The sequence below is a fragment of the Pan troglodytes genome, chromosome 11 (genome assembly GCF_028858775.2).
Source record: "Pan troglodytes isolate AG18354 chromosome 11, NHGRI_mPanTro3-v2.0_pri, whole genome shotgun sequence".
Lineage (NCBI taxonomy): Eukaryota > Metazoa > Chordata > Mammalia > Primates > Hominidae > Pan > Pan troglodytes.
Window position 1 is genome coordinate 72,315,959 of NC_072409.2, and position 144,179 is coordinate 72,460,137.

The 144,179-nt window shown below is 41.8% G+C and overlaps 3 protein-coding genes, 1 long non-coding RNA gene and 1 other non-coding gene across 9 annotated transcripts; 4 read left to right on the forward strand and 1 right to left on the reverse strand.

Annotated features, from left to right (window-relative positions):
• Positions 1 to 14,282: 14,282 nt before the first annotated feature.
• Positions 14,283 to 81,197, reverse strand: LOC107976690 (uncharacterized). 3 transcript variants are annotated; one of them, XR_010148703.1, is made up of 6 exons: positions 81,110 to 81,197; positions 78,445 to 78,752; positions 72,052 to 72,204; positions 50,392 to 50,677; positions 40,344 to 40,529; positions 22,792 to 24,695 (listed from the first exon to the last, which is right to left on the reverse strand). It is a non-coding gene; the product is annotated as an uncharacterized LOC107976690 (long non-coding RNA). The 3 variants fall into 3 exon arrangements; XR_010148702.1 differs by lacking the exons at positions 22,792 to 24,695; positions 50,392 to 50,677 and adding an exon at positions 14,283 to 14,486; XR_010148701.1 differs by lacking the exon at positions 50,392 to 50,677.
• On the forward strand, positions 25,707 to 25,774 carry LOC112204466 (small nucleolar RNA SNORD95). The gene has a single exon (XR_002938111.1). It is a non-coding gene; the product is annotated as a small nucleolar RNA SNORD95 (small nucleolar RNA).
• On the forward strand, positions 47,742 to 54,261 carry LOC107976689 (spermatogenesis-associated protein 31D3-like). The gene is given in 8 exon segments (XM_016961014.4): positions 47,742 to 47,993; positions 48,750 to 48,795; positions 49,394 to 49,454; positions 49,738 to 52,150; positions 52,153 to 52,716; positions 52,718 to 53,984; positions 53,987 to 54,073; positions 54,076 to 54,261. Coding segments are annotated over 8 exon segments (4,758 nt in total). The 5' UTR covers positions 47,742 to 47,807; the 3' UTR covers positions 54,210 to 54,261.
• A 403-nt stretch (positions 81,198 to 81,600) lies between the features above and the next one.
• On the forward strand, positions 81,601 to 99,723 carry SPATA31D1 (SPATA31 subfamily D member 1). 2 transcript variants are annotated; one of them, XM_054658115.1, is made up of 6 exons: positions 81,601 to 82,360; positions 83,231 to 83,313; positions 92,012 to 92,090; positions 94,248 to 94,293; positions 94,896 to 94,956; positions 95,243 to 99,723. In XM_054658115.1, the coding sequence occupies exons 2-6, from the start codon at positions 83,273 to 83,275 to the stop codon at positions 99,669 to 99,671; spliced, it is 4,656 nt and encodes a 1,551-aa protein (XP_054514090.1). In that variant the 5' UTR covers positions 81,601 to 82,360; positions 83,231 to 83,272; the 3' UTR covers positions 99,672 to 99,723. The 2 variants fall into 2 exon arrangements, with proteins under 2 accessions (XP_054514090.1, XP_054514089.1); XM_054658114.2 differs by lacking the exons at positions 81,601 to 82,360; positions 83,231 to 83,313; positions 92,012 to 92,090 and adding an exon at positions 93,242 to 93,482.
• Positions 99,724 to 122,534: 22,811 nt separating this feature from the next.
• LOC112204382 (spermatogenesis-associated protein 31D1-like) lies at positions 122,535 to 135,000 on the forward strand. Of its 2 annotated transcripts, none has more exons than XM_054658118.1 (4): positions 122,535 to 127,368; positions 129,525 to 129,570; positions 130,173 to 130,233; positions 130,520 to 135,000. In XM_054658118.1, exons 1-4 carry the CDS (start codon positions 127,294 to 127,296, stop codon positions 134,946 to 134,948), a joined length of 4,611 nt encoding a protein of 1,536 aa, XP_054514093.1. In that variant the 5' UTR covers positions 122,535 to 127,293; the 3' UTR covers positions 134,949 to 135,000. The 2 variants fall into 2 exon arrangements, with proteins under 2 accessions (XP_054514093.1, XP_054514092.1); XM_054658117.2 differs by lacking the exon at positions 122,535 to 127,368 and adding an exon at positions 128,512 to 128,759.
• The last annotated feature ends 9,179 nt before the right edge of the window (positions 135,001 to 144,179 follow it).

The following is a 144,179-nucleotide window of genomic DNA, read 5'->3' on the forward strand; positions in this document are numbered from 1 at the left end:
GCCAACATAGTGAAACACCATCTTTACTAGAAATACAAAAATTAGCCAGGCATGGTGGCATGCACCTGTAATCCCAGTTGCTTGGGAGGCTGAGGCAGGAGAATTTCTTGAACCCAGGAGGCGGAGGTTGCAGTGAGCCGACACGGTGCCACTGCACTCCAGTCAGCCACAGTGAGACTCTGTCTCAAAAAAAAAAAAATGCATCTTCTCGTATCCATCACTCACAAAAAGACTGTTTTAAAGTATCACAGAAAGCCAGACAAGGTTCACTATTTATTTTGGAAAACAAGAAGTCATCTCTTAAAATGAAATGTTAGTAAAATATTGGTTACGGCAGTAACAGACATGAGCTAATACATCGTGGAAGTCGAATGCTTCATTGCTATCAGTGGGTTTTCTACCTAATGTCTTTATAAACAGCAAAATGCATAAAACAAGACAAATAACATAAAGTGAGCACTGAGGGAATCAACCCCCATCTCAAGGAACACAACTTTGACATGGTCCCAGAAGCCTTGAGTCTCCTGTCTGTTACAATAAGCTTTTACTTATTTTTCTTTTTAAAATTGTACTACTTTTTTTTTTTTTGAGACAGAGTCTCGCACTGTTGCCTGGGTTAGAGTGCAGTGGTGCAATCTCAGCTAACTGCAACCTCTGCCTCCCAGGTTCAAGCGATTCTCCTGCCTCAGCCTCCCTAGTAGCTGGGATTACAGGCATCTGCCATCACGCCCAGCTAATTTTTTGTATTATTAGTAGAGACGGGGTTTCAACATGTTGGCCAGGCTGGTCTCAAACTCCTGACCTTGTGATTCGCCCGCCTTGGCCTCCGAAAGTGCTGGGATTACAGGTGTGAGCCACTGCGCCCGGCCCAAAACTGTACTAACTTTATAAACTACTCTAAATAAAGTTTAATTTTACCCAGTTTTGAACCCAAAATAGATTTTTTTTTTTTTGAGGCGGAGTTTTGCTCCTGTTGCCCAGGCTGAAGTGCAATGGCGCGATCTTGGCTCACCGCAACCTCAAGCAATTCTGCTGCCTCAGCCTCCCGAGTAGCTGGGATTACAAGCATGTGCCACCACACCCGACTAATTTTGTATTTTTAGTAGGGACGGTGTTTCACCATGTTGGCCAGGTTGGTCTTGAACTCCTGACCTCAGGTGATCTGCCCACCTCAGCCTCCCAAAATGCTGGGATTACAGGGGTGAGCCATCCTCCCAACCCCCAAAAAGGATTTTTAAAAACAACAACTGCGTGTACGCTCAATATTGGACTTAAAAAGGAAACCATTTTTTTTTTCTTTTAAGTAAGATATTTTGAAGTGTACTGATCTCTATTGGAGATCAAGACATTTATGCGTTAGTCTACTTTTATGTTTGCTGACTGCCAGTCGACCTACTCCTTAATACTTCAAAGATATCCTTTCCCAAAGCTGCCTTTGGTCTTATACTAATGCTTTCCCTGATTCAATGAAACTTTGAAGGATACTGAGCTCACCATGATGAAATAGGTGTTGACATTCCTTGAACATCACTGTAATTATTCCTAATTTGTACTTTGCTTCAAAAAGTCTCTTCCCCTGCCCCCTAAAGTACTTTCAAAATGGTATCTACAGCTTTAATTATACCTGACAATAAACTGCTTTTACCACAAAATCTGTTTGATCATGTACCACACTAGATTATGTAATCAGATATCTCCAGATATTCTATTTTTTAGAAAATCTCAATTTATATTGTGCTTTTAAAGAGCTATAACACTAGTGGCAGTGTTTTTAACTGTTGCTGTAAATTTTTTGTAATTATTGCAAATCAAACTTGTGATAAATGGTTGAATGCTAGCTGAATTACCTACCAAACTGAGGTGAGATAGTCTTTTGAACTACTACTGTATGTTGTACAAGTCTATTGAGTAAAAAGTGCAATGGAAATTGGGTGATTTGATCTCCATAGAGAATCATATCAGATGGTATAGTGACTTTGGGTCCAGAATAATCCTGCTAATCACATCAACTTCCCAATGACTCAGCTATATCAATTCCTTTGTGTGTGTGTGTGTGTGTGTGTGTGTGTATCCCTCAGGTTTCTTGCCTTTTTAAAACACTTTTTAAAAATGTTCATAGGTTGTTGGGAAACAGGTGGTATTTGTTTACATGAGTAAGTTCTTTAGTGGTGATTTGTGAGATTTTTGGTGCACCCATCACCTGCGCAGTATATACTGCACCCGTTTTGTAGTCTTTTATCTCTCACCCTCTTTCCACCCTTTACCCCTGAGTCCCCAAAATCTGTTATGTCGTTCTTATGCCTTTACACCCTCATAGCTTAGCTCCCACTTATGAGTGAGAACATATGATGTTTGGTTTTCCATTCCTGAGTTAGTTCACTTAGAATAGTAGTCTCCAATCCCATCCAGGTTACTGCGAATGCCATTAATACATTCCTTTCTATGGCTGAACTGTGTTCCATCGTGTATATATACCACAGTTTCTTTATCCACTCGATTGATGAGCATTTGGGTTGGTTCCACATTTTTGCAACTGCAAATTGTTCAGCTAATATCAATTCCTATGAAGAAGAGGTCTTCTTGTGGGTCCTTGTGAGACAGGCTTTGGGAAGGCAGAGAGGAGGAATGAAAGCACCTAGTGAGGTTCATTGGTACAAAGGACAGGAGACAAAAATGAGGTCTCTTTTTTTTTTTTTCTTTTTTTCTTTCTTAGAGATGGAGTCTCGCTCTGTCGCCCAGGCTGGAGAGCAGTGGTGCGATCTCAGCTCACTGCAACCTCCGTCTCCCGGGTTCAAGCGATTCTCCTCCCTAAGCCTCCTGAGTAGCTGGAACTGCAGGCACCTGCCACCACGCCCGGCTAATTTTTGTATTTTTAGTAGAAACGGGGTTTCAGCATGTTGGTCAGGTTGGTCTCGGACTCCTGACCTCGTGATCCGCCCGCCTCGGTCTCCTAAAGTGTTGGTATTACAGGCGTGAGCCACCGCGCTCGGCCGAGGTCTGTATTCTTCAGAAGTTATCAGGACCCTGGCCGGGTGCAGTGGCTCACGCCTGTAATCCCAGCACTTTGGGAGGCTGAGGCGGGCAGATCATGAGGTCAGGAAATCGAGACCATCCTGGCTAACACGGTAAAACCCCGTCTCTACTAAAAATACAAAAAATTAGCCAGGTGTGGTGGCGGGCGCCTGTAATCTCAGCTACTTGGGAGGCTGAGGCAGGAGAATGGCGTGAACCTGGGAGGCGGAGCTTGCAGTGAGCCGAGATTGCGCCACTGCACTCCAGCCTGGGGGACAGACCGAGACTCTGTCTCAAAAAAAAAAAAAAAAAAAAAAAGCTTATATTGGACTTTATCCTTCAGAAGTCATTTAGTGGTTGGTTGATTAATTAACTAATTATTAATTGGGGAAACCATGAGGAAAACTGTTTCTGATGGCTAGTCTAAGGGGATAAAGACTCTGGCAGGGAGACTAGGTATAATGATGTAGCAATAATCCAGCTTTTGGGATATAAGGTTGGACTAGACTGGCAATGGTGGCAATGAACTGGGGAGAAAGGGATAGATGCAGCACACATTTTAAAGGGAGAATTTGGCTTCTTTCTTTTTGCTTTTTCAGTCACTCAGGCTTGAGGCTGTTCAATATTCCGGATTTATTTCTCTTTCCCTTTATGCTTTTCTTCTTCCCTCAATAGCCTTTTTCTTTCCCATTTTTTTTCTCTCTCCTTTTCTTTGCTTGCATTTAAGACACTCTCTTACTACCTTCCTATATGGGATGATGACTAAATCAGTCAGGCAGATATCAAATGGGAGATGTGGAGATATTCACTAACCATAAGATTTACTAACTAATTAGAGTATGTTGTGCTGGCTTTTTGTTTGTTAGTTTTTTTTTTTTTTTTGAGACAGAGTCTCGCTATGTCGCCCAGGCTGGGGTGCAGTGGTGCGATCTCAGCTCACTTCAACCTCCGCCTCCCGGGTTCACTCCATTCTCCTGCCTCAGCCTCTCCAGTAGCTGGGACTACAGGTGCCCGCCACCACGCCTGGCTAAATTTTTTTTTTTTTTTTTGTATTTTTAGTAGAGACGGGGTTTCACCATGTTAGCCAGGATAGTCTCGATCTCCTGACCTCGTGATCTGCCCACCTCGGCCTCCCAAAGTGCTGGGATTACAGGCGTGATGTTAGTTAGTTTTAAAAACTCTGTTGTCTTCAGTTAGAAAGAAGGAAAGAAAAGAGAGAAAAGGCATGAGGAGGCAAAAGTAGAACAGAAAATATAGAGACCTTCACTCATTCATTAGTTCAAGAAATGCCGTGTTTCCAGAGAAAAAGATAGAACCAAGTGTACAAAGAAAATACAACAAAATAACAAATTTGATTGTAATTGTATGAGTTATTTTCCCTTCTAACACACTGGAATAGAGTAGAGATGCTAGGAATGGCAGACAGAAGATGAAGGTGTGATTGGTAGCCTCCTTCCTTTGCTCTATGCACATCTTGTGTTTTGTTTCAAAAGGTAGAGTCTAAATCTCAACCCTTTGAAACTGGGCTGGCCTTGGTGATTGGTTCAACCAGTGCATTGCTGTGGAAGTGACTTTCTGGGACTTCTGAGGCTATGTTGCAAGAAGCCTGGGTCTTTGGAACGTTTACTCCTGGGATTCTTTCTTTTGGAACCCAGCCACCATACTGTGGGAAGTCCAAGTCACATGGAGAGACCACATGTAGGCACTCCAGCTGGCAGCCCCAAGTAAGACAAGAGCCCACATCTCTGCTAGCTGTGTGAATGAGCTGTTTTGATGTCCAGCCCAGTTAAGCTTTCAGATGACTGCAGCTCCAGCTGACATCTGACTGTACTCCCAGGGAGACCCCAAGCAAGAACTGCCTAGCCAATTCCCGTCAATCCACAGATTGTCAAGAATCCAAGAGTCAAGAATAAACTATCTTCAGCCGGGCATGGTCGCCCATGCCTGTAATCCCAGCACTTTGGGAGGACGAAGTGGTCGGATCACGAGGTCAGGAGATCAAGACCATCCTGGCTAACATAATGAAACCCCATCTCTACTAAAAATACAAAAAAATTAGCCAGGCATGGTGGCGGGCGCCTGTAGTCCCAGCTACTCAGGAGGCTGAGGCAGGAGAATCGCTTGAACCCGGGAGGCGGAGCTTGCAGTGATCCCAGATCGCGCCACTGCACTCCAGCCTGGGCAACAGAGCAAGACTCTGTCTCAAAAAAAAAAAAAAGAAACAAAGAAAAATAAGGAATAAATTACCTTCTTAAGCTGCCAGGCTTACTATGATTTGTTATACAGTAATAGATAACTAAAACATTTTGGCTTATTTTACCCTTATACAAAACATAAAGAATACATATGCTTAATCAAATGTTTGAAAGATTCATAATGCAACCCAAAATGCATGTATATTTTTTATTTTTTTTTTAAATTTCAAAGATCACTTTATTACTCATTAGCCTTTGATACTAGAATCTGAATTGACCTATTCTTAAACAGAATTCCTTGGAAGAATTTAAGCAAAATTTTTTCCAACTTTAATTTTAGTTTTGGCGGTACACGTGCAGGTTTGTTACATGGGCAAATTGCATGTTATGGGGTTTGGTGTACAGATAATTTTGTCATTAAGGTAATCAACTTAGTACCCGATAGGTAGATAGGTAGTCTTTCTTTCTTCCTTCCTCCCTCCCTCCCTCCCTCCCTTCCTTCCTTCTTTTCTTTTTTTTTGACGGAGTTTCACTCTTGTTGCCCAGGCTGGAGTGCAATGGTGCGATCTCGGCTCACAGCAACCTCCGCCTCCCAGGTTCAAGTGATTCTCCTGCCTCAGCCTCCCACCTGATAGATAGTTTTTCAATCCACACCCTCCTTCCACCCCCCACCCTCAAGTAGGCGCCAGTGTCTATTGTTCCCTTCTTTGTGCCTATGTGCACTCAGTGTTTAGCTCCCACTTGTAAGTGACAACATGCAGTATTTGGTTTTCTTTTCCTGTGTTAACTTGCTTAGGATAATGGTCTCCAGCTCCATCCATGTTGCTGCAGAGGTCATGATTTTGTTTTTTGTTTTTATGGCTGCACAGTACTCCATGGTATATATGTACCACATTTTCTTTATCTAGTCCACCATTGGTGGGCATCTTGGTTGATTCCATGTCTTTGCTATTATAAATAGTTAAGCAAATATTTTAATCACTATAATTTTTTTTTTTTTTTGAGACAGAGTCTTGCTCTGTCACCCAGGCTGGAGTACAGTGGCGTGATCTCGGCTCACTGCAACCTCTGCCTTCCAGATTCAAGCGATTCTCCTGCCTCAGCCTCCTGAGTAGCTGAGATTACAGGCACCCACCACCATGCCCGGCTAATTTTTGTATTTTTAGTAGAGATGGGGTTTCACCATGTTAGCCAGGCTGGACTTGAACTCCTGACCTCAGGCAATCCGCCCGCCTCGGCCTCCCAAAGTGCTGGGATTATAGGCATGAGCCACGGAGCCCGGCCTGATCACTATAATATTTTCAGTACTAATCAGGATAAAGTGATGTAGATGTGACAAGAATAATTGATGTGTAATCAGAGGATGGGTTTAAATATTAATTTTGTCATTTATCACTGTGTGACCTGGAGCAAATTATTTAACATCTCTGATTCCTGGTTTCCAGTGCTATCGTGTATCTTAATGTGCTGCATAACGATGTTCTGGTCAACAACAGATTGCATTTACAGCGGTGGTACCGTAAGATTACAGTGGAGCTCTACACAGGCGTACCATTTTTATATTCTATACAGTATTTTTACTGTGCTTTTTTATGTTTAGATACACAAATGCTTATCATTGTGTTATGATTACCTAAAGTATACACTGCAGTAACATGCTACACAGGCTTGTAGACTAGAAACAATATAGCCTAGATGTGTAGTACACTATACTGTCGACGCTTGTGTACATGCACTCTATGTTGTTCACACAATGACGAAATCACCTAATGACGCATTTCTCGGAATGTATCCCTGTTGTTAAGTGACACATGACTGTATTTGAAAGTATTTAGTAGGCCGGGCACGGTGGCTCACGCCTGTATTCCCAGCACTTCGGGAGGCTGAGGTGAGCGGATCATGAGGTCAAGAGATCGAGACCATCCTGGCTAACAAGGTGAAACCCTGTCTCTACTAAAAATACAAAAACTTAGGCAGGCATGGTGGCAGGTGCCTGTATTTCCAGCTACTCGGGAGGCTGAGGCAGGAGAATCGCTTGAACCTCAGAGGTGGAGGTTGCAGTGAGCCGAGATGGCACCACTGCACTCCAGCCTGGGTGACAGAGTGAGACTCCATCTCAAAAAAAAAAAAAAAAAAAAAAGTATTTGGTAATGCCTGACAAAACAGACATTCAATAAAGGTTTTTTTCTTTGCTATGAAATCCTGCACGCATAAGTACAACCATTTTGAAGCTTAACATGGTTTTGTATGACTTCCTAAAGCATAATATTTTATTATTTATCAAATATCTCTCTTGATAAGCTCGTAATAAGTATTTCATGAGCTTCCATAGTGTTGCTTTTAGTCATGGATCTACCTTAGTTTTCCTGTGGGGATGAATTGTTTAATAGATTTTTGAAGAGTCATTTTGTTGCTAGAATCTTACAAAGGCACTTTGGTGGCAACCTTCTTTGATTTTCAAGGACATGACCCTGTTTCACATCTTGAATGTGGTTCCCTACTCCAGTGCAAATGTTAATAAGTTAACATTATTAACATTCTTAATATCAAATAAGAATTTTAATTCAGTTCATCATATGTTTATGTATTTAAATTTAAGAGTCAAATTGATATAATTGGTAACATTACCGATTTGCTTTGATTTGAGATGCCAAGTGATTGAAAAAATTTTTAATTTAGAAGTGAATTACCTTGCTTATTTGAATTTATCATGTTTGCATAATTAGGACAAACTAATTTAATTTGCAGTTATCCTTTTAAATGACTTAAATGATGTCTGCTGAGATACTCAAGGCCACATGATTTGTGGAATCATCTTGAATATTTCCCTGTTTTACAGGGTTGGAAAGTATTCAGATGCAACTCGTGAAGCTTGGAGATAGAGTCAGAAGCTTATGCCTTTCTCTATTAATATATATATTTTTCTGTTCTGTTTTGTTGCCCTTGCTTCATTGTAGGCTGTTTTATGTTTTCCAGAGGGATAAACTTTGCATTTAGTGATGGAGTGCCCTTCTTTTTCAATTCTGTTCTTTTCTGTGTCATTTTCACTTCATGTTTAGCTCACATCTCAGTTCTGTGACAGGAAAGCTGGGTATTCATTTGATGAGTCATGGTGAGACTCTCCAAGACAATGCTCTTGATGGGGCCTGAGGATTCTTCAGCAAATGTGGCTTTTTGATGACGCATTTTAATGAGCTTTAAAAAATTTGGATACCCAACTGCTGGATAGAGTAGCTGGAATCTATAATCTTAGAATAGTGTTTTTCAAACTTCAGGTCCTGGATCATAAAATAATTCTGGGAATTGTGAAAAGCACTTAAGAAACAACAAAACTAACTGAAGTAGATCATATTAGATATATTACATGTAACAAAGGAAAGGAAAGTTTCAGAAAACTTTTGTATTAGTTTTGTGTGTTTGTGTATATTAGTTTATGATAAAAATTATTTTACTTATTTTTTTGTGAGTTGCTGTCCAAAGAGTTTGAAAGCCACAGTCTTGGATTTAAAGCTGTCTGAGGCAATTTGATAATACAGCAGTTTAAAATGACAATATACTTGAAATACAAAAGTGTAGATTGCTTTTAGTCACATATTTTAAAAAGATTAGCACGTTGCCTTTGCCTGGGAAGCCTTTCCCTGGCACGACTGGGCATTTTCCAAAGGGCAGGGACACAGTCATCCCCATGTAACTGGGTCCTGTAGGAGCCCAAGTGCTATCTCCCTGGGAGGGTCTGATGAAACAGGTTATTCATGTAGTCTTGATACTGCTGCTGCCCTGCTGATGTTGTCTGTTGGCAATATGATGTCTTATCCTACCAGATGAGAAGGACCCAGTTTTCCCCAGGTCTCATTCTGCTGGGAAGACGGCACACACTTCTCTGTCATTAGTGGGACCTGCACTTTGCTTGGAAGGCTGGCAAATTCTAATCCTGAACTCCTTTCTTTTTTTTTTTTTTTTTTTTTTGAGGCAGAGTCTTGCTCTGTCGCCCAGGTTGGGGTGCAATGGTGGCACGATCTCGCCTCACCGCAAGCTCCGCCTCCCGGGTTCACATGATTCGCCTGCCTCAGCCTCCCGAGTAGCTGGGACTGCAGGCACCGACCACCACACCCGGCCAATTTTTTGTATTTTTAGTAGAGATGGGGTTTCACTGTGTTAGCCAGGATGGTCTCGATCTCCTGACTTCGTGATCCACCTGCCTCAGCCTCCCAAAGTGTTGGGATTACAGGCTTCAGCCACCGAGCCCGGCCTGAACTCCTTTCTTTACTAGAGAACCTCCCCTTTCTTTCCCACTGGATCTTAGGAAGATAGGAGGCAGCATGGGAGGTTATTTCTCTTTTATTCATATCATGTGAGTCTGGGCTTCTGTGTAAAGGCCTACTCATTTGAGGAAAGTTCCATTCCTGGAATTAGAAAATGAATCCTTAATCAGAGTAATGCAGTGTCACAATTTCAATCTGCTAATGACCTTTGGAGAGACACGGCACATCTCTCCAGTTGATGGATTTCCCTTTTAGAGGACAAATGACATCCTCCCCATGCTTCTCTCAGCTGGACCAACACACTTCAGAACCAAAGAATCCTTCGGGCGGGAAGTGACCCCTTACGTTTCTGACACTGGCCATTTAGGTTTCCCCAACTTCTCCCAATTTTGCAATTTACTTTCTCTCCCATTAAAGTGGCCTTATTGTGTCACTTAACTTTTCCCACTGCTTATTGTATTTATTTTTTTCATAGAGCAGCCCTGACTTATATTTTATTCTTCTTTTATAATGCTTTTATTTTCACCTTATTACTGCTGAAAATCAACTAAACTTCATTATTACTCCTCCCCGCCCCTGCTCCCTAATCTCTATCAACCTTTATCTGTTATCCAGGTTTATTTTTTTGGTTTTATTTTTATTTTTTTTCAGAGTCATGCTCTTGTTGCCCAGGCTGGAGTGCAATGGTGTGATCTTGGCTTACTGCAACCTCCGCCTCCCGGGTTCAAGCGATTCTCCTGCCTCAACCTCCTGAGTAGGTGGGATTACAGGCACCTGGCACCATGCCCAGCTAATTTTTGTATTTTTAGTAGAGCTAGGGTTTCACCATATTGGCCAGGCTGATGTCGAACTGCTGACCTCAGGTGATCTGCCCGCTTCGGCCTCCCAAAGTGCTAGGATTACAGGTGTGAGCCACCATGCCCGGCCTATCCAGGTTTTTAAAATATGCACTCTAGACAGTAGTCAAAAAAGATTGACTGAATCTTTACATAAGATATATATTTTTTTCTGCATGGGACATTTTCTTTTTTTTTTTTTTTTTTTTTTTTTTTGAGACGGAGTCTCGCTCTGTCGCCCAGGCTGGAGTGCAGTGGCGCGATCTCGGCTCACTGCAAGCTCCGCCTCCCGGGTTCACGCCATTCTCCTGCCTCAGCCTCCTGAGTAGCTGGGACTACAGGCGCCCGCTACCACGCCCGGCTAATTTTTTGTATTTTTAGTAGAGACGGGGTTTCACCGTGTTAGCCAGGATGGTCTCGATCTCCTGACCTCGTGATCCGCCCGCCTCGGCCTCCCAAAGTGCTGGGATTACAGGCGTGAGCCACCGCGCCCGGCCGGGACATTTTCAAGAATAGCTATAATCCCTTTTCTTAAGAACTTTAGATGGATTAAGGAAATAAAATAAGTAAATTTGTTAACAGCATTAGAATTTCATTCTGAAATCTTTTCTACAGGTCGAAATGTGGCAGAAAGCAGATGTCTATTTAAGAGGAAAGACCTTGTTACAAGTTGTCTTGCAGACTCTTAGATTGTCCTTAAAAGCAGTGTTATGACTGAGGATGCGAGGCACAGTTTTGGTTACCACCGTGTTTAATTTCAATGGGGAAAGTAAAATGATGTCTCAAAGCACCGGAATTGACTTTCCCTGAGCCTCTCCTTGGTTATACATTCTTATAATTACAGGATACAGAAGACAGAAACTTGGCATTCATTTTATCTGTCGTACTCTACATACTAGGAAATTGAGGCTCAGGGACAGGAAGTCATTAAGATAATTCATTATTTTGTTACTTGACTAGAGTGTTTTCAGAAAGGATGCAGAAAAGTAGAAATATTTGAAAGGCATTTAGGAATCGTGACAGTCAATACTGACTGGGCGTGGTGGTGTGCGCCTGTAGTCCCAGCTACTTGGGAGGCTGAGGTGGGAGGATCACCTGAGCCTGGGAAATTGAGGCTGCAGCGAGCCAATTGAGGCCAATTGCGCCACTACACTCCAGCCTGGGTGATGGGACTGAGACCATGTCTCAAAACAACAACAACAAAAAGTCAATGCTGATGGACTGGTTTGGTGGTGGGATTGGGTGCTGAGGGAGGGGGAAGATTCAAGGATGCTGCTTGGGCCTTTAGCTTTAGTATCCGTACAAATGGGAAGAGTTAATTTTGAAGGAGGACACAGGAGGAAAGGTATATCTGCAGAGAAAGATTGTGAGTTTAGTTTGGGAGTGTTGCATCTTGGGTGGCTTTGTGAATCCAAGACAACATATTACAATGGAACATAAACAGAAGGAAAACAACGAGAGTACTGAGTCATAAAAGTTAGTGAAGAGAGTTTTTCCAAGAGGGAGTTTTTCTCATCCATAGCCTCTGTGAGGCCAATTAAGACACAGATGGAAACGTGTTACGTTTAGCTATAAGGAAGTTGTTGTTGATCTTGGCAAGTGGTGTTTCAATGGAGCATGGGGTTAGAAGCCAAAGTAGCGAGCTGAGAAATGAGTGGGAGGAGAGGAAGTAGAAAAAGGGAATGTAAACAACTATCAAGAAGTTTGGGACGGTTAAGGAAAGGGGGAAAGTAGGGTTATACCTACCAGAGAAGATGTAGAAAAATGGTTTTATTTGATACAAGAGCAAGTTGGGCATGTTTAAGTGCTGATGGGAAAGGGCCAATTTTTCTATGGAAGTAATTTTTCTCTTTTCTGGTTCCTGCCTTCTGTCTAAATGTCTGTGTAGTTCCTGGAAATTGTGGAGCAGATCTTTTAGGAGCATCAGAATTAGCTCTTATGGATCCATTATCAACTAACTTTTGACTACCAGCTCTTGTTATCAATCCATATGCCTACATTCCCCATGGACTCTGTCCTGAATGCTCACATTCATGTTAGAAAAAAAGCGTCTCTCAAATTTGTTAGCAGGAGTAAAGCAAGCAAAAGCAATTTATCCACTTTTCAAATTGGCCTGGATGTGAGTTCAAACTGGGAGATTCTCATTTAAGATCAGTTTTAGAAGAAGATTTGAATAACATTATTTACCATTAATATTAATCATGCATCTAACAACTGGCTCTATATTTACCTAGTGAGGTAAATATATGTGTGTGTGTGTGTGTGTGTGTGTGTGTGTGTGTATATATGTATTTTTTTTTTTTGAGACGGAGTCTTGCTCTGTGGCCCAGGCTGGAGTGCAGTTGCACCATCTCGTCTCACTGCAAGCTCTGCCTCTAGGGTTCACGCCATTCTCCTGCTTCGGCCTCCCGAGTAGCTGGGACTACAGGTGCCCCCCACCACGCCTGGCTAATTTTTTTGTATTTTAGTAGAGACGGGGTTTCACTGTGTTAGCCAGGATGGTCTCGATCTCCTGTCCTCATGATCTGCCCGCCTTGGCCTCCCAAAGTGCTGGGATTACAGGTGTGAGCACAGTGCCTGGCCTATACATATATATATATATATATATATATATATATATATATATATATATATATATATATGAGTGTGTGTGTGTATATATATGTGTGTGTGTGTATATATATATTTTTTTTTGTTTTTGTTTTTTTTGAGACAGTCTCACTTTGTCACCCAGGTTGGAGTGCAGTGGTGCAATCTTGGCTCACTGCAACCTCCGTCTCCTAAGTTCAAGCAATGCTCGTGACTCAGACTCCCAAGTAGCTGAGATTACAGGTGCGTGCCACCACAGCCGGCTAATTTTTGTATTTTTAGTATAGATGGGGTTTCGCCAGGTTGGCTAGGCTGGTCTCAAACTCCTGATCTCACGTGATCCACCTGCCTCGGCCTCCCAAAGTGCCAGGATTACAGGCATGAGCCACTGCGTCCTGCCATGTAAATATATTTATTTATTCATTACCTACTATATAGCAGATACCTAGCATGAAATACCTAAGGATGATCTGAAAATCTTGATTTTTAAGTTATTTTATATTTTGAATGTAAATTTCTGCAGTTTATGGTGATTTTCTACATTTTTGGTACAATATTCTCCGCTATGTCAAAAACAGTGTTCTTTAAGTTATAGCTGAAACTTTTTTTTTTGGACACCTGGCATCCAAATTTGCTTTCTATTTTTAAAATAGGCCCTGCTAGGCCGGCACAGTGGCTCACGCCTGTAATCCCAGCACTTTGAAAGGACGAGGCGGGGGAATCACCTGCAGTAGGGAGTTCCAGATCAGCCTGAACAACATGGAGAAACCCCATGTCTACTAAAAATACAAAAAATTAGCCGGGCGTGGTGGTACATGCTTGTAATCCCAGCTACTCGGGAGGCTGAGGCAGGAGAATTGCTTGAACCTGGGAGGCAGAGGTTGTGGTGAGCCGAGATTGTGTCACCGCACTCCAGCCTGAGCAATAAGAGCAAAGCTCCATCTCAAAAAACAAACAAATAAAAAAAAAAATAGGCCCTGGAATGTAATTTTTCTTAGAAACAAGGGCCCTACTTCCTTCTGTGTAAATTGACCTGGATTAGCCGATGGGTTCTCTCACCAAGGGTGTGACACCCTGAGGGAGTGACGCACAGTTCCGGGGATGGCTGACAACCACCCTGGTTGTCGCATGGCATCAACCTAACCAGACTGCTCCTGGGCTGGCCTCGGCTGTGTCCTCAACTGCCCAGCCTCGCTTGGTTCCTGCCACTGTATGGAGCCTGCTTCCTGTTGGTTCACTGCGCTCTCTAAGACCCTTCCAACAACTTTCTCTTCTGCTTAGATTACCCGGAGGAAGTTTTTGTTGTTTGGCATCGAGAACTCTGACAGATTCAGAGGGTCACTGTGGAATAATAAAACAACCAACAAAAACATTTGTTTTTCACTAACATTTGTGGACTGCAGGTATGCTGAATGCTTGAAATAAATGATGTTACTAAATCTTCAGAACAGCAAGGTGAGGCAGGCACATGGTTCTGTTCCTTCAAGAAGCACCTCTGTTCCTTCAAGAAGCACCACTTCTTATGTGAAGGCTTTCCTGACCTCTTCTTCCTCTTGCGAGTATACCTGATTCTTTTGTGTTTATTCTTTGTCCTATAAAGAGGAGAGAATGTATATACATATACACACTATATATGTATAAAGACATATATAATATACATTATATTGTCATATATAACATATTATCATATAAAGATAAATATAAAATGTAATATAAGTAATATATAATATTATGTAATACATATTAAGTATACTATTATAGATATAAGTTTTGTTTGTTTGTTTTTTGTTTGTTTTTTGAGATGGCGTCTCACTCTGTCATCCAAGCTGGAGTGCAGTGGCACGATCTCAGCTTACTGCAACCTCCACCTCCCAGGTTCAAGCGATTCTCCTGCCTCAGCCTCCCGAGCAGTTGGGATTACAAGTATGCACCACCACGTCTGGCTAATTTTTGTATTTTTAGTAGAGACGGGGTCTCACCATGTTGGCCAGGCTAGTTTAAAACTCCTGGCCTCAAGCGATCTGCCCGCCTCAACCTCCCAAAGTGCTGGGATTACAGGCGTGAGCCACCGTGCCCGGCCTTGTAGATATAGTCTTGATTTCCTTACCACTTATTAAGCTCTTCCCATGTGTCAGATACTGTGCTTAGTACTTTGCTCACACTGTCTTATGTCATTCCCACTGGAAGTCTATGAATTAGATTTATTATCCATTTTACAGAAGAAGAAATGAGAACAAGAAAGATTAAATAACTTCTTTCAAGATGTGTCTATGAGTTGCAGCGTTGAGATTTGAACATGCTTTGTTTTGTTTCGGTTTGGTTTGGTTTTCATTCCAGTGCCTCTGTTCTTAACACTCTACACACTGCCTGCATCTGTCATTGTACTTCCATGGGTAATGCTTCCCTCTTGCACTGGACTGAGGCAGAGTCTGCATTTTACTTGTCTTTTTCACTCTCTCTCAGTTGCCTAGGAGGGAAGGCAAATCTGTTACTTACAGCCCCTTCACTCATTCCTCTGTCCACAGCAGACATCACTAGTCAATGATTACTTCACTTTGTCCCAGTAATCCATCTTGAGAATTCATCTCCCACTATTCTACAAGAAGTTACTCCCAATTGGTTACAGATCAATCCAGTTCCTGGCCTAGAACAATGCCTCTCACACAAATGTGCTTAGTAAACTGGTAGTGTGTTGCGATTTTCCTCATTTTACAGATGAAGAAATAATGATTAGAGAATTAAATAGTGAACCATTTACCTGAAGATATTAGGGCCCACCTCATTGGGTTTTGTGAGGATTAATTGAATTTGAGCACAAAAAACCCTTCAACTGGTGTCTTGGTACAAGTGAGTTAGCTATTATTACTACTTCGCAAAACACACAGGTTGTCTCCAGAAGACGTAAATCCATTGAGACAGCAAGGTTGTCGCTGGGTGCCAGAGGCTTGGTGGGGAGTGGGAGGGAGAATGCGAGTAATAGCTTACTAGGTGTGGGGTTTTTTTGTGTGGCGATAAAAGCATTTTGGAACCAGATGGATGGTTGTGCAGCATTGTGACTATGCCAGTTGCAGTATAAAATGAATTCTGTGCTTCAAAATGGTTAATTTTGTGTTATGTGAATTCCACTTCAATTTAAAAAAGTAACACAAGTTGTTACTTTTTCACCCTAGGAGTGAGTGCTGCCTTAAATTTTGCACCCTAGGTTTCTCAATCAACTTACCCTAGTCCCAGTCCTGGTAATGTAGCCAGAGGTCAGACCTAAGCCTTTGGTTCTCTAAATAAAGTGCACTTTTTACGTTAATATGTTGCTTTAGAAGTCGTGGAAAGTCCTTCCTCACTGGCGGATAGTGGTGTTAAGCGTGTGTTGAGAATTGCAGTTGGAGGCTGGAAAACAAGTGAATTGTTCAAGCCCTTCATAGTTTACAAAGCCATTTAAGAGAACAATGGGTTGCAAACAATAGGAGCTTACTGTACATTTAGTGACCTATCCAATATGTGTAATAAACGTGACTCAAGAGGAAGAGTTGGCCAGAAGGGAACTCTTAAACATTCACAGACAGAAACTTCCTGCACTTTGGGTCTCTCTTTACTGACTGCAAAGGAAACTCAGGACTTCAGAACTGGGTCTATAAAAAGCTGGGCGACACCGTTTCACCTCCCTGGTCTGCAAGCAGCTCCACCAAGCTTGCTGTGGCATTTATGGGACTGATAACTGCCTCAGAGAAGGCTAAAAAGATCTTAAGGTGCAGTGGGAAGCAACTGGCAGAGTTCTCGTGAAAACAAATAAAACCTCAGATCTTCCACTGTTAATCTCTTTGCAGTTTGCTTTATTTATAACTGTGTAAATGTGTTGTAGCAACAACCCAGTTCGTAAACACAGCCACCTCATTGCTCATTAATAAACAGGAAGATATTAATAAACAGCCACCTCTCATTTCAAGGCAACTTGACATATAGAATTTAGCTAAGAAATAAGGATTGCAGAAGGAGGTTTTGATTTATTACATGCAGTTCCCTGTGTTTGTTTTAAAGGAATTTGGAGGTGGCCTTGACCCAATTTCGGGGTCTTTGCCAGGGTCAAAGTGGGAAGCCCAGAAGTCAGCCAGCGCCTTGTCGTCCAGGCTCTAAGGAAGCAGTGAGCAGAGGAGCGGGCACAGGGTGACTTCCAGTGCTTAGGAAACATTTAAGAAAGCTTGAAAACCTTTTCAGACTTATTTTCTTTCTTTTAGCATACATTATGAACCTTCTCCCTCTGCCACTGGGGACATAAAAATAAATGGCACAGTTTCTGCCCCCAAAAGCCCACAGTCTCATGGGAAAGATGGTCCCATAAACAGCAACTGTAATGCGGGTGATAAGGACCATTCTAAAGTTTGTGGACTAAATACTAGGTGAGCAGAGATGAGATGTTTGATTATGTTGGTCACACTGGAGATAGGGGGGTGTAGTATGGGGTGAAACTCATGAGAGTTTGAGAAAAGAGAGGACTTTAAAACTGGATCTTGACGGTAAGGGTGAGGGAAGATGTGCTTATGTGTGGGTGTGAGTGTGGGGGAGAGGGAAGAAAGCTGTCCAGAAAACACAGAACTCTTGAGTTTCACTGAGGTTAGAAAGAGAGACTTTCATGGTTGGAATGTGGGAACCAGTTGGAGGGGCAGGTTGGGGAAAGAGTTTAATTGACCATATCTCATGTCCCTATTGCATCAGTGAGAAAAAACAAACGTGTAGAACATTTAGGTGACCTACTTTGCCTTCACAAAAATGAGAATGCAAAGAGTCATGGAAAAATGACGCGGAGGAGATGATCTTCTGAGATGCTATGAAGGACAAAGCTTCCTGTTTTCCTTGGAGTACAGATGATTTTATAATAGCATGATTTTAGATGTCAGGAGTCAGAAAACATACTACTGAAGGCCTGTCACAGCAAAAACGTTGTGGAGGGCAGGACTTGAATGTTAGATGTGGAGGTGCTGGTGTGGGGTGAAACGGGTCCCCGGCTTCTGGCCTCCATTTGTGGTCTTACATAGGATCGTGATTTCTTCACTTTCCATTTTCAGCAATTTTATTCTGAGATTTTGTTTTGGTGATTATTATTATTATTTTTTTTTTTTTTTTTATTTTTGAGACGTCGTTTCGCTCTCGTTGCCCAGGCTGGAGTGCAATGGCGCGATCTCAACTCACTGCAACCTCTGCCTCCCGGGTTCAAGTGATTCTCCTGCCTCAGGCTCCCGAGTAGCTGGGATTACAGGCATGGGCCGCCACGCCTGGCTAATTTTGTATTTTTATTTTATTATTATTATTATTATTATTATTATTATTAATTTTGGATACGGAGTCTCCCTCTGTCACCCAGGCTGGAGTGCAGTGGCGTGATCTTGGCTCACTGCAAGCTCTGCTTCCCGGGTTCAGGCCATTCTCCTGCCTCAGCCTCCTCAGTAGCTGGGACTACAGGCACCCGCCACCACTCCCGGCTAATTTTCGTTTTTGTATTTTTAGTAGAGACAGGATTTCACCATGTTAGCCAGAATGGTCTCGATCTCCTGACCTCGTGATTCGCCCGCCTCGGCCTCCCAAAGTGCTGGGATTACAGGCGTGAGCCACCGCACCCAGCCTAATTTTGTATTTTTAGTACAGACAGGGTTTCTCCATGTTGGCCAGGCTGGTCTCGAACTCCTGACCTCAGGTGATCCGACCACCTCGGCCTCCTAAAGTGCTGGGATTGCAGGTGTGAGCCACCGCGCCCAGCCTTGGTGATTATTTTCTATCATATATTTATCCATATTCACTTTAGATTTTAGGCTAATAATATTTTTGTTCAAATACATTTTCTACACTTTGCAGGCTGATTTCATTGACCTGAGCTTAACTTTTCTTTCCTTGGGAAATATAGTTTCATTCTTACCAAGGAATTCAGGGGAAAAATTCTACTTTAGTCTACAAATTCCTACCAGGTTCAAGTAATTTGAGTATTTCATATATCAATTAAAATTCCATTTGCCAGAATTGAGAAATTGAAATATATTATTTATTACTATTTTTTTTTAGAGACAGGGTTTTACTCTGTCACCCAAGCTGGGGTGCAGTGGCAGGATCATAGCTCACTGCAGCCTCCAACTTCCAGGCTCAAATGATCCTCCCACCTCAGCCTCCCAAGTAGCTGGGACCACAGGCTCACACCACCACCCTGGCTAATTTTTTTTTTTTTTTTTTTTTTGTAGAGATGGGGTCTCCCTATATTGTTCAGTTTGGTCTTGAACTCCTGGCCTCAAGTGAGCCTCCCACCTATGCCTCCCAAAGTGCTGAGATCACAGGTAGGAGCCGTCATGCCCAAACAGAAATTGAAATATATGTGCTAAGTATTCACCATTAGCCAATTGAAATCAGCTGTTTATCTCTCTCTCAATTCTGCTCTGTGCCCAGCACTGCCTGTACTTTCCTTGCTTGCTGGTGTCCAAGGCATTCTGAGGCAACCACTCCCTCTACTCCCCAACCCACCCATCCCCACCCCACTGATCCCCCAGGCAAATCAACCAAAGATGGTGGAAGCCCCTAGCCTAAGCATTACTAGGGCTCCTGCTGTCTTTGGTTGGTTTGCTAATTCCTTAAGAGCCCCACCCACATCTTTGTAAACAATATATTCATTGAATTCTCCTTAATTGCTCTCTTTGAAAGCATGGTTTCTTGCAGACCCAACTGATGCATTATTTAGGTGTGCTCACAAAGTATATTGAAGATACATATATGATGCTTTGCATTTATGTGCTAAGCTTATTAAATAAACTGAATTTAGTAGGGTACAATTAGGAAACTGCATTTTTCTTTACATAAAAAATGTATTGCTTGATGACTTGAGATATAGATTTTTTTATTTTGTTTTGTTAGGTTTTGTTTTTGAGACAGAGTCTCGCTCTGCTGCCCAGGCTGGAGTGCAGTGGCACAATCTCGGCTCACTGCAAGCTCCTCCTCTCGGGTTCATGCCATTCTCCTGCCTCGGCCTCCTGAGTAGCTGGGCCTACAGGCGCCCGCCACCATGCCCGGCTAATTTTTTGTATTTTTAGTAGAGACGGGGTTTCACTGTGTTAGCCAGGATGGTCTCCATCTCCTGACCTAGTGATCTGCCCACCTTGGCCTCCCAAAGTGCTGGAATTACAGGTGTGAGCCACCGTGCCTGGCCATGATATAGAAATTTAAAATAGTAATGTAAAACTTTAAAAAGTGTTTCCACAACGAATGTAAAATAATGTTCTTTTGGATTTTTCTTCCTCACTTCTGGAAAACAGCTTCAACAAGGTTTTGTGTTTTTTGTTTCCTTTTGTTTTGTTTTGTTTTTTGAGACGGAGTCTCACTCTGTTATCCAGGCTGGAGTGCAGTGGTGCCATCTTGGCACACTGCAACCTCCACCTCCTGGGTTCAAATGATTCGTGTGCCTCAGCCTCCCAAATAGCTGGGACTATAGGCACATGCCACCATACCCGGCTAATTTTTTTGTATTTTTAGTAGAGAGGGGGTTTCACCATGTTGGCCAGGCTGGTCTTGAACTCCTGACCTCAGGTGATCTGCCCGCCTTGGCCTCTCAAAGTGCCGGGATTACAGGCGTGAGCTACCGCGCCCAGCCTAGCAAGGTTATTTTTGGATATCAGTAGAGAGTGATGTTTTCAGGTACTTGGAAGCCCAGTTCAATCTAAATAAATCTTTCATCCTTCATAGAACTTGTTTCCTCCAACCTCCCACCCTCTGCCCAACACAATCCTGATGCAAAGCTTGGGTTCAGCAGTGGGAAGGATAGGCAATATCTGTTCTTTTACTTTCCCTTCCTCTCCTGACTCCCCTATACTCCAAGATTGTGGCTCTTGATAAATATCTAGTTTAAGAATAAGATACCAGCTTCTGACAAGCACCAGGACTCTATGAGTGATCCACTTAAAAGCCTTCCTCACTTGGCTCAGGCTGAGACCATCCATTTATTATCTCTACATAAAAATTCAGCTTTGAAAACTTCCTTCCTAATGAATCTCTAGTTTTCTTTTTTACAGGCTGCTGGAGAGAACTGCAGTGGATAAGTTTGGCCCCCTCTTAGTAATTCCTGAGAGGGTTTGTCCATGCCTCTGCGGGAGGACTCTGTCACCTGTGTCAACAGCTTTGAGACTGTAGCTAAAATTGTGAGAGATCAGAAAATGTCTAATCGTACATCCTGTTATGTTTGCATATATTAAAATGCATATTGAGAGAAGCAAACAGGACTATATAAATGGAAGGAAGAAAGTGAGAAAAAGAAAAGATTATCAACAAAATTGAGCGAAAGAAAAACAAGAGGAAGTGGAGAGGAAAACAGAACAAGAAAGACTCCTAACTTAGATGTCTTGAAATGCCTCCTAACGTTTTGCCTTGCATTAGTTGACTCTTAGTTTATGGTTGCCTTTGGATATTAAAGCCTAATATTTTATTTGGAAAGAGTCCAATATAGTGAAATAAGTAATTTTTTTTTTTTTTTTTTTTTTTTTTTTTTTTTTTGAGACAGAGTCTCGCTCTGTCGCTCAGACTGGAGTGCAGTGGCGTGATCTCGGCTCACTGCAACCTCCACCTCCCAGGTTCAAGTGATTCTCCTGCCTCAGCTTCCCGAGTAGGTGGGACTACAGGCACCCACCACCATGCTCGGCTAATTTTTGTATTTTTAGTAGAGATGGGGTTTCACCATATTGGCCAGGCTTGTCTCAAACTCCTGACCTTGTGATCCACCCACCTCGGCCTCCCAAAGTGCTGTGATGACAGGCGTGGGCCACTGTGCCCAGCCTAAGTGATAATTTTAAAATGAAGAAAAGGCATTTAGGAGCCCTGCATTAAATTGCTAAAATTATTCTTACTATTATTATTATTTTTGGAGATGGAGTCTTGCTCTGTCATCCAGGCTGGAGCGTAGTGGCACCACCTAGGCTCACTGCAAGCTCCGCCTCCTGGGTTCACACCATTCTCCTGCCTCAGCCTCCTGAGTAGCTGGGACTACAGGCGCCTGCCACCACGCCCGGCTAAGTTTTTGTATTTTTAATAGAGACAGGGTTTCACCGTGTTAGCCAGGATGGTCTCAATCTCCTGACCTCGTGATCCGCCCGCCTCGGCCTCCCAAAGTGCTGGGATTACAGGCGTGAGCCACCGCGCCCGGCCAAAATTATTTTTTAATTGTAGCAGACATTGAAATTATTCTATTACTACCCATTTCAGTTCCCTTGAGTGACAACCATGATGTTTAGGAGGAGTGGACCTCATATTCAGATCCAGAAGAGGGACCTGATTTTCTAGATCACTGAGAATAATTCCACTTCCTTGTCATAGGGATTGATACGAATTTAAGTCAATCAGAGGATGGCACTTCCCTAGCTACAGAAATAGGATCAGAATCTATGGCCATATCACCCTGCACATGCTTGATCTCAGAAGTTAAACAGGGTTGGGCCTGGGAAGTGCTTGGATGGGAGAAATAGGATCAGGGTAGTCCAATCAGAGTGAAGCTTGGGACTTCTGTATGGCGGTCCTAAAAACTGGCCTTGGGCTTAGCTCTGTGTTGGATGTGAATGAGAAACCATCACGAATGCTGTTAGCAGTCATTTTATGAGGCCAGCCTGAGAACAAAGCCAACATTTAGAGGCAGAAAAAACTGAGAGGATTGCAGGAAAAATTGAGCCAGAGCCTGGACCAAACCATCCCTGGATCAAGCCATGAAAAGTCCTGTGGACTTTTCAGTTACAGGAGCCAGTAAATTCCCTTAATTGTTTAAGCCAGTTGAATAGCTTTTCTGTTACTTGACACAGAAATAATCTCAATCGATAGTTCCTTTGTTGTGCTTGAGTAATTTAGGCTTAATTGAAACAAACAGGCCTCATTAAAAAAGGGTACATTTATAGCTTCAGAATATAAAATACATTTATTGTTTTTGTTATATGCATATTGTAAAGGATCAAAACTAAAGTCCCAAAAGCCAAACCTCACTGTCTCATTCACAAAGAATATGGGCTATGAAATTTTAAGAAAAGCAAACCATTATAATTAAAGTTGTTTGAAGATAAAGAAAAAATTATGGATGAGCCAAAGCTGAAGCAGTTTGAAAGAGCAACAGATATTTTGACAAACTTCTGCCGAGCTAGGCAGAATAGAAATGAAGAAAAATGGATACCAGTTTAAGATTTGTGGTTTGCTCATTACTTTCATGTATATTATCACACTGAATTCTTACAATAAGCCTTTGAGATTGCAATTATCCCCTCCCCCACCCCACCACCATTTGTGGAAAGAGGCTCAGAGAGGAAAAGTAATTTTTTCAAGATCATATAGTTATTTAGTATCAGAGGCAGGATTTGAGCACAGATTATGCTCTTTCTACAAACTTGCTGTTTCCTTATGATATATAGCTGGAAACTCTAGGGGTCCTTAATGCCAGCCAGGGTTGGAACAACTTAGCTGAAACTGTCATCCCCTGGTTTCGGATGCATGTAGCAGTTGCTCCATGTGCTGGAGGTGCCTTATATTTCAGATCCTAAGCTTTAGCTATTTTGGATATTATTTAATTTACAAACAAGACTGGCCTGTTGCCTTGGGAATTGCAGTGCAAGGAAAGAATTGGACTCAGTAGTGTTTGCCTGCACATAACCTAACCAAACATAGGCTGCCTTATTCTGATGCATTGCCTTCTTCTTGTTTTTCTAAAAAGATTCACTAACCCTCTGCCAATATGATAAGTGTTGGGGGAAATGAGTTTCTGAATTGTCATTCTAGGAATTGCCTTTTGCAGCTGAAACTTCACCACTTAGTTAAGCCCTCCCCTGCCATCTGCTCGGCTCCAAAACTGCTGCAAAGGTTGAGAGGAACTGCTAAAATTACAAAAAACCATATCTATGATAGAAATTCCATGGCATGAAATCTTCTCATTTTTACATCTTGTTGAACACTGGCTTCAGAGGACCATACTCTTAAGATCACCAAGGATATTGTCTTCAAAGGCAGTCCTTTCATCGACAGACGATTGTTCACAAAAATTCATCTGAACCAACCTCATAGTCCATGCTTGCTCATCTCATCCCCAGCTCTGGGGCCAATCAAGTCTGAGAGAATTCAAGGAGACCTCAGTCAGTTTTGACAGCTTACTGTTTTCTTAGTCTGTTGGTACATATGAAAGTAACTTACACAGTGCTGGGCACACAGTAGGCATTGTTCCTCAGGTCTAATCGGTAGATCTGCCCACGTTTATGAGCAAATTCATTGTCTTGTGCCCTTGTTCAAGAATCCACATCATTATCTTTTCTCTATGTCTCCAGTCTATAATTTGTCAGGAACTGAAGTTTCTTTTTTTTTCTTTTTGAGATGGAGCCTCACTCTGTCACCCAGGCTGGAGTGCAGTAGTGGGATCTTGGCTCACTGCAACCTCCGCCTCCCAGGTTCAAGTGATTCTCCTGCCTCAGCCTCCCAAGTAGCTGGGATTACAGGAACGTGTCACCACACCTGGCTACTTTTTGTATTTTCAGTAGAGACAGTTTTACCATGTTGGCTAGGCTGGTCTTGAATTCTCGACCTCAGGTAATCCACCCACCTCAGCCTCCCAAAGTGCTGGGATTACATGCGTGAGCCACTGTGCCTGGCCAAGAACTGAAGTTTCTTTTATGATCAGTTCAGTCCATCTAAAGTCCTGGCGAGGTCCTTCATACTTGCTTCCATGTCTCTCTAACGTTTACTCATTCAATATAAGTGTTTATTAGATAATTTTTGCCAGTGTCAATGCTTGCCATGGAGATCCAAAGCGTCGTAGGTCATGTTCCCTAGAAACAGAGTTGAGATAGGAATTCTTAGGCAAGTGATTTAGTGAGGGAATGCTGCAAAGGTAGGAGGGATACAGTATAAGGTAGGGGAAGAAGCAAGGCAATGATGTGATTTGATGGGGCACTATGGAGAGTGAATTATACCCATACAGGTTATTCTCCCCATCAGCAAAGGTGCTGGGCTGTGATATCCCTGCCACCACCAGTGATTGGCTATGGACCACCCCGAGAGCAGGGATGAGTGAAAGTCCATGCAGACTCTCCAGCTTCTCCAGGCCAAGTGTATGAGCATGTGTACTGGTGAACACAGCTGTGTGATGACTTTTGTGTGCTCTGGGCACTTTTGCCTTCTAAGGGCTCCTTCCTTCATTAAACAATATATTAAAAATTAGGGTGGTGGGGCCAGGCACGGTGGCTCATACCAGTAATCCCAGCACTTTGGGAGGCCAAGGTGGGTGGAGCATGAGGTCAGGAGATGGAGATCATCCTGGCTAACATGATGAAACCCTGTCTCTACTAAAAAAGTACAAAAAACGTAGCCAGGCGTGGTGGCAGACACCTGTAGTCCCAGCTACTCGGGAGGCTGAGGCAAGAGAATGGCGTGAACGTGGAAGGAGGAGCTTGCAGTGACCCCAGACAGCATCACTGCACTCCAGCCTGGGCTACAGAGCGAGACTCCGTCACACACACACACACAAAATTAGGGTGGTGGGCTGGGCATGGTGGCTCACACCTGTAATTCCAGCGCTTTGGAGGCCGAGGTGAGCACATCACCTGAGGTCAGGAGTTCGAGATCAGCCTGGCCAACATGGTGAATCCCCATCTGTACTAAAAATACAAAATTAGCCAGGAGTGGTGGTGCGAGCCTGTAATCCCAGCTACTTGGGAGGCTGAGACAGGAGAATCGCTTAACCCAGGAGGCGGAGGTTGCGGTGAACCGAGATAGCACTACTGCACTCCAGCCTGGGCAATAAGAGTGAAACTCCATCTCAAAAAAAAAAAAAAAAAATTTGGGTGGTGATGACCCCAACATTCCATCTGAATGCCTGTGCTGAAACCCAGAGGCTGTTTCTGAACCACTGCATAAAAAAGCATTAAAATTAAATTTTATGACTGCATTGATATACATATGAATATAATCCAGGTTGGAATATATTTGTTTATTTATTTTTAGATTTTGAAAGAGATTAAAACATTTTCATGGGTTTCTAAAAGTATCATGGGAACTTGGCATTGTGCCTACTGTGTCTAATGGATAAACTGACCCTGTTAGTGAAGTTGGAATCCTGTGGAGAGCCAGCCCTGTGTGGTTCAGGGATGCTGGGGTGCCAAGTGTGTAGCTGGTTCTGTGTCTGGTCTTTGCTTCCATTTCCTACCTGCCTGGATTCCAACTAAACCTATTACCTTCTTTTTCTAAAGTCCCTGCTCTACTGAGACTGTACTGGGTTGAACAACAGTGTCCCCCCAAAATTTATGTCCTCCTGGAACCTCAGGATGTGTCTTATTTAGAAATAGAATCCTTGTAGATATAATTAGTTAAATTTAGGTGAATGTCCTGAATTAGGGCCCTAAATTAAATGACTGGTGTCCTTGGAAGTGGGGAGAACACAGAGGGAGGGCAACGTCACAGCCATTGACTATGGAGGCAGAGATTGGGGTGATACAGCCAGAAGCCAAGGAAAGCCAAGTTTCCCAGCAATTACCAGAAGCTAGAAGAGAGGCATGGAACAGTTTCTTCTTTAGAGCCTTCAGAGGGAGCATGCGCCTGCTGACACCTTGATGCTGAATTTCTAGCCTCCAGAATGATGAGAGAATACTTTTTTTTTTTTTTTTTTGAGACGGAGTCTCGCTCTGTCGCCCAGGCTGGAGTGCAGTGGTGTGATGTCAGCTCACTGCAACCTCCGCCTCCCAGGTTCACGCCATTCTCCTGCCTCAGCCTCCTGAGTAGCTGGGACTACAGGCGCCCGCCATCACGCCCGGGTAATTTTTTGTATTTTTAGTAGAGACGGGGTTTTACCGTGTTAGCCAGCATGGTCTCGATCTCCTGACCTCATGATCCACCTGCCTCGGTCTCCCAAAGTGCTGGGATTACAGGCGTGAGCCACTGTGCCCGGCCTAAATTTTGTTGTTTTAAGCCACCTAGCTTGTGAAACTTTGATGTGGCAGCCCTAAAAACTAATACAAAGTATCCCTGCAAAATGTCTTGTTTGAATCTTAGGCCTCTGTGGCTTTGATTATCTCGGCACAGTTGGGCCCAGATTCCTAAACTCTTTGCCCGTTACTTTCTAGAGCTTGCTGTCCACTTCCCAGCACAGATATATAATCCTGCAGTACTGAAGAGCAAGCAGAGAATTGCACAGGTCAGAGAAGTTGCCAAGGTAGCCTTCACCCTACCAGAGTAGCTCCCTTCCTTCATTGCATCACACTTCCTATCAGCAGTGCTGGATGCCAGAAGAAAATGTAACAACGTCTTCAAAGTTCCAAAGAAAATTATTTGCTTTTGAAGACAGGAAGAGGAGAGGAAGCGAGGTGCACTTGTTTAATATCTTTCTATTATCCCCAATTCAGAAGGAATAGCCATAAATTCCTTGTCCATAAAACAAATCTTTTCTAGTTTTTTAGCTATGTTAACAACAACAAAAAAATTGGTTGAGAAATACATGTAGGCGGGGCATGGTGGCTCACGCCTGTAATCCTAGCACTTTGGGAGGCTAAGGCGGGGTGATCATGAGGTCAAGAGTTCAAGACCAGCCTGGCCAACATGGTGAAACCCAGTTTCTACTAAAAATACAAAAATTAGCTGGGCATGGTGGTGTGTGCCTGCAGTCCCAGCTACCCAGGAGGCTGAGGCAGGAGAATTGCTTGAACCCGGGAGGCAGAGGTTTCAGTGAGCCGAGATCGCACCACTGCACTCCAGCCTGGGTGACAAAGCGAGACTCTGTATCAAAAAAAAAAAAGAAAGAAGTACATGCAGATATGAAGATGATATGCTGCAAAATCTCATAGACTATGTGTTACTTGAGAAGAAGGACCATATCTTTTTACTCAATGCTCAGCATCTAGTAGAGTACCTGGAATATCATAATTTTCCAGTAAATGTTTGCTGAGTGAATTTATCTGCTATTGTATTAATCACCAAGCTTATTTAGCTCACGTGGGTCACTGGGCAGATGTCCGGAGTTGCAGCACATGCACAAACCCTGAAGTTGCATCATTTGAATAGGATCTTGGTTTCTTTGGTGAGATGTGTGAATGAATACTTATGTTCTCCAGGTAGTACCCCCTGGTTTGATCTTGAAAACTCTTGAACAAGTCTTCAAGATCAAATACTCTCCACTTATCTGTTGATACACTTGTCCTTTAGATATAGAAAGAATTCAGGAATACCAATACAAAGTCAAAATTTGACAAGGGAAAATTTTTGTAAGTGATTTAACACACTTTATTTCTAGTAAGTTTTTGGATATGAAAAGTAATTTTAACATTTACTGAGTACTTATTATAAACCAGGACTATGCTAAGCACTGTCTATGTAGCATGTCACTTAATCATCATAACTTGCCTATGAGTTTGTAAATTATCATTGCTTTATTGGTGAAAAAACTGAAATACAGATGGATTAATAAATATGCCTATATGTGGCAAAGGTGAGATTCAGATGGTTGTTTTCCTAAATGAAAAACACTGTGCCAGCTGGGTGTGGTGGCTCATGCCTGTAATCCCAGCACTTTGGGAGGCCGAGGCAGGTGGATCACTTGAGGCCAAGAGTTCGAGACCAGCCTGGGCAACATGATGAAGCCCTGTCTCTACTAAAAATACAAAAATGAGCTGAATGTGGTGGTGCGTGCCTGTAATCCCAGCTACTCAGGAGGCTGAGGCAGGAGAATCGCTTGAACCAAGGAGGAAGAGGTTACAGTGAGGCGAGATCGAGCCACTGCACTCCAGTCTGGGAAACAGAGTGAGACGCTGTCTCAAAAAACAAAACAAAACAAAACAAAACAAAACAAACACTGTGCTGATGAAGCTGAAGCTTTAGTGTACTGAAAATCATCTAAGGGAGTTTAGGCCAGGCGCGGTGGCTCATGCCTGTAATCCCAGCACTTTGGGAGGCCAAGGTGGGTGGATCATGAGGTCAGGAGATGGAGACCATCCTGGCTAACACGGTGAAACCCCATCTCTACTAAAAATACAAAAAATTAGCCGGGCATGGTGGCAGACGCCTGTAGTCCCAGCTACTCAGGAGGCTGAGGCAGAAGAAAGGCGTGAACCCGGGAGCCAAGATCGTGCCACTGCACTCCAGCCTGGGTGACAGAACGAGACTCTGTCTCAAAAAAAAAAAATAATAATAATAAAATAAAAAGGAAATCATCTAAGGGAGTTTAACAAAAATGCAGATTGTTAGGTTTCACTCCTAGAGAATCAATGAGTCTAAGGCTCAAGAATGTACATCTTTAACTATAACCCCGGTAAGTTGGATCAAGTGGTCCATGAACCACACTTTGAAAAGCACTGCTCTGTACTATGAGATGCCAGATACACAGTGTGAATTATTTTGTATCCAACAATATTTTATTCAACACAAGTTTCCCCCTTGTGTATATCTAGCTGTCCCAGCACCATTTATTGTAATGACCATTCTTTCTCCATTGCTGGTAGTTTCATTTTTTGTCGTAAATCAAGTGTCCATATGTACTCAAGTTCTAGGCATGACTCTCCTATTTTATTCTCTCTATATAATCCCTATCATCATCCATTGTAAACACACTTTGAGAAATTCTTCTGTGGATCAAAGGGCAAGAAACCTTGGAACACCCCATGAATCATTTTATGAGTGGGCATAATATCAGTAAAATTTAGAGACGGTCATTTAGAAAGCAGTGCCCAGCATTTCCTGGAATCCTCATTTAAATACATCCATATGATCTACCAAATACAATTTCTGATGTTTTCAGAAATCTGTATATAGTTCAGTAACACCCAGGAACTACTCTTTTTCCCCTCTCCATTTTCATTGCTTTCCTTCCCCAAAACCTCCTTTGCCAAATCAGTAGTACAACATTTTGGAAAACAAGTCCTCTTTTATTAAGAGCACCTTATCTGACATTGAAACGTCATCAGGAAAGAAAGACAAAATATAGACTTAGTTATTTATCTCTCAGCTGTTCTACCTTTGAACAAAGGTTTCTCCTCCCAGCAATTTGCTACTGCCTCAAATAGGGTGCCTGTTGTAAATGTAGCTTGATTGAGTTAGATTTAAAAATGAGAAAAAAGGCCAGGCACGGTGGCTCATGCTTGCAATCCCAGCACTTTGGGAGGCTGAGGCAGGCGGATCACGAAGTCAAGAGATCGAGACCATCCTGACCAACATGGTGAAACGTCATCGCTACTAAAAATGTAAAAATTAGCTGGGCATGGTGGTGCATGCCTGTAGTCCCAGCTACTCAGGAGGCTGAGGTGGGAGAATTGCTTGAACCCAGGAGGCAGAGGTTGCAGTGGGCCAAGATTGTGCCACTGCACTCCAGCCTGGCAACAGAACGAGACTCCATCTCAAAAAAAAAAAAAAAAAAAAAAGAGAGAGAGAGAAAAAACCCCTCAATATATTATACATACTTGCCTGCTGGAAAAAGAGACTTCTGTTTAAATGTGGTTTAATACCAGCAAAGTAATTCTGGTCAAGCAAGCTCTTAAAAACAACTTTTAGGCCAGGCACGGTTGCTCACGCCTGTAATCCCAGTACTTTGGGAGGCCGAGGCTGGCGGATCATGAGGTCAGGAGTTCAAGACCAGCCTGGCCAAGATGGTGAAACCCTGTCTCCACTAAAAATACAAAGCTTAGCCGGGCGTGGTGGTGAGCGCTTGTAATCTCAGCTACTTGGGAGGCCGAGACAGAGAATTGCTTGAACCCGGGAGGCAGTGGTTGAGCCGAGATCTCAGCAGTGAGCCGAGATCTTGCTACTGCACTTCAGCCTGGGCGACAGAGTGACACTCCGTCTCAAAAAAAACAAAACAACAACAACAAAAACAAAACAAAAAACCCTTATTTTTATAGTATTATATAAAACAAGTTAAAAAGATTGCATTTGTGATGAATCACAGGTTAGGAAACTGAGGAACACAGCTGTGAAATTACTTAGCTAAAACCATGAAGGAAATTGTATAAACAACACGAGATTTTACTGCATTGCTTTTCAGTGAGTTCTGAGGTTGGAGGCAGTCACCCAGCTGGATTCCCAGGGAGGGCAGCAGCTTTCCATTAGAAATGGTTCAGGCTTGCAATACCCAGTTTCCATTTATATCTGTAGTTGTGGATAGTCAAGTGGTGACCCAGCTGGTCACAGGAAAAGTGTGTGGGCTAAATGAAGGGCTGCTATTCGCATGATTACGGTATCACCACCTCCAATTCTGAACAGCACAGAATTTCTCAACAGCACAGAAAGGGACTTTTTGTTTTGTTCTTCAGTATATGGGGTGTGATGGCCTCAGAATGAGCCATGTTATGTGGTATATACCATTTCTCCATTCTCTGTCAGTAAGAAGCCCAACAACTAAGTGTGGAAAGAATTTCAATTATTCTGTAGCCAACTGCCCAGCATGTGGGACCTCAACTGATGAACTGATGATCAACTGGGGAGAAGCAAACAGGTTTGGAGACCTAAGAAGTCACCCATAGCTACCATGCTAAGATGTGCATGGGCCCTCCTCTTTCTGCTCTGACAGCATAGTTCTCTACTTTTTTTTTTTTTTTTTTTTTTTTTGAGACAGGGTCTCACTCTGTCACACAGTCTAGAGTAGGGTGGCATGATCTTGACTCACTGCAACCTCCACTTCCTGGGCTTAAACAATCCTCCCACCCCAGCCTCCCGAGTAGCTGGGATTATAGGCATGTGCCACCATGCCCGGCTAATTTTTGTATTTTTAGTAGAGATGGGGTTTCGCCATGTTGTCCAGGCTGGTCTCAAACTCCTGGCCTCAACTGATCCACCTGCCTCGCCTCCCAAAGTGCTGGGATTACAGGCGTCAGCCACTGCGCCCAACTTCTCTACCTTTTGAGCATAATTGGCTGAAAATTTCCTCCAGTAGTGTGCATAATTATCCCAATGACCAGTACTTTCTCTGTGCTAGTCTAGTCATATTTTATTGTCATATTGGAAATAAAGGTCATTATGTTAATGGTTGAAGTGGATGTTTTGGGTAGCCATCATCCCTGACGGGGGAGTGGGCAGTGCTGGGGAACAGGATGGTGAGTCACATCTGTAAGAGAAAAGGGAATTCCCTTTGAACATATTTCTCAAGCTTCTCTGATAATATGGGTTACCTGCAGTGTTGGTTAGACATACAGATTTCCAGGCTTTTCCTTTGGGGATGCTCATTAAGATTGAGATATGTCCCTGGAATATGTATTTTTAATAACCATGTGATTTTTGTCATTAGAGAAGTGTGGGAAGCACTACCCTATGTAGTATGATTTTGAAAAAGTGGTCAGAGACTGGGAGTCCCTGATTCCCAAATATCCACCATCATTGCCTTATAATGTTTCTCTCTTTCTTACCACTTTCTCAAACCTCTATGTCTACCTCCCACTAATTACCACTCAGTCCCACCTGGTTGTCTTATTCTTACCTCAAATTTATCGTGTCCTCATCATTTCACCTCTGTCAACAATTTCCATTCCATTTCAAGTCATACCCATTCTACACACTGAGTCACAGTGGCACCAAGTGATTTGCTATTCCACCCTATATCATGCTCTTCAAACCTTTTTACGTTTCCACGTTGCATTTTCTGCATACACTGCCTTCTCTCACTATTCAGCCCATTGCACTTCTGTTTCTTCTTCAAGAGTTCATACATCATTTCCCTAGGGAAAGCTGGCTAACCATATGCAGAAAGATGAAACTGGACCCCTACCTATCACCATAGACAAAAATTAACTCAAGATGGATTAAAGATAAATGTAAGACCTCAAACTATAAAGTTTCTAGAATAAGATCTAAGAAATCCCCTCTGGACATCAGCCTTGGCAAAGAATTTATGACCAAGTCCTCAAAAGCAATTGCAGCAAAAATAAAAATTGACAATTGAGACTTAATTAAACTAAAGAGCTTCTGCCAGAAAAAAAGAAAAAGAAAAAGAAAAAGAAAAAAAAACTATCAAAAGAGTAAATAGACAACTGACAGAATGGCAGAAAATTCTCAAAACTATGCATCTAATAAAGGATTAATATCCAGAATCTGTAAGGAACTTAAATCAACACACAAAAAAGCTTAACACCATTAAAAAGTAGGCAAAGGACATGGACAGACACTTCTCAAAAGAAGACATACAAATGGCCAACAAAAGTACAAAAAAATGCTCAGCATCACTAATCATCAGAGAGATTCAAATCAAAACCACAATGAGATACCATCTCATATCAGGCAGAATGGCTATTACTAAAAAGTAAAAACATAACAGATGCTGTCAAGGCTGTGGGGAAAAGGGAATGCTTATCCACTGTTGGTGGGAATATAAATTATAGGTTAGTGCAAAAGTAACTGCAGTTATTGCCATTAAAAGCAATGGCAAAAACCTCAGTTACTTTTGCACCAACCTAATAGTTAAGCCACTGTGGAATTAATTTGGAGATTTGTCAAAGAACTAAAAGTAGAGCTATAATTTGACCCAGCAATCTCATTACTGGGTATATACCCAGAGGAAAATAAATCATTCTACTAAAAAGACACATACACTCATATATTCATTGCAGCACTATTCATAATAACAAAAACATGGAATCAACATAGGTGTCCATCAGTGGTGGATTGGATAAACAAATCACGGCCATAATCCCAGCAATTTGGGAAGTCAAGGCGGGTGGATCATGAGGTCAGGAGTTCGAGACCAGCCTGGCCAACATAGTGAAACCCCGTCTCCACTAAAAATACAAAAATTAGCTGGGCGTGGTGGTGCACACCTGTAGTCCCAGCTACTTGGGAGGCTGAGGCAGGAGAATCACTTGAACCTGGGAGGCAGAGGTTGTGGTGAGAGATGATGCTACTGCACTCTAGCCTGGGTGACACAGCGAGACTCTGTCTCAAAAAAAAAAAAAAAAAAAAAAGAAAATGTGGGACATATACACCATGGAATACTATGCAGCCATAAAAAGAACAAAATCAAGTTCTTTGCAGCAACGTGGATGCAGCTGGAGGCCATTATCCTAAGTGAATTAACACAGAAACAGAAATCCAAATGCTGCAGGTTCTTACCTGTAAGAGGGAGCTGAACATTGGGTACTCATGGACATCAAGATGGGAACAATAGACACTGGGGACTCCACAAGGAGGGTGGAAGGGATGGGGAAAGGGCTGAAAAACTTCCTGTTGGTTACTATGTTCACTCTCTGGGTGACGGGATCATTTATACCCCACACCTCAGCATCAAGTAATATACCCATGTAACAAAGCGGCACATGTACCCACTGAATCGAAAATAAAAAATGGAAAACAAAAAATAAATAAAACTAAAATAAAGTAAAAGGAAATCTTCTGTAGCTCCTCCAGGAGGAGTTAATTCTTGCCTCTATCTTCTGACACTTTGGATTTCTCTTGTCTAGAATGCAGGGTGCATTGTAATTATTTGTTTTCTTGTCTGTCTCTCTCAGTAGGCAGCATGCGTAGGGACAATGCCTTTATCTTTATATTCCAGTGCCTAGCAGAGTATACAATGGGAATTTTAGAGATATTTGCTGAGCAAACTTTAGACTTTTAATAACTTTATTAAATGATTACTATCCAATAAAAAGATATGGGTTAATTTTAAAAAGTCATATGAGAAAGACACATGTACACACATGTTTATAGTAGCACAATTTGCAATTGCAATGATATGAAACCAACCTAAGGGCCTATCAAGAAATGAATGGGTAAAAAAAATGTAGTATATATACACACCATAGAATACTACTTATCCCTGAAAAGGAATGAAATAATATTTTTTGCAGCATCTTAGATGGAGCTGGAGGCCTTTATTCTAAGTAAAGTAATTCAGGAATGGAAAACCCAATATCATATATTCTCACTTATAAGTGGGAGCTAAGCTATGAGGATGCAAAGGTATCAGAATGATAATAATGGACTTTGGGGACTCAGCGGGGAAGGGTTGGAAAAGGGTGAGGGATAAGACTATATATTGGTTACTGTGTACACTACTTTGGGAACGGGTGAACCAAAATCTTCGAAATCACCACTAAAGAACTTATCCATGTAACTAAAAACCACCTGTACCCCTATTGAAATAAAAGCTATTGAAATAAAAATGGGCCAGGTGCGGTGGCTTATGCCTGTAGTCCCAGCACTTTGGGAGGCCGAGGCAGGTGGATCACGAGGTCAGGAGATCGAGACCATCCTGGCTAACACGGTGAAACCCCGTCTCTACTAAAAAATACAGAAAATTAGCCGGGTGTGGTGGCGGGTGCCTGTAGTCCCAGCTACTTGGGAGGCTGAGGCAGGAGAATGACATGAACCTGGGAGGCGGAGCTTGCAGTGAGCCAAGATCCCACCACTGCACTCCAACCTGGGCGACAGAGCAAGATTCCATCTCAAAAAAAAAAGAAAGAAAGAAAGAAAGAAAGAAACATGAAAACGTTATGTATGGATTAATTTATTTACATAACTATTCATTCATGGGTCCATTTATTTATATGCTAAGCATAAAAGTGGAGAGATGCATATCTTTTACTTAAAAATTTTTTTTCTTTTTCTTTTCTTGGGTTATCTTCAGACTGAAGAGAAACAAATATAAAATAATTATATAATGAATGAAAGATTTGCTGTAGTGAAAAGTGCCAAGAAAGATACCCAGTGGGTACAGTGGAAGTATATGGAGTGTGGGGTGAGTGCTGCTGATGAAAAGAAATGGTCTAGGGAAAAGGGGAGTGCAGAGCCTTCCAGGCCCAGGAAAGAGTCTGCTCAAAGGCCCTGGGATAGAAGGGAGCATACTCAGACAGGGAGCCGAAAGACAGGGTATCTGGAGCAGAGAGAGCAAGTGGATCTATGTCCAGAAGAAAGGCTGTTTCCCAGAGCACACAGATTCTCACAAGCCCTTTTAGGAAGCTTTGTCTTTATCCTAAATGCAGAGGGAAACCAGTGAAAAGTGGAGTGGTTTTGGTATGTGTATTATTGCATTTTTGTGGGAATTACATTGGCCAAATGATAATTTGCTCTATTGTTTATTTTTGTGTTGACTACGCCAGTTTCTTTAGGACAGGAACCATAGCTTACATTTCTTAGAGTTCCCAGCATTTCATACTATACAGTAAGTAGAGTAGGGGAACAAAGAAATGTGTGCTGCCTGTTCTATTTCAGATTCTTGAGAGTGAGGTTTTATGTAAACACACTTACAAAGAAACTAAGTTGGCTGGGCACTATGGATCACGCCTGTAATCTCAGCAGTTGGGGAGGCTGAAGCAGGTGGATTGCTTGAGCTGTGGAGTTCAAAACCAGCCTGGGCAACATAGCAAAACCTGTCTCTACAAAAAAAAAAAAAAAAAAAAAAAAAATCAACAACAAAAATTAGCTGGGTGTGGTGGCACGTGCCTGTAGTTACAGCTACTTGTGAGGCTGAGGCAGGAAGACCACTTGAGCCAGGGAGTTTGAGGCTGCAGTGAGCTATGATTTCACCACCGTACTCCAGCCTGGGTGACAGAGCAAGACCCTGTCTCAATAAAAAAGAAAAAGAAAAAGAAAAAAAAAAAAGAACTTAGTTAACCAAGTCCATTGGATAGCTTGCTATGATATGTAATTTGTGTGAAAATGGTGAGAAATGAATATGGTGGATGGACAGCTGGTTATCCATTACTAACTTGATTGAAAAAAACTGTTTCTTAAGTGTTTGGGAAACTAATAGTCAGGGTTAGTTGCGGAAGAGCCCACTTCCTTTGTTCCATTAAGTTATTTTATTGCTCATGATGTTTCAAGTTTTGCCATTACAAAATCATTATTCAGGCCTTGAAAGACTCTTTGGTCTTTAAAAAATCCTCTTTGAAAATATAAGTACCTAATGTCGGGTAAAAGATGTACTAAATTTGTCAGCTGACATCTTTGGGATATTTTGATGGGCTCCAAATATTAAGGATACACACACACACACACACACACACACACACACACACACTTGGGTTAGAGCAGACACATCTGTGATGTGGAAGTGAAGTTAGTTTGGTGGCCAGAAATGAGTATCATTTTGTGAATATTGGCAATGATTCTGCCATTGACTATCACTGAATCTGTCTGGAATTAGGTTTCACAGTAAAACAGAGTGCTTGTCTCTCTAATCTCCAGGACACTATGAAATTTAATCATATGATGAGGAAAAGTGTGATGAACTTTGGGACGTGAGCTGCTTTGTTATATAAGCTGAGCTGGTGGCACTGTCTACACAAAGCCTTTGTATTTCCTTCCTTCCTTCCTTTCTTCCTTACTCCCTCCCTCCTTCCCTGCTTCCCTCCCTCCCTCCCTTTCTCCCTTCCTCCCTTCTTCCTCTCCTCTCCTCTCCTCTCTTCTCCTCTCCTCTTCTCCCCTCCCCTCCCCTCTGCTCCCCTCTCCTCTCCTCTCCTTTCCTTTTTCTTCCTTCTTTTCACAGTTAATCACAAGCCTTTAATGAGACAGGGCCACAGACCTGATCACTCAACATCTGATATAAGGAAGGGGGAGGTTAAATACATGTGCAGGGTGTCACCGAGCCACGGGCCAGGAGTGTGTTGGATGGGTCTACATGATCCATATGGACTACTAATCACGGGAGTTCCGTGTGGGGGCAGGACCAGATGTGGTGGGGTATCCCAGTGCCTGCTGCATAGCTCTCTGGGGATCTGGCCTCCTCTCAGCTCAGCAGCCTGCAGGGTTTGCCTGCACCATGACACTCACTGGTTTTATGGCAGGAGGCAGAAGCCATGGAAGCGAGTGGAAAACAGAGCTTACAGCTCTGTGGATACTGGTGACACTTCATGACTGTGACCCAGAATGAACTAGCACACACAGTGACACAGGGCATCATTGGTCCCGGGCCTCTGTCCATGACCAGGTGGTCAGCAGAAGGACTTCTGCACCTGACTATACAACAAGGCTTTGTGTTTCAATGGACATCTGAAATCCACTTTTCAGGAGCAAGTTCTTTTTGTAAGGTAAGGATTTCATTAGAATATCAGTACAGCTAATATTAAAATAGTGCTTTCTTATCTTCCATCTAATTCTCCAGACTGCTTTATTTGTCCCATTGCTCAACAAATTCCTAGTTGTTGGAAGGGAGATGAATGGGGAGAGTCCCTGTTGAGGTTTTGGGGTGAGAGTGGTTTTTCCAGATTATTCCATGATAATTTGAAATTTTCACTCTCTGCCTGATGGGGGTGCATTTACACTGTATGCTTTCCATGATGATTTTTCTTATTTCCCTTTAGGGTGTTCTCCACTCTGCCCTGTGGATTTCTACAACATTACTTTCAAGTTTGGCAATTGTGCCTCATTGAATCAATTGGTGACATGGCAAATCTTGTATTAAAGATAGTTTTTAAACGAATAAAACCATTCTATTGGTAAATGTAACTATGTAATTTTCTCACAGATTCACCAGAGATGTCATAGATCTTCTTTGGGATTTCAATAAATTAAAAAATCACCACCTATGAATAAATATGTCATTATTCAAGCCACCACACTAACCAAAGACTGATCTGCCCATTTTTTAACCTTTTTCCCTGAGAGATGCTCAAGTTCTATGATTCACTGAGTAGAATCTAAGTCAGGGGTCAGCAAACAGTAGTTCAAATCTGGTTAGCAGAATTTCTCTGTAAATACATTTTTATTAGAAATTAGCCATGCCATTTGTTTAAGGACTGGCTGTGGCTGCTTTTGTGCTATAGCCTCAGAGCTGAGTAGTTGCCACGGAACCTGATGACCCACAGCACGGACAGCTTTTACTATCTGGCCCTTTACAGAAAAAATTTGCTGATATTGGACTAAGATATGCTTCTATATATTCTTTGATCATTAATTAGGTTTGAACTCCTTGAAAGCACAGACTATCTCCTATTTCCCTTTGTATCTTCAGTGCATATCACACTGTGTCTTGCTGGAAAGAAGAGCTCAGGTTCAAATGAAGGAAAGGAACCTAATCGAGCTGTATAAATAATCATGGGTCCCCCTCTCAAAATCTTAAATATTATAGGAAAGAATCACTGAAAACCAGCCACTGGGTGATTTTAAAATTTAATTAATTAATTAATTCATTTATTTTTTGAGACAGGGTTTAGCTCTGTTGACCAGGCTGGAGAGCAGTGGTGTGATCTCAGCTTACTGCAACCTCCGTCTCCTGTGCTTAAATGATCCTCCCACCTCGGCCTCCCAAGTAGCTGGGACTACAGGCACATGCCACCACACCTGGCTAATTTTTGTATTTTTAGTAGAGACAAGGTTTTGCCATGTTGCAGAGGCTGGTCTCAAACTCCTGACCTCAAGTGATCCACCCACCTTGGACTCTCAAAGTGCTGGGATTACAGGTGTGAGCCATCGTGCCTGGCTGAATGATTTTTTAATAACGACAATTTTAGATTGATTCTCAAAAATACCTGCGTCAATAGGGCAGACTCTGATCTTGGTGCCCTCCAAAGAGTTGCCTGTGTTCTCATTCCAGCAATCCAGGGATGGGAAGAGACCAATGCAACTTTTGCTTTACAAAGAGAATTTTCATACCTAATCTCCCAAAAGTATTTCTAAGGATGCCTCAGTGTCAGGTGCTGGGCAGCATGGCCAAGAAATAGCTAAGCCAGGATGCTGGGGATATTTGCATTCTCCACTCACTCTTCCAGCAGGCAAATTCTGTTTTGCAATTTGTTACTACATGAAAAAAAGGAAGTGTTTGGGAAGCAATGTAGCCTGTATTCTGTACTTTTTCTACCTTTGTTTGAATGCCCTTGGTTGACTTTGCCTACGAATGTAAATTTGAGAAATGACTGGAATGCAATTTTTTAAATTGATGTATTTAATACCTTGTTTGAGTAAGCATTGGAAAGGGCTCAGAAAAAATAATCTTGGGTAGTTTCCTTAATATCCAAGCCAAAGGTGGCAAATATGTAGCAAGTTTATTATCAGTCTGACCCCTTTCCTCCCTTCTCCTACCAGATGTCACTAACAGAGCACTGCATTTTTTTTTTTCAGACAGACCCTCCGAATCCTTAAAATGTGCCCAGATAGCCACCATTATTAGAATTGGCACATGAGGTGCACTTACCTTCCAAAGCTGATCTTACGTATTTCTAGATGTGAGAATCTTGAGTGATGTGAGTCACGTTTTAGTTGGATTTTCATACGTTTTCAGATAGATTTTAGTTAGATTTTCACAAAAAGCATTACTATCTTAATTGCTTGTGAAGTTCACTTAGGCAAAAATTATGTATTTCAAGGCAACACAAGATAAAACTTGGTGCTTTTTGAGCCCTCCTCTTGGTGCTGGTAGGTTATTTAGGGCCTTGGAAAGGAAGAAATCTCATATTCTGTGTCTAAATTATGTTAAAACTGTGCAGACATCCAGTTTCCAAGGTCCCTGAGAGAAAACACACATACAGACACACACACACACACGTGCATGCAACAATGAATTAAGGAGAAAAGAATTAAACCTGTGTTGGCCTCAGTTTCCAATTTGTAAAATGAGAAAGCAGACGGGGTTTCTCAGACTGGAAAGTTCTCCAAGGTCACTTCCAAGAGTGTAGCAGACATCTCACCTCCTGTTGCCCGTATTAGCCCTTCATGGACAGTGAGATTAAAAACACAGGTTGCTCTCCAGTGAAACTTTAATTGCAGAGCTTTAATTAGAAAAAGAAACAAAATACTCTTAGATTATGTTTTTTAAATTTTATTTTTAATTGTGTTTTTATTGTTTCCATTTTATTTCAAAAAGAGAAATGAAAACCTCAAGTTTCCATTCCCATACAACTTCTTTAGCAAGTTAACTAAAACGATTTTCTAAAATGTACTTTTAATGAGAAACTCCAATCTCTGAAATTTGTCTTGAACATTTTTTTTTTCTTCAGACCTCTTACAGGACTCTGGAGTTTCCATATCTCAGTGCCAAGAGCATAGCAAAGGAATTTGACTCAATTTAGTAATTACCTCGTGTTAGTCTAGCTCAAAATTGTTTTGCTCTTAATGGCTTAGGAGAGCCATTTGGATACTTTGATTCTAGCAATAAAGTTCCAATGGGAAGGTGGGTGAATGGGCATGTAATGTTTAGCGTATTATAATGGCCATAGCCAAAGCTTTTCCAGAGTAAATTTTTGCCAGACTCGGACTAAGGATGGGTCACTGTGGAGGAAAGCATGAGAAAATAGGAGGGAGAAAATAAGTCTGGGAGAGTCCTTTCCCTCTCCAAATTAAGCCCCAGGATTATAGTGGACATTTGTTTTAGTCCTTTCTCATAGCCAGAGGGAAAGGTTTCCCCAGCATTCTCCCCATGTGCTTCCCGGATCCTGACACACCCTTACTGTATTAGTCAGTGTTCTCCAGAAAAACAGAACCAGTAAGATACATATAAGCTATGGCCTGAGAACCAAAGGGGCCCATGGTGTAAGTCTCAGTCTGAGGGCGGGAGAAGATTGATTCCCCATCTCGGGCAGGAAGGTAGAAAAAAGGGGCAAATTCTTCTTTCCCTTATGTTAACTCATAAAATTAACCACACACCAACGCTTCAGAGTGGAGCATGTACATTAAGCCACAGATTCTAAAACTATCTGTGGTGAAGGACTCCCCACCCCTGCATCCACTGTGGATTGATACTTGTGTAAAATACAAAAAAAATGAATCAACGAAAAAAAATGACACACAAGGCCGGGCGTGGTGGCTCAGGCCTGTAATCCCAGCACTTTGGGAGGCCGAGGAGGGCGGATCACGAGGTCAGGAGTCGAGACCATCCTGGCTAACATGGTGAAACCCCATCTCTACTAAAAATACAAAAATTAACCGGGCGTGGTGGCAGTAGCCTGAGTCCCAGCTACTCAGGAGGCTGAGGCAGGACAATGGCGCGAACATGGGAGGCAGAGTTTGCAGTGAGCCAAGATCACACCACTGCACTCCAGCCTGGGTGATAAAGCAAGATTCCGTCTCAAAAAAAAAAAAAAAAAAAAAAGACAAACACATACAGAATACAAGCCTCAACTTTTTATTATTAGATTGAATTACCCCGTCAAATTGCAGTAAAATTTCTAACCACTCTCGATTTCTATATTCATCTTGTGACACACAGTCCCAAAACTTGTGGACAGGGACTGGTCCACGGATCACACTTTTGAGTAGCCTGACTAAGCTAGACCATTAGTGCTCTCTGGTTACCAGTGATTATTTCAGGAGTATTCTTATAACCTAAGCTGGTCCTGGACCCTCAAAGTTGGCACTTTGCTTGGGAATGCCAGGACAATGATTCTCCTTTCTCCTGGCTGGATGCCATCTTTGGCCGCCAGAGATGTGGCCTGAGAATGAGTGAATGAAGGCATATCCAAGGGAGAGTAAGTGAGAAGCTGGATCTACTCTATTGTGGACAAATATAAGCCCATAAGTTAACATTTTTGTATAAACCAGAATTCATCTTGTTTTATATCACTGGCTGGAGAAAGAGTATTATGTGATGCAGTAATTGGTTTGTGTGTTTCCCCATGAACTCTTACCAGCTTCTGTTTGCCAGTCTTCTTTCCAAAACGCAGAGCTGAGTGTGCTGTTCTTATGGTATAGAAAAATTCGCTTCCCACTGCCCTCAATACAAAGGTCAAGCTTCTTACATTGTCATTCAGTCTTTCACAATTGGGTCCCCTTCTACTTTTTCAGCCTAATTTTTTGCTAGGTTCATCCTCAGGCACATATCTTACGCTTTAGTTTAACCAAACATACACTTTTCTAGATATTGTAGATTTGTTCATGTTCTCTGTGTGGATTGCATTTCCCCTTTCGACACCCTTTTCTGACTTACTAAGAATACAACCTCAAAAATATAAGGTGTTCATATTACTCTTTTTGTTTCTTTTTTTTTTTTTTTTTTTGAGATGGAGTCTTGCTCTGTCGCCCAGGCTGGAGTGCAGTGGTGCGATCTCGGCTCACTGCAACCTCCGCCTCCTGGGTTCACTCCATTCTCCTGCCTCAGCCTCCCGAGTACCTGGGACTACAGGCGCCTGCCACCACGCCCTGCTAATTTTTTGTATTTTTAATAGAGACGGGGTTCCACCGTGGTCTCGATCTCCTGACCTGGTGATCTGCCCTCCTATGCCTCCCAAAGTGCTGCATTACAGGTGTGAGCCACCGCACCCGGCTAGGTGTTCATCACTCTTAAATGTTAATTATTACACATCATCATTCTGGCTGATTTCAAGGGCTAAGTTTGAGAGTGTTGGCAAGAGGGCAAAGTGAGGCACCCAGAGACTTGATGAAAAGTGCATTTAGACCCCAAAGCTCTCATTTCATAAAGATTCTAATATGGTTGGTTGTACTACAAAAATCTCAGAGAGCAACAAGCTTGGACAAAATGTAACTTTATTGCCATGTATACTGAGTATCCTCAAATGGTAGCATATTACCGTAGTAGAGTTTTTGGAACAGACTCCTCCTTGGAGACAATATAACCAAGTGCAGTGTGAAATCCAAGAACAGACTTCTGGGTGGTGATGTAGGTAAATTGGGAAGATGTCATGGGGTAGTGGTGAGACAGTCCCACTCTACCAGAAGCCACCTCTGCCACCTCCCAAAGGCTGCCTAAAATGCTCTTGTAAGAGCTTATTACAAGGCATGGAGGTAGATACATGTAGAATGTGTGAAATGTTTTCCTGGGAGGAATGATATTTTAAACTTTTATACATTACTGGGAGTCATATGTAACATAGTTCTTGAAAGCAAGTTTTAAGAAGAGGATAGGAAAAAAAAAAACCCTATAAAGAAAATGATGCTAAGTGTGGAAAGAAAAAGTTACCTAAGAGGTGATAGAGTACCAAAATAGTTTTTCATTACTTCTCAAATTTGTCAGCATTTAATGGGCAAAGTGAATATTCTTAGCTATACAACTGCTTTAATTTTAGGATTAGGGGATACTTTTAATTTTACGAAATTACATATTAATATTGTTTAAAGTGGAAGCATCGAGAATGTAGAGAATTTATTCATTAGAGCTCTAATACTTATTTGCTGTCTGATCTAGAGAAGTCACTTACCCTCTCTGAGCTTTGGTTGCATTCATTGATAAAATAGGCACAATATTCAGAGAAAATCTAAGTGCCTGTTGTAATAAAAGCAAATTAAAAGGGAAAAAAAACAAAAAAAAACCAGGCATAATACCTGACCTGCTAACCTCATAGGCTGTGAAAATGCACCGAGATGGCTGGAAGTAGACCGCTTTATAAGGTAGACAAATCTATTATTTCTAGTTGGTGCTAGTGCAGAAAGGATAAGTGGTGTGAAGCACTGCCACTCAATGTCAATGGAATTTACTGTTGGTGGTACAAAAAAAGAAAATAAATATATCTCTAGTCTCTTGTTCCTTTAAATTTTGAAGGAGCTTCTACCAGGTTCAGAAAGGGAATCTTATTAGCATTTGGGGAAAAGCCTTTTTACTGAAACTTCTTGAAGCTTTCAACTGTGGGCACACGTATGTTTGTAAAGATATCTAGCTAATGAATGACATTTTAAAAGAGAGAAGCTGTTCTTTGACCATCTTCTCAAAGAATTATTAATTGGTATCAGAAAATTGGAGAGGGTGGACATGCAGGGATTTCTTGCTAAAGAGCATGATGTGTCTGAGGAGTTATGACCCACAGTATCTGATCTGTTCCAGAGATCGTTTGGCGATTGTAAATGCTGGAGGCGGGGGAAACTGTCCTCTACGTTTGTATAGATCTTGAGCTGTGTAGAACTAATTGCTCCAACTGCACCAGGAGGTCAAGGGCAGAGCTGGTGGCTTACAGATGCTTGTGTCTCCTAGTTTCCAGCAGTAAATATTTATTAGATGAAAGCTTGACTGAGACTGCATATCAAAGAGAGGAGGAAGTGGCATCTCTTGGCAGATTTTATACTCAAGGCAGGTTACCTTCTCCTGTATAATTGAAAGGAGACCTGGCCTGGCTTGAAGGCTGTCTTACCCCTTCAAAAGGGATCAAATAGCAGTGGTGGCCCATGGGTGTCAGATAAAGGGCTTCATAGTTTAAGAAAGACATGAGAAATTAAGAGACAGTTCAGAGGACAGCTGTCATGATAGAGTTTAGAAAAGAATGTGTAGGAAGACGGGTTAGGGATGGGGGATATTGGGATCATTCAAACCTGACAAGAGGAGCCTGAATAAAGTATGACAGGCAGTTGGTATTTGGATATTTGCAGGGGTAATTATACAGAATATAGAGCAGTTGTTCTCAAGTTTTTTTGGATGCCAAGGCACTCAGGAAAGGATCACATGTACATGGCCCACAGTGTAGTCAGGTGAGGTTGCTTAAGACTACGTTCTGCTCTAAGTCTTTGACACACCTAAGTCTCATTCTGCCACCAAACACTGATGGGATCAGTAGTATCATCCAAAAGACTACGAAGATGGTTAAATAGTAGAAAGGAGAGCCCCATTGCTCTTATCAATTTGCAATCCAGGAAGGGAAAGCATCCACCGTGGAATGAAGGTGCTCTCTGTTGGAATAGGGGAAGGACAGGTTGGGTTTTATATTCATATTCACACATATTCAACAAGTTTGGGGGAAAAGCTATATATATTTATGCGGGAGCCGAGCACACCATAATGAGTAAACATATGTAACATACATCCCATGTTGACTTTGGAGTGGGGGTTTAGCACTAAAATGAGGTAGAATTTGGCCCTTTACATCATAAGGTGAACTACAGGATGCAAATGTGGATCGTGTGCAGCCTCTATAAGCTGGTAGAAACTGGCAGTCTAATATTAATAGCTTATCAGAAAAAGACGTTTGTAAGGCTGGTCCTCTGGCCAATCAGAGCTGATAGCTCATTTGGTGAGAGGGAGTTTAGCTATACAAAGTTAGAAATTTGCCATGCCATCCAGGCCCTGAACCCTTGACCCATCGGTAACTTTGTTTCCTTAACCTAAGGGTCTGTCTTAGTTGATAAAGGGGCATCTATTTTGGTCTTTTAGATCACAATAGCTTAGCGCACTGTAACCTAACCCTGCTTTAAGGGAGTTGCATACTTGTCACCAAAGTGATGTGGAGGGTTGGGCCTGGTTGTGTTCGAGGGAGAGTTAGAAAATGTGCGGTCAAAATGACAAATAAGAAATTAAAATAAAAGGAGGAACTAATTGATTCTGGATTTGAAAACACTCATTGATTTGTCACAGGATGGGTGTGTGGATGTGTTTGTAAAGAAAAGAACTTTTATCTGAGGCATGTGAGTCCTTTTAAGTTATCAGGCCTAGAGAGACATTAAAATGAGACAGAAATCACAGCCTTATTTCCTCCTTGAGCTACACATTCATCTCTTGAAACTGCTTGCTATTGCCACGTGGAGCTATATAGTAACCCAATAATGCCACACCTGACAGGATAACCCACCCCCTATAGCTTAATAATGTATAGCCAATCACTAAGCAATGTCACTTCTGTAAACCAATGAGAATTCCTGATTACAACTTTGTATCAGCCGACTCCTTGTCCCCTTTTTCGACTTTAAAAACCCACTCATAACTACTGGTAATTGGAGTGTATATTTAGGCTGACTTGCATCTGTGTTCCCAGGTTGCAATCCTCAAGCTTGACCCAAATTAACTTTCTACTTATAATAATTTTCCATCAACTTCTCCCTTTTAGGTCGATGCGTATGTGTGTTTGTGTACAGAATATGTTCCAAAAGTGCTTGAACAGTTTAAACTTCACTAACTTGAGAAAAATAAGTTCTATAAATTTACCCCTAAGGTCCCTGGAAGTTTCAATTACATACATTTATTGTACACTTATTTTCATTTTGTAGATGTTAAATAATGCATTATTAGTGAAACCATGCCCCAGAGAGTTGAAGAAAACAATGACTAACGAAATGAATCAGTTTACAAGAGAGGAGATCAAACAACAACAACAACAGTAACTTGCTAAAATGCCGAAACACTCCCTGCTTCTGAGATTTAAAAACTGGCTAAAATGGATTAAAACTATTAAGGCCAACTGGAGTTTGCACAGAACAAGCTGGCTGGCGTCACAGCCCAAATTTCTGCCACATTTTAACCAACTCCCCACAAATGTGCACATGGAATACATGAGGCAGCGTTAAAGAAAACTGTGCATGCCGAGGATTTTCAGACCTCCCCTTTCCTTCCAGCAATCAACTATTAATTCCAGAGGCCACTCCCTAAATGTTTTCTAATAAAATGACTGCATGAAAGCCAGCACACAGGACTGATTTGAGCTGGACTCCTGTCTCCTTTTTGGTTAATTTACAATAAAAACATCTTTTCTAAAAAAAAAATAAAATTGGGCAGTGAGCTTCTTTTCCTTGATAACATTAGTTTTAATCATTTGAGTCAGTCCCTCTGATTGGAAATAGTAAAAACTGACTTCAGAACAAAAAATGTAATGTTCAACATTCACAAAACGAAGTAAGAATAAAGGAAGTTTAAGTTTATATCTGCATTTATGTAAGGCAAAAACATACTGTAGATAAGACGGATTTGAGGACATATGTGATCCTGAGAGTAGAAAAGCCTGGATACAACAAATATTCCAGGCAGTATTTCAGACTTTCAAGGCAGTGTAGTTGGTGGGGTCCAAGTTAAGGGCTCCAAACAGCAAAGTGGGACTTGGGTAATGCCTGGTTTACTGTTGGAACAAACGGAAAATTCAACTAAGATAAATATATGACTTGAAAAAGGATGGAGTTGGGAAATGGAGTGGCAAGGTAGGGCAGAGGGACCTAGAGGGCCCAGGAAGGTGGAGTCAGCTGGGCTGGTGGGTTTGGGGCTGTGGACACACCCTCCTCTTGTTGATCCCTCCACCCTCAGAAACCCTCTGTGACTCTTCCATGCTCTGTGATGCAGGCCTGTGCTTATAGTTAAGCCTGGGCACCCTCAGTGCTCAGTTGCTTCAGGCAGCTCAGCTATTCAGACCATGGAGAATATCCTCTGTTTTCTGAACAGCTATACTGAGACAGGGCTGAGCCCTAACTCACATTGCTTGGATATCGACCCCAACTTCATCTGCTTGAGTGGGTTGGGGTTGTTTATACTGTACTTGTTCTACGTCGTATTGACCCTGTATTTGTCACTCACTGAAAAAAATAATGACATCCAAAAGGTAAGGAACTGTGGGTGAACACCCAAGAGAGATGCCCTGTTGTTGTTTCCGAATCTTATTCCCACATTTCTAAATAAGTTTGGTCAGTACAGAGAGATGTTTTAGATGGGAAGTCTGAAGAGAGGATAGAACTTCACTCTTCTGTGGAACAGGTTGGGCAGATGTAGGGGTTCAGGAGGACAAAGGTTTCCATCTGTAGCTCATAGACTACCTATCTGGCTGTGGTGGAGAGTTCCAGGATAAAATCCCAAACAGTAATTCTGTGGTCCCAGATGGGATTATTTAGAGAGTTTGGGCTCTCTGAAAGAGAATAGTCTCTGCTGAAATTTGATCATGAGTCAGATTCCCATGTCACCCGTCATTCAACAAAGCCTTCCTTCTTGTTGGGCTGACCAGGGGAGTAACGCTGAGAGTCTCTGATCAGAGGCTGGAGCCAGAGCTCTGTCTCTGGGATGCTTGTCCTGTGAGGGAGCACAGATGTGACTGTTGACCTCTGAGTCTGTGCCCTGGATGAGGACTTCTAACTGAGCACATCAAGTGTGGCTCTCACAGAAGAAATCCTCTTTCAGCTTTTCAGAGAAGGGAAAACGAGAAATATTTTATGACCTTTAAAAATTGATAACAAGAACATATTTCTATTAATTAGAGAGTCATATCATTCTTGTATAATGAATGAATGAATGAATGAATGAATGAGCTTCATAGAGTGTGAGAGAAGTGAGTACCAGCCTGTCATTATCTTTGTTTCATTCTCAGCATCAGGGCAGAGCCAGGAGGAAAAGGAAAAGCGTGACATTTAAAGGTAATGTCAGCCTACTCTATTTGAGCTTCAGCGTGACCCTTTCTGTCTCTTTCATGAGGACTCAGTCCCATGATTTCTTAGAATGTCAGTTACTAGATAGTCTCAGAAAACAGAGCCCTCAGAAGACAGGCTCATGGGAAAGCAATCAGACCTGAGACACTGCTCAGAGGCCCTGCTCTGCCCATTCATGGGCATGACAAAGTGATGGACCTGAGTAATGGGTGTTGCCCAATTGGTGGCCACCTGAGATATTGAGGAAGGACTACTGGTTGGCTTGGAGTCAGAGTTTCTGTCTCACAACTTTGCATAAGTACTTTGACTTCCTTGATGCTCGGATTCCTCCTGGAGGTAACCACTGATGTCTATGTTTCACGTGGTGGTTTTGAGCATCACATGGGATAATGTATATGAAAGAATACTACTAATGATTCCACATACACATGTGAACTTGTGAACATTATCAATGAATATTTGCCCTTTTCTACTGATTCTTGGGGCTATCAGAGTTTAATATCCCAAGGGTCTTCCACAGAGTTACTTCTGTATGATCCCTGTGCCTCTACCTTCATTGCATGTAACATGCTGTTCTGGTTTCCAGACCGGAAAAGTTTGCAGAAGGAAGCAGAAGAGGAAAGAAAGCTACATTCTATTCTGAAAAGGTGATTAATCATTCCCCTTCTGTCCTGTTCCCACCCCCTTCTTTTTTTTTTTTTGCATGTTCTATTCATTTCAGGGATTCCTTGTAGCCTGCTGTAGTTTTGGTAGTGGGTAGCCATAGGAATGGGTATGTGAATGAATGCTTTGAGGAGAGGCTATAGTGAGGTCATATGACCTCACATATGGTGAGTTCATGGGTGGGGGGTAATGTGAAGCAGGATTCAGGGGGCCCCACCCCTGCCAGGCTAACAGATCCTCATTTCCTTGTTCTGATCCTGGCTGCAGCTTTGGACCTCCTGTTTCCTGCAGTCCCCTGGGCCAGCATCATGATACCACCCTCTTTCGTCGACTGTTATGCCCAGACCCCGTCTGTCGGGTGTGTAACAGAGCAACTGCTGATATCCAGCAACTGCTGTCTTGGGAGTCCCTGAAAGATGCTGCTCCCTCTGTGTCCCCTTTGGCTTCTTCAGCTTCTGGGACTGAGTCATCGTTCACTCTGGCTTCCACCCCTTCAGCAACCCCTCCAGAAGACCTAATATTGTCCCCTCGGCCTAAGCCCTCTCCACCGCCCCCCTTAATTCTCTCACCTGACCTGATCACCACCGTAGCTGACTTATTTTCACCCTCACCACTGAGGGACCCTCTGCCACCACAGCCTGTTTCTCCCTTGGATTCCAAGTTCCCCATAGGTCATTCTCCACCCCAACAGCTTCCCTTTCCCCTTCTCCCACCACATCACATTGAGAGAGTGGAGCCCAGCCTCCAACCTAAGGCCAGTTTGTCTCTGAACACCATCTTTTCATTTGGCTCCACCCTATGCCAAGATATTTCCCAGGCCGTGAATCGCACTGATTCATGTGCTCATCGTCATGAACCACCAACCCCAACTGCTTTACCACCGGAAGATTGCACTGTGACTCAGTCTAAATCAAATCTCACCATCTTGAAGACTTTTCCGGAAATGTTATCTCTAGGTGGCTCTGGTGGGTCATCCACCTCTGCCCCAACAATCAAAGGCATTGACCATTCATGCCCTGCATCTTCAGAATTCTCCTGGTGGCAGCCTCATGCCGAGGACTCTTTTTCCTCCAATTTTGTGCCATCTGATTTCATGGAGGAGCTTCTTACCCTTCATTCTTCTGAGGCCTCTTTAGGGGGGCACTCTGTGGCCAACATCATACAGCCTGTTAACATCTCTTTTCTCAGCCATGACATTCTGGCACTCCTGGAGAGACAAGTCAAAAGAAGGGGTGATTTCCTGATGTGGAAAGAAAATGGAAAGAAACCAGGATCTTTCCCAACACAACTTAGGCGAAACTACCAACTAAATTCCTCACGGAATATGTTAACCTCAGCTGCTGTTAAGCATGACTTAGCAGAATCCTTTCCTTTTTGGGCCAGTAAAGGCAAACTAGAGTGGCAGCACATCCATCAGCAGGCCCCATATTCTAAGTGTTTTGAGGACCATTTAGAGCAAAAATATGTCCAGCTCTTCTGGGGTCTCCCATCTTTGCACAGCGAGTCTCTGCATCCTACTGTTCTTGTCCAACGTGGCCATTCCTCCATGTTTGTATTCTTCAATGGCATTACAAATACATCTATATCCCATGAACCCCCAGTACTTCCCCCTCCCCAACCTCTGTTCTTGCCTAGTACCCAACCACTACCCTTGCCTCAAACCCTGCCCCGAGGTCAGTCCCTACATCTCACTCAGGTCCAGTCCCAGGCTCAACCTCAATGTCCATTCCCAGCCCTACTACCTAGTCCTCTATTCCTGATTAGGGTGTGTGGAGTGTGTTTTCATAGACCCCAGAATGAGGCACGGTCTCTTTTGCCATCTGAAATTAACCATCTGGAGTGGAACGTGTTGCAGAAAGTGCAGGAAAGTGTGTGGGGCTTACCCTCTGTGGTTCAAAAATCCCAGGAAGACTTTTGTCCTCCAGCTCCCAATCCTGCATTGGTCAGAAAGTCCTTCAAGGTCCATGTTCCCATCTCCATCATTCCTCGAGATTTTCCACTCAGCTCTGAGGTAAGGAAGAAACTAGAGCAACACATTCGAAAGAGGCTCATCCAGCGCAGATGGGGCCTGCCCCGCAGAATCCATGAGTCTCTGTCATTGCTACGTCCTCAGAGCAAAATTTCAGAGCTATCTGTGTCAGAGAGCAATCATGGTCCGTTAAATATCTCTTTGGTTGAGGGTCAGAGGTGCAATGTTCTAAAGAAGTCCGCATCAAGCTTCCCTAGAAGCTTCCACGAGAGGAGCTCAAATATGCTTTCCATGGAGAATGTGAGGAATTATCAGGGATACAGCCAGGAGACTGCCCCAAAAGATCACCTGTTGCATGATCCGGAGACATCTTCAGACGAGAATCTGAGGTCTAACTCTGAGAGAGACCTAGAAACTCATATGATGCATCTGTCAGGGAATGACTCAGGGGTGAGACTAGGTCAGAAACAACTTGAAAATGCCCTGACAGTACATTTGAGCAAGAAATTTGAGGAAATCAATGAGGGTCGAATGCCTGGGACTGTGCATAGTTCATGGCACTCAGTCAAGCAGACAATATGCCAAATTAAACATCAAAATTTGGCAGCATTGGTGAGTGAGGACCACCGCGTTGATACCTCCCAGGAGATGTCCTTCCTTCGTTCCAACAAACAAAAGATGTTGGAAGCCCATATTAAATCTTTCCATATGAAGCCCATATTAAATCTTTCCATATCAGGATGCTGTGGGGCCTTCCCCGCAAGGTCCGTGAATCCATAGAAATCTTCAAATCGGAAGAGGATCTTTCCAATTCCTTTTCCCTTTTCGACCTTCCCTCCTCAGCCAGCTTTATTTCTCAGGGAGATTCCAAAGATGGGGTCTCTAAGTCTCGTAGACGAAGCACTTTTCAAGGAGAAAAGTTGGGAACAACAAGCTCAGTCCCTGTCCTTAATCATCCTCAGCCTGTCTCCTCACCTATTGGCAAAGAAGGGCAGGGGACCCTGAGAAGACAATTTTCTGATACTGACCATGACCTTATAGAGACAGATGCCAAAGATGGTGCCTCCACGCCCCTTAGAAGAGGCACTACATATTTTCACGGAGAAAAATTAGAAACAACAAGCTCATTCTCCATCTTGGGTCATCCTCACCTCGTCACCTCACCTGTTGATCAAGAAAAGCAGGGGACCCTCTGAAGAGAATTCGCTGATACTGACGAGGATCTTACAGAAAGTGTCTGGACAACTGAGGATGGCAGACAGACTTTTCTGCCCCCGCCCCCACAGCATCATAGACGAAGTCAGTCAGAAACAGACTGTACTTGCCAGTAGATGCAGCGCAGAGCTGCCCATACTGCAAGCTGGAGCTGGCCGTGATTCAAGGGATAAGAGAGAGAGTGCCAGTAATAATGTTAACAGGCTTCAGGGCAGTAGAAAGACCTTTCCTGTCACCAATGGGTCGAAGGAGATGTTCAAGGAAGAGGAGATCTGTACTCTTCAATCACAAACTAGGAAGAACTTGACAACCAGCAAGTCAGGAAGCTGCTTAGTGACAAACGTGAAAAGAAGCACTTCTCATGAAACTGAAATTTTCCCACCAAGAATACCAGTTCCTCAAACTCCTAAATCATCATATCTTAAAAATCAGATGTTGAGCCAGTTAAAGTTGGTCCAGAGGAAGCATAGCCAACCTCAGAGCCATTTCACTGGCATGTCTCTTGCCTTAGATAACTTGAGTTCCAAGGACTTACTGACTCATGCCCCAGGCATCTCAAGTCGGGACAGGGGAACTTCCCAGGTGCTGCATGTCCCCTTGGAGGACAGAGGGATCCCTGTGGCACAGCAGCAGGAGCCCAGGGTCCCTACGCACGTCTTACAGAAATGCCAAGTTAAGAATTTTTCACCAGCTACAAAGAGAGTGAGCCCTCTAAGACCTAATGGAGGAGAGCTTGGTGGAGGGGACGCAGGGTTGGGGACATCCCAACTCAGAAGAAAGAGCCATGCTATTCATAACAAGACATCAAGGGAGTCACTTGGGAGCAAATCTTCCCCAACCTTGAAAACACAGCCTCCTCCTGAAAACCTTTTCAGAAAATGGATGAAGACCTTTTTGCAGCAGTCTAATAAACCCATCATAACATATGGAAAACAAGAAAGTTCCCAGGAAAAGGGTAGCTCCTTGTCATCATCTGTGCAGAATAGAGGTTGAGTTAAAAGTAGAGCTGTCTTTACTGGGACTATTGAAGCTCAGAAAATTAGGAAAGACACTGGGGAGTTCATAGAAGAGAAGCTGGGGCATAGGCATTGAATAGATATCACCTGTACCCAGGAGCCCCTTTCCTCCCCAGTGCAGCTTGGGAAAGCTCAGAATGTGCCAGAACTGCAGGTCAGAGCAGAGCCTGTCCAGGGCTATCACTGCAACTACATGGCTCCCTCCTGCAAAGTGACATGTACCAAATCTTGCAGCCAACAAGCTATCTTTGTAGGCCAGAATTATCCTGCAATGATTAGACAGATCATAGGCAAGGACAGACAGCCCCAGGAAGTTGGGCATTTAAGGGGAAGATATTGTGTCAAAGGCATCCCCAATCCATGCCCCACAGGAAGCCTGTGCCACAGCCAAACCCCACTTGCAGTGTGAAGTCAACCTGGTGCCTCCGGTCATCCTGACCAGTGCTAAAAGTACTGTGTTCAGTGATGTGCCATTACTAACTGGACAGAAAATACTTCCAAAGCGTTTCCAGGGAGGAAAATTTCCCCCCACAAAATAATTAACTCCTTGTTGAGAATCTTGACTTTCCCCAATAAACGTTCTAATAAGAAGGATGTCTTTTCTGTGTATTGTGTTGGGAGGTATAGGTTTTGGGTAACCCAAGCTTGTGGTTAGGGAAAGGTAAGAGTTAGCTCAGCTCTTACTGACTCCCTCTTTTGAATTTTAAAAGGTGACCAATCCCCTGGAGCTCTTGTGGAAGAATGAGTATCATGTGCCTCCAAAAGCCCCTTCTCTCCCTGATGAAGTCTGAGGAGATGAGCTCTTTTCTACCTCTTTGCTTTAGACTTACTGATATCGTATGGCAGCCTGCACCTTCCTCCCCATTCACTGCTTCATATCCTTTAGAGCAGCAAGGAAGGCAGCCCTTCCATATCTGAAGAAAGGTTCAAGGACAGGTACATTTTTCAGAAATAGTGGTTTAAGCACTATTTTAAAAAAGTTGTCACTGACCACAGGATCATATAAGTTGGTGGGAGTGTTTGGGATATTGCTGGTTGGGGTAGAGTGTCAGGAACACTGTGGATGCTGCTTAAGAATTTGACATGCAAGGCATGCCCATGATTTAGGGAAGCATATTTTGACCTCAACGTTGAGGTCTTTCTACTGTTAAGTCACTTGGGGAAGTAGTTCCCCTCCCTGTGTATTTCTCCACGCTGCCTGGATTGATGACATTTTTACAGAGCAAAAAGATCACCTGGCTGTCTGTGGCAGGAATGTTGACCAGGCAGCCACCTACCTCCTAGGGTAAAATATAGCTGAGAGTAAGGAAAAGATGCCTTTGAATGAGAAAGTAAGAAAAAAGTGGAGCTAGGAAAGGATGACCATGCTAGTCGAAAAAGGTTTATGCCCCATGGTGCCCATATCATGACCCTTTCTCAATCTGGATCTAGGCACTGCCCCCTTGAGGTTTACCAGGGCACTTGAAGAGCTGACAGATGCCATTTTGGCAGAAGTGTACATGGGGCTGTTCTTTAAGGAGTAAAACAGTATCTGCAGGGCTGTTGTCAACATGGCATCCCTCTCTTTAGGGAAGGTGATCTTTGTGCCTTCTTTCTAGCCATGTTTATGGTAACAAGCAAGATCTTCCCTTAGTTTATACGGTGCACCTATCAGGATGGAAGTGCAACCTATGATCTTCATGGGGTTAGTGGAATATAATAGATATTGTCTAGAACACCTGCAGCTCATGGTCCAGAGGTGAGTCCTTGACTATGCATGAGGATTACAGACATTTGGAGGCTAGCTATGAATCTTTACAGAATGCTCCTTATGACTAAGAGTGTGCACATATGCACCCTTAAAATATTAGAGGTCTGAAGAGAAGGGAACTCCACTTATACAGACTGGGACTAATAAATGAGGTGAGTTTTCTAGAGGGCACTTGAGGTAGGTTTTCCAGAAAAATGTGTGAATTCTTGGTGTGAAAACAAAAACAAAACAAAACAAAACAAAACAGATGTCCACTACAGCTCCCTCACCATCCTTCTCTTTTCCTGTCCATGCTTATGCCACTGACCCTACTGTGTGTGAAACTTAGGATTGCAGAAATAATTCAGATTTCGTGAAGGCCTTAAGAAGGACAAAATTGGGATGAAGCCCAGAGCAAAGAACTTAAGGAGGTGGAGTATCCATGGAGGGCCCAAGCATCCATGTGGATAGGCTTCCAATAACCTGGCCTCCTAATTCCTCTGTCATTCCATGTTAGGTCCTTTACCTCCATTCCAGTTCAGTTACTGTCACACCCAAAAGCTATCATCAGAAACATCTAAAAGTTATCATCAGAAACCCTCTGTTTTTGGAGGCAGAGTCTTGTTTATTCGCCCAGCCTGGTGTGTAGTGGCATGTTCTTGGCTCACTGCAACCTCCGCCTACCAGGTTCAAGTGATTCTCCTGCCTCAGCCTCCTGAATAGCTGGGATTAAAGGCACATGCCATGATGCCGGGTTTTGTTTTTTTTTTTTTTTTGTAGAGACAAGTTTTCACCATGTTGGCCAGGCTGGTCTTGAACTCCTGACCTCAAGTGATCTGCCTGCCTTGGCCTCTCAAAGTGCCGGGATTATAGGTGTGAAGCACTGCTCTTGGCCGCCTTCCAAGGGTTTTATCTTCAGAGGAATTATATGTCCTGAAATGCCTCTATTGAGTGGTAGCTAAACTCTAGTCTTGATGGACTGATCCATTCTTGCCTTGAAATAGGTACACAGTATATGCTTTAAATGGGTGAATTTTGTGGTTCATGTACTATATTGCAATAAAACTTAAAGGATTTAAAAAGAAGAAGTGCTCGAGGATAATAAGAATACAATAGGATACACCAAAAAGGAGTTAACACATTTTTGGAAGATGAAAACCTGGTGGAGGAGAGAAAGCTGATTTAGCAAAGTAGACAAAGCACCAATTATGCTTATTGCTGCTTCCTTCTCTTCATGAGGCACTGAACATGTTTTATTTCTTAAGTCCTTTCATTGAAGAGATGGTTAAACATACACAAGAGCAGGTAGAACAATATAACTCCCGATGTACCCACCACCTAAATTTCACAATTATCATTTGGTATGGATGATGCATCCCATGTTTTACATATGATTAAAGTGCAAAAGTCCATTTAAACATCTTGCCATCCATCTCTTAGAAGATATGCCATGTGCCATATGTCAATGCTGTCACATTCCTTTGATACCACACGAGGAACACACTTATGTACAACAGATGTACACAGCATTGGTGACAAACACATTGAGCTTTAGTGGCCTTTGCAATCAGTTCTCTTTAAACTTCTCCTTTAAGTCAACCCCAAGGAGTCATTTGAATTTTTACCCACAGTCCATACAAGAAGCAACCTTACAGAGCAAATTCAGTGCACAATATTGCAGTCCCTTAATCACACAGTAACTATAACACGAAAATAACAGTAGAAAACTGTGCATGTTGCTAAAAGCTTGAGATTGCCATATAAGTGTTTTCAAATATTTAAAAGAAATTTTTTCTATCACATATTTAAAATGAGTATTCATGTTTCCACTTATATAAATTAGATCAAATATACATGTTTATCTACCCTCCTTCCCATAGTGCAATTAAGAGTAAAAGATTATATGAAAAGAGGCTCAACATCATTAGTCATCAGAAAAATACAAATAAAAATCAACATGAGATAGCACTTCACGCCCACTAGGATGGCTGGAATAAAATAGACAAGTGTTTGAGATAAGTTGGAGAAACTGGAAGCCTCATACACTGAGAGTGGGAATGTGAAATGGTACAGCTGCTTTGGAAAACAGGCAGTTCCTCAAAATGTTGGCATATAACCCAGCAAATCCAATCCTAAGTATATACCAAGAGAAATGAAAATATGTGAGTGCAAAGAAACTTGTACACAAAGGTTCATCGCAGCATTATTCAAATAGCCAAAAGATGGAAACAATTCAAATATCCATCAACTGAAGAATGTATAAACAGAATGTGGTATATCCATACAACAGATTACTATCTAGCCATAAAAAGGAATAAAGTATTGACACATGGTACAACATAGATAAACCTTGAAAATTTTATGCTGAGTGAAAGGTCAGTCACAAATAACCACATATGATTCCATTCTGATGTCCAGAATAGAGACATCACACAGAGATAAAGTAGACTTAGAACTAGATTAATGAGGTGCAAGAAATGTAATAGCTAAAGGATATATGGTTTCTTTTTGAAATCATAAAAATGTTTTTAAAATGACTGGTGATGGATGCACAACTCTGTGAATATAAAAATCACTGAATTATACACTTAAAATGGGTGACTTATATGGTATGTGAACTGTATTTCAATAAAACTGCTTTAAAAACTGAAGGATTTAAAAAATAAATGCTTGACATGACAGGGACAGGAGAGGATACAACAAAAAAGGTCAACTTATTTTTGGAAGGTGGAAATCTGGTAGAGGACAGGTAATTGACTTAGTGCCTGCAAACCAATTCACACCATGTATTAGTCCATTTTCACGCTGCTATAAAGAACTACCTCAGACTGGGTAATTTATGAAGAAAAGAGGTTTCATTGACTGATAGTTCCACAAGTTGTTCAGGAGGCATGGCTGGGGAGGCCTCAGGAAACTTACAATCATGGCAGAAGGCAAAGGGAAAGCAAGCATGTCTTCACATGGCACAGGAGAGAGAAAGCTAAGGAGGAAGTACTACACACTTTCAGACAATCAGGTCTTGTGAGAACTTGCTAACACAAGAACAGCAAAGGGAAGATCTACCCCCATGATCCAATCACCTCCCACTGGATCTCTCCCCCAACACTGGAGATTACAATTCAACATGAGATTTGGGAGGGGACAGAGAGTCAAACCACATCACACCACAAAACTGCAGAATACAAGTGACATGATGGAACCAAACAAGAAATTAGGAGTTACATGCCATAAACAAGGTTCACTGAAATTTTGATTCTTTTTTGTTTTACATTGTATATTAGTCTGTTCTCATGGTGCGGATAAAGACATACCTGAGACTGGGTAATTTATAAAGAAAAAGAGGTTTAATGGACTCACAGTTCCATGTGGTTGGGGAGGCCTCACAATCATGGCAGAAGGTGAAAGGCACATCTTACATGGCAATGGACAAGAGAGAATGACAGTCAAGTGAAAGGGGAAACCCCTTATAAAACAGTCAGATATTGTAAGACTTATTCACTACCATGAGAACAGTATGGGGGAAACTGCCCCCATGATTCAGTGATCTCCTACAAGGTCCCTCCCACAACACATGGGAATTATGAGAGCTACAATTCAAGATGAGATCTGGAGCCAGGTGCGGTGGCTCACGCCTGTAATCCCAGCATTTTGGGAGGCTGAGGTGGGTGGATCATGAGGTCAGGAGATCGAGGCCATCCTGGCTAACATGGTGAAACCCCGTTTCTACTAAAAAATACAAAAAATTAGCCAGGCGTGGTGGCAGGCAACTGTAGTCCCAGCTACTCGGGAGGCTGAGGCAAGAGAATGGCATGAACCCATGAGGCAGAGCTTGCAGTGAGTGGAGATCACACCACTGCACTCCAACCTGGGTGACAGAGCAAGACTCCGTCTCAAAAAAAAAAAAAAAGATGAGATTTGGGTGGGGATAGCCAAACCATATTATTCCTCCCGTGGCCCCTCCTAAATCTCATGTACTCACATTTGAAAACCAATCATGCCTCCCAACAGTCCCCCAAAGTCTTGACTCACTTCAGCATTAACTCAAAAGTCCACAGTTCAAAGTCTCTTCTGAGACAATGCAAGTCCCTTCAACTTATAAGCCTGTAAAATCAAAACAAGTTAGTTACTTCCTAGATACAATGGGGTTACAGGCATTGGGTATATACAGCCATTTCAAATTGGAGAAATTGGCCAAAACAAAGGGGCTCCAGGTCCCATGCAAGTCCAAAATCCAGCAAGGCAGTCAAATCTCCAAAATTATCTCTTTTCACCCCATGTCTCACATCCAGGTCATGCTGATGCAAGAGGTGAGTTCCCATGGTTTTGGCATTTTCCTTCCACATTTCCCTAGCAGAGGTTCTCCATGAGGTCCCCACCCCTGCAGCAAACTTCTGCCTGGACATCCAGGAATTTCTATAGATCCTCTGAAATCTATGCAGAGGTTCCCAAATCTCAATTCTTCTGGGCACCCACAGGAATACCATGTAGAAACTGCCAAGGCTTTGGGCTTGCACCCTCTGAAGCCACAGCCTGAGCTGTACCTTGGACATTTTTAGCTATGGGTAGAGCAGCTGGGATGCAGGGCACTAGGTCCCTAGGCTTCACAAAGCAGGAGGACCCTGGGCCTGTCCCATGAAACCATTTTTTCCTCCTAGGCCTCTGGGCCTGTGATGGGAGGGGCTGCTGCAAAGGTCTCTGACATGCCCTAAATACATTTTCCCCATTGTCTTGAGGATTAACAATTGGGTCCTCATTACTCATGCAAATTTCTGCACCTGACTTGAATTTCTTCTCAGAAAATGGGTTTTTCTTTGCTATCGCATTGTCAGGCTGCAAATTATCCAAACTTTTATGCTCTGTTGTCTTTTTAAAACTGAATGCTTTTAACAGCACCCAAGTCACATCTTCAATGCTTTGTTGCTTAGAAATTTCTTCTGCCAGACACCCTAAATCATCTCCCTCAACTTCAAAGTTCTGCAAATCTCTAGTGCAGGGGCAAAATTCTCGCAGTCTCTTTGCTAAAACATAGCAAGAGTCACCTTTATTCCAGTTCCCAACAAGTTCCTCATCTCCATCTGAGACCACCTCAGCCTGGATTTCATTGTCTATATCATCATCAACCTTTTGGTCAAAGCCATTCAACAAGTCTCTAGGAAGTTCCAAACTTTCCCATATTTTCCTGTCTTCTTCTGAGCCCTCCAAACTGTTCCAACCTCTGCCTGTTACCCAGTTCCAAAGTCGCTTCCATATTTTCAGGTATCTTTAGAGCAGCACCCCACTACACCCGGTACCAATTTACTTTATTAGTCCATTGTCACACTGCTGATAAAGACATATCTGAGACTAGGTAATTTATAAAGAAAGGTTTAATGGAATCAGAGTTCCATGTGTCTGGGGAGGCCTCACAATCATGGTGGATGGTAAAAGGCACGTCTTACATGGCGGCAGACAAGAGATAATAAGAGCCAAGTGAAAGGGGAAAACCCTTATAAAACGGTCAGCTCTCATGAGATGTATTCACTACCATGAGAACAGGATGGGGGAAACTGCCCCCATGACTCAATTATCTCCCATCAGGGCCCTCCCACAACACATGGGAATTATGGGAGCTACAATTCAAGATGAGATTTGGGTCGGGATACAGCCAAACCATATTGCAGTGTATAAATTTTTTATACATAATTAAAATCTTTTTTGGGGGGAGCTCTTTTTCAGTATATTGTAAAACCCTGTTGAAATGTTAGCATGCTTCAAATGTGGAAAGGGAATCCCAGGTTCTTGCCTGGAACAGAACCTGAAACAAGTGTTTTAAAGTTGGCATGGCATACTACTTTGGTGTATTAGTACACCATGCCAACTTTGTACACTACTAGGTCTAGGTGTGGTGGTGGCAACTGTGGGAATCAAAGCCAAAAATCTGAAATGTTATATAAAAATGTAGTCAATGGTCCATTAAAAATGTATTTATTTGAAGTTTAATGTAATTAAACTTGCAGAAGAGTTGCATGGATGGTAAACAACAATATATTGGTTCATTTGCATTGCCATAAAGAAATACCTGAGGCTGGGTAATTTAAAACAAAAAGAATTTTATTTTGGCTCACAGTTCTGCAGGCTATACAGGAAAGGTGGCAACAGCATCTGCTTCTGGAGAGGGCCTCAGAAGATTTTTAATCATGGCAGAAGGAAGACTAGAGCCAACATGTCACATGGTGGGAGAGGGATCAGGAGAGAGAGTGGGGGAGGTGGCACATTCTTTTAAACAGCCAGATCTCATATGAACTCATTTATTACCATGGGGAGGGCACCAAGCCATTCATGAGGGATCCACTCCTTTGACACAAACACCTCCCAGTAGACCCACCTCCAACACTGGTGGTCATATTTTAACATGAGATTTGGAGGGAACGAAACATCCAAACCATATCACAACAGTGTAACTTTTATCCAGATTTGCCTACTCACATTTTGACCCATTTGTGATCTCTCTCCTATATCCCTCCCTCCTACCTCCTCTCTTCTCTCTCTCTCTACACACACACACACACACACACACACACACACACACACACACGAATTCCTGGACATCAGAGAATACTTTTCATACATCATCCACTTTCTTCTTGACTATTTCATTGTGTATTTCTTAAGAAAAGAATATTCTTTTACATAGTCAATTATCCCCTTCAGTAAATTGAGCATTGGTGTAAAACTTTTAATTAATCTCTTATCCATATTCCATTTTTGTCAGTAATATCCTTTGTGGCTTAAAAATAACCTCCATTACAGGATCCAGTCTAGAATTATGTATTGCATTTCATTCTCATGTGTCTTTAGTCTCTAATCTAGAGCAGTTTCTCAACATTTTTTATGGCATCACCCTTTTTGAAGAATATATTCAATGTGTAATTTTTATAATCCTCTCTTCTTAGAAAGTTTATGGTGGAGCTTATCTTGCTCTGGCTGTAAAGGACATTTTTACATTTGTGAGTTCTAGGGACCATACAGGCTGTTAGGACCAGACATTATAAACAAACAGAATGAAACCAAACACACAAAACAACAAAAACCATCAGGATGCAAGGCTATATGGAGATATATTTCTCAACAGAGAGACATCCTGTAGTCAAAGGAGGGTAGATGTGAGGAGGCAGGCTTAAAGTTTACCTCCTTTTGGGTAGAGAAAATGGAGAAGCTGTGGATACAGAAGACAGGCAAAGCTGTCATCACTGGTAAACCCTCGTCAGATGAAAAGGATTGGGTGCCTGGGGTCAAGATGGAGTCATCAGACTCAGTGAGGGAATTTAGGCAAGCAGTGTAAAGCAATGACACAAGGCTTAATTTCAGCAGTTCATAACCTAAGTAGAGAAGCTTCAAGGGTTGTAACTGTTAAATGACTGGCTAACATGGGGAGATAAATACATATATACTATAAACAAAATAGACATTGTTTGAAAAAAGTATAGAGGAGCCATAGGAATTGGGGTGAAAAGTTAGGAAGTAGATGGAAAAAAATAATAAAAACTTTCATAAAAGAAGTAATCATAGGCATAATTCAAAACAAAATGCTATGCTAAGTTTCAATTGTGCTCATTATAGGCTATATTACACTAAGGAGAAATCTGCTTCCTAAATCAGGATAAGTTTGGTTATGTGGGTTGTGATTCAGCACAGTTGCTCTGTGAAATTGAGGCAGAATTTTAAAATGCTGGGAAGAAGAGAGGGGGTTTGGTAAAGAGAAGAAAGAAGGTGCATAGGATAGAACACTGTATAGGTAGAGGGAGCTAGATTTGAGAGCCCTTAGGGGTGAATAGCCTAAGAGAGATTAGAGGAGAAAAAATTACTGAAAGAGTTCCAAATTTTTTGCCAGAGATGGGCCATGCCTTTGTGTCCCTCTTTGTTGTACAGGTTACTCTGTTCTCTGATGGCTTTTGGTAAACATGGATCTTTTTGAAGAAATATGGAGGGGATAGGTTGCTGCTGAGTATATTCCTGGTTTTGTACAGGTGAAAAAAAAACCATTGTGTTCGTGGGGAGGTTATAGTTGAGGACAGAGTAGATCTTGAAGGTGTAAATCCATGGCCACGTCACTTTCAAAGATAGTGGGCTCCAAAGGCGGATCATGAAGCAGTAAAAGGTAATAGGTGGAATAAATAGAAAATGTTACTAATGTAAACATATAGAATCATGAAAGGGTGCAGTTGGAGGGTAAGATGAAGATCTAAAAGGACCCAGGGGAATGGACAGATCAGTTGGGCTAGATGATAGGGGGAAGAACTGTGGGTTCATCTTCCATTTGTTGTCCCCGCCCCACCCTCAAGAACTTCTGGTGTCTGTGTTAAAGTTCCATGATATAGGCCTGGAACTCTGATCTGGAATGGGGACTCAGCACTCAGCTTCTGTTAATGAAGACTACCTTCTTTGTCTCAGAAGCCTTACTGCACCGTGGCTGAGCTCCAGCTTGACTTCCTGGGTATTCCTATCCTTGCCTTCCTGTGTAGGATGGGGCTCCTCCTTCTATCTCTGTGCTACCTAAAGAGTAATCTGTGTTTTCCAATATTTTGGAAACAGAGAGACATCTGTCAGTTAAGTGAGCCAGAGCTGTACAGAGATTTTAGGTCTTTATTCTTTCCTAACATGTGTATTTAATGCTAGAAATTTCCTTCTAAACACTATTTTTGCTACAATTTTGATTTTGCAGCAAATTTTGATTTTTCCATTTTCATTTAGTTTAAAATATTTTAAAATTTCTCTTGATACTTCTTCTTTGCCCATGTGTGTTGTTTAATCTTCATGTATTTTGGGATTTTCTGGATATCTTTATGTTTTGATTTCTAGTTTTGCTACATTACGGTCTAAGAGTAGACATTATATAATTTCTTTTATAGTTATTAAGGTATGCTTTATGGCCCAGAATGTGATCTACCTTAGTTAATGTTCCATGTAAGCTTGAACAGAATGCTGTTGAATGAAGTATTCAATACATGTCAGTTAGATCAAGCTGATTACTAGTGGTGTTCTGATCAACTATATCTTCACAGATTTTCTGCTTTATCTGTCAATTACTAATAGAGACATTTTGAAGTCTCCCACAATAATAGTGGATTTATCTATTTCTCCTTGTAGTTCTACCACTTTTGCCTCATATATTTTGACACTCTTGTTGTTAGATGTGTACACATTAGGAATTATTATGGCTTTTTGGAAAATTGACCCCTTTGTTATCATGTAATGCCCCTCTTTATCCCTGACAATTTTCCTTGTGCTGAAATCTGACTTGTTTTAAATTAATATAGCTGCCTCTATTTTCTTCCGATTACTGTTAGTATGGTATGTTTATCTCCATCCCTTTGCTTTTAATCTATCTGTGCCTTTATATATTAGATGGCTATCTTGTGGGCTGGACATGGTGGCTTACCTGAGGTGCAATCCCAGCACTTTGGGAGGCCGAGGCAGGTGGATCACCTGAGGTCAGGAGTTCCAGACCAGCCTGGCCAACATGGTGAAACCCTGTCTCTACTAAAAATACAAAAATTAGCTGGGCATGGCAGCAGGTGCCTGTAATCCCAGCTACTCACTGGGGCTGAGGCAGAAGAATCACTTGAACCCAGGAGACGGAGGTTGCAGTGAGTCACGATCACGCCATTGCACTCCAGCCTGGGTGACAAGAGCAAAACTGTCCCTAAATAAACAAACAAACAAATAAATAAATAAATAAATAAATAAATGGGTATCTTGTGGACAACACATAGTTGGGTCTTATTTTTTAATCTACTCTGACAGTTTGTCTTTTAATTAGTTAATTTAGGCGATTCACATTTAAAGCAATTTTTAAAATACAGTTGGATTAATATCTACCATTTCTGCAACTGCTTACTATTCATTGTACCAGTTCTTTCCTTTTTCTCCCTCACTTTTTTGCCTTCTATGGTTTTAAACAAGAATTTTACACTATTTATTTTTAATTATTCATATTTAAGGTGTAAAACATGATGTTTTGATAAACATAGTGAAATGATTACTATAGTCAAGCCAATTAACATAGCCATCAGTTACTTTTTTTGTGGCAAGAGCATCTAAAACCTACTCTTTTAGCAAGCTTCCAGCATACAATACAGTATTATTACCTAAAATCATGTTGTACATTATCAAGTCTCTAGACTTTTTTATCCTACATAACTACAATTTTGTACCTACTTCTTCCCCACTTCCTTCACTCCCACTGCCCCCACCCTGGTAACCACTGTTCTACTCTGTTTCTATATATTCAACTTTTTATAAAAAAAGATTCCAAATACAAGTGAGACCATGTAGTATTTTTCATTCTGTGTCTTGACTTATTTCATTTAGCATAAGCCCTCCAGGTTCATCCATGTTTTTGCAAATGACAGGATCTCCTTCTTTTTTAAAGGCTGATATATATATATCTCATAATTCCTTTATTCATTAACTGATGAACAGTTTGGTTGTTCTTATATCTTGGCTATTGTGAGTAATGTTGCAATGAACATGGGAGTGTAGATATCTCTACAAGGTACTGATTTCATTTTCTTTTGGTATACATTATATCTATTTTGTCTGATATAAGTATAGCCACTCCTGCTCTCTTCTGGTTACCATTTGCACGAAATATCTTTTTCCATCTCTTTACTTTCAGTCTATGTGTGTTCTTAAAGCTAAAATGAATCTCTTATAGGCAGTATAAGAGTTAGTTATATCTTTATTGTTATTATTATTTACTTTTTAATTTATTTATTTTTGAGACGGAGTTTCACTCTTGTTGCCTAGGCTGGAGTGCAGTGGCGCGATCTCAGCTCACCACAACCTCCACCTCCTGGGTTCAAGCTATTCTCCTGCCTCAGCCTCCCAAGTAGCTGGGATTACAGGCATGCGCCACCATGCCCGGCTAATTTTGTATTTTTAGTAGAGACGGGGTTTCTCCATGTTGGTCGGGCTGGTCATGAACTGCCAACCTCAGGTGATCCACCTGCCTCGGCCTCTCAAAGTGCTCGGATTACAGGCGTGAGCCACCAAGCCTGGCCAGTTATATCTTTTTTTAAAACCCAGGCACTCTATGTCTTTTGATGGGAGATTCACATTTAAAATAATTATTGATATGTAAGGATTTACTATGGCCATTTTATTAATTTATGTTTTGTAGTTCCTTTGTTCCTTTTACCAACTTCCTTTATGACTTGAGGATTTTTTTTTTTTTGAGACAGAGTCTCGCTCTGTTCCCCAGGCTGGAGTGCAGTGGTGTGATCTCCGTTCACTGCAAGCTCTGCCCCCCGGGTTCATGCCATTCTCCTGCCTCAGCCTCCTGAGTAGCTGGGACTATAGGCACCTGCCCCCACGCCCGGCTAATTTTTTTTGTATTTTTAGTAGAGACGGGGTTTCACCGTGTTTGCCAGGATGGTCTCGATCTCCTGACCTCGTGATCCGCCTGCCTCGGCCTCCCAAAGTGCTGGGATTACAGGCGTGAGCCACCGCGCCTGGCTGGTTTGAGGATTTTTTTTAAACAAGCATTTTATATGATTCAATTATTCTCTTTTCTCTTAGCTTGTAAATTATATTTGATTATTTTTGATATGGGGTCTAGCTCTGTTGCCCAGACTGGAGTACAGTGGGATGGTAATGACTCACTGCAGCCTTTACCTCTTGGGCTCACAAAATGCTCCCACCTCAGCCTCCCAAGTAGCTGGGATAACAGGAATGTGCCACCATGCCCAGCTAATTTTTAAAAAACCTTTTTGTAGAGTTGGAGTCTCACTATGTTGCCTAGGCTGGTCTTTAACTCCTAGGTTAAAGTGATCCTCCTGCTTTGGTCTCCTAAAGTGCTGGGATTACAGGTATGAGCCACTATGCCCAGCCATAAATTACATTTCTTAAAAAAAAAAATTAGTGGTTGCTCTAGTTTGTAATATATTGCATTTACAGCCAATCTTAATTCACTTTCAAATAACACTATACTGTTTCACAGTGTAGTAGCACAGGTACCTTATAATAAAATACTTCCAATTCTTTCTTCCTCTCACTTATAACATTATTGTCATTCATTTTACTCATCCATGATACTATAATCACAAAAATGTTGTTTTTGGTGTCGTTCTTATTATGGCAATTAAGAATAAGAACAATGAAAGTTTTATTTTACCTTCATTTATTCCATTGTTGGTGTCCTTCCTTTTTTTAAAAAATAGATAGATAGATAGATAGATAGATAGATAGATAGATAGATAGATAGATCTGAGTGATCATTTTCCTTCTCTCTGAAGAGCTACCTTTAAATTTCTTGTAGGGCAGATTTGCTGGTAATTAATTCCTCCTGTTTTGTTTGTTTGTTTTGGCCAGGGAAAGTTTTTACTTCTTCTTCACCTCTGAAAGATAATTTTGCTGGATACAGAATTCTGGGGGTGGGGTGTGGGGTAAAGGGGGTGGGCTTCTAGGCTTCTAGCAACACTTTAAATATTTTACTCTATTCTTCTTCCTTGCATTGTTTATCATGAGAAATCCAAAATTTTTATTCTTGTTCCTTTATAGGTAAGGTGTTTTTTACCCCTCTGGATTCTTTCAAGATCTTTTTCACTGAGTTTTCTGCAGTTTGAGTATGATATGCCCAGCTGTATATATATATATATATATATTTTTTTTTTGAGACAGAGTCTCACTCTGTCACCCAGTCTGGAGTGCAGTGGTGCAATCTCCGCTCACTGCAACCTCCGCCTCCTGGGTTCAAGTGATTCTTCTGCCTCAGCCTCCCAAGTAGCTGTGATTACAGGCACACGCCACCACACCCAGCTAATTTTTGTATTTTTAGTAGAGACAAGGTTTTGCCATGGTGGCCAGGCTGGTCTTGAACTCCTGACCTCAGGTGATCCATCCGCCTTGGCCTCCCAGAGTGCTGGGATTACAGGTGTGAGTCACCGTGCCCAGCCCCGGATGTAGATTTTTAAAGTATTTATCTTGCTTGGTGTTATCTGAGCTTCCATGATCTATAGCAGTCTGTCATCAATTTTGGTAAATTCTGTCATTATTACTTTAAATATTTCTTCTGCTTCACCCTCCCTTTTCCTTCTGGTATTCCAATGATATGTTATGTCACACATTTTGAAACTGTCTCATAATTCTTGGATAATTTGGGTTTTAAAATTTATTTTTTTTCCCCTTTGCATTCAGTTTGGGAAGTATCTATTGATATATATTCCAACTTACTCATTCTTTCCTTGGTCAAATGTAGTCTCCTGATAGCCCATCAAAGGCATTCTTCATGTCCATTGTGATTTTTTTTTATTTCTAACATTCCTTTTTGATTCTTAGAGTTTCCATCTCTTTATTTACAGTCGTCATCTGTTCTTGCATGTTGCCTACTTCTTCCATTAGAACGCTTAATAATCATAGTTTTTTCTATTCCATGTACGATAAATCCTAAATTGGTGCCATATGTGAGTGCAGAACTGATGCTTACTTTGTTTATTTAGAATTTTTTCCTTGCCTTTTGGCATGCCTTGTGATTTTTAGTTGAAAGCCAGACCCAATGTATTGGGTAATAGGAAATGAGGTAAACAGGCTATTAGTGCTAGGATTTATGTTAATGTGGCTAGTATTTGAGCTGTGTTAAGTGTTTGCTGTTGTAGTATATGACAGAGCCTCCTGAATTTTCTCCATTTTCCTTGTTTTTGTCTCCTCTGGTATCATTAGCTTTCCCTAAGATTACCTTCTTAAACAGAGTCTACACCTTGTAGCTCTTTGCACCATCATCCCCTGTTACTATACTGGAGCTCTGTTAATGTGGTGTAAGGTATGTAGGAGGTGATGCAATTAAACGTCAGTCTTTTAGTCCTGTGTCCCTGGGCTGTGATGTTCACAAGTGTTTCCAAGCCTTTTCTCCCCCACCTCTTAGGTGAGACACGAAGGCTAGAGAGGGCTGGAGTTGGGTAACTTCCCTTTCCTCATGTGGGATCATGCTCTGGTAGCCTTTTTCCCTAATGAGTAGGCCTCTATTATGAAGAACACTCAGTATATTTGAAAATGGTAAACTTTCCCTTGTCCCTGCCAGAAGCATGAGAGTTTTCTCATTGCTATTCATTGTGAGAACCTGATGGGTTTCCCAGGGGTAAAACCCATGAAAATGCAGGGGAGTCCCTAAGACTGTGACCCCAGGAATTTTCTCACTCTCATACTAGTTCACAAACATCCTCCAGCAATTTGTCAAAGTGTCCATTTAAATGTTCCTACCAGTTTATGGCTTCAGTGGCTTCTGCTCCAGGTAAGCTGATCTCAATTATGATTCTCTTTATTCATCTTTCTGAGGATTTTAGGAGGGCTTGCCCTACAACCTCAATTCCCCAGTGGCTCCAAGAATAGTTATTTTCAATTTGTTCAGCTTTTTGCTTCCAAAGATGGGAGTGGTAAGTTTTTTGAATGTCAGAGCTGGAACCAGAAGTATCCCCTCAGAAAATGATTCCTTATTTTCCTGTTCTTCTTCCCAAATTTATAAATGAGTTTGGTTGGCTTAGAGAGACACTTGACATGGGAAGTCTGAGGAGAGGCTAGAACATCACTCTTCTAAGGGAAGATGTCAGACAGGGTATGGGTTCAGGAGGACTAAGGTTTCCATCTGAAGCTCACAGACTACCTATCTGGCTGTAATGGAGAATTCCAGGATAAAATCCCAAACACAGTAATTCTGTGGTCCTGGATTAAATTATTTAGAGACTGGGCTCTCAAAAGAACAGTTTCTCCTGACACTTGATCATGAGTGATATTTCCATGTCACGTGTCACTCGACCAAACCTTCCTTCATGTTGGGCTGACGAGGAGGGCAATGCTGAGGGCCCCTGAGCAGAAGCTGGATCTGGAGTGCTGTTTCCAGGACACAGGTTCTGTGAGGGAGCAAGATGTGACTGTTGGCCTCTGAATCTGTGCCTTCCTTGAACTGAGGACTGCTAACTGAGAACATCAAGTGCAGCTCTCACAGACAAAACCGTCCTTTGAATTTTTCAAAGGGAAAAATTGGAAATATTTTATCACCTTTAAAACTTGAAAAAAGAAGCGTTTTTTTTTTTGTTGTTGTTGTTTGTTTTTTTTTGAGACTGAGTCTCGCTCTATTGCCTAGGCTAGAGTGCAGTGGCATGACTTGGCTCACTGCAGTCTCTGCCTCCCGGGTTCAAAAAATTCTCATGCCTCAGATTCCTGAGTAACTGGGATTACAGGCTTCCGCCATCACACTCGGAAGAAACACATTTCTTTTCTTTTTTTTTTTTTTTTTTTGAGACGGAGTCTTGCTCTGTCGCCCAGGCTGGAGTTCAGAGGCGCCATCTCGGCTCACTGCAAGCTCCGCCTCCTGGGTTCACGCCATTCTCCTGCCTCAGCCTCCCGAGTAGCTGGGACTACAGGCGCCCGCCACCACGCCTGGCTAATTTTTTGTATTTTTAGTAGAGACAGGGTTTCACCGTGTTATCCAGGATGGTATCGATCTCCTGACTTCGTGATCCGCCCGTCTCGGCCTCCCAAAGTGCTGGGATTACAGGGGTGAGCCACCGCGCCCGGCCGGAAGAAACACATTTTTATTAATTAAGATAGAGAGTCATATTATTCTCTATAATGAAGGTCTGAGCTTCCTAGACGAGTGAGAGAAGTGATTTCTGGCCTCGCATTATTTTCTTTTTGTTCTTAGCATCAAGGCAGAGCCAAGAGGAGAAAGAAAAATGGGACATTTAAAGGTAAGGTTCTGCCCATTCAACCTCAGCTCCCCAAGGATGACCCTTCCTGTCTCTTCCATGAGGTCTCAGGTTCCCAATTTCTGAGGATGTCAGTTACTAGATACAGTCTCTCTTAGAAAACAGTCCTCACAGGAGAGGCTCACGGGAAAGCAATCAGACCTGAGACACCTCTGGGAGTCCCTGCTCTGCCCATCCATGCACATGAAGGAGTGATGAACCTGGACAATAGGTGCTGCCCAATAGGTGGCCGTGTGAGATCTATTGTGGAAGGACTACTGGTTGGTTGGTTTGGAGTCACAACTTCTGTCTCTCCACTTTGTATAAGTACTTTGACATCCTCCTCTTTGAGATAACCACTGACATCCGTACTTCATGTGATTTATTTTTATTATTTTTATTTTATTTTATTTTATTTTATTTGAGACAGAGTCTTGCTCTGCTGCCCAGGCTGGAGTGCAGTGGTGCGATCTCCACTCACTGCAAGCTCCACCTCCCGGGTTCACGCCATTCTCTTGCCTCAACTTTTGAGTACCTGGGACTACAGGCGCTGGCCACCATGCCTGGCTAATTTTTTGTATTTTTAGTAGAAACGGGGTTTCACCATGTTAGCCAGGATGGTCTCAATCTCCTGACCTTGTGATCCTCCCGCCTTGGCCTCCCAAAGTACTGGGATTACAGGCATAAGCCACCACACCTGGCCCCATGTGATGGTTTTGAGCATCACATGGAATACTGTATGTAAAAGGACTTTATAAATGAAGCCACTTACATATGTGAACCATGTTAATATTATCAATGACAATTTGAGCTATTCTACAGATCCTTGAGGTTCTTCAAGACCAATCAACTAAGGGCACCCCTAACGGGCATTCTACTCAGGCTCCTATAAGATCTCTTTGCTTCTAACTTCATCACTATCCTGTTACTCACCCTACTGGCTTGTCAGGTTGGAGAACTTGCCAGAGTGAAGTAGAGGAAGAGAGGAAGTTGTTTTTTCTTCTGCAAAGGTGACTCAACATTATTCTTCTTTTCAGTATCCCTCTTTTTAGTAGAGTTCATGTAATTATAGGGCATCACAAAAGCCTGGGGTTGAAATGGGAGGAAAAATCCAGTGTCAGAATGTAAGAGCCATAGGGAAAGGGGTAAAAGGTATACTGTGAGATAAGGAAAGCGGAGGGGGGCATATGAAAAGACAGCACGCATTGTGAGGCCTTAGCTTTGCAAGACCTGTCAAGGTCACATATGTTTGGCTGCAGTTTTGTACCTCGTCTCTTGTAGTCCTCTGGGCCAGCATTACAATACCATCCGTTTTCGGCAACTATTATGTCCAGACCCCCTCTGTGAGGTGAGTAATAGAGCAAGTGCTGAGGTCAAGTGACTGCTGTTCCAGGAGTCCCCAGAAGATGCTGCTCCCTCTGCGTCCCCTTTGGCTTCCACAGCTTTTGTGACCAAGTCATCATTCACTTTGATCTCTGCCCTTCCAGCAACCCTTCCAGAAGATCTAATACTGGCTCCTCTGCCTGAGCCTTCTCCACTGCCGTGCTCCATTCTCTCACCTGACCTGAATATCCCCTTAGCTGACTTATTTTCACCCTCACCGCTGAGTGACCCTCTGCCACCACAGCCTGTTCCTCCCTTGGATTCCAAATTCTCTGTGGACCATTTCCCATACCAACAGCTTGCTTTTCCCCCTCTCCCACCACAACACACTCAGAAGGCAGATACTGATTTCCAACCCAAGGCCTCTCTGTCTCTGAACCCCACCCTTGATCCCACCCTTTCCCAAGATATCAACCCCTTATCAGATGTTTCCCAGGCAATGAATCCCACTGATTTACGTGATTGTGATCATACACCACCAACCCTGTCTGCTTCACCGCCACAAGACTGAACTGTGACTCAGTCTAAATCAAGTTCCATCTTATTGAAACCTGTTTCAGAGATATCCTCTATGGAAAGTCCTATTTGGTTGTCCACTTATGTTCTGACAATCAGAGGCATGGACCATTCCAACTCAGAATTCTCATGGTGGCAGCCTTACGTCAGGAACATGTTCCTCCCCAGATTACCATATCCTTATTTTCAGCGGGAGCATGTTTCCCTTCCTTCACCAGAGACCTGTCTCTGGGGAGACTCTGATACCAAGCACTTGGAGGCCAGTAGCTATTCATTTTTGGCCTTAAGATACAGGCACTCTTGGAAAAACAAATAAAAAAAAGAATGGCTTTCCAGATTTTGGAGAAGAAAGAAAAGGAGAAGGGATTATTTTCAAAATAAATGTGGTCAGAATACCAACTGACATCTTCAGGAATTTTATTGCAGTCACTTGTTGATGAGCAGGACACCACAGCCCCCCAAACCAGCTGGAACACCAAAGGCACAGCAGAGCAGCTGCACGTTTGTCAGCAGCTCCTGTATGTCAAAACTTTGGGGGGAAATTTGCAACAGAAATATAGCCAGCTCTTCTAGGGTCTTCCCTCTCTGCATAGTGAGTCCTCAGTGGCTACTCTCCTGGTCTCTAGGAGCAGCTCCCCACTAGTGTCTTGCTTTATTGTATTCAATACAGTCCAAATGCATGATCAAGAATCTCTACCACTTCCTCAGTTCCACCATAATCCCCTCACCCCTATACATCCCCAATCCTTTCCTCAAACCAACCACCAACCCCAGATCCTACCTATCACTCAGGTCCATTCCCAGGCTCACCTTCACTCCTCACTCCCTACCCTACCATCATCTTCTCCATCCCAGGTTAAGGACTGTGGAATATCTTCCCATATACTCCAGAATGAGGCTGACTCGTACACCTCAAATCAACATCTGGAAAGCCATGTGTTGCAGAAACAACAGGAAGGTTTGAAGGGTTTAGTCCCTTTGCTCCAAAAATCTTAAGAAGCCCTTCATCCTCCAGCTCCCAACCTTCCATTGGTCAGCCAGTCCTTCCAGGCCTATGTTCCAGTCTCCACCTTTCCTGGTTATTTTCATATCAGAAATGATCCCCAAGAGAAATTGGAGCTCCATGTTCCAAAGAGGCCAGTCTTACACTGGTGCCTCCATACCTGCAGGAATCTAGGATATCTAGCACTGATGAAGCCTTGGTGCAAATCAACAGAAATATCTTAGCAGAATTGCAGACATACTCACTCACAACCCCTTGAACTTCAGGGTCACAGTAGCAAAAATCTAGGGAAGACAGAATTGAATCTCCCAGGAAGTTTCCATGAGAGGTCCCAACAAAGTTTCAGATATGAAATGACATGGCAAAGAATCTTGGGTATATCTTAGTGAAGTGTTCATTACACAACCCACCAATGGTCTCAGAAAACTACTTGGTGAAGGGTTTGAGGGCTGTCTCTGACAGAAAAAGTAACTGGGTAGATAACTCAAGGAATGAATTACTAAGTGTATCAAGGAGGAACATAGACCAGAATCAAGTGAAAACCATTCTTAGATTACATTTGAGCAGGAAGTTTTGGCAGGTCACTTTGGATAGGATTCCTATCAGAGTATGTCATTCATGGCTGGCTAACAATACCTTGCCTCCTTCTGGGAGTTCCCATACCAATAAGGAAAACAGAAATGTGGCACCACTGGTGGGCAGGGTGTACTGCAAGATTACCACTCTGGAGCTTTCCTTTCTTGATTCCAAAACCCATCAGGTGTTGGAGGCTCATATGATGAGGGTTAGGGTAAGTCAGAGGGGGGCTCTACCCTTCAAGGTTCTTGAATCCATAAAATTCTATATGTTGAGAAAAGCCAAAACATGGCCTCTTCCCCAACTTAACTTTCCTTTGTCTGCCACCTATATTTCTAGGATGGTTTCTAAAGCTATGGTTTCAAGGTCCCTCGAGGGATGTTCTAATGCTTTTCAGGGAGACAAGTTAGAAATGACAAATCCAGTTCCCAGCTTGGATTGTCCTCTACCTGCCACTTCATCTGTAAACACAGGACAGGGAGCCTTGAGACAATCACCCTCTGCTACTCGCCATAAACTTACAGAGAATGCCCAGACAATTGAGAATGGCAGATAGACTTTTCTGCCCTCTACACACAGCATCATAGACAAAGAGAATCAGAATGAGACTGTACTAGCCAACAGACACAGCTCAGAGCTGTCCACAAGGCAAGATGGGGGTAGAGATGAATCAAGGAATGAGAAAGTGAGTCCCAGCAATAGTGTAGAAAGGCTTCAGGGCAAACAAAATGGTAGCAGAGACTTCAGAACATTTTTCTACGTCCAACGTGTCCAGGGAGATAGAGGAGCTCTGTGCTTTTCAATCACAATCTAATCACATCTTGACAACCAGTGAGTTGGGAAGCTCCTCAGTGATGAACACGAATACAAGTAAAGAAGAAACTACTCTGACCACCAAATACTCCCCACCAAGAATATTGATTGCTGAAGATCCTAAATCATCAGACTTTAAAGGACAGCTGGTGAGTTAAAGTTTAAATTGGAGAGTGGGGAACATAGTCAGGCTTAAGGCTGTCCCCGCGACATGTTCTTTACTTCAGATAGCTTGATTTCTGATTCCTCACTGGCTCACTCCCTGAGTGTCTCCAGTGAGGATAGGGCAGCTTCCCAGGTACAGCATATCCACCCGGATGATGGAGGGATCAGCATGAAGCAGTTGCAAGAGCCCCAAGTCTCTAAGTACGTCTTATGGGAGTGCCAGGATAAGAATTTCCCATTAGCCAAGAGGGGACCCAAAGCAAGAGCCTTTTGGGACCCAAAGCAAGAGAATGTGGGAGCAAGGACTTGGGATTAGGAACATCCAAAGCCACAAAGAAGAGCCATCTTGGCAAGGACAGGAAATTAGAGGAGACTTCAAGGTCTCTGTCACAGAAAGAACCATTTTGTCTTGAAAGTTACTTTGGAAAAAAGATGAAGCATTTTCTTCAGTGGATTGATTTCAAGAGAAAAAGCAATGGGCAAGAAAGTCCCATGCAAAAAGACAAGTTAATGCCAGCCTTTCTACAGCACCAAGACCTAGTTGAAGGTAGACCTGTCTTTATGAGGACTCGTGAAGCTCTTGAGCTCATGACAGCCATTGGGAAGATACTAGAGGGGAAACTGGCATGTAGGCAGGAACCTGAGGACTTGGAATTAAGTCAGCCAAAGAAGAGCCACAGACTCAGGCAGAGCCTGACAACAGACAACCCTCCAACTATGGGCTTCCCTCTGAACAGTGGCAAGGGGAAGGGTCAAGTACCAACCCTTATAACCAAGAAGCTGTCTCTGATGGCCCAAGTTATCTTTCAAGTGTTAGATGGATCAGGACTAGGATTAGTCATCCTCAGAAAGTTGTGACATTTAAAGAGCAGCTATTATGCCAGAGTAATCCCCCGCCGCTGCCCTCTAGTGAGCCTGTGTCCCATCCAAGCCCCATCTGCATGCAAGTATGCCAGGTGCCCCTGGCTGACATTAAACCAGCTTAAGGCACTGTGTTCAGAGATTTGACCCTTCTTTGCAAACAGAAAATGCTTCTCCAGCACTTACAGGAAGGAAAAATTTTCCACAAAGAATAATCCAGTTCTTGTAGAGCCTCTCAGTTTTCATGATAGTATATCCTCTGATGAGAGCAATCTCTTTTTAGCATAACCAAGAATATTGACCCTCCCCAATAAATGTTTCTTTTAATATAGAGTGGTGTTCTCCATGTACTGCTCTGGAGGTGTGGATTTTGGGTATTCCAGAGCTTGTGCTCAGGGAAAGGAAGGAATTAGTTTAGGTCTTACTGTTTTTCTCTTTTGGCTTCTAAAAGATGACCAGTCCCTTGTAGGGAGCCTGATAATGGCCTCCTCAGTCTTATCCTAGGATCTTTTGACACTTTTCAGATGTCCTGTAATTAAAACACTATTATTTCATAAAAGTACAAAAAGTTTACTCTAAAACCTTTCAGGAAGTTCCCCCTACCCTACCCTACCCTACCCTTCCCTTCCCTTCCTTTTTTGAGTTTTGCTCTTGTTGCCCAGGCTGGAGTGCAATGGCATGATCTCGGCTCACTGCAACCTCTGCCTCCTGGGTTCAAGCGATTCTCCTGCCTCAGCCTCCCGAGTAGCTGGGAATACAGGCATGTGCCACCACACCTGGCTAATTGCGTATTTTTAGTAGAAACAGGGTTTCTCCATGTTGGTCAGGCTGGTCTCGAACTCCTGACCTCAGGTGATCCACCCACCTCGGCCTCCCAAAATGCTGGGATTACAGGCATGAGCCACTGTGCCCGGCCTTTAGGAAGTTTTAGAGTTGGAAATGTGGGGGTTTTTAGACCCTGAAATCAGTGACAGGGAGAAATCTTTTTCTTGGATCTCTTGGTGAGGAATAAATATTCCTCCCAAGAGCCAGCCCTTCTCTCCCTCATGAAGTTTGGGGCAATGTGCCATGTTCCCCACCTCCTACCTTACCCTAATGAAAATGGAAAATGGGTAGTAGTACATCTTTTCCCTTTCTGTACCCTTTTTGGAGCAGTAGTGGGGATAGAAAATGCATCTCTGAAAGAGGCCAGGAATAAAACTAATTTTCTGAAAACAGTGGTTTACTTTCATTTTTAAAAAGCTACTGACTCCAGAGCATCAGACAGGTGAGTGGTCATTGTATGAGGCATGAATGGGTGGATTTTGCTATTGTGGACACTTATTTGGCTGAGGTATGGTCCAGGCAGGGTGGGTCCTGCTGAAAAATCTGTTATATGTGGCATGTTACTCTGTCTAAAAAGAACATTTTGAAGTTGACCATAAGGTCTCTTTGCTTATGAGGTTATCTTGAGGAAAGAGAAGACTCCCTTCTCTAGGGAATCTCTTCAAGATGCATGGCTTGATAGCACTCTTACAAGACCAAGAGATCGCCTGGCAATGACTTGTAGGAATGGTCACCAGGCAGTTACTCAGAACTTGGGAAAAAAGGAGACAGAGACCAAGAAAAATGTAATGGGAGAGTGAGTGGGCAAGGAAAGAAAAAGAAGAGGGAAAAGTATAACCTCATCATCCCTGCTCATAACTCCATCCTGGCATCCACTGCACCCAACACTCCTTTACCTAGGCCTCACTTCCTAGAGTCTAATAAGGGATTTTTAGAGCACAGTGATGCCACTTCAGTATAAGAGTATGAGGGATGATCTTTGAGCATAAAGACAATATTTGCAGGGATGTTGTCAGACACAGTATCATCCTATTTGGAGAAGGTGATCTTGGTTCCTGCCTTCCAGCCATGCTACTACATCTTACACCAAGGTTATAATGATCTACAAGTATGTTAGATATGTATTGCTGTGTAATAGATACCTCAAAATTCAGTGGCCTAAAAATATATATTTATTATCTTACAGTTTGTGGATCAGGAATCCAGGCAAGGCCTAGCTGGTTTCTCTGCTTCAGAGTCTCTCACAAGGCTGCAATCAAGGTGTCAGCTGGGGCTGGGGTCTCATCTGAAGACTTTACTGGGGAAGGATACACTGCCATGCTCACTTGTGTAGCTGTTGGCAGGATTCAGTTCCTCAAGGTCTATTGGACTCAGGTCCTCAATTCCTTGCCAACTGTTGGCTGGAGCTAGCTGGAGGCCACCTTCAGGTCCTTATCATGTAGGCCTCTCCAGTGTGGCAGCTTGCTTCATCAAAGCCAGGAAAGGAGAGAGTCTGCTAACAAAACAGAAGTTACACCTTTTGTAAACTAAAATTGAAAATGATATCCCATCATCTGTATCTTTTTTCTACTGGTTAGAAGCAAATCAGAATGTCCAGCCCACATTTAAGGGGAGGGATAATTACACGTGTGTCAATACCATGAGGTAGAGTCACTGGAGACTTCTTAGAAGACTTCCTAACACAAGGGTTTCTTCTTGGCCATCCCATTGAGTTCACTGAAGCCAAAGTGGCCAAAGGTGCCAAATAGGTCATCATCCTGATCCATATCCAGATGATCAAGGTGGAAGTTGTTTAACAGCTGTGTGGAGTGGTGGCTGGTTAAAAACACACACACACACTCACACAAACAACCCGCAAATATCAAAGAAGTTGTAGCATCCAAAGAAAAAGAGAAAGTTGGTATGAAGGTAGAAGTGGTGTGGTAAAGTGAAAAGATCCCTTAGAACCACCTGAAATACCACTGCCAGTATTCAAACTTAGAGAAGAAATTAGGGGCAAAAAGTCTGGAAGTAAGACTGGCCCTAGGCAGGAGGGTTCATATAGGAACTCGATTAATTTCCTCAGCTTTCATTTCTATCCATGTCTTTGCTCTGTGTTATGAGTTGGCTTCATTAAGACTTTGTGTCTGGCAAGTTCATAGCTATATTCTCCAGGCTTCAAGTGCAGATAAAAATAGGTTGCCTCTCCCACTAGTTCCTTCAAAAGTTCCATTAGTACCCTGCTGGCTCCAATTGGGTCACATGCCCATTCCTAACCAATCACTGTTGCCAAAAACGTGGAATGATCTTTTTGGCCAAGTCTGAGTTACATACCATCCTCAAAATAGGAGTGTTGGGAAAGGCAACTCCACCTGCACGTAGACTGAAATAGAAATTGGGTTTAGTTTCCCATAAGGCAATAGAGGAAATATTTCCAGAAGGTGAGTAAATTCTGGGTGACAAAAGTAAGATGGATTTACTAAAGCCCTCTCTCTTACTGCTCCATTTCTTCCTTCTTGTTCAGAGTGATGTCATTGACCAAAGCTTAGAGGTTCAGGAAGAATGGTAATTCTGTGGATGCCTTGGGAGGGGAAAAAGTTGGGATTGGGGTTCAGGGTAAGGAACACTCAATGTGAAGGAAATCAGTTGAAGGCCTCAACATCCAGGTGAATAGATGTCATCTTAAAGCCCTTTACCTTCATTCCAGTTCAGTTACTGCCATACCCTAGAACTACCAGGAACATCTCTGCTTTTTGAAAAAATACAGTCTGACATTCCACCCTTTGTCCTTCTCACTTATGCCCTCAGTATGCCAATTCTTCAACCAATTCAGGAATTGCAAGCCACTTTAAACTTTCTCCTTGTCAATCCAATACCCTTTTAATTTCCTTCCTCTCCAAGAAAAACTTCATGATCCACACTTAACCACAAACCTGGTTAAGATCTGGACTTTATGGTCTACTCCAAACAACCTATCCCAGTGTCTTTTCATCTTTCCTGCCTGGGAAAATCCAACTTGCTAACTTTACTAGACCTGTCTTCTAAAAACAAGCTGATTCTTTTTGGATAAAATCACACAATTAAGTGTTTGGTGCCACCATTAATTTATTATCTACAACTAATGGCCAGTTTCTAACACTGCCTGAAAATAATCCATTCATTCCTCCAGTGAGTACTTTGTGCTAGGCAGTCTTCTAAGCACTTGGGACACACCAGTGAGGAAGCAAAGCTCTCTGTCTTGTGGAGTTCATCTTATTATTTTCTTAGTAAATTTCTTTGCTTATCTACTCAAAATTACAATTTCACTTTCCTAATTTTCTCCACCCCACTCACCCATTGAACATATGTGCTGGACCACATATATTACAAAGGAATGAGAAGACAACAGATGGGAACCTTTCATCATAAAACTTAAAAATATCCCAAACACCTTGAACTCCCATCAAATAACTTTGCTCTTTCCTTCCATTATACTTAAAGAGGTTTCCCTCAGATACCTGCCTTGATCCTCCCAAGCTGTGATCCGTCCTTGGTTTCCAATTCACAACACCCTCCACAGTGTTTTGGAATATTTGGCTTAATAGTCTGTCTTCCAGACTGAGATCATGTCTCCCTCATCACGGCTCTGTGCCCTGCACTTGGTAATTAGATAGCTCAGAAACTTCTGGAGCAATGAAAGAGCAATAGGAAAGATTTCAGACAGGAGGCATACTACAGCATCTGTACAGCAAATTTGTATAGCGTCCTTTGGGGCCCAACCTTGCCTGGGGGTGGAGCCATGGCCAGGGGCAAGGCTTCATCCAGAGACCCGGCCTGCGAGGAAGCGCTGCTGGGCTTCCTAAAGGCGGCAGCGTTGGCCACAAATCTCACCTCAGGCTTCTGGATTCTGTCTCCATCGCTTCCGGAAGACAAGAGCTGAGATATGCTTCAAAGACATGGTCCTGGAAAAGGTCTCTGGTCACCGAGTGCCGTTCTTCCCTACCCTGCCTGAAGGAGGATCTCTTCCTTCGTCCGCCGGTTTCTTTTCTTTTCTTTTCTTTTTTGAGATGGAGTCTCGCTCTGTCGCCCAGGCTGGAGTGCAGCGGCGCCATCTTGGCTCGCTGCAAGCTGTGCCTCCCGGGTTCACGCCATTCTCCTGCCTCAGCCTTCTGAGTAGCTGGGACTACAAGCGCCCGCCACCACGCCTGGCTAATTTTTTTTTGTATTTTTAGAAGAGACGGGGTTTCACAGTGTTAACCAGGATGGTCTGGATCTCCTGACCTTGTGATCCGCCCGCCTCGGCCTCCCAAAGTGCTGGGACCACAGGCGTGAGCCACCGCGCCCGGCCTCATCCGCCATTTTCATCCCAACTGGCCGCGCGCCTCGCGGCCTGGGAGCCCCCAACCGATCTTAACGGCCCAGCCAGCGCGTGAGGCCTCGGAAACCGCTGAGAGCCCTGGGCGCGGGGCTGCACCTGCCAAGGATACTCGATGGAACTCGAGGGAGATGATGGTATAATAATTAGAGTAACAATGTTGACCGCTATTAAGGCTTCGCTTTGCATTGGCTGCCTGGCTTTGAATCTCATATTTCACGTATTTTTTGAGGAGATACTGATATCTGCTAGTAGGGTTGGCCCTGAGTACTGCAATGAACAAGTAAAGAACTTTGTTCAGTTAAGGGCCGAAGTTAAGGAATGGGCTAAGGGCCCTGATGCAGTTACAACATGGGATTTTTCAGACACCAGAGAGGCCAGTGCCTTGGAAATAAATGCCTGCGCTGGACAGAAGGACAGTGTAAGATGTCAAAATGCTGGTCCACACACAAAATGAAGAGATCATCATCCCTCTCTGTAGGATCAGTAACCGGAAGAAGGATGCTGTCTCTACACGCTGTTTTTCAGAGGCGTCAACAAGTGCTTTTTCCCCTTCTCTGAGGGAGCCAGAAGTGTGTCTGGTAGGAACCGTGGCTGGGAACCCCAGGTAAAGGTCTACCAAGGCGCAGTGCCAGTGGACAGAGATTAGGTGTACTCCTGAGAGTGGAAGCACAGCCATTTGTCACGCCTTTCAAGATACAGGACAGCAAGACAGGAGGCTCTCCAGCAGAGAGGACTGCAGGCTTTTGCAGGAGAGAAAATCTCAGGTAACTGTCTTTAATTACACAAATATTGATATATTCATGCATTTATTGAGAGCCTACTACGTGTCCGTGTTCCTTGTAAGCCAGGAATATCACTATGTTTGCCCTCATAAGAGGTGAGAGGGCGTCCTTTTTGTGACTGTTTCCCTTTTTAGAAAGTAGTACAGGCCGGGCGCGGTGGCTCATGCCTTTGTAATCCCAGCACTTTGGGAGGCCGAGACGGGCAGATCACGAGGTCAGGAGATCGAGCCCATCCTGGCTAACATGGTGAAACCCCGTCTCTACTAAAAATGCAAAAAAAATTAGCCGGGCATGGTGGCAGGCCCCTGTAGTCCCAGCTACTTGGGAGGTTGAGGCAGGAGAATGGTGTGAACCAGGGAGGCGGAGCTTGCAGTGAGCCAAAATCAAGCCACTGCACTCCAGCCTGGGTGACAGAGCAAGACTCCCTCTCAAAAAAGAAAAGAAAAGAAAGGAAAGTAGTATACGGACAGTCCCTGACTTGATGGTTCTACTTATGGTATTTTCAACTTATGATGGGTTTAATCAGATGTGACCCCCTTGTAAGTCAAGGAGCATCTGTATAGCAAATTTGAAAGATACGGAAAAGTAGAAGGCAGAACCCTGTAGATTTCCATCCTTAAAACAATTATTCTTAGCATTTTGATGTTTATTTCCAGATTTTGCTATGAAAAATTTTTTTTACATTGCTTAAATAAGTACTTAAAAAGAAAAACACATCATTTACATTTTATGTGATTATAAACTTTCATAATCTTTTTATAATATATTAAATGGTAGAATATTAATTTTACTTTTTGTTGATGTTTGAGTAGTTTCTAGTTTTTTAAAATATAATTTCAACTTTTATTTTAGATTCGGGGGTACATATGCAGGTTCATTACCTGGGTATATTGCATGATGCTGAGGTGTTGGATACAAATGATCCTGTCACCCAGGTACTGAGCATAATACTCAATTGTTACTTTTTCAACGCTTTCCCCTTCCTGCCCCCCTCTAGTAGTCCCTAGTGTCTATTGTTGCCATCTTTATGTCCATGAGTACCCAGTGTTTAATTCCCACTATAAGTGAGAACTTGCGGTATTTGACTTTCTGTTCCTGCTTTAATTTGCAAAGTGTAATGGCTTCCAGCTGCACCCATGCTGCTGCAGAGGACATGATTTCCTCGTTTTTGTATGGATACATAGTATTCCATGTTGTATATGTACCACAATGTCTTTATCCACTTCACCATTGATAGACACCTCGGTTGATTCCATGTGTTTGCTATTGTGAATAGTGCTGCAACGAACATATGAGTGCATGCGTGTTTTTGGGAGAGTGAATAATTTTGGATATATACCCAGAGTGAGAATGTGGGACAGAATGGTGGGTCTGTTTTAAGTTCTTTGAGAAATCCCCAAATTGCTTTCCACAGTGGCTGAAGTAATTTACATTCCTCACAGCAGTGTATAAGCATTCACTTTTTTTCTGTGGCCTCACCAGCACCTGTTGTTTTTTGACTTCTTGGTAGCCATTCTGACGGGTGTGAGATGGTATCTCACTGTGGCTTTAATTTGCATTTCTCTGATGATTAGTAATGCTGAGCATTTTTTCATGTTTGGCAGCTTGTATGTCTTCTTATGAGAAATATCTGTTAATTTTACTTTTTGTTGACATTTGAGCAGTTGCTAATTAAAACATTAAAAAAAAATTTTGCTGACTGTGTTTGTTCGTAATTGTACTTGCTTATAAACTGTCCTATTACAAACTGCAGAAAGCTTTTTTCTAAGTGTTTATTTTCTTACTGCCCTTGGTCTACTACTTTTCTTTTTTTTCAGTTTCCTTAGATAAGTTATCCCCTCGTGTAGTTAACTATTTTAGCACTAACTTAATTCTTTGAATTTTAAGCCAGTGAAACCAACTGATTGCTAAACATCCTCAAGGTAAAAATCTTACGAACTGAACTATCGTCTTCTGTCACCAAGCTGCTTTCCCTCTGATATCCCCATTATTAATTAGTAGCACCAGGACACCCAAGCTAGAAACAGAACAGCTATTCTATGCTTCTCTCTTCATTTTCTCCATAGCTAGTCTACTAATATGTGGATGAGGTGGAAATATATGCTGGGCAAAGAAATCCTAGAATTCTCACTGTTCACTATACTTCCCCCCAATAGACTTTAAGAACCTTCAGATCATCAGCTGTACTTTGAAGTACATTTTTAATTATATTAGTAATACATGTTCACAATCTGAGTCAAAATTAAAATATTCTCGTTGAGGTTAAATGTCCCATTCCAAAACAAAAACAGATATGCAATTCCACATAAAATTTTCTATCTATTGACTTACTTTATATCAATGTAGATTCTTGTTTTCTTACTGAATCCAATTCAGTCTGTTACTATCAATATTTATTTTGATGCCCAAATTGTCATAGATTTAGCTAGTTACTTCAATTTGACTTCTGTGTTCTTTGGATATATCTCTGTTATTTCTTACTTTCTGATACAAAAAGATGTTTCAGGCTCATCGTATACTTTTGCTGCATCAGTCCTGGGTCCAGCCATTTCTCTTAGTACCCCTTGTTCCTTTATTGGAGAATGGTATTTAGAAGTCAAGGTCGGAGTGCTACTTGTGTTCATTATTATTAATCTTAGGTGGTGTTGGTTTTAGGCCCTCTCGATGGACAGAGCTAGTATACACACATGTTCACACATTTAAATCTCAACCTGTTTCTCTACATATCTATGTATCTTGAAAATCATGAATTTACATCAGTACCTCTAGTTGTAATTTAACACTACAGGGTTTATTCTAGTTTTCTTCCTTTCCACATTGGTGACTTCTTTCTCCAACAATGAGAAATCTGGTTCCCATTAGCCTAAACATATTTGCTTATTTAGTCAGTCCTCCTGTCTGTAAGCAATCTCTCATCACCACCATGGCCCTTCAGGTATGGCTGTCCTCTTCCACCCACTTGGGCTTAGACCTCTATGTGCCCAGCAGCTGTGTTATGTAGGCACCCTCCTCAACTCACTGGATATCCAAAACCTGGAACCAGGCAACCTTTCTATGATAAATGCCTATTCACCCTGCTTCGGCTCTTACACTCTGCTCTGGGACACTGCAACAGCTCCTAACTGCTCCCTTCCTCCTCTTTAGGTTTGGATACCTATTTTGCTTGACTTAACTAATGATTATAAGATTGAATTAGGAAGGGAAGAGGAAGAGACATACTGTATTCCCTCCCAGCACCCCACCCCTTATTTTATTGAGGAGTAATTGACATGCAAAAAATGCATGCATTTAAAGTGTACAATTTGAGGAGTTTTGATATACATGAATAGGTACGTGTTAAATCATTACACTCAAGATAGCAAACACATCCCTATTCCCCCATTCAGTTTGAGGTTTTTTTTTGAATTAAACTTTTTATTTTGAGATAAATATCCATTCATGTGTGGTTGTAAGAAATAATAGAGAGATCTCATGTACACTTAACCCAGTTTCCTCCAGTGGTAACATCTTATAAAATTGTAGTATGATATCACAACCATTGACATTGACATTGAAATAGCCAAGACACAGAACATTTCTCTCACCATGAGAACCCCTCATGTTGCCATTTTATAGACATACCCACTTCCTACCTCCCTCCACTCCATCTAATCTGTTTTCCAATGTTACATTTTTGCCATTTCAGTAATATTATATATATATATATATGTACACATGGAATATATATATATATATATATATATATATATATATATGGAATCATATAGTACATAATTTTGGGGGAATTTTTTCCCCCTCAGCTTAATTCTTTTGAGTGTCATTTAAGCTGTTGGATTTATCAGTAGTTTATTATTTTTATTCCATGGCATGGGTGTACTGCAATTTGCTTTACCACTCATTAAATGACAATTGGGTTGTTTCCAGTGTTGAGCTGTTATGAATAAAGCTTTCATAAACATTTCTGTACAGTTTTCATGTGAACATAAATCTTCATTTCTTTATGATAAATGACCAGGAGTATGATTGCTGAGTTGTATGATAGTTGCATGTTTAGTTTTTTATGAAGCTGTCAAGCTGTAGCTGTACCGTTTTACATTTCCGTCAGCAGTGTATGAGTGATCCAGTTTCACCTCATCTTTGTCAGTATTTGGTGTTGTCACTATTTTTTAGAAACAAAATGCGCTGCTCTGACAAGTGTGTAGTGATATCTCACTGTGGTTTTAATTTGCATTTTCTGAGTGGCTAGTGATGGTGAACCTTTTTCATGTGCTTATTTTCCATCTGTATATCTTCTCTGGTAAAATGTCTCTTCAAGTCTTTTGTCCATGTTCTAGTAGGATTGTTTGCTTTTTTTATTGTTGAGTTGTCAGAGTTCTTAACATATTCTAGATACGACGCCTGTGTTGGATAGATGATTTGTTAAGAGTTTCTCCCAGTCTGTAGCTTCTTTTCATCTTCTCAATAGAGTATTTTACAGAGCAATAGTTTTAAAGTTTGATGAAATTCAACTTAGCCATTTTTTCCTTTTATGAATTGTGCTTTTGTTGTCATGTCTAAGACTCTGCCTGGCCTTTGACCCTGAAGACTTTCTCTTTTTTTTCCCCGAAAGTTTCATGGTTTAGTATTTACATCCAAGTCTGTGATTCATTTTGAATTAATTTTTGTTTAAGGTGTGAGACTTAGGCAGAGGATTTTTTTTTGCCCCTATGGATATCCATATGCTCAACACTACTGAATTGAATTGAATATGTTTACTCCATTGAATTGTTTTTTGTACTTTGTCAAAAATTCATCGAGCATATTTGTGTGGGTCTATTTCTGGGTTTTCTGTTCTGTTTCACTGGTCTGTGTATCTCTCTGTTAACACTACAGAGTCTTGATTCCTGTAGTTACATAGCAAGTCTTAAAATTAGATAGACTGACTTTTTCTAATTTATTCTTCTTTTCCAAAATTGAGCTGTTCCTGTTCCTTGCCCTTTCTATATAATTTGTAGAATAATCTTGTGTATAAAAATATGCTGAGATTTTGATAGCAACTGTATTAAACATTTGTATAATTAGGGGAGAACTGACATCTTTATATATTAAATCTTCCAACCCATGAACATGCTATACTAAAGCTTTCCATTTATTTAGGTCTTCTGCATTTCATTCATTGGTACTGTGTAGTTTATAGCATACAAGTCTTGTACATGTTTTATTAGATTTGCACTTAAGTATTTTTTTTAGTTATTCCATATGATACTGCACTTTTAAATTTCTTGCCTATGTACTGATTGATAATATATAGAAACAATAGGATTTCGTCTTTATTTTGTATCCTTTGACTTTGCTGAACTAATGTATAACTTCTAGGAGTGTTTTTGCAGATCCCTTGATATGTAAAAGGGAGGTGATCCACCCACCCTGGCCTCCCAAAGTGCTGGGATAAAACTACTGTTTTAAAATACAATTATAAAGGATTTTGCCTCAGAACCTGTTCTGCTTCAGGCTTTTGGGGATCCTGAAAACAGCTGCCTCCAAGTGGCTTATCCCAAGGACAGTGGTCACGATATGAGGGCGAGAGCATTGAGGAGCCTTCCTAGGCAATTGGGAAGATACGAAAGTCCTAAACTAGTAGTTTATCTATACTGAGCATCCTCAAGTGGTAGCATATTACTCTAAGAGCTTTTGGAAAAGACTTCTCCTTGGAGATAATAAAACCAAGTGCAATGTGAAATCTAAGACCAGACTTCTGGGTGACGGTGTAGGTAAATTGGGAAGATGTCATGGGTCCAGGGGTGAGACAGTCTTATCCTACCAGAAGCCACCTCTGCCACCTCCCACAGGCTGCTTAAAATGCTTTGGTAAGAGCTTATTACAAGGCTTGGTGGTAGAATGTGTGAAATGTTTTCCTGGGAGGGATGACATTTTAAACTTTTATTTTATACGTTACTGGTAGTCATAAGTAATATAGTTCTTAAAAGCAGATTTTAAGAGGGGGATAGGGAAAAAAAAACCTATGAAGACGCTGATGCTACGAGTGGAAAGTAAAAGTTATCTAAGAGGTGATAGAGTACCAAAAATAGCGTTTCGTTACTTCCCAAATTTGCCAGCTTTTAATGGACAAAGTGAATATTCTTAAATGTATGACTACTTTAATTTGAATATTACAGCATACTTTTTACTTTAAGAAATTACATATTGCCGGGCATGGAGGCTCACGCCTGTAATCCCAGGACTTTGGAAGGCCAAGGCGGGCGGATCACGAGGTCAGGAGATTGAGACCATCCTGGCTAACACGGTGAAACCCCATCTGTACTAAAAATACAAAAAATTAGCCGGGCGTGGTGGCGGGCGCCTGTAGCCCCAGTGACTCAGGAAGCTGAGGCAGGAGAATGGTGTGAACTCGGGAGGCGGAGCTTGCAGTAAGCCGAGATCGTGCCACTGCACTCCAGCCTGGGCGACAGAACGAGACTCTGTCTCAAAAAAAAAAAAAAGATAAAAAGAAAATAAATTACATATTAATATTGTGTAAAGTAGAAGCATTATGAATGTAGAGAATTTATTCATTAGGGCTCTAATATTTACTACTGTCTGATCTAGAGAAGTCACTTACCCTCTCTGGGCTTCGGTTTCATTCATTGATAAAATAGGCACAATATTCAGAGTAAGATCAAAGTGCCTGTTACAATAAAAACAAATATTAACAATAAAAAAATAGGTATAATACCTGACCTGCTGACCTCGTAAGTTGTGAAAATGCACTGAGATGGCTGGAAGTAGAATTCTTCATAAAGTAGACAAATTTATTATTTATAGTTGGTGCTAGTGCAGAAAGGATAAGTGGTGTGAAGCACTGTCACTCAATGTCAATGGAATTTACTGTTGGTGGTACAGAAAAAGAAAATAAATATATCTCTAGTCTCTTGTTCCTTTACATTTTGAAGGCGCTTCTACCAGGTTCAGAAAAGGAATCTTATTAGCATTTGGGGAAAAGCCTTTTTACTGAAACTTCTGGTAGGTTTCAACTGTAGGCATACATATGTTTGTAAAGATATCTAGCCAATGAATGACAGTTTAAAAGAGAGAAGCTGTTCTTTGACCATCTCCTCAAAGAATCATTAATCCATATTAGAAAATTGGAGAGAGTGCACATGCAGGGATTTTTTGCTAAAGAGCATGATGTGTCTGAGGAGTTATGACTCACAGTATCTCTGTTCCAGAGATCACTTGGCGATTGTAAATGCTGGAGGCGGGGGAACCTCTCCTCTGCATTTGTATACCTCTTGAGCTGTGTAGAATTAATCGCTCCAACTGCACCAGGAGGTAAATGGCAGAGCCCGTGGCTTACAGATGCTTGTGTCTCCTAGTTTCCAGCAGTAAGTATTTATTAGATGAAAACTTGGCTGAGACTGCATATTAAAGAGAAGAGGAAGGGGCATCTCTTGGCAGATTTTATCCTCAAGGCAGGTTACCTGCTCCTGCATAATTGAAAAGAGACCTGGCCTGGCTTGGAGGCTGTCTTAGCCCTTCAAAAGAGATCAACAAACAGTGGTGGCCAATGGGTGTCAAATAAAGAGCTTTATAGTGTTAAAAGAAACTTCAGACAAATTAAATTTAAAGGAGTTTGAGCAATGAATGATTTGTGAATTGGGCATCCCCCAGAATCAGAGCAGATTCACAGAGACTCCACGGGTGCCTCGTGGTTAGAACAAATTTATAGACAAAAAAGGTAAAGTGATGTATAGGAATTGGAAGTGAGGTACAGAAAGAGTGAGATTGGTTACAGCTTGGCGTTTGCCTTATTTGAACACAGTTTGAACATTCAGCAGTCTGTGAGTGGTTGAATTATGGCCGCTGGGATTGGCCAACACTCAGCTGTTGTTACAGGTGCATACTATTGAGTTAGGTTTTCAATTTGTCTGACTATTAAGCTAGGTTACAGTTCATCCCCAAGGACTCAAATATAGAAGTATGGAGTCCTTCTCAAGCCATACTTACTTTGCTTTAACAATAGTTTAAGAAAGACATAAGAAATTAAAAGACAGTTTAGAGGACAGCTGTCATGATAAAGAGTTTAGAAAAGAATGTGTAGGAAGATGCGTTAGGGGTGGGGGATATTGGAATTATTTAAACTGACAAGAGTCACCCGAATAAAGTATGACAGGCAGTTGGTATTTGGACATTTGCAGAAGTGATTATATAGAATATAGAGCAGATGTTCTCAAGTTTTTTTGGATGCCAAGGCACTCGGGAAAAGGTCACATGTACATGACCCACAGTGTAGTCAGGTGAGGTTGCTTAAGACTACATTCTGCTCTAAGGCTTTGACACACCTAAGTCTCACTCTGCTACCAAACACTGATGGGATCAGTAGTATCATCCAAAATACCAGCAGGATGACTTAATAGTAGAAAGGAGAGCCTCATTGCTCTTATCAGTTTGCAAGCCAGGAAGGGACAGCATCCAGTGTGGAATGAAGGTGCTCTCTGTTGGAATAGGGGAAGGACAGGTTGTGTTTTACATTCATATTCATACACACTCAACAAGTTTTGGGGGAGAAGCTATACATACTTCTGTGGGAGCTGAGCACACCACAATGAGTAAATATATGTATCATACATCCCATGTTCACTTTGGAATGGGGTTTTAGCACTAAAATGAGGTAGAATTTGGTCCTTTACATCATAAGGTAAACTATGGGACACAAAGGTGGTTTGTATGCAGCCTCTATAAGCTGGCAGATACTGGCAATCTGTAATATTAGTAGCTTATCAGAAAAGAATGTTTGTAAGGCCGGTCCTCTGTCCGATCAGAGCTGATAGCTCGTTTGGTTAGAGGCAGTCTATTTATAGAAAGTTAGAAATTTGCCATGCCATCCAGGCCCTGAACCCTTGACCCATAGGTAACTTGGTTTCCTTACCCTTAGGGCCTGTCTTAGTTGATAAAGGGGCATCTATTTTGGTCTTTTAGGTCATAATAGCTTAGCGCACTGTAACGTATCCCTGCTTTAAGGGAGTTGCATACTTGTTACCAAATTGATGTGGAGGGCTGGGACTGTCTGTATGTGAGGGAGAGTTAGAAATGTGGGGTCAAAATGACAAATAAGATTGAAATAAAAGGAGGAACTAATGGATTCTGGATTTGAAAATACTGATTGATTTGTCACAGGATGGGTGTGTGGGTGTGTTTGTAAAGAAAAGAACTTTTATCTGAGGCATGTGAGTCCTCTTAAGTTATCAGGCCTAGAGAGACGTTAAAATGAGACAGAAATCACAGCCCTATTTCCTCCTTGAGCTATGTATTCATCTCTTGAAACTGCTTGCTATTGCCACATGGAGCTATATAGTAACCCAATGATGCCACACCTGACAGTATAACCCACCCCATACAGCTTAACAATGTATAGCCAATCACTAATCAATGTCGCTTCTGTAAACCAATGAGAATTCCTGATTACAACTTTGTATCAGCCCACTCCTTGACCTCTTTTTTTGACTTTGAAAACCCACTCATAACTGCTGCTAATTGGAGTGTATATTCAGGGGGACTTGCATCTGTGTTCCCAGGTCGCAGTCCTCAAGCTTGACCCAAATGAACACAGAGTTCACACAGAGTTTATAATAATTTGCCTCAACTTCTTCCTTTTAGGTCGATGTGTATGTGTGTTTGTGTAGAGAGTATGTTCCAAAAGTGCTTGAACAGTTTAAACCTCACTAACTTCAGAAAAGTAAGTTCTATAAATTAACCCCCAAGATCCCTTGAAGTTTTAATTATATATATTTATTGTACACTTATTTTTGTTTTATAGATGTTAAATAATGCATTATTAGTGAAACCATGCCCCAGAGAGTTGAAGAAAACAGTGACTAATGAAATGAATCAGTTTACAGGATAGGCGATTAAAAAACAACAACAACAATAACTTACTAAAATGCCAAAACTCTCCCTGCTTCTGAGATTAAAAAACTGGCTAAAATGACTTAAGACTATTAAGGCCAACTGGAGTTGGCACAGAACAAGCTGGCTGATGTCACAGCCCAAATTTCTGCCACGTTTCAACCAACTCCCCACAAATGTGCACATGGAATACATGAGGCAGCGTTAAACAGAACTGTGCATGCGGAGGACTTACAGACCTCCGCTTTCCTTCCACCAATCAACTATTAATTCCAGAGGCCACTCCCTAAACTTTTTCTAATAAAATGACCCCATGAAAGCCAGCACAGGGGACAGGTTTGATCTGGACTCCTGTCTTATTGTTCGTTAATTTACAATAAAAAACCTTCTTTTCTCAAAAACCCAAATTGGGCAGTGAGCTTCTTTTCCTTGATAACATTAGTTTTAATCATTTGAGACAGTCACTCTGATTGGAAATAGTCAAAACTGACTTCAAAACAAAAAATGTAATGTTCAACATTCACAAAACAAAGCAAGTATAAAGGAAATTTAAGTTTTATATCTGCATTTATGTAAGGCAGAAACATTCTGTAGGTAAGATGGATTTGAGGACATATGTGATCCTGAGAGTGGCAATGCCTGGGTACAACAAATATTCCAGGCAGTATTTCAGGCTTTCAAGGCAGTGTGGTTGGTGGGGTCCAAGTTAAGGGCTCCAAACAGTAAAGCGGGACTTGGGTAATGCCTGGTTTACTGTTGGAACAAACCAAAAATTCCACTAAGACAAATATATGACATGAAAAGGGATGGAGTTGGGAAATGGAGTGGCAAGGTAGGGCAGAGGGACCTAGAGGGCCCAGGAGAGTCAGCTGGGCTGGTGGGTTTGGGGCTGTGGACACACCCTCCTCTTGTTGCTCCCTCCACCCTCAGAAACCCTCTGTGACTCTTCCATGCTCTGTGATGCAGGTCTGTGCTTATAGTTAAGCCTGGGCACCCTCAGTGCTCAGTTGCTTCAGGCAGCTCAGCTATTCAGACCATGGAGAATATCCTCTGTTTTCTGAACAGCTATACTGAGACAGGGCTGAGCCCTAACTCACATTGCTTGGATATCGACCCCAACTTCATCTGCTTGAGTGGGTTGGGGTTGTTTATACTGTACTTGTTCTACGTCGTATTGACCCTGTATTCGTCACCCACCGAAAAAAATAATGACATCCAAAAGGTAAGGAACTGTGGGTGAACACCCAAGAGAGATGCCCTATTGTTGTTTCCCAATCCTATTCCAACATTTCTAAATAAGTTTGGTTGGTACAGAGACATGTTTTAGATGGGAAGTCTGAAGAGAGGATAGAACTTCACTCTTCTATGGAAGAGGTTGGGCAGACATAGGGGTTCAGGAGGACTAAGGTTTCCATCTGAAGCTCATAGTTTTCCATGTGAAGCTACCTATCTGGCTGTGGTGGAGAGTTCCAGGATAAAATCCCAAACACAGTAATTCTGTGGTCCCAGATGGGATTATTTAGAGATTGTGGGCTCTCTGAAGAAGAACGGTCTCTGCTGAAATTTGATCATGAGTCAGATTCCCATGTCACCTGTCACTTGACCAAGTCTTCCTTCATGTTGGGCTGACCCGAGGAGTAATGCTGAGAGTCTCTGAGCAGAGGCTGGAGCTATAGGCCTGTCTCCGTGACACTTGTCCCATGAGGGAGCACAGATGTGACTGTTGACCTCTGAGTCTTTGCCCTCCTTCAGAATTGCTAACTGAGTACATCAAGTGTGGCTCTGACAGCAAAATCTTCTTTGAGGATTTTTCAGAGAAGGAAAAATGGGAACTATTTTATCACCATTAAAAATTGATAACAGGAACATATTTCTATTAATTAAAGAGTAATATTCTTGTATAATGAATGAATGAATGAATGAATGAGCTTCATAGAGAGTGAGAGAAGTGAGTCCCAGCCTGTCATTATCTGTCTTTTGTTCTCAGCATCAGGGCAGAGCCAGGAGGAGAAGGAAAGTTGGGACATTCAAAGGTAATGTCAGCCTGCTCTATCTGAGCTTCAGGGGTGACCCTTTCTGTCTCTTTCATGATGACTCAGTCCCATGATTTCTTAGAATGTCAGTTACTAGATGCAGTCTTAGAAAACAGAGCCCTCAGAAGACAGGCTCCTGGGAAAGCAATCAGACCTGAGACACTGCTCAGAGGCCCTGCTCTGCCCATTTATGGGCAAGACAAAGTGATGGACCTGAGCAATGGGTGTTGCCCAATTGGTGGCCAACTGAGATATCGAGGAAGGACTACTGGTGGGCTTGGAGTCAGAGCTTCTGTCTCACAACTTTGCATACGTACTTTGACTTCCTCAATGCTCGGATTCCTCCTGGAGGTAACCACTGATGTCTGTGTTTCAAGCGGTGGTTTTGAGCATCACATGGGGTAATGTATGTGAAAGGACTTTACTAATGATGCCACATACACATGTGAACTTGTGAATATTATCAATGACTATTTGCCCTTTTCTACTGATTCTTGGGGCTCTCAGAGTTTAATATCCCAAGGGTCTTCCACAGATTGACTTCTGTATGAGGCGTGTGCCTCTATCTTCATTGCATATAACATACTATTCTGGTCTCCCAGACTGGAAAAGTTTCCAGAGAGAAGAGGAAGAGGAAAGGAAGCTGCTTTCTCTTCTGAAAAGGTGATTAATCTTTCCCTTTGTGTCCTGTTCCCACCCCACTCCCTCTTCTTTAGTACGTTCTATTCATTTCAGGGATTCCTTGTAGCCTGCTGTAGTTGTGGGAGTGGGTAGCCATAGGAATGGGTATGTGAATGAATGTGTTGGGGAGAGGCTATAGTGAGGTCATAGGACCTCATATATGGTGAGGTCATGGGTTGGGGGCAATGTGATGTGGGCAGCAGGCTTTAGGGAGCCCACCCCTGCCAGGCTAACAAATCTCCTTTCCTTGTTCTGGTCCTGACTGCAGCTTTGGACCTCCTGTTTCCTGCAGTCCTCTGGGCCAGCATCATGATACCAACCACTTTCGTCGACTGTTATGCCCAGACCCCGTCTGTCGGGTGTGTAACAGAGCAACTGCTGATATCCAGCAACTGCTGTCTTGGGAGTCCCTGAAAGATGCTGCTCCCTCTGTGTCTCCTTTGGCTTCTTCAGCTTCTGCGACTGAGTCATCATTCGCTCTGGCTTCCACCCCCTCAGCAGCCCCTCCAGAAGACCTAATACTGTCCCCTCGGCCTAAGCCCTCTCCACCGCCCCCCTTAATTCTCTCACCTGACCTGATCACCACCGTAGCTGACTTATTTTCACCCTCACCACTGAGGGACCCTCTGCCACCACAGCCTGTTTCTCCCTTGGATTCCAAGTTTGCCATAGACCATTCCCCACCCCAACAGCTTCCCTTTCCCCTTCTCCCACCACATCACATTGAGAGAGTGGAGCCCAGCCTCCAGCCTGAGGCCAGTTTGTCTCTGAACACCATCTTTTCATTTGGCTCCACCCTATGCCAAGATATTTCGCGGGCCATGAATCCCATTGGTTCTTGTGCTCGTCATCACGGACCACCAATCCCATCTGCTTTACCACTGGAAGATTGCACTGTGACTCAGTCTAAATCAAGTCTCACCATCTTGAAGACTTTTCCGGAAATGTTATCTCTAGGTGGCTCTGGTGGGTCATCCACCTCTGCCCCAACAATCAAAGGCATTGACCATTCACACCCTGCATCTTCAGAATTCTCCTGGTGGCAGCCTCATGCCAAGGACTCTTTTTCCTCCAATTTTGTGCCATCTGATTTCATGGAGGAGCTTCTTACCCTTCATTCTTCTGAGGCCTTTTTAGGGGGGCACTCTGTGGCCAACCTCATAGAGCCTGTTAACATCTCATTTCTCAGCCATGACATTCTGGCACTCCTGGAGAGACAAGTCAAGAGAAGGGGTGATTTCCTGATGTGGAAAGAAAATGGAAAGAAAGCAGGATCATTCCCAAAACAACTTAGGCCAAACTACCAACTAAATTCCTCACGGAATATGTTAACCTCAATTGCTGTTAAGCATGACTTGGCAGAATCCTTTCCTTTTTGGGCCAGTAAAGGCAAACTAGAATGGCAGCACATCCATCAGCAGCCTCCATACTCTAAGTGCTTTGAAGACCATTTAGAGCAAAAATATGTCCAGCTCTTCTGGGGTCTCCCATCTTTGCACAGCGAGTCTCTGCATCCTACTGTTCTTGTCCAACGTGGCCATTCCTCCATGTTTGTACTCTTCAATGGCATTACAAATACATCTATATCCCATGAATCCCCAGTACTTCCCCCTTCCCAACCTCTGTCCTTGCCTAGTACCCAACCACTACCCTTGCCTCAAACCCTGCCCCGAGGTCAGTCCCCACATCTCACTCAGGTGAAGTCCCAGGCTCAACCTCAATCTCCATTCCCAGTCCGACTACCTAGTCCTCTATTCCTGATTAGGATCTGTGGAGTGTGTTTTCATAGACCCCAGAATGAGGCACGGTCTCTTTTGCCATCTGAAATTAACCATCTGGAGTGGAATGTGTTGCAGAAAGTGCAGGAAAGTGTGTGGGGTTTACCCTCTGTGGTTCAGAAATCCCAGGAAGACTTTTGTCCTCCAGCTCCCAATCCTGAATTGGTCAGAAAGTCCTTCAAGGTCCATATTCCGATCTCCATCATTCCTGGAGATTTTCCACTCAGCTCTGAGGTAAGGAAGAAACTAGAGCAACACATTCGAAAGAGGCTCATCCAGCGCAGATGGGACCTGCTCCGGAGAATCCATCAGTCTCTGTCATTGCAACGTCCTCAGAGCAAAATTTCAGAGCTATCTGTGTCAGAGAGCATTCATGGACCGTTAAATATCTCTTTGGTTGAGGGTCAGAGGTGCAATGTTCTAAAGAAGTCCGCATCAAGCTTCCCTAGAAGCTTCCACGAGAGGAGCTCAAATATGCTTTCCATGGAGAATGTGGGGAATTATCAGGGATACAGCCAGGAGACTGCCCCAAAAGATCACCCGTTGCATGATCCGGAGACATCTTCAGACGAGAATCTGAGGTCTAACTCTGAGAGAGACCTAGAAACTCATATGATGCATCTGTCAGGGAATGACTCAGGGGTGAGACTAGGTCAGAAACAACTTGAAAATGCCCTGACAGTACATTTGAGCAAGAAATTTGAGGAAATCAATGAGGGTCGAATGCCTGGGACTGTGCATAGTTCATGGCACTCAGTCAAGCAGACAATGTCTCTTCCTGAGAAATCCCAAAGCCAAATTAAACATCGAAATCTGGTAACATTGGTGAGTGAGGACCACTGCGTTGATACTTCCCAGGAGATTTCCTTCCTTAGTTCCAAGAAACAAAAGATGTTGGAAGCCCATATTAAAACTTTCCGTATGAGGATGCTGTGGGGCCTTCCCCTCAAGGTCCTTGAATCCATAGAAATCTTCAAATCGAAAGCGGACCTTTCCACTTCCTTTTCCCATTTCGACCTTCCCTCCTCAGCCACCTTCATCTCTCGGGGAGATTCCAAAGATGGGGTCTCTAAGTCCCGTAGACGAAGCACTTTTCAGGGAGAAAAGTTGGGAACAACAAGCTCAGTCCCCATCCTTGATCGTCCTCACCCTGTCTCCTCACCTGTCGGCCAAGAAGGTCAGGAGACCCTGAGAAGACAATTTTCTGATACGGACCATGACCTTATAGAGACAGATTCCAAAGATGGGGCCTCCACATCCCTTAGAAGAGGTACTACAGATTTTCAAAGCGAAAAATTAGAATCAACAAGCTCATTCCCCATCCTCGGTCATTCTTACCTTGTCACTTCACCTGTCAACCAAGAAAAGCAGGGGACCCTGAGAAGAGAATTCTCTGATACTGACAATGATCTTACAGAAAGTGTCCGGACAACGGAGGATGGCAGACAGACTTTTCTGCCCCCGCCACACAGCATCGTAGACGAAGTCAGTCAGAAACAGACTGTACTGGCCAGTAGATGCAGTGCAGAGCTGCCCATAATGCAAGCTGGAGCTGGCTGTGAGTCATGGGATAAGAGAAAGAGTTCCTTTCATAATGTAGACAGGCTTCAGGGCAGTAGAAAGACCTTTCCTGTCACCAATGCTCTTCAATCACAAACTAGGAACAACTTGACAACCAGCAAGTCGGGAAGCTGCTCACTGACAAATGTGAAAGCAAGCACTTCCAATGAAACTGAAATTTTCCCACCAAGAATATCAGTTCCTCAAGATCCTAAATCATCATACCTTAAAAATCAGATGTTGAGCCAGTTAAAGTTGGTCCAGAGGAAGCATAGCCAACCTCAGAGCCATTTCACTGACATGTCTTTTGCCTTAGATAACTTGAGTTCCAAGGACTTACTGACTAATTCCCAGGGCATCTCGAGTGGGGACATGGGAACTTCCCAGGTGGTGCATGTCCACTTGGAGGACAGAGGAATCCGTGTGGCACAGAAGCAGGAGCCCAGGGTCCCTACCTGTGTCTTACAGAAGTGTCAAGTTAAGAATTTCCCACCAGCTGTAAACAGAGTGAGTCCTGTGAGACCCAAAGGAGGAGAGCTTGATGGAGGGGATGCAGGGCTGGGGACATCCCAACGCAGGAGAAAGAGCCTCCCTGTTCATAACAAGACATCAGGGGAGGTGCTTGGGAGCAAATCTTCCCCAACCTTGAAAACACAGCCTCCTCCTGAAAACCTTTCCAGAAAATGGATGAAGACCTTTTTGCAGTGGTTTAATAAACCCAGCATATCATATGAAGAACAAGAAAGTTCCTGGGAAAAGGGTAGCTCCCTGTTATCATGTGTGCAGAATATTGGTCGAGTTACAAGAGCTGCCTTTACTGGGACTACTGAAGCTCAGAAAATTAGGAAAGACACTAGGGAGTTCCTAGAAGAGAAGCTGGGGCATAGGCATGGGATAGATATCACCTGTCCCCGAGAGCCCCTTTCCTTCCCAGTGGGGCTTGGGAAAGCTCAGCACAACCCAGAAGTGCATGTCAGAGCAGAGTCTGTCCAGGGCTATGCCTGCAACTACAGGGCTCCCTCCTGCAAAGTGACACGTACCAAATCTTGCAGCCAACAAGCTATCTTTGTTGGCCAGAATTATCCTACAAGGATTAGACAGATCATAGACAAGGACAGACAGCCCCAGAAAGTTGAGGCATTTAAGGGGAAGATATTGTGTCAAAGCCATCCCCAATCCATGCCCCACAGGAAGCCCGTGCCACATCCAAACCCCACTTGCCGGCGTCAGGTCAGCCTGGTGTGTCCAGCCGTCCCAACCAGTGCTAAAAGCCCTGTGTTTAGTGATGTGCCTTTCCTAACTGGGCAGAAAATGCTTCCAAAGCATTTCCAGGGAGGAAAATTTCCCCCCACAAAATAATTCAATCCTTGTTGAGAATCTTGATTCTCCCCAATAAATGTTCTAATAAGAAGGATGTCTTTTCTGTGTATTGTGTTGTGGGGTATGGGTTTTGGGTAACCGAAGCTAGTGGTTAGGGAAAGGCGGGGTTAGCGCAGCTCTTACTGACTCCCTTCTTTGACTTTTAAAATGTGCCGAACCCCCTGGAGCTGTTGTGGCGGAATGAGTATCATGTGCCTCCAAAAGCCCCTTCTCTCCCTGATGAAGTCCAAGGAGATGAGGTCTTTCCTACCTCTTTGCTTGAGACTTACTGCTATTGTATGGCGGCCTTCACCTTCCTCCCCATTCACTGCTTCATATCCTTTAGAGCAGTGAGGAAGGCAGCCCTTCCATATCTGAAGACAGGGTGAAGGACAGGTATATTTTTCAGAAATAGTGGTTTAAGCACTGTTTAAAAAAAGTTGTCACAGACCACAGTATCTTATAGGTTGGTGGGAGTGTTTGGGATATTGCTGGTTGGGGTAGAGTGTCAGGAACACTGTGGATGCTGCTTAAGAATTTGACAAGCAGGGCATGCTCATGATTTAGGGAGGCATATTTTGACCTCAACGTTGAGGTCTTTCTACTAATAAGTCACTTTGGAGATGTAGTTCCCCTCCCTGTGTATTTCTCCATGCTGCCTGGATTGATGACATTTTTACAGAGCAAAAATTCACCTAGCTGTCTGTGGCAGGACTGTTGACCAGGCAACCACCTACCTCCTAGGGTAAAATATAGCTTAGAGTAAGGAAAAGATGCCTTAGAATGATGAGAAAGTAAGAAAAAAGTGAAGCTAGGAAAGGATGACCATGCTGGTGGAAAAAGGTTTATGCCCCATCATGCCCATTTCATGACCCTTTCTTAATCTAGATCTAGGCACCAACCCCTTGAGGCTTACCAGGATGCTGCAGAGGTTACAGATGCCATTTTGGCAGAAGTGTACCTTGGGCTGTTCTTTAAGGACTTAAACAGTATCTGCAGGGCTGTTGTCAGCATGGCATCCCTCTCTTTAGGGAAGGTGATCTTTGTGCCTTCTTTCTAGCCATGTTGATGGCAATATGCAAGATCTTCCCTTAGTGTATACAGCGCACCTATCAGGATGGAGGTGTCACCCATGATGTTCATGGGCTTAGTGGAATATAATAGATATTGTCTAGAATACCTGCAGCTCATGGTCCAGAGGTTAGTCCTGGACTACGCATGAGGGTTACAGATATTTGGGGGCTTACTATGAATCTTTACAGAATGCTCCTTATTTCTAAGAGTGTGCACATATGCACCCTTAAAATATTAGCGGCCTAAAGAGAAGGCAATTCCACTTATACAGACTGGGACTAATAAATGAAGTGAGTTTTCTAGAGGGCACTTGAGGTAAGTTCTCCAGAAAAATTTGTGAATGCTTGGTGTCAAAACAAAAACAAAACACAACGAAGCATAACAAAACAAAACAAAACAAAACAGATGTCCACTACAGCTTCTTCACTATCCTTCTCTTTTCCTGTCCATGCTTATGCCATGGACCCTGCAGTGCCTGAATCTTAGGATTGCAGAAATAATTCAGATTCTATGAAGGCCTTAAGAAGCACAAAATTGGGATGAAACCCAGGGCAAAGAACTTGTGGATGTGGAGAATCCATGGAGGACCCAAACATCCATGTGGATAGACTTGCCAATTACCTGGCCTCCTAATTCCTCTGTCATTCCATCTTAGGGTCTTTTACCTCCATTCCATTTCAGTTACTACCACACCCAGAAGCTGTCATCAGAAACATCTAAAAGTAATCATCAGAAACACCTCTTTTTTTGGAGGCAGAGTCTTGCTCAGTTGCCTGGCCTGGTGTGCAGTGGCACGTTCTTGGCTCACTGCAACCTCTGCCTACCAGGTTCAAGTGATTCTCCTGCCTCAGCCTCCTGCATAGCTGGGATTAAAGGCACATGCCATGATGCCCAGCTGTTTTTTTTTTTTTTTTGTAGAGATAAGCTTTCACCATGTTGGCCAGGCTGGTCTTGAACTCCTGACCTCAAGTGATCCGCCTGCCATGCCTCTCAAAGTGCTGGGATTATAGGCATGAGCCACCATGCCTGGCCTCATCAAAACCACCTCTACATCTGTAATAATACAGTCTAACATTCCACCCTTTGACCTCATCCTACTATCCTTCCAGCCTAGCCCCTCAATTTGTCAAATTTTCACACTGGGTTATTATTTTTCTACTTATCTGTCTACCAAGTTTTTGGCTTAATTTCCTCCTTCTTCAATGCAGGTTTTATGGTCTATCCTATAACCAATGTTTAACAAGCCCTACTTGAAATATGCCATATGCAATTCCCTTTAATCCTTCCTGTCTGACAAAATCCCATCTCTCTGCCTTTTCCATAAATGTCTTCCCTTAAATGACCTATCACTGTTGGATTAAATCTCACAATCAAGTCTACTGACACCATGATAAATGCATGGTCAGTCTTAGCACTACCTGGAAATAATTCACTCATTCATCCAAAAAATACTTATCCTGTGCTTACTAACAGAGAACAATACTAATGAAGCTTTGGTCATTTTTCCTTAGTCCACTTTTTCACCCATGTATTTCAAACCTTCTGCACTTTTCTCAAGTTTAGGCCATCTCCACTTGCTCAGCAGATGTGCTGGCCTCACCATTCGGGAAACTAGAATCCATTGGATAGAAACGTTTCATAAAAAATTCTTCAAAAAACTATATCCATCCCTCCTTTGTTTCCTTCCAAGGTTTCTTCATTTTTTTTGAGACAGAGTCTCGCTCTGTTGCCCAGGCTGGAGTGCAGTGGCGCGTTCCCGGCTCACTGCAACCTCTGCCTCCTGGGTTCAAGTGATTTTTCCCAACTCAGGCTCCTGAGTAGCTGGGATTACAGGTGTGCACCACCACACCTGGCTAAGTTTTGTATTTTTAGTATAGATGAGGTTTCTCCTTGTTGGCCAGGCTGCTTTTGAACTCCTAACCTCAGGTGATACGCCTGCCTCGACCTCTCAAAGTGCCGGGATTACAGGTGTGAACCATCATGTTTGACCACCTTGCAAGGTTTCTATCTTCAGAGGAATTATACTTCCTGAAATGTCTCTATTGAGTGGTAGCTAAACTCTAGTCTTGATGGACTGATCCATTCTTGCCTTGTAATAGGTACACAGTATATGCTTTAAATGGGTGAATTTTGTGGCATGTGTACTAGACTGCAATAAAACTGAAAGGATTTAAAGAGAAGAAGTGCTTGAGGATAAGAAGAATGCAAGAGGGTACACCAAAAGGAGTTAACACATTTTTGGAAGATGAAAACCTGGTGGAGGAGAGATAACTTACTTAGCAAAGTAGACAAAGCACCAGCTATCCTTATTGCTGCTTCCTTCTCTTCATGAGGCACTGAACATGTTTTATTTCTTAAATCCTTTCATTGAAGCGATGGTTAAACATGCGCAAGAGCAGGTAGAACAATATAACTCCCCATGTACCCACCACTTAACTTTCACAATTATCATTTGGTATGGGTGATACCTCCCATCTTTTATACTATGATTAAAGTGCAAAAGTCCATTTAAACATCTTGCCATCCATCTCTTAGAAGATGTGCCACGTGCCATATGTCAATGCTGTCACATTCCTTTGATACTTATCACACGAGGAACACACTTATGTACAACAGATGTACACAGCATTGGTGACAAACACATTGAGCTTTAGTGGCTTTGGCAATCAGTTCTCCTTTGACTTTAAGTCAACCCCAGGGAGTCATTTGAATTCCTACCCACAGTCCACACAAGAAGCAATCTTACAGAGCAAATTCAGTGCACAATATTGCAGTCCCTTAATCACATAGTAACTATAAGTTGAAAAAAATATGAGTAGAAACTGTACATGTTGCTGAAACCTTGAGATTGTCATATAAATGTTTTCAAATATTTAAAAGAAATGTTTTCTATCACACATTTAAAAGGAGTTTTCGTGTTTCCACTTAAATAAAGTAGATCAAATATACTTGTTTATCTACCCTCCTTCCCAAAATGCCATTAAGAGTAAAAGATTATATGAAAAGATGCTCAACATCATTAGTCTGATCACAGAAATACAAATAAAAATCACTATGAGATAACCACTTCACACCTACTAGGACGGCTGGAATAAAAAAGTGTTTGAGATAATTTGGAGAAATTGGAAGCCTCATACACTGAGAGTGGGAATGTAAAATGGTGCAGCTGCTTTGGAAAACAGGCAGTTCCTCAAAACGTTGGCATATAACACAGCAAATCCACTCCTAGGTATATACCAAGAGAAATGAAAACGTGTGCATGCAAAGAAACTTGTACGCAAAGTGTTTGGTGTGTCTATTCTTTTCCCCAGTGGTTAATCTTTGGCCCTTTGACAGTGGCTTGTTCATTTGCTCTTTTGTGCTTTTGAGGAAAGTCCTTTGTGTAGCTACTTCTCTGCCCTGAGAAAGTTCTGAGTTAGGTGAAACAAAGGCAAGCCCCTTGGATCAGTTCTTCAGGGACTTCCCAGACAGATCAAAACAGACAAACTGAACTACTTAGAACAAGGTTTGCTCTGCTTTTTCCTCTGGAACCAGGTACCCACACTCTGTACGGGGTCTGATATCTTCAAGGCTGCCACTGGGCTGGGAGTGAGGTGGAGCAGTGGTAAATTAAAATGCTACAATGCTTTGTACAGTGTTTTAGTGGTTTTTCTCCTTGTTAGCCTTTGTTTGGCTGCAGTAAACCTTTGGCCATCTTCCAGAGTTTTGACAAGGTTGACTCTGACTGTGTTTGCCAGGTTTCTTTGTGTATCTGAGGAAGGTCACCTTCTCAGAATTCTCTAGTCTGCCATTTTGGACACTCCCCTATGTCCAGCTTTCTTTTGATCAAGATAGTTTATCTTTTCCTATTATTTTATTGCATAGAATTCATTTCTTTATATTTAAAGTGGTTTTCTTTTAGGCATCATATAGTTAGGTCTTACTTTTTAATCCAGCTGACAATTTCTGACTTTTAATGAGTGATTAGATCATGATAGGCACATTGCTAGCCCCCTAAAGATGTCCATGTCCCAATTTCTGGAACTTAAGAATATGTTACTTTACATGGCATAAGGGAATTAAGTTTTCAGATGGAATTAAGGTTGCTTATCAGTAGATCTTAAAATAGAGAAGATTCTGAATTATCCATATAGGCCCTATCTAATGATATGAGCCCTAAAATCCAAAACTTTAGAGAGATTTGAAGACAGAAGAGGCAGGAGCAGTTTAAACTGTGAGAGAGTCTCTGAATTTCTCTTGCTCGTCTTGAAGATGGAGGTAGGGGACCATGACCTAAGGCAGGAAGCAGTCTCTAGAAGCTCAAACAGCCTGACAGATAGCAGGTAAATGAAAACATCAGACAATGAATTCTACTAACAACCTGAATGAGCAAGGAAACAGATTCTCTTACAGAGTCTCCAAAAAAGAATTGTGTTCTCACCTTGCTTTTAGCCTAGTAAGACCAGTACCAGACTTCTGACATACAGACTGTAATATAATAAATTTGTGTTGCTTTCAGCCACTAAGTTTATGGTAATTTATTATGGCAGCAGTAGAAAACTAATGCAGACCATTTATATATAGTGTGATTATTGATATAGCTGGGTTTCAATCTACTTTATAGGTTCACAGCAAAATTGTATGGAAGGTACAGAGATTTTCCATACATCCTCTGCCCTCACACATGCACAGCCTCTCCTGTTATCAACATCCTCCACCAGAATGGTACATTTGATGGAACTACATTGACACATTATTATCATCCAGAGTGTGTAATCTACATTAGGGTTCGTTCTTGGTGTTGTGCATTTTGAATCTTCTATGATATCATTTTTCTCCTTTTGGGAGGCTTATTAGCAATAACTTTCTTCAGTGGTTGTAGTGGTTGTTTTAGACTTTACAGTATGCATCTTTAATTTATAACAGTTTTAGTTGTTGTTGCTGTTGTTTGTTGTTGTTGTTTTTTTGAGACAGAGTCTAGCTCCGTCGCTAGGCTGGAGTGCAGTGACGCTATCTTGGCTCACTGCAACCTGTGCCTTCTGGGTTCAAGCAATTCTCCGGCCTCAGCCTTCCAAGTAGCTGGGATTACAGGCATACTCCGCCACACCCAGCTAATGTTTGTATTTTTAGTAGAGATGGGGTTTCACCATGTTGGCCAGGATGGTTTTGATCTCCTGACCTCGTGATCCACCCACTTCAGCCTCCCAAAGTGCTGGGATTATAGGCGTGAGCCACCTCGCCTGGCCAACAGTCTAATATATCACTTCCCATAGTGTTTCTCTTACATTCACTTGGCTTGTTCTCTTGAAAATACCTGTTTAAGTGTTATGTCTCCCTGGATTTGTTAGAACTTTTTTTGGATGCAAGTTGATAGAATTCCAACCCAGTGTAGCTTAAATGGAAAACAATGATGTGATGGCCTTGTATTGAGTATTTGCTAATCCCTGAAACAAAAAATGTAGCCATATGGCTAGAAATGTTGATGGGCCAGATTGGGTTGTAGACTTATCTCTAGGATAAGAAGGACACTGGGTTGAATGTCCCCAAAACAACATGAAGTAGAGGTATAACTCCTGGAAGATCAGGGTAGTTGGATGGGAAAGCATGGCTGAGAAATACTAGAGTTCTCATTGTCCATATATTCCTGAAATCAGTTTCTTAGGATAGGTGTTATTTTCTTTTAATTATTTTTTCTCATGTAAGTAACACATCATTATATTATCTGAGTTTAAAAAAATAAAACAGTCTCCATAAGTCTAAACACCTCCACTGATCATCCCTTTCTAGGAGGTAAACTCTTTATTTATTTATTTTATTTTATTTTATTTTTTGAGATGGAGTCTCGCTCAGTCACCCAGGCTAGAGTGCAGTGGCGCAATCTCGGCTCACTGCAACCTCCGCCTCCCGGGTTCACGCCGTTCTCCTGCCTCAGCCTCCCGAGTAGCTGGGACTACAGGCGCCTGCCACCACGCCCGGCTAATTTTTTGTATTTTTAGTAGAGACGGGGTTTCACTGTGTTAGCCAGGACAGTCTTGATATCCTGACCTCGTGATCTGTCCGCCTCGGCCTCCCAAAGTGCTGGGATTACAGGCGTGAGCCACTGCGCCTGGCCCTCTTTATTATCACGATTTTCAGTGTGGTTTGCATTGCATTCTGTGCTGTGCATTGCATTTTGTGCTGTGCATTGACCTAGAATATTTATAGTTTATTTATTCATTTTACATAAAAAGAGATCACATTATGCATGTTACTCTGCAGCACGGTTCTTGTATTCAACAAATATCTTGTCATTGTATGTATAATAGTGCATATAGATATACTTCATGCTTTTTAACTGCTGTGTAGTATTTCTTTAGACGAATAGTTCATATTTTTTCGATTGTTGAATATTTATTTCCTATTTTTTATTATTAACAATGCTGCCATGAACATCCTTCTATATGCTTTATTGTGCATATTTTCAAGTGCTTCTCTAGAGTGTATGCCTAGAAATGAAATTTCAGTGTCAGACTTCACATTTAAAAAACATGTATTATTATTTATTTAAAAAATATATATAGTTTGAATAGGAAATAAATGCACATGGTAAAAGAAAAAACACTGAAAAGTTATGTAATGAAAAGTAGTCTCCCTCAATCTTGAACAGACTCAGTTGGTGATTTACTTTCATTACGTGTTAAATATTACAAGCCAGCTATTAATATTTTAAATATATCTTTCAATTTATGTTTGTCGAATATTTCTTCATGTTTAGTTTCAGGATATATGCCTTTGGTATAAATAGCATACCAGTTAGTCTCACTTCTCATTTTATACTGTCAGGTGATACATGGTTTATAATCCTATTTCTGATGTTTTTCAGTTTAATTGCTTGTTAAGTGTTGTCTGCTAGACTTTAACATTGTAAAGTTCTCTCTTCTTTTTTGTAATTACTGTTTTGTATACTTTGAGACTGTATAAATATTTTGTTATTCGTCAAACTTTTCATTTATTCATTCATTTATATTCATATGAACTCACGGTTTTCAATTTTATTTAGTTAATTATAATCCGTTGCTATCATTATTTATTTTGATGTTCATATTGTCATAGGTTCGAATAGTGGGAGCCCCTTCAAACTGATATCTGGGTCCTTTTGACATATCTCCATCATTGTTTGAACATTTTGTTACTTTGCTATCCAGCAATATGTGTTCGGGCCATCTTATATTTTTCCTGCACAAATCCTAGAATTAACCATTTCTCCAAGATACCCTAGTTCCATTTGCTGGAGAATGATATTTAGAAGCCAGTGTGTGGACACTAAGTGTGTTCATTGCTATTGGGGTATCAATGCTCCCATGCTTTCTCAGTGTACAGATTTATCTATCTATCTATATATAATATTATCTATATTATATTTATTTCTGTACCTATCTATATACATTGAAAACTATGAATTCATACCCATACCTTAAATTCTTACCAAATATCCAACACCACAGTGTTCATTTTAGTTTTCTTTCTCTCCCCCTCTTCTCTCTTTTTCCAGCAGTGAGAAATCTAGCTCTTATTCTTCTTAAAACAGGGAACACTTGTGATGTTTGATAGACTGATATTAATTCTTTCGCTCACTTGGGGTATACTAGTGGCAGTAATCATGCAACATGAAAGCATGGATGATAGAGCTTTATTTGACAGCTGAATCTGAATGTACCATCTTAGAACATAACAAAAGGAGTAAAATCTCTAATTTCACATATGTAGATATTTATACTGTGTTATCACTACCAAGAGAAGCAAAATCCTAATTTGATATCTCAGGAGATAATTATATTATTATGCTTTTTAAAGTATAATGATGAAAAGGAATTATGTGATATGAAACTGTCTATAAAACATCTTAGTGACTTTACATTTTTAATGACAATAATAGCAACTGATTTCAAGGTTCAACTATGAGCAACTCTGAGGGTGTATTTTAAGCATTTATTTAAATCATTTTCCCTTTAATTGGAAACTGTTTTTGATAATTGTTTAAGTGACCGTCTACCATTTTACTTTCCAAGATTTATGGTTAATATTAGAATCAGATATAAAACTTTATATACTTTTCACATTTATATGTTTTTAAATTAAATAATCTTTAATTGAAGGTGATATTTGATTCATTGATTATCTTATATTTCTTCCCAATAACTGCAGATATTTTAAATGCAATATCAATTATTCTTTTTCAGGTTTTTGGCCTGACATTTCTCCATTCACACACTTGCCTTTTCACATTTTTAAATACTGTATATTAATATATGTTGATGAGGCTGGATGTCTCTGAACTGAACTCCAACTTTGTATATCAAACAGTCTATTTCTATATTCATTTTATCAAATAGAAAGCTAAACTTAATATGTACAAAACCAAAACCTTGTGTTTGTTTCTTTTTAAGATCAAACCTTATTCTCTCACATTTTCCCCGTCTCAGTAAATGGCAACATCCTTCTTTGAGTTTCTCAGGCCAGAAACTCTGGAGTCAGCTGTGACTTCTTTCTCATTCTTATACTCTGTAATTGGTCCATCATAAAATTCTTTATAATATATCCAGGATCTGTCCAATTCTATTTCCTTCTCATCTGTTATAGTGGATCAAGCCACCATCACCTCTTGCCTGAATTCTTGCTGTAGCATCTTAACTGTCCTCCTGGTTCCATGCTTGCCTTTGGGTCTTTTCTCCACCTTGAAGCCAGAGTGATCTTTTTCAAATATATATTGTATTATGCCACTTCTCTGCTCAAAACTTTCAGAAGCTTCTTTTTCAACTCAGAAAAAAGCCCAATAGCCTTTGAGTACCTTCTATATGATCTAACGTCTCTCTATTTCTGTAGACCCATTTCCAGAATCTTTCCTTTACTTATTCTACTGTAATCTCACTACTGGCCTTCTTGCTATTCTTTTAAAGTACCAAGCATTTGCTTACCTCAGGGCCCTTGCAGTCGTTATTCCCTGAGGCTAGCATGCTCTTTACCATGATATCTGCCTGGCTAGATCCTTCCATTTTGTTCAGATTTCTATGCAAGCATCACCTTATCAGAGAAAGCTTTCCTGACCACCTAAAGTAAAATAGCACCTACCTTTTCACACTTCCTATCTCTCTTATCAGGTTTAATATTTCTACATAGTACTTGTCACTGTCTAACATATTTTAAATATAATATGCTATATATATAGTTATATATATGTATAACACATATATATAATATGTTATATATATACTATATACTATATACAGTATGTTTACTTATAGCCCCCACTAGATTATAAACTCCATGCAATCAGGAACTTTGATTTTCTTAATACGTGCCTCCTGTGTTTAGAACAGTTCCTAGAAAGTGATTGTTGTTCCATTAATATTTGTGGAATAAATAAATAAATAAAAACTCTTTGTGAGAGAAAGAATCCATTGTGTTTGGATTTCAATAGTGTCAATCAAGTTAAGACATTTCCTGGTACTTCCTTCTCCTGTCTTTGCCTGACTCCATCCTGGATGAAAGCAGAGGCAGCTTTGTGTGTGGAGATGGGATTGGATGGGGAAGATATTGCAAGGTGGGCAAATGGAGGAAAAGGTCATATCCTCTCCTCGTCCACTCTAGGTCTCCCTGCTTAAAAGCACTAGCAATCTGGCAGAAGGAAGACATTTTAACTTAAACTGAAGTTGGTGTTTTGATGGATACATTGTACAGGACGTTTTAATTACTGAGCTAGATTATTCTTGGCACTATGAATGACTTAAAAGAAGAATGTTTAAGAACAGTCTGGGACCTTCCATCGCCTAATATTTCCTTCACAGGGCAAGAGAAAAATAAGTCTCCAGATTGTTTATGAAGGGTCTGTGAGGGGAACACATGAAAAATTTTCCCCCTGCATCCTATGGAGTTCTGCTTATTTGTTTAACCTAATGATTATCCTTCTATGCGGTCTTCATCACAGTGCTTAGTAATCTACTGTTTACCCTCTGTCTGCCTTACTAGACTGAGAGCTCAAGAAGACAGGGGCAGCATTTTTATTAATCCTGTTAATCCAAGACCAACTATGGTACTTGACATGTAGCAACCATTTAGTGTTTGTTGAATAACCTCCCTCCCATCATCTTGATGCAAGGGTTACTTGAATGCCAAAAGTACTTTGAGTATGAGAAATTCAGTATTTCATGATACAAAGGAGGCAGAATGCTTAGGTATATAAAGAGATATTGTGTTCCAAGATTTAGATCCATTTACCCAATGAAAATTTACCATCACTCCATTCTATGGGAAAACACTTTACTTCTGAACTGTATCACAGTGTTGGCTTTATCCTTCCCTTCTTATTCAAGCTCTCAGCTACCTAATCTTTCTCCCCTATTGCAGCAGGCCAGGTGGGCTTTCATGAAGCCCAGTGTTTGGAATAAATGCTAAAAATAATCCCCTTTTCTCCACATCTTATTCTTCTTTAAAGGCAGAGCCTGAATCCTTACTGTTTAAAAGTCAACATCTCCTGTATTCTTGTGGCAAATGCAAAAAATATGACAATGTTTTGAAAGACTGTGGAGAGGGTTTGTTTCAGTATAAAAACTATAGCATTACTATCACTGTGATCCAGAGATGAAAAGTTATAAAACATTTTGACTCAAATAGATGCCACATGAATTTAATAATTTTCATGTGGATAATCATTTTTCAAACAAACTGTAGCCATGACTTAATCCCTCCTAGAAAGACAGGAGTGTATCTTCAAACAAACTGCCTAAGCTGTTTGTTCACAGTTTGCTTTTTGATTCAGCAAGATGGATTATGAGGGGTAACAACCAGAGCTGTGACAGCTCTGGCTAAATCCCACCTGGCGTTCCATCCGTCTCTCCTTTAAAAATCTCTCCAAGTTTATAATTCTACAAAAGGCTTAACGGTACTCACTGGAGGAATGCCTTGGCTTGGGAGCAGGGGTAGGGAGTGGGGATTTAATATGCCAATTAAAAAATTTATTGTTAATAACAAATTCTTGGGTTGTTTCATTTGCAACCCAAGTGTAAATCCTATGTGAACAATGCAAGCACTGGGCTGAAAATGAAGTGAAATAAACACTTAGGGCCTATCCCTAAGTGTTTCACTAACCTTAGTGAATCTTTTCTGGTCAGTGACAGCCTAGTGAACTTTCTTGAGGGACAGTGAAACTGCCATTTTTCTGGCCTCTAGACATGGTCTCGTCTATAGCACACATCCACAATCATATTGCTTGTACAATACATTTATGAAACTTCCTTCCTCTTATTATTAGCCTCCTTTCTACTGTGATTACCATCAACTTCATTTCCCTCACCATGGCTAAAACTGTCAGTAGGGAGGAAATAAAAATTATGATAATGTTTTAATACCTGTTCTCACATGTATTAAAAGAGAAGAGTTCCAGAGAGAAGAGTTCTCAAATAGGAGACTAAACGGCGACTATGTATTCTATGACTTCTGTGATATCATACAAGATACTTTATAGCCTTTTGGTTAGAACAGGCAAGTTAGTTGTTAATTGTTTAATGCCAGGAACTGTCCCCTTTGGACTGTTAACATATTGATCAGTCTTCATCACTCGTGAACTGTGTAGCAGATAATTTGCCATTAATAATTAAAATGCAGATGTTTAAGAATAAATTATTTTAAAAATGAGAGCTCAGTCTAAGCTAGCATTACAGTGAAATAATATTTCATTTACTTGCATTGAAACAGCAGAAAAGAAGGTAGGGTAAACATGGAGAATCCCATATTTCCATAACAGTATGTTTCTGGGAGTATAAAAAATGTTAAGAACCACTGATTTAGGCCAAAAGGTCCCCAAAAGTAGAAGCAATATATGGCAATATTAGTATAGACTCCCTCATTCCTTGTCATCATTCCCTGAATGGGAAGGTAATTCTGTACTTCATACTTTTTTCTTGATGTTATCTTTGAGACTTGGTTTCTAATATATAAGTATTTAGCATACATTCAATCACACATGCTAACAAGAAAGGGACACTATCAGTAAAAAACTATAAATCAAATTTTGCTTTGAGAATGAACTTTGGATTTCAGCCTACTCTGTCAGACTTTATTCCTGTTTTGTTATTAAATGCCAATATTATTTACATCTAACTTTCTTTCCCTTTATCACACACATATGATGGAAGTGCTAAGCAGGAGTACAGGGGAACAAGGTCTGGTAACCTATGGGGAAAAAAATTAAATCTGGCATTTGGTTCCTGGACCATTCAAGAGTAGCAGTCTATCTAAGTATTGATGTTTGTATGTGTTAGAATAAAAGTGTCATCTGTTCAGGATATTCCATTAACAACATGTCTTTGAAATTTAGTGGGCTTGATATTCAAGAAAAGCATAAAATGAGAATATGGAATTATACAAGTCTTTTTCTTTCTTTAGATCTTTGACGGGTATGTGCAATCAACTTAAAGCCTTTTTTTTGTCCTTTGATTATTCAATTTAATTATTGTATTCCATTGTTTTAATATATTTCTGTGGTTTCTATGTTTTGCACATTTCACACCATTATTTCACTTCATTGTATTTTAAGACCTGAGATTCAGGTACAATTTGTTGAAACTGTTAACATTTTTTTTTTTTTTTTTTTCCTGCCTGAATCAGGGGAGACCCAGGATGCTGTTCAGGCCTTATCCCAACCAAATTCCCCTCTTCACTTTGCAGGGCCCATCGTAGTCAAATGTGCTAACTTCTAAAATAATAAATAGCACTAATTCAAAATTTTTGGACTCTTAAATTAGCTACTTGCAGGTTCTTGTTGAAAGGTATATAATATTGCATTGTAAAGAAATTTAAAATATTTATGGGTATTTTTGAAAAGCTGCATTATGTTAAATAATATTACATGTAAAGCTATTTAAAAGAATTTTTTTTTTGTATTTTGTGTAACAAAAATTGCTCAGGAGCATGCTAAACCTGAGGCCAAGTTGTTTCTTAGTATGACTTTTTAAAAAAACATCTGCTGAGTAGCTACAGGGCCAAAGACTTGGAGAACTTGTTTCTGTTGCATTTGCATATCTTTTTTTTAAATTTTATTATTATTATACTTTAAGTTTTAGGGTACATGTGCACAACGTGCAGGTTTGTTACATATGTATACATGTGCCATGTTGGTGTGCTGCACCCATTAACTCGTCATTTTGCATTAGGTATATCTCCTAATGCTATCCCTCCCGAAACTGTTACATTTTTAACAGTGCTTTAGGAATATATTAGAACCTGTTATAATTTTTTTAATTAACTTCTGTTTGCATATTTATTAATGTGAATGAGAAATTATAGCTTACATATACAGTTATCTATATGTAACACCATAAATGCATTTATAAATATACATATCGAAAGCATATTTCTAGCATCTATAAATGCCTATTTTTTAGTGTATACACATATGAAAACAATTTTCAGTGTACGTATAGTCACAAATGTTTCCTATTGGCATTTGAAATGAAATTTAAATTCCATTTTGTTTTTCTAAAAAATTGATCAATATAATTGATTAAATAATCAGCTTTCATCTTTTTGTGTATGAAATGAATGTTTTTTGCTTTTACCTGATACGGTCTTTTTAGGGTAGTTAGAGTTTGGGGAAGGGAGAAGCAGCAGGGAGTTCTTAGAATAAAAGTGTTAATTCCCTGAAGAAAAAGAATTGAGAAGCAATGTAGTGACAATTGCTTGGCACTAGTCTAACAGAAGCAAGATTTAACATGCAAATCCTGTTTTGTTGCTCTTGTTTTCCTGGTACCCAGACAAAAGCAAGATAATCATTTTCACCCCACCCACAACTACTCAAAATGGGCTCTAATTCAATAAGAAAATAAAGAAACTTTTCTATTTGCTTTTGAGAGTCTGAGTTCTTTGGAGAGGGGCTGAAAACAGGGAGGAAAACAAATATTTGTTAAGTGATAAGAGTGTGCCTGAATTATGCTAAATGATATCAGATACAAAAGAAAAATGCTAACATTTCTATAAACAGGGACCCACAAACAAGGCACATAGAGGAGACAATGAATAAACAAGGCATTGTTTATCTACAAGATTGCCATTGTACAAAATTTGGGGTCATAGACCCCTGATAATCTATTGAAAGAATAATACACAGTCACACATAATTTGTACACAGTTTTGGCAGGGGAAGGTCCAAGGAAAAACCCTAACATGGAGGACAGGACTATAATTTTAGGTCACCATTTCTTCATTATTTATTCAGAGGAGTCCTAGATAAGGACATATACGACCCTTATGTTCTTTCATAACACCGTATGTCTCTCCTTAGGTTTTCATTGTTATAAAATAGTATATATTTGAATAATTATTTGCTAAAGCCTGTACCCTCGACTATAAGCTCCATGTGGGCAGAAATATCCTCGCTCATCATTTAATTCCCCAGGATGAACACAGTTCCTGGTACATAGTAATCACACAAATATTGGTTGAATGAAACAATGAATGAATGTGGATTTGACATGAAATATGGAAGAAGTTAGAGAAGACAGCATTATGTGTGCTAGAGTTGTTGGTAAGTTTCATAGAGGATGAGTCACCAGTGCAATCCATGATTCTTGAGGACCTATCATGGGCACGGCCTTGAGCTATTCATGCGGTAGAGCTTGTTTTTGAAAGGAAGTATTGATGGTCTCAGAGGCAGGGAAGAGGCATCTTGGATTAGGGGAAATAGGCTAAAAGAGTAGCGTGAAATAAGCACAGTGCATTAGAAAACTGGTTCTTCTGGTGGATGAAGGATAATTGTAGAAAATTTGGTGGGACCATGCATTGTTTTGATAAAGGTGTTGTAGTAGTTTGGATTCTTCATAAGCAGATCCTGCGGTGAGTATTTGTGAGCAAGTGATTTCTTAAGTAAGTGCTTCCAGAAGAGATTTATAAGAGAGTAGAGGGAAAGGGAAGAAGCCAAGCAAGCGCGTGTGTATGTTTAGGCAAAGTCTCAGTCTCAGCCTGATCCTGCCAGGGAGTTCTCAAGTATAAATGACACCTCAGAGTATGTGCAGACCCAGGCAAGGGAGCCACATATTCACGCTTCCACTTTAGGGCTATTCCAGGGCATGTAAACTTCCAGGTCCTTCCTGTTTTCTCTCAAGAGCAGGTATAAAGTAGCTCAGGAAAAAGTATCAGGTGCTGTGGGCCATTAGAAGCAAAACACACTGAGGCCAAAGACTAGCCACACAGAAAGGTCAAAGTGGGGATGGGAAGGAATCTGGACAGAGGATTTGCGGGGTCTGCTTCAGGAATTCTAGCCTGACTTGATAGACAACAGAGATTTGTCACAGGTTCGCAAACCTTGATGCACATTAGAAGCACCTGAGGAGCTTTTAAAGAAAAATTAATTCATCTGGCTCAAGCCCAGATGAATTAAATCAGAACCTCTTCAGGTACAGTTTAGGCATCAATGGTTTTTAAAAGCTTCTCCTGTGGAATCAAATGATTGCCTGGATTATAGACTCTTGGGTAAGGATGTGGCAGGATGCAAATAGTATTTTAGGGAGATATTTTGGTAGGGACTTTCAGACTGGACTGAAGGGAGAATAAACTGGAGGAGACAATGGAGTTTTGGCCAAAGGTGATGACTTAGACTGTGATGGTGGCAGAGCAAATGGACATGAAGAAACGAATGTGAGGGATAGTTTAAGGAAAAATTCAAGAGACTTACTAACTGATTGAATGGGAGGGCTTGAGGGGATGGAGGAGTCAAAGGTGGCTTGAAAATGTCCAGGCTGGGAGTCTGGCTTTGAAGCAATGTCTTTGAAGTACTGTGACTCTCAGACCATGTGGAAAATTATATCAGCATAGCCCTTTGACATTTTCAGTTGGAAAAGGAAAGATGCTATTATTAATGAGGAAGCTTCTCTCAGGGACTAGATTATTCTTTGGTCATGAATCAGACATTCTGTTACCACATTCAGGCTAAAAGTGACTGTTTAAATCATATGATCCTTAATATAACAAAACTAAATATACCTTATGTGGCCTGAAAAATTTGTTCCCAAGGAACTTGGACTTTGGGTATTCATAAAATGGTGTTCATAATTCCATCATACTGTGCTAGTGTCAATATTCCAGTTGAAAGTACTGGCATTGGTTAGTTCTGCTATTAATTTGGCTAAATATACAAGTTTACAGCCATCTATCTTTTCGTTTATAGTAGTCATAAATTGTAACCTTTGACACAACATATATTACTAGATATAACTTTAGCATTTTATGCTTTTTTAATATGGTAATGTGCTTTTTATGTTTGGGGAGTGGTAAAGATAATAACCTTTATCTCAATACAACAATTATACAAGCATTGAGAGTTGCATATTTTACTTAACTGTGTAACATTTCTTTGTAGGGACAAAGTAAAAGATAATTGTAAAACTAGTAATGGTACTCTTTTAACATAATGCTTTCTCAACAATTCACATGAAGAATTCTGTAGGATAGTAAAGAAGGTACTGTAATTATTTGTACCTTACAAATGAAATAGTTGAGGCCCACAGACCATGGTTACTCAGCACAAAAAGTGGTGGAAAAGAGACTGATGTCAGAACATTTGTTTCCCAAGTGAAATGTCTTTCCTTTATGGACTAGCAGTGATGTCATTCTGAAGCACTAAAAAGTGATTCATCTGAGTTCTGCTTCTCCCAGGTAATGATCATTTAGATTTGGTTATCTTGCTTCTTGTATATGAACTGTGGCGTTTTACTGGGAGCAGCAGCAGCAGCAACAGTTATCAGTTTGACACTATCAGATGTTAGACGTTATTACTGGTACTTTGCAAACATTTTCTTTAATCTTCTTAAAAACCCTATATGGTAGATAAATAATAACCTCATTTTGCAAATAAGAAAGCTGAGGCTTAGAATGATGTTTTTCTTTGACAAAACAGTGTATTTTTTAGGCATTATGGTTCAAAGCAAAGAAGAAAAGAAAAAGTGTATTCCTGATTTAAAGTTTACGCTACAAATATGGGCTGGGCGCAGTGGCTCACGTCTGTAATCCCAGCACTTCGGGACGCTGAGGTGGGTGGTCACTTGAGGTCAGGAGTTTGAGATCAGCCTAGCTAACATGGTGAAACTCCATCTATACTAAAAAAACAAAAATTAGCTGGGCGTGGTGGCGGGTGCCTTTAATTCCAGCTATTCGGGAGGCTGAGGTGGGAGAATCACTTGAACCTGGGAGGCAGAGGTTGCAGTGAGCCGAGATCGTGCCACTACACTCCATCCTAGGCAACAGAGGGAGACTCTGTCTCAAAAAACAACAAACACAACAACAACAAAACAAACAAATATGTATTGAAACCATACTCCTCAAATAGCTTTCTTATATGCATGTTTAATGTTTTACTTAGAAGGATTTCTCTTTGATTAGTTTCTAGTCCTGGGATGTTTAGAATAATTTTTTCCTACTTCCCCTAAGACTCCCATTATTTTTTAAAGTATGAATACTATTAGGTAGTTAGGTAATATTTATGATCAATTGTGGACAACTGTGGCTGCAGGTTATGTCTGTCTTTCATGTATATTGTTCTAGCTTTCTTCTCATGGCTCCTTCCAGGAACTTCCTCTTTAGCAGCCTGTATTTTTACCACTGAGATATAAACATGATCCAGTTTGGCCAATCAGATTATTTGATTAACCAAGGCTTAATGATTGATTATTTTAGGGATGGGCAAGTAGGGCTGTGTAATAAAGAACTTGGCCTCAGCTCAGGCAGAGGTCTGGCTGGCCTTTGATTCCAGTTCCTGGGAGGTAACTTCTAATCCTTCGCATTTCCTGCTAAGATGTCTTTGTTATTCATGGTGGGCACCTGGGACCACAACTGGTAGTTTATGTTCATAAGGTGACTTCTGTAGGTCTTTCAGGCCATGTGATGTCAGACTGACATCTGGAGAGTGTGGAGGGCTGGAAATTAAATTAAACTATGTGGATAATTATTTATTCAACCAGGCCTACATCATGAAACCCCAATAAAAACTTAGGACACAGAGTTTGGGTTTTGTCATGTATTAGTGCTGCTGGGGTAATGCACCTCTAAGGATGATGGAAGCTTCACATCTGGACCCCTCCCAGACTTCACCCTGTGCATCTTTTCTATTGGTTTGTTCTTACTTGTATCCTTTTATTATAATAAGAATGTAATCATAAGTATAATACTTTCCAGTCATGTGAGTTGTTCTAACAAATTATTGAACCTGAGCTGATCATGGGATCTACCAAATTTGTAGCCAGCTGGTCTAAAGTGAGGGCGGTCCTGGGAACCCCCAAACTTGTGGCTGGTGTCTAAGTGAGATCAGTCTTGTAGGAACTGTTTCTTCTCACTTTGCACTTTGGCAGACTCATTGCAGTTGGTGTCTTGATAGACTCGGTAGTCTGGAGGGCTGTGCTCTTAACCTTGAGTTTGACCAACATTGAGTAAGGGCCAAGCAGATTATTCCATAGAATTGAGCAGAGTATTCCATGTGGACTTAGAGAGGGAAATTCTATTTCTGGAAATATTAAGCTGGAGATTTTAAGCTGGAAAGGTGTGGTTTGTTTGCTGGTAGCCATCTTGACTATCATGTGATGATAGCCTGTGTGTAGACTGTAGCTAGGTAGAGTAGGAATGATGAAATGGAGAGAAAAACATCCCTTATAGTATTGTCTGAGCCCGTTGATCTCGCTGTGCTAAAAGCTGTATGTATCTATGGTTTCCTGATTCAGCAAATCATTAAATATCCTTTGTGCTTACACTAGTTTAGCTTCCACCATTGCAATCAGAGAGTTTTGTCAATATCTGTTGTTTGGACCTCATTTTCTCCTTAACTTAATTCTTTGAATTTTAAGCCAGTGAAACCAACTGATTGCTAAACATCCTCAAGGTAAAATCTTACGAACTGAACTATCGTCTTCTGTCACCAAGCTGCTTTTCCTCTGATATCTCCATTATTAATTAGTAGCACCAGGACACCCAAGCTAGAAACAGAACAGCTATTCTATGCTTCTCTCTTTATTTTCTCCATAGCTAGTCTACTAATATGTGGATGAGGTGGAAATATATGCTGGGCAAAGAAATCCTAGAATTCTCACTGTTCACTATGCTTCCCCCCAATAGACTTTAAGAACCTTCAGATCGTCAGCTGTACTTTGAAGTACATTTTAAATTATATTAGTAATACATGTTCACAATCTGAGTCAAAATTAAAATATTCTCGTTGAGGTTAAATGTCCCATTCCAAAACAAAAACAGATATGCAATTCCACATAAAATTTTCTATCTATTGACTTACTTTATATCAATGTAGATTCTTGTTTTCTTACTGAATCCAATTCAGTCTGTTACTATCAATATTTATTTTGATGCCCAAATTGTCATAGATTTAGCTAGTTACTTCAATTTGACTTCTGTGTTCTTTGGATATATCTCTGTTATTTCTTACTTTCTGATACAAAAAGATGTTTCAGGCTCATCGTATACTTTTGCTGCATCAGTCCTGGGTCCAGCCATTTCTCTTAGTACCCCTTGTTCCTTTATTGGAGAATGGTATTTAGAAGTCAAGGTCGGAGTGCTACTTGTGTTCATTATTATTAATCTTAGGTGGTGTTGGTTTTAGGCCCTCTCGATGGACAGAGCTAGTATACACACATGTTCACACATTTAAATCTCAACCTGTTTCTCTACATATCTATGTATCTTGAAAATCATGAATTTACATCAGTACCTCTAGTTGTAATTTAACACTACAGGGTTTATTCTAGTTTTCTTCCTTTCCACATTGGTGACTTCTTTCTCCAACAATGAGAAATCTGGTTCCCATTAGCCTAAACATATTTGCTTATTTAGTCAGTCCTCCTGTCTGTAAGCAATCTCTCATCACCACCATGGCCCTTCAGGTATGGCTGTCCTCTTCCACCCACTTGGGCTTAGACCTCTATGTGCCCAGCAGCTGTGTTATGTAGGCACCCTCCTCAACTCACTGGATATCCAAAATCTGGAACCAGACAACCTTTCTATGATAAATGCCTATTCACCCTGCTTCGGCCCTTACACTCTGCTCTGGGACACTGCAACAGCTCCTAACTGCTCCCTTCCTCCTCTTTAGGTTTGGATACCTATTTTGCTTGACTTAACTAATGATTATAAGATTGAATTAGGAAGGGAAGAGGAAGAGACATACTGTATTCCCTCCCAGCACCCCACCCCTTATTTTATTGAGGAGTAATTGACATGCAAAAAATGCATGCATTTAAAGTGTACAATTTGAGGAGTTTTGATATACATGAATAGGTACATGTTAAATCATTACACTCAAGATAGCAAACACATCCCTATTCCCCCATTCAGTTTGAGGTTTTTTTTTGAGTTAAACTTTTTATTTTGAGATAAATATCCATTCATGTGTGGTTGTAAGAAATAATAGAGAGATCTCATGTACACTTAACCCAGTTTCCTCCAGTGGTAACATCTTATAAAATTGTAGTATGATATCACAACCATTGACATTGACATTGAAATAGCCAAGACACAGAACATTTCTCTCACCATGAGAACCCCTCATGTTGCCATTTTATAGACATACCCACTTCCTACCTCCCTCCACTCCATCTAATCTGTTTTCCAATGTTACATTTTTGCCATTTCAGTAATATTATATATATATGTACACATGGAATATATATATATATATATATATATATATATATATATATGGAATCATACAGTACATAATTTTGGGGGAATTTTTTCCCCCTCAGCTTAATTCTTTTGAGTGTCATTTAAGCTGTTGGATTTATCAGTAGTTTATTATTTTTATTCCATGGCATGGGTGTACTGCAATTTGCTTTACCACTCATTAAATGACAATTGGGTTGTTTCCAGTGTTGAGCTGTTATGAATAAAGCTTTCATAAACATTTCTGCACAGTTTTCATGTGAACATAAATCTTCATTTCTTTATGATAAATGACCAGGAGTATGATTGCTGAGTTGTATGATAGTTGCATGTTTAGTTTTTTATGAAGCTGTCAAGCTGTAGCTGTACCGTTTTACATTTTCGTCAGCAGTGTATGAGTGATCCAGTTTCACCTCATCTTTGTCAGCATTTGGTGTTGTCACTATTTTTTAGAAACAAAATGCGTTGCTCTGACAAGTGTGTAGTGATATCTCACTGTGGTTTTAATTTGCATTTTCTGAGTGGCTAATGATGGTGAACCTTTTTCATGAGCTTATTTTCCATCTGTATATCTTCTCTGGTAAAATGTCTCTTCAAGTCTTTTGTCCATGTTCTAGTAGGATTGTTTGCTTTTTTTATTGTTGAGTTGTCAGAGTTCTTAACATATTCTAGATACGACGCCTGTGTTGGATAGATGATTTGTTAAGAGTTTCTCCCAGTCTGTAGCTTCTTTTCATCTTCTCAATAGAGTATTTTACAGAGCAATAGTTTTAAAGTTTGATGAAATTCAACTTAGCCATTTTTTCCTTTCATGAATTGTGCTTTTGTTATCATGTCTAAGACTCTGCCTGGCCTTTGACCCTGAAGACTTTCTCTTTTTTTTCCCCGAAAGTTTCATGGTTTAGTATTTACATCCAAGTCTGTGATTCATTTTGAATTAATTTTTGTTTAAGGTGTGAGACTTAGGCAGAGGATTTTTTTTGCCCCTATGGATATCCATATGCTCAACACTACTGAATTGAATTGAATATGTTTACTCCATTGAATTGTTTTTTGTACTTTGTCAAAAATTCATCGAGCATATTTGTGTGGGTCTATTTCTGGGTTTTCTGTTCTGTTTCACTGGTCTGTGTATCTCTCTGTTAACACTACAGAGTCTTGATTCCTGTAGTTACATAGCAAGTCTTAAAATTAGATAGACTGACTTTTTCTAATTTATTCTTCTTTTCCAAAATTGAGCTGTTCCTGTTCCTTGCCCTTTCTATATAATTTGTAGAATAATCTTGTGTATAAAAATATGCTGAGATTTTGATAGCAACTGTATTAAACATTTGTATAATTAGGGGAGAACTGACATCTTTATATATTAAATCTTCCAACCCATGAACATGCTATACTAAAGCTTTCCATTTATTTAGGTCTTCTGCATTTCATTCATTGGTACTGTGTAGTTTTTAGCATACAAGTCTTGTACATGTTTTATTAGATTTACACTTAAGTATTTTTTTTAGTTATTCCATATGATACTGCACTTTTAAATTTCTTGCCTATGTACTGATTGATAATATATAGAAACAATAGGATTTCGTCTTTATTTTGTATCCTTTGACTTTGCTGAACTAATGTATAACTTCTAGGAGTGTTTTTGCAGATCCCTTGATATGTAAAAGGGAGGTGATCCACCCACCCTGGCCTCCCAAAGTGCTGGGATAAAACTACTGTTTTAAAATACAATTATAAAGGATTTTGCCTCAGAACCTGTTCTGCTTCAGGCTTTTGGGGATCCTGAAAACAGCTGCCTCCAAGTGGCTTATCCCAAGGACAGTGGTCACGATATGAGGGCGAGAGCATTGAGGAGCCTTCCTAGGCAATTGGGAAGATACGAAAGTCCTAAACTAGTAGTTTATCTATACTGAGCATCCTCAAGTGGTAGCATATTACTCTAAGAGCTTTTGGAAAAGACTTCTCCTTGGAGATAATAAAACCAAGTGCAATGTGAAATCTAAGACCAGACTTCTGGGTGACGGTGTAGGTAAATTGGGAAGATGTCATGGGTCCAGGGGTGAGACAGTCTTATCCTACCAGAAGCCACCTCTGCCACCTCCCACAGGCTGCTTAAAATGCTTTGGTAAGAGCTTATTACAAGGCTTGGTGGTAGAATGTGTGAAATGTTTTCCTGGGAGGGATGACATTTTAAACTTTTATTTTATACGTTACTGGTAGTCATAAGTAATATAGTTCTTAAAAGCAGATTTTAAGAGGGGGATAGGGAAAAAAAAACCTATGAAGACGCTGATGCTACGAGTGGAAAGTAAAAGTTATCTAAGAGGTGATAGAGTACCAAAAATAGCTTTTCGTTACTTCCCAAATTTGCCAGCTTTTAATGGACAAAGTGAATATTCTTAAATGTATGACTACTTTAATTTGAATATTACAGCATACTTTTTACTTTAAGAAATTACATATTGCCGGGCATGGAGGCTCACGCCTGTAATCCCAGGACTTTGGAAGGCCAAGGCGGGCGGATCACGAGGTCAGGAGATTGAGACCATCCTGGCTAACACGGTGAAACCCCATCTGTACTAAAAATACAAAAAATTAGCCGGGCGTGGTGGCGGGCGCCTGTAGCCCCAGTGACTCAGGAAGCTGAGGCAGGAGAATGGTGTGAACTCGGGAGGCGGAGCTTGCAGTAAGCCGAGATCGTGCCACTGCACTCCAGCCTGGGCGACAGAACGAGACTCTGTCTCAAAAAAAAAAAAAAAGATAAAAAGAAAATAAATTACATATTAATATTGTGTAAAGTAGAAGCATTATGAATGTAGAGAATTTATTCATTAGGGCTCTAATATTTACTACTGTCTGATCTAGAGAAGTCACTTACCCTCTCTGGGCTTCGGTTTCATTCATTGATAAAATAGGCACAATATTCAGAGTAAGATCAAAGTGCCTGTTACAATAAAAACAAATATTAACAATAAAAAAATAGGTATAATACCTGACCTGCTGACCTCGTAAGTTGTGAAAATGCACTGAGATGGCTGGAAGTAGAATTCTTCATAAAGTAGACAAATTTATTATTTATAGTTGGTGCTAGTGCAGAAAGGATAAGTGGTGTGAAGCACTGTCACTCAATGTCAATGGAATTTACTGTTGGTGGTACAGAAAAAGAAAATAAATATATCTCTAGTCTCTTGTTCCTTTACATTTTGAAGGCGCTTCTACCAGGTTCAGAAAAGGAATCTTATTAGCATTTGGGGAAAAGCCTTTTTACTGAAACTTCTGGTAGGTTTCAACTGTAGGCATACATATGTTTGTAAAGATATCTAGCCAATGAATGACAGTTTAAAAGAGAGAAGCTGTTCTTTGACCATCTCCTCAAAGAATCATTAATCCATATTAGAAAATTGGAGAGAGTGCACATGCAGGGATTTTTTGCTAAAGAGCATGATGTGTCTGAGGAGTTATGACTCACAGTATCTCTGTTCCAGAGATCACTTGGCGATTGTAAATGCTGGAGGCGGGGGAACCTCTCCTCTGCATTTGTATACCTCTTGAGCTGTGTAGAATTAATCGCTCCAACTGCACCAGGAGGTAAATGGCAGAGCCCGTGGCTTACAGATGCTTGTGTCTCCTAGTTTCCAGCAGTAAGTATTTATTAGATGAAAACTTGGCTGAGACTGCATATTAAAGAGAAGAGGAAGGGGCATCTCTTGGCAGATTTTATCCTCAAGGCAGGTTACCTGCTCCTGCATAATTGAAAAGAGACCTGGCCTGGCTTGGAGGCTGTCTTAGCCCTTCAAAAGAGATCAACAAACAGTGGTGGCCAATGGGTGTCAAATAAAGAGCTTTATAGTGTTAAAAGAAACTTCAGACAAATTAAATTTAAAGGAGTTTGAGCAATGAATGATTTGTGAATTGGGCATCCCCCAGAATCAGAGCAGATTCACAGAGACTCCACGGGTGCCTCGTGGTTAGAACAAATTTATAGACAAAAAAGGTAAAGTGATGTATAGGAATTGGAAGTGAGGTACAGAAAGAGTGAGATTGGTTACAGCTTGGCGTTTGCCTTATTTGAACACAGTTTGAACATTCAGCAGTCTGTGAGTGGTTGAATTATGGCCGCTGGGATTGGCCAACACTCAGCTGTTGTTACAGGTGCATACTATTGAGTTAGGTTTTCAATTTGTCTGACTATTAAGCTAGGTTACAGTTCATCCCCAAGGACTCAAATATAGAAGTATGGAGTCCTTCTCAAGCCATACTTACTTTGCTTTAACAATAGTTTAAGAAAGACATAAGAAATTAAAAGACAGTTTAGAGGACAGCTGTCATGATAAAGAGTTTAGAAAAGAATGTGTAGGAAGATGCGTTAGGGGTGGGGGATATTGGAATTATTTAAACTGACAAGAGTCACCCGAATAAAGTATGACAGGCAGTTGGTATTTGGACATTTGCAGAAGTGATTATATAGAATATAGAGCAGATGTTCTCAAGTTTTTTTGGATGCCAAGGCACTCGGGAAAAGATCACATGTACATGACCCACAGTGTAGTCAGGTGAGGTTGCTTAAGACTACATTCTGCTCTAAGGCTTTGACACACCTAAGTCTCACTCTGCTACCAAACACTGATGGGATCAGTAGTATCATCCAAAATACCAGCAGGATGACTTAATAGTAGAAAGGAGAGCCTCATTGCTCTTATCAGTTTGCAAGCCAGGAGGGTGCTCTCTGTTGGAATAGGGGAAGGACAGGTTGTGTTTTACATTCATATTCATACACACTCAACAAGTTTTGGGGGAGAAGCTATACATACTTCTGTGGGAGCTGAGCACACCACAATGAGTAAATATATGTATCATACATCCCATGTTCACTTTGGAATGGGGTTTTAGCACTAAAATGAGGTAGAATTTGGTCCTTTACATCATAAGGTAAACTATGGGACACAAAGGTGGTTTGTATGCAGCCTCTATAAGCTGGCAGATACTGGCAATCTGTAATATTAGTAGCTTATCAGAAAAGAATGTTTGTAAGGCCGGTCCTCTGTCCGATCAGAGCTGATAGCTCGTTTGGTTAGAGGCAGTCTATTTATAGAAAGTTAGAAATTTGCCATGCCATCCAGGCCCTGAACCCTTGACCCATAGGTAACTTGGTTTCCTTACCCTTAGGGCCTGTCTTAGTTGATAAAGGGGCATCTATTTTGGTCTTTTAGGTCATAATAGCTTAGCGCACTGTAACGTATCCCTGCTTTAAGGGAGTTGCATACTTGTTACCAAATTGATGTGGGGGGCTGGGACTGTCTGTATTTGAGGGAGAGTTAGAAATGTGGGGTCAAAATGACAAATAAGATTGAAATAAAAGGAGGAACTAATGGATTCTGGATTTGAAAATACTGATTGATTTGTCACAGGATGGGTGTGTGGGTGTGTTTGTAAAGAAAAGAACTTTTATCTGAGGCATGTGAGTCCTCTTAAGTTATCAGGCCTAGAGAGACGTTAAAATGAGACAGAAATCACAGCCCTATTTCCTCCTTGAGCTATGTATTCATCTCTTGAAACTGCTTGCTATTGCCACATGGAGCTATATAGTAACCCAATGATGCCACACCTGACAGTATAACCCACCCCATACAGCTTAACAATGTATAGCCAATCACTAATCAATGTCGCTTCTGTAAACCAATGAGAATTCCTGATTACAACTTTGTATCAGCCCACTCCTTGACCTCTTTTTTTGACTTTGAAAACCCACTCATAACTGCTGCTAATTGGAGTGTATATTCAGGGGGACTTGCATCTGTGTTCCCAGGTCGCAATCCTCAAGCTTGACCCAAATGAACTCTGTGTTTATAATAATTTGCCTCAACTTCTTCCTTTTAGGTCGATGTGTATGTGTGTTTGTGTAGAGAGTATGTTCCAAAAGTGCTTGAACAGTTTAAACCTCACTAACTTCAGAAAAGTAAGTTCTATAAATTAACCCCCAAGATCCCTTGAAGTTTTAATTATATATATTTATTGTACACTTATTTTTGTTTTATAGATGTTAAATAATGCATTATTAGTGAAACCATGCCCCAGAGAGTTGAAGAAAACAGTGACTAATGAAATGAATCAGTTTACAGGATAGGCGATTAAAAAACAACAACAACAATAACTTACTAAAATGCCAAAACTCTCCCTGCTTCTGAGATTAATAAACTGGCTAAAATGACTTAAAACTATTAAGGCCAACTGGAGTTGGCACAGAACAAGCTGGCTGATGTCACAGCCCAAATTTCTGCCACGTTTCAACCAACTCCCCACAAATGTGCACATGGAATACATGAGGCAGCGTTAAACAGAACTGTGCATGCGGAGGACTTACAGACCTCCGCTTTCCTTCCACCAATCAACTATTAATTCCAGAGGCCACTCCCTAAACTTTTTCTAATAAAATGACCCCATGAAAGCCAGCACAGGGGACAGGTTTGATCTGGACTCCTGTCTTATTGTTCGTTAATTTACAATAAAAACCTTCTTTTCTCAAAAACCCAAATTGGGCAGTGAGCTTCTTTTCCTTGATAACATTAGTTTTAATCATTTGAGACAGTCACTCTGATTGGAAATAGTCAAAACTGACTTCAAAACAAAAAATGTAATGTTCAACATTCACAAAACGAAGCAAGTATAAAGGAAATTTAAGTTTTATATCTGCATTTATGTAAGGCAGAAACATTCTGTAGGTAAGATGGATTTGAGGACATATGTGATCCTGAGAGTGGCAATGCCTGGGTACAACAAATATTCCAGGCAGTATTTCAGGCTTTCAAGGCAGTGTGGTTGGTGGGGTCCAAGTTAAGGGCTCCAAACAGTAAAGCGGGACTTGGGTAATGCCTGGTTTACTGTTGGAACAAACCAAAAATTCCACTAAGATAAATATATGACATGAAAAGGGATGGAGTTGGGAAATGGAGTGGCAAGGTAGGGCAGAGGGACCTAGAGGGCCCAGGAGAGTCAGCTGGGCTGGTGGGGTTGGGGCTGTGGACACATCCTCCTCTTGTTGCTCCCTCCACCCTCAGAAACCCTCTGTGACTCTTCCATGCTCTGTGATGCAGGCCTGTGCTTATAGTTAAGCCTGGGCACCCTCAGTGCTCAGTTGCTTCAGGCAGCTCAGCTATTCAGACCATGGAGAATATCCTCTGTTTTCTGAACAGCTATACTGAGACAGGGCTGAGCCCTAACTCACATTGCTTGGATATCGACCCCAACTTCATCTGCTTGAGTGGGTTGGGGTTGTTTATACTGTACTTGTTCTACGTCGTATTGACCCTGTATTCGTCACCCACCGAAAAAAATAATGACATCCAAAAGGTAAGGAACTGTGGGTGAACACCCAAGAGAGATGCCCTATTGTTGTTTCCCAATCCTATTCCAACATTTCTAAATAAGTTTGGTTGGTACAGAGACATGTTTTAGATGGGAAGTCTGAAGAGAGGATAGAACTTCACTCTTCTATGGAAGAGGTTGGGCAGACATAGGGGTTCAGGAGGACTAAGGTTTCCATCTGAAGCTCATAGTTTTCCATGTGAAGCTACCTATCTGGCTGTGGTGGAGAGTTCCAGGATAAAATCCCAAACACAGTAATTCTGTGGTCCCAGATGGGATTATTTAGAGATTGTGGGCTCTCTGAAGGAGAACGGTCTCTGCTGAAATTTGATCATGAGTCAGATTCCCATGTCACCTGTCACTTGACCAAGTCTTCCTTCATGTTGGGCTGACCCGAGGAGTAATGCTGAGAGTCTCTGAGCAGAGGCTGGAGCTATAGGCCTGTCTCCGTGACACTTGTCCCATGAGGGAGCACAGATGTGACTGTTGACCTCTGAGTCTTTGCCCTCCTTCAGAATTGCTAACTGAGTACATCAAGTGTGGCTCTGACAGCAAAATCTTCTTTGAGGATTTTTCAGAGAAGGAAAAATGGGAACTATTTTATCACCATTAAAAATTGATAACAGGAACATATTTCTATTAATTAAAGAGTAATATTCTTGTATAATGAATGAATGAATGAATGAATGAGCTTCATAGAGAGTGAGAGAAGTGAGTCCCAGCCTGTCATTATCTGTCTTTTGTTCTCAGCATCAGGGCAGAGCCAGGAGGAGAAGGAAAGTTGGGACATTCAAAGGTAATGTCAGCCTGCTCTATCTGAGCTTCAGGGGTGACCCTTTCTGTCTCTTTCATGATGACTCAGTCCCATGATTTCTTAGAATGTCAGTTACTAGATGCAGTCTTAGAAAACAGAGCCCTCAGAAGACAGGCTCCTGGGAAAGCAATCAGACCTGAGACACTGCTCAGAGGCCCTGCTCTGCCCATTTATGGGCAAGACAAAGTGATGGACCTGAGCAATGGGTGTTGCCCAATTGGTGGCCAACTGAGATATCGAGGAAGGACTACTGGTGGGCTTGGAGTCAGAGCTTCTGTCTCACAACTTTGCATACGTACTTTGACTTCCTCAATGCTCGGATTCCTCCTGGAGGTAACCACTGATGTCTGTGTTTCAAGCGGTGGTTTTGAGCATCACATGGGGTAATGTATGTGAAAGGACTTTACTAATGATGCCACATACACATGTGAACTTGTGAATATTATCAATGACTATTTGCCCTTTTCTACTGATTCTTGGGGCTCTCAGAGTTTAATATCCCAAGGGTCTTCCACAGATTGACTTCTGTATGAGGCGTGTGCCTCTATCTTCATTGCATATAACATACTATTCTGGTCTCCCAGACTGGAAAAGTTTCCAGAGAGAAGAGGAAGAGGAAAGGAAGCTGCTTTCTCTTCTGAAAAGGTGATTAATCTTTCCCTTTGTGTCCTGTTCCCACCCCACTCCCTCTTCTTTAGTACGTTCTATTCATTTCAGGGATTCCTTGTAGCCTGCTGTAGTTGTGGGAGTGGGTAGCCATAGGAATGGGTATGTGAATGAATGTGTTGGGGAGAGGCTATAGTGAGGTCATAGGACCTCATATATGGTGAGGTCATGGGTTGGGGGCAATGTGATGTGGGCAGCAGGCTTTAGGGAGCCCACCCCTGCCAGGCTAACAAATCTCCTTTCCTTGTTCTGGTCCTGACTGCAGCTTTGGACCTCCTGTTTCCTGCAGTCCTCTGGGCCAGCATCATGATACCAACCACTTTCGTCGACTGTTATGCCCAGACCCCGTCTGTCGGGTGTGTAACAGAGCAACTGCTGATATCCAGCAACTGCTGTCTTGGGAGTCCCTGAAAGATGCTGCTCCCTCTGTGTCTCCTTTGGCTTCTTCAGCTTCTGCGACTGAGTCATCATTCGCTCTGGCTTCCACCCCCTCAGCAGCCCCTCCAGAAGACCTAATACTGTCCCCTCGGCCTAAGCCCTCTCCACCGCCCCCCTTAATTCTCTCACCTGACCTGATCACCACCGTAGCTGACTTATTTTCACCCTCACCACTGAGGGACCCTCTGCCACCACAGCCTGTTTCTCCCTTGGATTCCAAGTTTGCCATAGACCATTCCCCACCCCAACAGCTTCCCTTTCCCCTTCTCCCACCACATCACATTGAGAGAGTGGAGCCCAGCCTCCAGCCTGAGGCCAGTTTGTCTCTGAACACCATCTTTTCATTTGGCTCCACCCTATGCCAAGATATTTCGCGGGCCATGAATCCCATTGGTTCTTGTGCTCGTCATCACGGACCACCAATCCCATCTGCTTTACCACTGGAAGATTGCACTGTGACTCAGTCTAAATCAAGTCTCACCATCTTGAAGACTTTTCCGGAAATGTTATCTCTAGGTGGCTCTGGTGGGTCATCCACCTCTGCCCCAACAATCAAAGGCATTGACCATTCACACCCTGCATCTTCAGAATTCTCCTGGTGGCAGCCTCATGCCAAGGACTCTTTTTCCTCCAATTTTGTGCCATCTGATTTCATGGAGGAGCTTCTTACCCTTCATTCTTCTGAGGCCTTTTTAGGGGGGCACTCTGTGGCCAACCTCATAGAGCCTGTTAACATCTCATTTCTCAGCCATGACATTCTGGCACTCCTGGAGAGACAAGTCAAAAGAAGGGGTGATTTCCTGATGTGGAAAGAAAATGGAAAGAAAGCAGGATCATTCCCAAAACAACTTAGGCCAAACTACCAACTAAATTCCTCACGGAATATGTTAACCTCAATTGCTGTTAAGCATGACTTGGCAGAATCCTTTCCTTTTTGGGCCAGTAAAGGCAAACTAGAATGGCAGCACATCCATCAGCAGCCTCCATACTCTAAGTGCTTTGAAGACCATTTAGAGCAAAAATATGTCCAGCTCTTCTGGGGTCTCCCATCTTTGCACAGCGAGTCTCTGCATCCTACTGTTCTTGTCCAACGTGGCCATTCCTCCATGTTTGTATTCTTCAATGGCATTACAAATACATCTATATCCCGTGAATCCCCAGTGCTTCCCCCTCCCCAACCTCTGTCCTTGCCTAGTACCCAACCACTACCCTTGCCTCAAACCCTGCCCCGAGGTCAGTCCCCACATCTCACTCAGGTGAAGTCCCAGGCTCAACATCAATCCCCATTCCCAGCCCGACTACCTAGTCCTCTATTCCTGATTAGGATCTGTGGAGTGTGTTTTCATAGACCCCAGAACGAGGCACGGTCTCTTTTGCCATCTGAAATTAACCATCTGGAGTGGAATGTGTTGCAGAAAGTGCAGGAAAGTGTGTGGGGTTTACCCTCTGTGGTTCAAAAATCCCAGGAAGACTTTTGTCCTCCAGCTCCCAATCCTGAATTGGTCAGAAAGTCCTTCAAGGTCCATGTTCCGATCTCCATCATTCCTGGAGATTTTCCACTCAGCTCTGAGGTAAGGAAGAAACTAGAGCAACACATTCGAAAGAGGCTCATCCAGTGCAGATGGGGCCTGCTCCGCAGAATCCATGAGTCTCTGTCACTGCTACGTCCTCAGAACAAAATTTCAGAGCTATCTGTGTCAGAGAGCATTCATGGACCGTTAAATATCTCTTTGGTTGAGGGTCAGAGGTGCAATGTTCTAAAGAAGTCCGCATCAAGCTTCCCTAGAAGCTTCCACGAGAGGAGCTCAAATATGCTTTCCATGGAGAATGTGGGGAATTATCAGGGATACAGCCAGGAGACTGCCCCAAAAGATCACCTGTTGCATGATCCGGAGACATCTTCAGACAAGGATCTGAGGTCTAACTCTGAGAGAGACCTAGAAACTCATATGATGCATCTGTCAGGGAATGACTCAGGGGTGAGACTAGGTCAGAAACAACTTGAAAATGCCCTGACAGTACATTTGAGCAAGAAATTTGAGGAAATCAATGAGGGTCGAATGCCTGGGACTGTGCATAGTTCATGGCACTCAGTCAAGCAGACAATGTCTCTTCCTGAGAAATCCCAAAGCCAAATTAAACATCGAAATCTGGTAACATTGGTGAGTGAGGACCACTGCGTTGATACTTCCCAGGAGATTTCCTTCCTTAGTTCCAAGAAACAAAAGATGTTGGAAGCCCATATTAAAACTTTCCGTATGAGGATGCTGTGGGGCCTTCCCCTCAAGGTCCTTGAATCCATAGAAATCTTCAAATCGAAAGCGGACCTTTCCACTTCCTTTTCCCATTTCGACCTTCCCTCCTCAGCCACCTTCATCTCTCGGGGAGATTCCAAAGATGGGGTCTCTAAGTCCCGTAGACGAAGCACTTTTCAAGGAGAAAAGTTGGGAACAACAAGCTCAGTCCCCATCCTTGATCGTCCTCACCCTGTCTCCTCACCTGTCGGCCAAGAAGGGCAGGGGACCCTGAGAAGACAATTTTCTGATACGGACCATGACCTTATAGAGACAGATTCCAAAGATGGGGCCTCCACATCCCTTAGAAGAGGTACTACAGATTTTCAAAGCGAAAAATTAGAATCAACAAGCTCATTCCCCATCCTCGGTCATTCTTACCTTGTCACTTCACCTGTCAACCAAGAAAAGCAGGGGACCCTGAGAAGAGAATTCTCTGATACTGACAATGATCTTACAGAAAGTGTCCGGACAACGGAGGATGGCAGACAGACTTTTCTGCCCCCGCCACACAGCATCGTAGACGAAGTCAGTCAGAAACAGACTGTACTGGCCAGTAGATGCAGTGCAGAGCTGCCCATAATGCAAGCTGGAGCTGGCTGTGAGTCATGGGATAAGAGAAAGAGTTCCTTTCATAATGTAGACAGGCTTCAGGGCAGTAGAAAGACCTTTCCTGTCACCAATGCTCTTCAATCACAAACTAGGAACAACTTGACAACCAGCAAGTCGGGAAGCTGCTCACTGACAAATGTGAAAGCAAGCACTTCCAATGAAACTGAAATTTTCCCACCAAGAATATCAGTTCCTCAAGATCCTAAATCATCATACCTTAAAAATCAGATGTTGAGCCAGTTAAAGTTGGTCCAGAGGAAGCATAGCCAACCTCAGAGCCATTTCACTGACATGTCTTTTGCCTTAGATAACTTGAGTTCCAAGGACTTACTGACTAATTCCCAGGGCATCTCGAGTGGGGACATGGGAACTTCCCAGGTGGTGCATGTCCACTTGGAGGACAGAGGAATCCGTGTGGCACAGAAGCAGGAGCCCAGGGTCCCTACCTGTGTCTTACAGAAGTGTCAAGTTAAGAATTTCCCACCAGCTGTAAACAGAGTGAGTCCTGTGAGACCCAAAGGAGGAGAGCTTGATGGAGGGGATGCAGGGCTGGGGACATCCCAACGCAGGAGAAAGAGCCTCCCTGTTCATAACAAGACATCAGGGGAGGTGCTTGGGAGCAAATCTTCCCCAACCTTGAAAACACAGCCTCCTCCTGAAAACCTTTCCAGAAAATGGATGAAGACCTTTTTGCAGTGGTTTAATAAACCCAGCATATCATATGAAGAACAAGAAAGTTCCTGGGAAAAGGGTAGCTCCCTGTTATCATGTGTGCAGAATATTGGTCGAGTTACAAGAGCTGCCTTTACTGGGACTACTGAAGCTCAGAAAATTAGGAAAGACACTAGGGAGTTCCTAGAAGAGAAGCTGGGGCATAGGCATGGGATAGATATCACCTGTCCCCGAGAGCCCCTTTCCTTCCCAGTGGGGCTTGGGAAAGCTCAGCACAACCCAGAAGTGCATGTCAGAGCAGAGTCTGTCCAGGGCTATGCCTGCAACTACAGGGCTCCCTCCTGCAAAGTGACACGTACCAAATCTTGCAGCCAACAAGCTATCTTTGTTGGCCAGAATTATCCTACAAGGATTAGACAGATCATAGACAAGGACAGACAGCCCCAGAAAGTTGAGGCATTTAAGGGGAAGATATTGTGTCAAAGCCATCCCCAATCCATGCCCCACAGGAAGCCCGTGCCACATCCAAACCCCACTTGCCGGCGTCAGGTCAGCCTGGTGTGTCCAGCCGTCCCAACCAGTGCTAAAAGCCCTGTGTTTAGTGATGTGCCTTTCCTAACTGGGCAGAAAATGCTTCCAAAGCATTTCCAGGGAGGAAAATTTCCCCCCACAAAATAATTCAATCCTTGTTGAGAATCTTGATTCTCCCCAATAAATGTTCTAATAAGAAGGATGTCTTTTCTGTGTATTGTGTTGTGGGGTATGGGTTTTGGGTAACCGAAGCTAGTGGTTAGGGAAAGGCGGGGTTAGCGCAGCTCTTACTGACTCCCTTCTTTGACTTTTAAAATGTGCCGAACCCCCTGGAGCTGTTGTGGCGGAATGAGTATCATGTGCCTCCAAAAGCCCCTTCTCTCCCTGATGAAGTCCAAGGAGATGAGGTCTTTCCTACCTCTTTGCTTGAGACTTACTGCTATTGTATGGCGGCCTTCACCTTCCTCCCCATTCACTGCTTCATATCCTTTAGAGCAGTGAGGAAGGCAGCCCTTCCATATCTGAAGACAGGGTGAAGGACAGGTATATTTTTCAGAAATAGTGGTTTAAGCACTGTTTAAAAAAAGTTGTCACAGACCACAGTATCTTATAGGTTGGTGGGAGTGTTTGGGATATTGCTGGTTGGGGTAGAGTGTCAGGAACACTGTGGATGCTGCTTAAGAATTTGACAAGCAGGGCATGCTCATGATTTAGGGAGGCATATTTTGACCTCAACGTTGAGGTCTTTCTACTAATAAGTCACTTTGGAGATGTAGTTCCCCTCCCTGTGTATTTCTCCATGCTGCCTGGATTGATGACATTTTTACAGAGCAAAAATTCACCTAGCTGTCTGTGGCAGGACTGTTGACCAGGCAACCACCTACCTCCTAGGGTAAAATATAGCTTAGAGTAAGGAAAAGATGCCTTAGAATGATGAGAAAGTAAGAAAAAAGTGAAGCTAGGAAAGGATGACCATGCTGGTGGAAAAAGGTTTATGCCCCATCATGCCCATTTCATGACCCTTTCTTAATCTAGATCTAGGCACCAACCCCTTGAGGCTTACCAGGATGCTGCAGAGGTTACAGATGCCATTTTGGCAGAAGTGTACCTTGGGCTGTTCTTTAAGGACTTAAACAGTATCTGCAGGGCTGTTGTCAGCATGGCATCCCTCTCTTTAGGGAAGGTGATCTTTGTGCCTTCTTTCTAGCCATGTTGATGGCAATATGCAAGATCTTCCCTTAGTGTATACAGCACACCTATCAGGATGGAGGTGTCACCCATGATGTTCATGGGCTTAGTGGAATATAATAGATATTGTCTAGAATACCTGCAGCTCATGGTCCAGAGGTTAGTCCTGGACTACGCATGAGGGTTACAGATATTTGGGGGCTTACTATGAATCTTTACAGAATGCTCCTTATTTCTAAGAGTGTGCACATATGCACCCTTAAAATATTAGCGGCCTAAAGAGAAGGCAATTCCACTTATACAGACTGGGACTAATAAATGAAGTGAGTTTTCTAGAGGGCACTTGAGGTAAGTTCTCCAGAAAAATTTGTGAATGCTTGGTGTCAAAACAAAAACAAAACACAACGAAGCATAACAAAACAAAACAAAACAAAACAGATGTCCACTACAGCTTCTTCACTATCCTTCTCTTTTCCTGTCCATGCTTATGCCATGGACCCTGCAGTGCCTGAATCTTAGGATTGCAGAAATAATTCAGATTCTATGAAGGCCTTAAGAAGCACAAAATTGGGATGAAACCCAGGGCAAAGAACTTGTGGATGTGGAGAATCCATGGAGGACCCAAACATCCATGTGGATAGACTTGCCAATTACCTGGCCTCCTAATTCCTCTGTCATTCCATCTTAGGGTCTTTTACCTCCATTCCATTTCAGTTACTACCACACCCAGAAGCTGTCATCAGAAACATCTAAAAGTAATCATCAGAAACACCTCTTTTTTTGGAGGCAGAGTCTTGCTCAGTTGCCTGGCCTGGTGTGCAGTGGCACGTTCTTGGCTCACTGCAACCTCTGCCTACCAGGTTCAAGTGATTCTCCTGCCTCAGCCTCCTGCATAGCTGGGATTAAAGGCACATGCCATGATGCCCAGCTGTTTTTTTTTTTTTTTTGTAGAGATAAGCTTTCACCATGTTGGCCAGGCTGGTCTTGAACTCCTGACCTCAAGTGATCCGCCTGCCATGCCTCTCAAAGTGCTGGGATTATAGGCATGAGCCACCATGCCTGGCCTCATCAAAACCACCTCTACATCTGTAATAATACAGTCTAACATTCCACCCTTTGACCTCATCCTACTATCCTTCCAGCCTAGCCCCTCAATTTGTCAAATTTTCACACTGGGTTATTATTTTTCTACTTATCTGTCTACCAAGTTTTTGGCTTAATTTCCTCCTTCTTCAATGCAGGTTTTATGGTCTATCCTATAACCAATGTTTAACAAGCCCTACTTGAAATATGCCATATGCAATTCCCTTTAATCCTTCCTGTCTGACAAAATCCCATCTCTCTGCCTTTTCCATAAATGTCTTCCCTTAAATGACCTATCACTGTTGGATTAAATCTCACAATCAAGTCTACTGACACCATGATAAATGCATGGTCAGTCTTAGCACTACCTGGAAATAATTCACTCATTCATCCAAAAAATACTTATCCTGTGCTTACTAACAGAGAACAATACTAATGAAGCTTTGGTCATTTTTCCTTAGTCCACTTTTTCACCCATGTATTTCAAACCTTCTGCACTTTTCTCAAGTTTAGGCCATCTCCACTTGCTCAGCAGATGTGCTGGCCTCACCATTCGGGAAACTAGAATCCATTGGATAGAAACGTTTCATAAAAAATTCTTCAAAAAACTATATCCATCCCTCCTTTGTTTCCTTCCAAGGTTTCTTCATTTTTTTTGAGACAGAGTCTCGCTCTGTTGCCCAGGCTGGAGTGCAGTGGCGCGTTCCCGGCTCACTGCAACCTCTGCCTCCTGGGTTCAAGTGATTTTTCCCAACTCAGGCTCCTGAGTAGCTGGGATTACAGGTGTGCACCACCACACCTGGCTAAGTTTTGTATTTTTAGTATAGATGAGGTTTCTCCTTGTTGGCCAGGCTGCTTTTGAACTCCTAACCTCAGGTGATACGCCTGCCTCGACCTCTCAAAGTGCCGGGATTACAGGTGTGAACCATCATGTTTGACCACCTTGCAAGGTTTCTATCTTCAGAGGAATTATACTTCCTGAAATGTCTCTATTGAGTGGTAGCTAAACTCTAGTCTTGATGGACTGATCCATTCTTGCCTTGTAATAGGTACACAGTATATGCTTTAAATGGGTGAATTTTGTGGCATGTGTACTAGATTGCAATAAAACTGAAAGGATTTAAAGAGAAGAAGTGCTTGAGGATAAGAAGAATGCAAGAGGGTACACCAAAAGGAGTTAACACATTTTTGGAAGATGAAAACCTGGTGGAGGAGAGATAACTTACTTAGCAAAGTAGACAAAGCACCAGCTATCCTTATTGCTGCTTCCTTCTCTTCATGAGGCACTGAACATGTTTTATTTCTTAAATCCTTTCATTGAAGCGATGGTTAAACATGCGCAAGAGCAGGTAGAACAATATAACTCCCCATGTACCCACCACTTAACTTTCACAATTATCATTTGGTATGGGTGATACCTCCCATCTTTTATACTACGATTAAAGTGCAAAAGTCCATTTAAACATCTTGCCATCCATCTCTTAGAAGATGTGCCACGTGCCATATGTCAATGCTGTCACATTCCTTTGATACTTATCACACGAGGAACACACTTATGTACAACAGATGTACACAGCATTGGTGACAAACACATTGAGCTTTAGTGGCTTTAGCAATCAGTTCTCCTTTGACTTTAAGTCAACCGCAAGGAGTCATTTGAATTCCTACCCACAGTCCACACAAGAAGCAATCTTACAGAGCAAATTCAGTGCACAATATTGCAGTCCCTTAATCACATAGTAACTATAAGTTGAAAAAAATATGAGTAGAAACTGTACATGTTGCTGAAACCTTGAGATTGTCATATAAATGTTTTCAAATATTTAAAAGAAATGTTTTCTATCACACATTTAAAAGGAGTTTTCGTGTTTCCACTTAAATAAAGTAGATCAAATATACTTGTTTATCTACCCTCCTTCCCAAAATGCCATTAAGAGTAAAAGATTATATGAAAAGATGCTCAACATCATTAGTCTGATCACAGAAATACAAATAAAAATCACTATGAGATAACCACTTCACACCTACTAGGACGGCTGGAATAAAAAAGATAAGTGTTTGAGATAATTTGGAGAAATTGGAAGCCTCATACACTGAGAGTGGGAATGTAAAATGGTGCAGCTGCTTTGGAAAACAGGCAGTTCCTCAAAATGTTGGCATATAACACAGCAAATCCACTCCTAGGTATATACCAAGAGAAATGAAAACGTGTGCATGCAAAGAAACTTGTACGCAAAGTGTTTGGTGTGTCTATTCTTTTCCCCAGTGGTTAATCTTTGGCCCTTTGACAGTGGCTTGTTCATTTGCTCTTTTGTGCTTTTGAGGAAAGTCCTTTGTGTAGCTACTTCTCTGCCCTGAGAAAGTTCTGAGTTAGGTGAAACAAAGGCAAGCCCCTTGGATCAGTTCTTCAGGGACTTCCCAGACAGATCAAAACAGACAAACTGAACTACTTAGAACAAGGTTTGCTCTGCTTTTTCCTCTGGAACCAGGTACCCACACTCTGTACGGGGTCTGATATCTTCAAGGCTGCCACTGGGCTGGGAGTGAGGTGGAGCAATGGTAAATTAAAATGCTACAATGCTTTGTACAGTGTTTTAGTGGTTTTTCTCCTTGTTAGCCTTTGTTTGGCTGCAGTAAACCTTTGGCCAACTTCCAGAGTTTTGACAAGGTTGACTCTGACTGTGTTTGCCAGGTTTCTTTGTGTATCTGAGGAAGGTCACCTTCTCAGAATTCTCTAGTCTGATGATTTCCAATTTCATCCATGTCCCTACAAAGGACATGAACTCATCAGTTTTTATGGCTGCATAGTATTCCATGGTGTATATGTGCCACATTTTCTTAATCCAGTCTATCATTGTTGGACATTTGGGTTGGTTCCAAGTCTTTGCTATTGTGAATAATGCCGCAATAAACATACGTGTGCATGTGTCTTTATAGCAGCATGATTTATAGTCATTTGGGTATATACCCAGTAATGGGATGGCTGGGTCAAATGGTATTTCTAGTTCTAGATCCCTGAGGAATCGCCACACTGACTTCCACAATGGTTGAACTAGTTTACAGTCCCACCAACAGTGTAAAAGTGTTCCTATTTCTCCACATCCTCTCCAGCACCTGTTGTTTCCTGACTTTTTAATGATTGCCATTCTAACTGGTGTGAGATGGTATCTCATAGTGGTTTTGATTTGCATTTCTCTGATGGCCAGTGATGATCGCAAGAACAAAAAACCAAACACCGCATATTCTCACTCATAGGTGGGAATTGAACAATGAGATCCCATGGACACAGGAAGGGAAATATCACACTCTGGGGACTGTGGTGGGGTGGGGGGAGGGGGGAGGGATAGCATTGGGAGATATACCTAATGCTAGATGACGAGTTAGTGGGTGCAGTGCACCAGCATGGCACATGTATACGTATGTAACTAACCTGCACAATGTGCACATGTGCCCTAAAACTTAAAGTATAATAAAAAAAAACAAAAACAACAACAACAACAACAAAAGAGTTTAGAAATAAAAAAAAAAAAAGAATTCTCTAGTCTGCCATTTTGCTGACATCACTCCCCTATGTCCAGCTTTCTTTTGATCAAGATAGTTTATCTTTTCCTATTATTTTATTGCATAGAATTCATTTCTTTATATTTAAAGTGGTTTTCTTTTAGGCATCATATAGTTAGGTCTTACTTTTTAATCCAGCTGACAATTTCTGACTTTTAATGAGTGATTAGATCATGATAGGCACATTGCTAGCCCCCTAAAGATGTCCATGTCCCAATTTCTGGAACTTAAGAATATGTTACTTTACATGGCATAAGGGAATTAAGTTTTCAGATGGAATTAAGGTTGCTTATCAGTAGATCTTAAAATAGAGAAGATTCTGAATTATCCATATAGGCCCTATCTAATGATATGAGCCCTAAAATCCAAAACTTTAGAGAGATTTGAAGACAGAAGAGGCAGGAGCAGTTTAAACTGTGAGAGAGTCTCTGAATTTCTCTTGCTCGTCTTGAAGATGGAGGTAGGGGACCATGACCTAAGGCAGGAAGCAGTCTCTAGAAGCTCAAACAGCCTGACAGATAGCAGGTAAATGAAAACATCAGACAATGAATTCTACTAACAACCTGAATGAGCAAGGAAACAGATTCTCTTACAGAGTCTCCAAAAAAGAATTGTGTTCTCACCTTGCTTTTAGCCTAGTAAGACCAGTACCAGACTTCTGACATACAGACTGTAATATAATAAATTTGTGTTGCTTTCAGCCACTAAGTTTATGGTAATTTATTATGGCAGCAGTAGAAAACTAATGCAGACCATTTATATATAGTGTGATTATTGATATAGCTGGGTTTCAATCTACTTTATAGGTTCACAGCAAAATTGTATGGAAGGTACAGAGATTTTCCATACATCCTCTGCCCTCACACATGCACAGCCTCTCCTGTTATCAACATCCTCCACCAGAATGGTACATTTGATGGAACTACATTGACACATTATTATCATCCAGAGTGTGTAGTCTACATTAGGGTTCATTCTTGGTGTTGTGCATTCTGAATCTTCTATGATATCATTTTTCTCCTTTTGGGAGGCTTATTAGCAATAACTTTCTTCAGTGGTTGTAGTGGTTGTTTTAGACTTTACAGTATGCATCTTTAATTTATAACAGTTTTAGTTGTTGTTGCTGTTGTTTGTTGTTGTTGTTTTTTTGAGACAGAGTCTAGCTCCGTCGCTAGGCTGGAGTGCAGTGACACTATCTTGGCTCACTGCAACCTGTGCCTTCTGGGTTCAAGCAATTCTCCGGCCTCAGCCTTCCAAGTAGCTGGGATTACAGGCATACTCCGCCACACCCAGCTAATGTTTGTATTTTTAGTAGAGATGGGGTTTCACCATGTTGGCCAGGATGGTTTTGATCTCCTGACCTCGTGATCCACCCACTTCAGCCTCCCAAAGTGCTGGGATTATAGGCGTGAGCCACCTCGCCTGGCCAACAGTCTAATATATCACTTCCCATAGTGTTTCTCTTACATTCACTTGACTTGTTCTCTTGAAAATACCTGTTTAAGTGTTATGTCTCCCTGGATTTGTTAGAACTTTTTTTGGATGCAAGTTGATAGAATTCCAACCCAGTGTAGCTTAAATGGAAAACAATGATGTGATGGCCTTGTATTGAGTATTTGCTAATCCCTGAAACAAAAAATGTAGCCATATGGCTAGAAATGTTGATGGGCCAGATTGGGTTGTGGACTTATCTCTAGGAAAAGAAGGGCACTGGGTTGAATGTCCCCAAAACAACATGAAGTAGGGGTATAACTCCTGGAAGATCAGGGTAGTTGGATGGGAAAGCATGGCTGAGAAATACTAGAGTTCTCATTGTCCATATATTCCTGAAATCAGTTTCTTAGGATAGGTGTTATTTTCTTTTAATTATTTTTTCTCATGTAAGTAACGCATCATTATATTATCTGAGTTTAAAAAAATAAAACAGTCTCCATAAGTCTAAACACCTCCACTGATCATCCCTTTCTAGGAGGTAAACTCTTTATTTATTTTATTTTATTTTATCTTATTTTATTTTTTGAGATGGAGTCTCACTCAGTCACCCAGGCTGGAGTGCAGTGGCGCAACCTCGGCTCACTGCAACCTCCGCCTCCCGGGTTCACGCCATTCTCCTGCCTCAGCCTCCCGAGTAGCTGGGACTACAGGCGCCTGCCACCACGCCCGGCTAATCTTTTGTATTTTTAGTAGAGACGGGGTTTCACTGTGTTAGCCAGGACGGTCTCGATCTCCTGACCTTGTGATCCGCCCGCCTCGGCCTCCCAAAGTGCTGGGACCACAGGCGTGAGCCACCGCGCCCGGCCTCATCCGCCATTTTCATCCCAACTGGCAGCGCGCCTCGCGGCCTGGGAGCCCCCAACCGATCTCAACGGCCCCGCCAGCGCGTGAGGCCTCGGAAACCGCTGAGAGCCCTGGGCGCGGGGCTGCACCTGCCAAGGATACTCGATGGAACTCGAGGGAGATGATGGTATAGTAATTAGAGTAACAATGTTGACCGCTATTAAGGCTTCGCTTTGCATTGGCTGCCTGGCTTTGAATCTCATATTTCACGTATTTTTTGAGGAGATACTGATATCTGCTAGTAGGGTTGGCCCTGAGTACTGCAATGAACAAGTAAAGAACTTTGTTCAGTTAAGGGCCGAAGTTAAGGAATGGGCTAAGGGCCCTGATGCAGTTACAACATGGGATTTTTCAGACACCAGAGAGGCCAGTGCCTTGGAAATAAATGCCTGCGCTGGACAGAAGGACAGTGTAAGATGTCAAAATGCTGGTCCACACACAAAATGAAGAGATCATCATCCCTCTCTGTAGGATCAGTAACCGGAAGAAGGATGCTGTCTCTACACGCTGTTTTTCAGAGGCGTCAACAAGTGCTTTTCCCCCTTCTCTGAGGGAGCCAGAAGTGTGTCTGGTAGGAACCGTGGCTGGGAACCCCAGGTAAAGGTCTACCAAGGCGCAGTGCCAGTGGACAGAGATTAGGTGTACTCCTGAGAGTGGAAGCACAGCCATTTGTCACGCCTTTCAAGATACAGGACAGCAAGACAGGAGGCTCTCCAGCAGAGAGGACTGCAGGCTTTTGCAGGAGAGAAAATCTCAGGTAACTGTCTTTAATTACACAAATATTGATATATTCATGCATTTATTGAGAGCCTACTACGTGTCCGTGTTCCTTGTAAGCCAGGAATATCACTATGTTTGCCCTCATAAGAGGTGAGAGGGCGTCCTTTTTGTGACTGTTTCCCTTTTTAGAAAGTAGTACAGGCCGGGCGCGGTGGCTCATGCCTTTGTAATCCCAGCACTTTGGGAGGCCGAGACGGGCAGATCACGAGGTCAGGAGATCGAGCCCATCCTGGCTAACATGGTGAAACCCCGTCTCTACTAAAAATGCAAAAAAAATTAGCCGGGCATGGTGGCAGGCCCCTGTAGTCCCAGCTACTTGGGAGGTTGAGGCAGGAGAATGGTGTGAACCAGGGAGGCGGAGCTTGCAGTGAGCCAAAATCAAGCCACTGCACTCCAGCCTGGGTGACAGAGCAAGACTCCCTCTCAAAA

Coding starts and splice junctions, on each gene's coding strand:
- SPATA31D1 (XM_054658114.2), top strand. CDS start 93,297: ATGGAGAATATCCTCTGTTTTCTGAACAGCTATACTGAGACAGGGCTG. Junction 94,294..94,895: donor GAAAGTTGGGACATTCAAAG/GTAATGTCAGCC, acceptor CTGGTCTCCCAG/ACTGGAAAAGTTTCCAGAGA. Junction 94,957..95,242: donor CTGCTTTCTCTTCTGAAAAG/GTGATTAATCTT, acceptor TCCTGACTGCAG/CTTTGGACCTCCTGTTTCCT.
- LOC112204382 (XM_054658117.2), top strand. CDS start 128,574: ATGGAGAATATCCTCTGTTTTCTGAACAGCTATACTGAGACAGGGCTG. Junction 128,760..129,524: donor AAAATAATGACATCCAAAAG/GTAAGGAACTGT, acceptor TTTTGTTCTCAG/CATCAGGGCAGAGCCAGGAG. Junction 129,571..130,172: donor GAAAGTTGGGACATTCAAAG/GTAATGTCAGCC, acceptor CTGGTCTCCCAG/ACTGGAAAAGTTTCCAGAGA.